The sequence below is a fragment of the Tachyglossus aculeatus genome, chromosome 3 (assembly GCF_015852505.1).
Source record: "Tachyglossus aculeatus isolate mTacAcu1 chromosome 3, mTacAcu1.pri, whole genome shotgun sequence".
NCBI lineage: Eukaryota > Metazoa > Chordata > Mammalia > Monotremata > Tachyglossidae > Tachyglossus > Tachyglossus aculeatus.
Window position 1 is genome coordinate 12,021,294 of NC_052068.1, and position 143,786 is coordinate 12,165,079.

General features: G+C 48.9%; 5 protein-coding genes across 5 annotated transcripts; 3 read left to right on the plus strand and 2 right to left on the minus strand.

The window, feature by feature from the left end:
- The first annotated feature begins 16,452 nt into the window (after positions 1 to 16,452).
- Positions 16,453 to 47,222, plus strand: PAOX (polyamine oxidase). Its single transcript, XM_038743319.1, has 7 exons — positions 16,453 to 16,654; positions 18,951 to 19,437; positions 30,393 to 30,592; positions 32,485 to 32,737; positions 34,210 to 34,322; positions 41,593 to 41,750; positions 46,759 to 47,222. Exons 1-7 carry the CDS (start codon positions 16,453 to 16,455, stop codon positions 47,056 to 47,058), a joined length of 1,713 nt encoding a protein of 570 aa, XP_038599247.1. The 3' UTR covers positions 47,059 to 47,222.
- Positions 47,223 to 52,958: 5,736 nt separating this feature from the next.
- MTG1 (mitochondrial ribosome associated GTPase 1) lies at positions 52,959 to 88,069 on the plus strand. Its single transcript, XM_038743514.1, has 12 exons — positions 52,959 to 53,086; positions 55,159 to 55,223; positions 60,128 to 60,232; positions 69,157 to 69,237; positions 75,070 to 75,126; positions 76,944 to 77,034; positions 78,751 to 78,812; positions 80,249 to 80,345; positions 80,992 to 81,073; positions 84,791 to 84,903; positions 85,966 to 86,134; positions 87,533 to 88,069. The coding sequence occupies exons 1-12, from the start codon at positions 52,987 to 52,989 to the stop codon at positions 87,603 to 87,605; spliced, it is 1,095 nt and encodes a 364-aa protein (XP_038599442.1). The 5' UTR covers positions 52,959 to 52,986; the 3' UTR covers positions 87,606 to 88,069.
- A 4,557-nt stretch (positions 88,070 to 92,626) lies between these two features.
- On the minus strand, positions 92,627 to 102,318 carry SPRN (shadow of prion protein). The gene is made up of 2 exons (XM_038743515.1): positions 102,238 to 102,318; positions 92,627 to 95,471 (listed from the first exon to the last, which is right to left on the minus strand). The coding sequence occupies exon 2, from the start codon at positions 95,446 to 95,448 to the stop codon at positions 95,011 to 95,013; it is 438 nt and encodes a 145-aa protein (XP_038599443.1). The 5' UTR covers positions 95,449 to 95,471; positions 102,238 to 102,318; the 3' UTR covers positions 92,627 to 95,010.
- A 30,417-nt stretch (positions 102,319 to 132,735) lies between these two features.
- LOC119925221 (cystathionine gamma-lyase-like) lies at positions 132,736 to 135,707 on the plus strand. Its single transcript, XM_038743323.1, is given in 3 exon segments — positions 132,736 to 132,760; positions 134,392 to 134,460; positions 134,463 to 135,707. Coding segments are annotated over 3 exon segments (1,110 nt in total). The 3' UTR covers positions 135,479 to 135,707.
- A 1,715-nt stretch (positions 135,708 to 137,422) lies between these two features.
- LOC119925817 (olfactory receptor 226-like) lies at positions 137,423 to 138,379 on the minus strand. The gene has a single exon (XM_038744287.1). The coding sequence runs from the start codon at positions 138,377 to 138,379 to the stop codon at positions 137,423 to 137,425; it is 957 nt and encodes a 318-aa protein (XP_038600215.1).
- Positions 138,380 to 143,786: the final 5,407 nt, after the last annotated feature.

The following is a 143,786-nucleotide window of genomic DNA, read 5'->3' on the forward strand; positions in this document are numbered from 1 at the left end:
CTCTTAATCCCCATTTTTAAAGATAACTGAGGCAAAGAGAAGTTAAGTGACTTGCCCAAGGTCACACAGCAGACATGTGGCAGCGCCAGGATTAAAACCCATGACCTTCTGACTCCCAGCCCTTGCTCTGCCCACTAAGCCACACTGCTTCACTTGATATTCACCCCACCCTCAGCACCACAGCACTTAAGTACATATCCATGTTTTATTTTAATGTGTCTCTTCCCCTTTAGACTGTAAGCTCTATGTAGGCATGGATTTGTCTACCAACAATGCTGTATTTTTCTTCCAATTGCTCAGTATAGTGCTGTGCACACAGAATACACTCAATAATTACCTTTGCTTGATTGATAATCTTGGCATTCCAACTAGTCATTCATTCAGTCAATCGTATTTATTGAGCGCTTTCTGTGTGCAGAGCACTGTACTAAGTGCCTGGAAAGTACAATTTGGCAACAGATAGAGACAATCCCTACCCAACAACGGGCTCACGGACTGGGGTAATAGGTTGTAACTATCACAAAGGTTAAAATGACACTTCAGAATGAAAGTTAGATGCAAATTCTAGTAGCTCTGGAGGTGCAGGAAGCAAGGGCAAATTTTTCCCCTTATCCATCTTCCCTGAAATGTGCAAGTGGGCCTTGCCTCCATCTGCATGCTCTTAGAGGAAAAGGAGGAGGAGGATGATCAGGATTTGTTAAGCACTTAGTGGGAGGAGAGCCCTCTTTTTCCTGGCTTGCTTTCCCTTCTGCATCATCTTTGCACTTGGATCCGTGACCTGTGGGCATTTGATATTCACCCCACCCCGAACCCCACAGCTCTTAGATACATATCTTTATATATTATAAATTACTAACCTATTAATGCCTGTCTCCCCCTTTAGACTGTAAGCTCGTTATCATCATCATCAATCGTATTTATTGAGCGCTTACTATGTGCAGAGCACTCGTTATGGACAGGGAACGTGTCTGCTAATACTGTTGTATTATTGTACTCTCCCAAGTGTTTAGTATTGTGTTCTGCATATAGTAAGCGCTCAATGAAATACCACTGATTGTAGTAAACACTGGGAGAGAATACACAGATGAGAATTAGACATAAACCTTGTCCTTAAGGAGGCTCATAGTCGAAGAGGAGCAGCAGAGCAGTGTGGCCTATTGGAAATAATAATAATAATAATAATAGGCATTTGTTAAGCGCTTGCTATGTGCAAAGCACTGTGGAAAGACCACAGGCTTGGAACTCAGGGGAACTGGGTTCTCATCCCAATTCTGCCTGTGGTGACCGTAGGCAAGTCATTTAATTTCTCTACCTCAGTTTCACCATCTGTAAAATGAGTAAATGTATAGGGGGAGGGAGGTTGTTGTTTCATATGGTGTTAAGCACTTATTATCTCCCAGGCTCTGTATTAAGAGCTGGGGAAGATAGAAGCTAATCAGGCGGGACACAGTCCCTGTCCAACATGGGGACTCACAGTCTTAATATCTATTTCATATATGAAGTAAGTGCTGAACAGAGAATTTAAGTGACTTGCCCAAGGTCACACAGCAGAGAAGTGGTGGAACCAGGATTAGAACACAAATCCTTCTGACTGTGAAGCCCCGTGCTCTGTTCTCCCTCCCCCTTAGACTGTGAGCTGCATGAGGTGCATGGACTGTGTACTATTTGATTATCATGTAATAATAACGATAACTGTGGTATCTGTTAAGCACTTACTATGTACCATGCACTGGGTTGGACACAGTCCCTGTCCCACGTGGGGCTCACAGTCTCGAACTCCATTTTACGGATGAGGTAACTGAGGCACAATCAATCAATCATATTTATTGAGCACTTACTGTGTGCAGAGCACTGTACTAAGCACTTGGGAAGTACAAGCTGGCAACATATAGAGACAGTCCCTACCCAACAGTGGGCTCACAGTCTAGAAGGGGGAGACAGAGAACAAAACCAAACATACTAACAAAATAAAATAAATAGAATAGATAGGTACAAGTAAAATAAATAAATAAATAGAGTAATAAATATGTACAAACATATATACATATATCCAGGTGCTGTGGGGAAGGGAAGGAAGTAAGATGCGGGGGAAGGAGAGGGGGACGAGGGGGAGAGGAAGGAAGGGGCTCAGTCTGGGAAGGCCTCCTGGAGGAGATGAGCTCTCAGGAGGGCCTTAGGCACAGAAAAGTGAAGTTATTTATCCAAGGTCACACAGCAGACAAGTGGCAGAGCTGGGAGTGCTGAGTACAGTGTTTGGCATATAGTAAGCGCTTTATCAAGCAAGTTATTGACTGCTCACTATGTGCAGAGCACTGAACTAAGTGCTTGAGAGAGTACAACACAACAAAATTGGCAGACGATGTTCCCTGCCCGTAACAAGCTGAGGAACCAAAATCCTGGCTCCACCTTTCCCTCCTGCCACCAGGTTATGGCTCCCTAATCCAGCTCCAGAACCGAGTCGGTTTCTTTCCGCACCCGCTGGGTTCTGATACAGAGCCAGGAATTTGGATAGATTGTGTTCTGAGGCAGGGATCATACCAACTAATTCTGTTGTATGCTCCCAATAATTGGGTTGGTCACAGTCCCTGTTCCTCACGGGGCCCACAGTGTAGATGCCCAATATATGTGGTTGATTTTAGACTGTGAGCCCACTGTTGGGTAGGGACTGTCCCTATATGTTGCCAATTTGTACTTCCCAAGCGCTTAGTACAGTGCTCTGCACATAGTAAGCGCTCAATAAATATGATTGATGATGATGATTGATCGACTGTCACGGGGCCCATGCAGGCAGCCTGGCAAGGTTTAAGGAGCAGAAACTCCCTTTACTACAGGACCAAGCTGCGGCCTCAGAATTTTTAATATTCCGTCTCAGCTGGACTGACTGTAATATGTTCCAGTTTCAAATCTTTTGGGGTCATGTAATCATTTAAGCAAAAGGCATATTCTCTGACGTCTGTTTTACACTTCAAAGTGCATTCCAGCAGCATCACCTTGAGCTAACCTCTTCATGTTGGGGCTTGTCGAGAGCTCTTTGAGTTCTTGTATTATTATTATTGAGACATGAGGAAAGAGTCTACATTTTAAGCTCATGTGAATTCTCCTAATAATAATAATAACAGCATTTATTAAGCGCTTATTATGTGCAATGCACTCTTCTAAGCACTGGGCAGGTGACAAGGTGCTCAGGTTGTCCCATGGGGGGCTCATAGTTTTCATCCCCATTTTACAGATGAGGGAACTGAGGGAACTTACCTCCTTCCCTTCCCCACAGCACCTGTATATATGTATATATGGTTGTACATATTTATTACTCTATTTATTTATTTATTTATTTATTTTACTTGTACATTTCTATCCTACTTATTTTATTTTGTTGGTATGTTTGGTTCTGTTCTCTGTCTCCCCCTTTTAGACTGTGAGCCCACTGTTGGGTAGGGACTGTCTCTATGTGATGCCAATTTGTACTTCCCAAGCGCTTAGTACAGTGCTATGCACATAGTAAGCGCTCAATAAATACGATTGATTGATTGATTGATTGATTGAGGCACAGAGAAGTTAGGTGACTTGCCCAAAGTCACACGGCTGGCAATTGGGGGAGCCAGGATTCGAACCCATGACCTCTGACTCCAAAGCCCGGGTTCTTTCCACTGAGCCACGCTGCTTCTAGTTGTGGTTTATGTTAAATTTGGAATATGTATCAAGCAGTGTACTAGACACTGGGGTAAATACAAGATAATCAGGTCCCATACGGCATTCAGTCTAAGTGGGAGGGAGAATACGTAATGAATCCCCATTTTGCAATGAGGTAACTGAGCTACAGAGAAGTTAAGTGATTTGCCCAAGGTCACACAGCAGGGAAGTGGCGGAGCCCGGATTAGAACCCAGTTCCTCTGACTCCGCTAGGCCATGCTACTTAACAAATCCCATTATTATTATTATTATTATTATTATTACTTCCCTTTAATGTGAACCTTACAGGACGATATGCTTGGACATCATCATCATCATCATCGATCGTATTTATTGAGCGCTTACTATGTGCAGAGCACCGTACTAAGCGCTTGGGAAGTACAAATTGGCAACATATAGAGACAGTCCCTACCCAACAGTGGGCTCACAGTCTAAAAGTGATCTTGGACAGTGATCTGGTTGATAATTAGACTGTTTGTGATTTGATAGTGGGCAGCAGACTTTTCCATAATACTTGTTCTCCCTCCTACTTCGGCTGAAGCCTCTTATGGGACCTGATGATCTTCTATCTACCCCAGCCCTTAGTATAGTCCATTAAAGTCCAGTTCTCAAGTTGGCTGCTCCTTGGCCAGCTCAGCATGGCTGAACAACCACCCAAATTTTCTGTTCTGTCCCAGAATTGCAAGTTGGGCTGGCAGGGTACCTCTGAATGTCCTTGGTAATCTCACCAGGTTGCTAAGCATCTGTAGCACCCAGAGTTCCTGTTCTAAGTTCCATTCATTCATTCATTCATTCATTCAATGGTATTTATTGAGCGCTTACTGTGCGCAGAGCACTGTACTAAGAGCTTGGGAAGTCCCAGTTGGCAACATATAGAGACGGTCCCTACCCAACAGCGGGCTCACAGTCTAGAAGGGGGAGACAGACGACAAAACAAAACAATCATTCATTCAATCGTATTTATTTCCCTCTGCCCATCCGCCAAGCTAGCTCTCTTCCTCCCTTCAAGGCCCTGCTGAGAGCTCACCTCCTCCAGGAGGCCTTCCCAGACTGAGCCCCTTCTTTCCTCTCCCCCTCGTCCCCCTCTCCATCCCCCCATCTTACCTCCTTCCCTTCCCCACAGCACCTGTATATATGTATATATGGTTGTACATATTTATTACTCTATTTATTTATTTCTTTATTTATTTTACTTGTACATTTCTATCCTACTTATTTTATTTTGCTGGTATGTTTGGTTCTGTTCTCTGTCTCCCCCTTTTAGACTGTGAGCCCACTGTTGGGTAGGGACTGTCTCTATGTGATGCCAATTTGTACTTCCCAAGCGCTTAGTACAGTGCTCTGCACATAGTAAGCGCTCAATAAATACGATTGATTGATTGATTGATTGATTGATTTATTGAGCGCTTACTGTGTGCAGAGCACTGTACTAAGTGCTTGGGAAGTCCAAGTTGGCAACATCTAGAGACGGTCCCTACCCAACAGTGGGCTCACAGTTTAGAAGGGGGAGACAGATGACAAAACAAAACATTCATTCATTCAATCGTATTTGAGTGCTTACTGTGTGTAGAGCACTGTACTAAGCGCTTGGGAAGTCCCAGTTGGCAACATATAGAGACGGTCCCTACCCAACAGCAGGCTCATTCATTCATTCATTCATTCATTCATTCATTCAATCGTATTTATTGAGAGCTTACTGTGTGCAGAGCACTGTACTAAGCGCTTGGGAAGTCCAAGTTGGCAACATGTAGAGACAGTCCCTACCCAACAGTGGGCTCATAGTCTAGAAGGGGGAGACAGACAACAAACCAAAACCTATTAACCAAATAAAACAAATAGAATATGTACAAGTAAAATAGAGTAATAAATACGTACAAACATATATACATATATACATTCACTCATTCATTCAATCGTATTTATTGAACGCTTACTGTGTGCAGAGCACTGTACTAAGCGCTTGGGAAGTCCAAGTTGGCAACATCTAGAGACGGTCCCTACCCAACGGTGGGCTCACAGTCTAGAAGGGGGAGACAGACGACAAAACAAAACAATCATTCATTCAATCGTATTTATTGAGCGCTTAATGTGTGCAGAGCACTGTACTAAGTGCTTGGGAAGTCCAAGCTGGCAACATATAGAGACGGTCCCTACCCAACAACGGGCTCATTCATTCATTCATTCATTCATTCAATCGTATTTATTGAGAGCTTACTGTGTGCAGAGCACTGTACTAAGCGCTTGGGAAGTCCAAGTTGGCAACATCTAGAGACGGTCCCTACCCAACAGGGGTCTCACAGTCTAGAAGGGGGAGACAGACAACAAACCAAAACCTATTAACCAAATAAAACAAATAGAATATGTACAAGTAAAATAGAGTAATAAATACGTACAAACATATATACATATATACATTCACTCATTCATTCAATCGTATTTATTGAGCGCTTACTGTGTGCAGAGCACTGTACTAAGCGCTTGGGAAGTCCAAGTTGGCAACATCTAGAGACGGTCCCTACCCAACGGTGGGCTCACAGTTTAGAAGGGGGAGACAGACGACAAAACAAAACAATCATTCAATCAATCGTACTTATTGAGCACTTACTGTGTGCAGAGCACTGTACTAAGTGCTTGGGAAGTCCAAGTTGGCAACATCTAGAGACGGTCCCTACCCAACAGCGGGCTCACAGTCTAGAAGGGGGAGACAGATGACAAAACAAACCATTCATTCATTCAATCGTATTTGAGTGCTTACTGTGTGCAGAGCACTGTACTAAGTGCTTGGGAAGTCCAAGCTGGCAACATATAGAGATGGTCCCTACCCAACAGCGGGCTCATTCATTCATTCATTCATTCATTCAATCGTATTTATTGAGAGCTTACTGTGTGCAGAGCACTGTACTAAGCGCTTGGGAAGTCCAAGATGGCAACATCTAGAGATGGTCCCTACCCAACAGTGGGCTCACAGTCTAGAAGGGGGAGACAGACAACAAACCAAAACCTATTAACCAAATAAAACAAATAGAATATGTACAAGTAAAATACAGTAATAAATACATACAAACATATATACATAGATACATTCACTCATTCATTCAATCGTATTTATTTAGCGCTTACTGTGTGCAGAGCACTGTACTAAGCGCCTGGGAAGTCCAAGTTGGCAACATCTAGAGACGGTCCCTACCCAACAGTGGGCTCACAGTCTAGAGTGGGGAGATAAACAACAAAACAAAACATCAATACAAGTAAACAGGCATCAATATAAATAAATAAAGAAAATTAGAGATATATACATGAATCAATCAATCAATCAATCAATCGTATTTATTGAACGCTTACTATGTGCAGAGCACTGTACTAAGCGCTTGGGAAGTACAAATTGGCATCACATAGAGACAGTCCCTACCCAACAGTGGGCTCACAGTCTAAAAGGGGGAGACAGAGAACAGAACCAAACATACCAGCAAAATAAAATAAGTAGGATAGAAATGTACAAGTAAAATAAATAAAGAAATAAATAAATAGAGTAATAAATATGTACAACCATATATACATATATACAGGTGCTGTGGGGAAGGGAAGGAGGTAAGACGGGGGGATGGAGAGGGGGACGAGGGGGAGAGGAAGGAAGGGGCTCAGTCTGGGAAGGCCTCCTGGAGGAGGTGAGCTCTCAGCAGGGCCTTGAAGGGAGGAAGAGAGCGAGCTTGGCGGAGGGGCAGAGGGAGGGCATTCCAGGCCCGGGGGAGGACGTGGGCCGGGGGTCGACGGCGGGACGGGCGAGAACGAGGTACAGTGAGGAGATTAGCGGTGGAGGAGCGGAGGTTGCGGGCTGGGCTGGAGAAGGGGAGAAGGGCGGTGAGGTAGGAGGGGGCGAGGGGATGGATGGACAGCCTTGAGGCCCAGGTTGAGTTTCTGCCTGATGCGCAGATTGATTTTTGAGGAGGGGAGTAATATGCCCAGAGCGTTTCTGGACAAAGATAATCCAGGCAGCAGCATGAAGTATGGATTGAAGTGGAGAGAGACACGAGGATGGGAGATCAGAGAGAAGGCTGGTGCAGTAGTCCAGACGGGAGAGGATGAGAGCTTGAATGAGCAGGGTAGCAGTTTGGATGGAGAGGAAAGGGCGGATCTTGGCAATGTTGCGGAGCTGAGACCGGCAGGTTTTGGTGACGGCTTGGATGTGAGGGGTGAATGAGAGAGCGGAGTCGAGGATGACACCAAGTTTGCGGGCTTGTGAGACGGGAAGGATGGTAGTGCCGTCAACAGAGATGGGAAAGTCAGGGAGAGGACAAGGTTTGGGAGGGAAGACAAGGAGCTCAGTCTTCGACATGTTGAGCTTTAGGTGGCGGGAGGACATCCAGATGGAGATGTCCTGAAGGCAGGAGGAGATGCGAGCCTGGAGGGAGGGGGAGAGAGCAGGGGCAGAGATGTAGATCTGGGTTTCATCAGCGTAGAGATGATAGTTGAAGCCGTGGGAGCGAATGAGGTCACCAAGGGAGTGAGTGTAGATCGAGAACAGAAGGGGACCAAGCACTGAACCTTGGGGAACCCCCACAGTGAGAGGATGGGAGGGGGAGGAGGAGCCTGCAAAAGAGACTGAGAAAGAACGACCGGAGAGATAAGAGGAGAACCAGGAGAGGACGGAGTCTGTGAAGCCAAGGTCAGATAACGTGTTGAGGAGAAGGGGGTGGTCCACAGTGTCAAAGTGAATGCCATGGGGCGGGGAGGGGGGGAAGAGCAAACACAGTTCATTCATTCATTCATTCATCAGTCGTATTAATTAATTAATTAATTAATTAATTCAATCGTATTTATTGAGTGCTTCCTGTGTGCAGAGCACTGTACTAAGCCCTTGGGAAGTACGAGTCGGCAACATATAGAGATGGTCCCTACCCAACAACGGGCTCACAGTCTAGAAGGGGGAGACAGACAAAACAAGTAGACAGTTGTCAAAATCATTGAGCACTTACTGTGTGCAGAGCCCTGTACTAATCGCTTGGGAAGTACAAATTGGCAACATATAGAGACGGTCCCTACCCAACAACAGGCTCACAGCCTAGAAGGTGGAGACAGACAACAAAACAAAACAAGTAGACTGTGAGCCCAATTGATTGAATGAATGAATCAATCAATTGTATTTATTGAGCGCTTACTGTGTACAGAGCACTGTAACTAAGCATTTGAATGAAAGTAGACAGGTGTCAATACCATCAGAAAACTGGTTAAACTGTGGTACATAAAACTGTGAATTGTTCATTGAGAGGGTCTTTTCCCTTTCAAAACCGGCAAAAACATCTATATCAACTTCAGAGTTGGCTGTGGACGAGCCCTGTGGTCTTCCTATCTGTGCTGCCAGACTTCCCACCCCACCCTCTCCACGGGCTGATGACACCGCTCTTTAAGAGGCCTTCTCCGAGCAACTCTTCTTTCCTCCTCCTCCTCCTCCTCATCAATCGTATTTATTGAGTGCTTACTGTGTGCAGAGCACTGTACTAAGCGCTTGGGAAGTCCAAGTTGGCAACATATAGAGACGGTCCCTACCCAACAGTGGGCTCCCAGTCTAAAAGGGGGAGTCAGAGAACAAAACCAAACATACTAACAGAATAAAATAAATAGAATAGATATGTACAAGTAAAATAAATAAATAAATAAATAGAGTAACAAATATGTACAAACATATATCATCATCATCATCAATCGCATTTATTGAGTGCTTACTATGTGCAGAGCACTGTACTAAGCGCTTGGGAAGTACAAATTGGCAACATATAGAGACAGTCCCTACCCAACAGTGGGCTCACAGTCTAAAAGGGGGAGACAGAGAACAAAACCAAACATACTAACAAGATAAAATAAATAGAATAGGTATGTACAAATAAAATAAATAAATAAATAAATAGAGTAAAAAATACGTACAAACATATATACATATATACAGGTGCTGTGGGGAAGGGAAGGAGGTAAGATGGGGGGGATGGAGAGGGGGACGAGGGGGAGAGGAAGAAAGGGGCTCAGTCTGGGAAGGCCTCCTGGAGGAGGCGAGCTCTCAGCAGGGCCTTGAAGGGAGGAAGAGAGCTAGCTTGGCGGATGGGCAGAGGGAGGGCATTCCAGGCCCGGGGAATACATATATACAGGTGCAGTCAATCAATCAATCATATTTATTGAGCGCTTACTATGTGCAGAGCACTGTACTAAGCAGTCCCCCCCACCACCCAGCAACTCCCTCTCCCTTCGGCATTATCTAGGCACTTGGATCCGGACTCTTTGGGCACTTGGTGATATTCCCTCCACCCTCAGCCCCACGGCCCTTGTGTCCGTCTTGTCTTTTGCCGTCAAGTCGTGTCCTACCCGTAGCGACGCCATGGACACATCCCTCCCAGAACGCCCCACCTCCATCTGCAATCGTTCTGGTAGCGCAACCACAGAACTTTCTTGGTAAAAAATCCGGAAATGGTTGACCATTGCCTCCTTCCCCACAGTAAACTTGAGTGTCCACCCTCGACTCTTTCCCGTGCTGCCGCTGCCCGGCATGACTTTTAGCAGCTTGCTTTCCTCTCAAGCTAGAAATGGAACGGACAGGCCTCTGCTTGACTCTCCCTCCCTTAGCGGAGGCCGGTAGAGGACTGGAAACTCTCCAGGTTCCACCCTGAGAGGGGTCTTGGGTCCATATCTGTAAATTACTTACTTATGTTCATTCATTCAATCGTATTTATTGAGCGCTTGCCGTGAGCAGAGCCCTGAACTAAGCGCTTGGGAAGTCCAAGTCGGCAACATATAGAGGCGGTCCCTCCCCAACAGCGGGCTCACGGTCTAGAAGGGGGAGGCAGACAACAGAACAAAACGTGTAGACAGGTGTCAAATTCGTCAGAACAAATAGAGTTAATTGAGCGCTTACTGTGTGCTGTGTTAATTATGTTAATACCTGTCTCTCCCTCTAGATTGTAAGCTCCTTGTGAACAGGGAAAGCGTCTACCCATTCTGTCGTTCCGTACCCTCCCCTGCACCTGCTTCACACACAGTAAGGCCTCAATCAATATCATCGATTGACTGATTGATTTTCTTGGGTCTTCTGGCGTGATTATCTCTCCCCACATCCTCCCTACAGGGGATGGAACAGCAAGGCCTGCCTTTGGAGCAAAGCTCCCTGAGGGATAATAATAATAATAATAATAATAGCATTTATTAATCGCTTACTATGTGCAAAGCACTGTTCTAAGCGCCGGGAGGGTCACAAGGAGATCGGGTTGTCCCAGGGTGGGCTCACAGTCTTCATCCCCAATTTACAGATGAGGTAACTGAGGCACAGAGAAGTGAAGTGACTTGCCGAAAGTCACACAGCTGACAATTGGTGGAGCTGGGATTTGAACCCATGACCTCTAAATCCAAAGCCCGGGCTCTTTCCACTGAGCCACGCTGCTTCTCCAATGAATGCAGCATGGCCTAGCGGATAGACCATGGTTCCTGGGAGTCAAAAGGACCTGGGTTCTAATCCCGGCTCTGCCACTTTTCCGCTCTGTGACCTCGGGCAAGTCACTTCACTTCTCTGGGCCTAAGTTACCTCATCCGTCAAATGGGGATTAAGATTGTGAGCCCAATTAACTTGTGTCCGACCCGATTACCTTGTATCTACTCCAGCGCTTAGTACAGTGACTGTTACATAGTAGGTGCTTACCAGGTACCACAATTATTATCATTTAAGCAGCCGGTGGGCCTCTGAAATGGGGATCAGGGAGCTAGGGTAGAGAAAGGGCATGAAGGATGTGGACGCAAGATGGGATGGGAACTCTGTCCATTTTTTTTAATGGTAGTTTTTTTTAATGGCATTTATTAAGCGCTTACTATGTGCAAAGCACTGTTCTAAGTGCTAGGGAGGTTACAAGGTGACCAGATTTGTCCCACAGGGGGCTCACAGTCTTCATCCCCATTTTACAGATGAGGTAACTGAGGCACAGAGAAGCCCAAAGTCACACAGCTGACATTTGGCGGAGCCAGGATTTGAACCCGTGACTTCTGACTCCAAAGCCCGGGCTCTTTCCACTGAGCCACGCTGCTTCTCCACGCTGCTTAGTTGTTAAACGCTTACTGTGGATAAGGTAAGCGCTGGGATAGATAAAAGACAATTCATTCATTCATTCAATCGTATTTATTGAGCGCTTACTGTGTGCAGAGCACTGTACTAAGCGCTTGGGAAGTACAAGTTGGCAACATCTAGAGACGGTCCCTACCCAACAGTGGGCTCACAATCTAGAAGGGGGAGACAGAGAACAAAACAAAACAAATTAACAAAATAAAATAAATAGAATAGATACGTACAAGTAAAATAAATAGAGTAATAAATGCGTGCAAACATATATACGTATATAAGGCACAAAGCACATGCACACAAGCAATCAATGAATGGAATTTATTGAGTGCTTAACTGCAGACAGAATACTGTACTAAGCTCTCAGGAGAGTACAATACAACAGAATTCGTAGACACATTCCTTGCCCGCAAGGAGCTTAGGGTCTGAAGGGTGATAGGCATTAATATGCATTAATTAATATTATTATTAATAATATAAACACATTATGGATACGTGCGCAAGAGCTGTGGGGGTGAGGTGAATAGCAAGTGCTCCGAGGGTACAGATCCAAATGCATAAGTGATGTAGAAGGGAGAGGGAGTTGGGGAAATTAGGGCTTAATCAGAGAAGTCCTCCTGGAAGAGGTAGAGACTGTGTCTCCCCAGCTAAACTTGTGAGGGAGGGAATTGCTATTATTGCATTTGTTAAGCGCTTACTATGTACCAAGCACTGTTCTATGTGCTGGGAGAGATATGAGTTAATCAGGTTAGACACAGTTCCTGTCCCACATGGGGCACAAACTCTAATCCGTATTTTCCAGGTGAGGGAACCGAGGCCCAGAGAAGTAAAGTGACTTGCCCAAGGTCACCCAGAAGACCTGTCTGTTATTACTGCTGTATTGTATTCTCCCGAGTACAATGATGGGTTGACTTTAGTAAGGGTTCGAAGGTGGGGAGAGTGGTGGTCTGGCATATTTGGAGAGGGAGGGAGCTCTAGGCCAGAAGGAAGATGTAGGAACAGGGGTTGGGCAGCGAAATAAAACGAGATCAAGGGACACCGAGAAGCAGAGAGACCTACTGAATGGGAGTCAGAAGGACCTGGGTTCCAATTCCGCCTCCATCACTTTGCTGTGGAACCTTGGACAAGACACCTACCTCCTCTGTGCCTCAGTCACCTCATCTAGAAAAGGCGGATTAAGACCGTGAGCCCCATGTGGGACCAGAACTGTGTCCAATCCGATTCACTTGCATCTACTCCAGCGCTTAGCACAGCACCTGGCATATAGTAAGTGCTCATCAGATACCATAAAAAAAATTAAGTGAGCAAGCTGGAACTAGAGGAGTGAAGTGTGCAGGCTGAGCTGTAGAGGTAAGGTAGGAGGGAGTAAGCTGATTGAGTGCTTTAAAGCCAATGGTAAAAAGAGTTTCTTTTTGACTTCACAAGCACTTTCCTTAAAACGATTTCAATGTCTGTCTCCCTTACTGGACTGTACGCTCCTTGAGGGCAGGAATCATGTCTACAAACTCTGCACTGTACTCACCCAAGCGCTCGATGCAATGCTCTGCATACAGTAAGCACTGAAAAAATACCACTGATTGACTGATAAAGTGGCATGCTAAGTGCGAACAGTCTTCTTTGGTTGGTAGAAGAATCTCTAATTCCATAACAGTCTTCCTACCAAACTGCACAGTGAAAACAGGAGTTACGGCAGAAGGATATTTGCATTTTCCCCCCTCAATCGACAGTATTTACTAAGTACCTCCTGAGGGCACAGAGCTGCCCTGTGAGCTTGGGAGAGCACAACAGATTTAGAAGACATGATCTCTGTCCTCGAGGAGCTTACAATGTAGCAAGGGAGACGTGACACTAAAATAAATTACAGGTAAGAGGAGGTAATAGAGTGTAAATTCATTCAATCGTATTTATTGAGCGCTTACTGTGTGCAGAGCACTATACTAAGTGCTTATGGTATCTGTTAGTAGGTGCCGGGGTGGGACGGACACAAGCAAATCGAGTTGGACACAGTCCCCGTCCCACATGGGGCTCACGGTCTCAATCCCCATTTCACAGATGAGGCGACAGGCCCAGAGAAGTGAAGTCTTTTAGACTGTGAGCCCACTGTTGGGTAGGGACCGTCTCTATATGTTGCCAACTTGTACTTCCCAAGCGCTTAGTCCAGTGCTCTGCACACAGTAAGCGCTCAATAAATACGATTGATGATGATGATGATGAAGTGACTTGCCCAAGGTCACACAGCAGACAAGCGGCGGAGCCGGGATTAGAAGCCATGACCTTCTGATTCCCAGGCCGGTGCTCTATGCCATGCTGATATGTACATAAGTGCCATGGGGTTGGGGGATTTTGGGGGGAAAGGATGTGAGCACCCAAGAAATTATGTGCCTTGGAATGGCTCAAGTGGCAATCGCTCCCTCAACACTGCAACGCAGCCCCGGACTAAAACTGCACAAAGAGAGGCTCCGTCATTAGAGGCCACAGGGCCGAACCTAACATCATCAATCGTATTTATTGAGCGCTTACTGTGTGCAGAGCACTGTACCAAGCGCTTGGGAAGTACAAATCGGCAACATATAGAGACAGTCCCTACCCAACAGTGGGCTCTAACAGCCTGCTCCCACATCACTGCACCTCGACCTTCAGTCGGAAGTCACCGAGAGGCGGATCTCCCCGTGCCGCCAGAAGCACACACAGCTTCGCAGCCTTAACAAAGCTGGCGGGACCAGGACGCGGAAGCCGCGGCCGCTCCGGCCCCATGTCATCATCAATCATCAATCGTATTTATTGAGCGCTTACTGTGTGCAGAGCACTGTACTAAGAGCTTGGGAAGTACAAATTGGCGACATAGAGAGACAGTCCCTACCCAACAGTGGGTTCACAGTCTAACAGCGGGAGACAGAGAACAAAACCAAACATACTGACAAAATAAAACAAGTAGAATAGATATGTACAAGTAAAATAAATAAATAAATAAACAGAGTAATAAATATGTACAAACATATATACATATATACAGGTGATGTCATCATCATCAATCGTATTTATTGAGCGCTTACTATGTCTGGAAGGTGCCGCGGTTGGGGTTCGTCCTATCCTCTCTCCTCTCCAACGCGGCGTGGCTCGGCGGGCAGAGCACCGGATTGGGAGTCAGAAGGATCTGGGTTCCAATCCTGAGTCCACACGGTGTCCACTGCGGGATCCGGGGCAAGTCACTGCACTTCTCCGTGCCTCAGGTGCCTCATCTGTAAAACGGGGATTAGGAGCGTGAGCCCCGCCATGGGACACGGACTGCGTCCAACCTTTTTTCTTTTTTCACGGAGAAAGCGCTTAACAAAAACCACCCAGAAGAAACACCAAAACACCTGCCTCCCATTACTCACCTCATCCCTGACCTCCTTTCTCACCGCCACCTCAAACAACCCATCAACTCACCCTCTTCCAACTCGTCTCCACTTCTCATGCCGTCCCTTCTCTCATCCCCCCCCGACTCCATGGCCTGTCTAATCGGGCCCATGGAACCCCCCCTTCATCCTCAACCTGTTCCCGACCCAATCACTCCTCCTGCAACCTGGCTGTCTTCAGACATCACCGTCTCCTCCAACCCCATAAATAGAGTATAATAGATCCGTACAGACAAATCTACATCTATACAGGTGCTGTGGGGAGGGGAAGGAGGTAAGGGGAGAGGAAGCGGGGGGCTCAGTGTGGGAAGGCCTCCTGGAGGAGGTGAGGTCCTTGGGGTTGGGGTGGGGTCGGGGTCAGAGGTCAGGGGTGAGGGGGACGGAGCCGGAGGGGGGGCAGAGTGGATTGGACGATGGGGAGGGGCCACAATAGGTGGGCGGGAAAACAATAGACGGGTGGGGTTGTAATAGGTGGGCGGGGCTACAATAGATGGGCGGGGCTATAACAGGTGGGCGGGGCTACGATAGATGGGCGGGGCCTGGGGCGGGGCCCGTGAGAGATGAGGGGGTCTAGGCTGTGAGCCCACTGCTGGGTAGGGACCGTCTCTAGATGTTGCCAACTTGTGCTTCCCAAACGCTTAGCGCAGTGCTCTGCACACGGTAAGCGCTCAAGAAATACGATTGAATGAATGAATGAATGAATTGGGCGGGGCTGCGAGAGGTGGGCGGGGCTACGAGAGATGGGCGGGACAAGTGAGTGGGGCGGGGCCCAGGGCGACGGGCGGGGCTTGTGGGAAGTGGGAGGGGCCTGGAGAGGGGCGGGGCCGGTGAGAGGGGCGGGGCCGGGATCGATGGGCGGGGCCGGGGGGCCTGTGCGCCGCGTGGGGGGGCTGTGCCTAGGGCTGGGGGCGGGCGGGGCCTGTCGGCGGGGGCGGGGCTACAGTAGGTGGGCGGGGCCTGTGAGCGGGGACGGGCCGGGAGCGGGGGGCGGGGCCTGCGTGTAATGGGCGGGGCTAGGACCTGTGGGCGGGGTCTGTGATTGGGGTTGGGCCGGGAGCGGGGGGGCGGGGCTGTAGGTGACGGCGGGGAGGGAGGGGCTCGGGTCACTGGGCGGGGCCCGGGACCGACTGGTGGGCGGGGCCCGGGGACAGTGGGCGTGGCCTCGGAGCGCTTGGGGGGCGGGGCCTCGGAGCGCTTGGGGGCGGGGCCCGGGGCCCGGCCGGGCTGGAGGGCGTCGTGTGGGTGCGCGTCGGGCGGTCGGGCGGTCGGTCGGTCGGGATGGCGGCGGCGGCGGCGGCGGTCCCGTCGGCGGTCCCGGTCCCCGCCGCCGTGGGCCGTCGTGTGGTGGTGGTGGGCGGGGGCCTGTCGGGCCTGGGGGCGGCGCAGCGGCTGTGCCGGCCCGGGGCCTCCTTCCCGGACGTCCGCCTGCTGGAGGCCACCCACAGGCCCGGGGGACGCGTCTGCTCCCGGACACACTGCGGTCAGTCGCCGGGGCACGGGGCCGGGCACGGGGCCGGGCACGGGGCCGGGCACGGGGGGACACGGGACGGGCACAGGGGGACCGGGGCCGGGGGCGGGGACGCCTCTCCCCAGCGCTCAGGCCAGTGTCGCGCACCCAGGAAGCGCTCCCTAACTACGAAGGGAGGACGGGCGGGCGGACGGGCGGGCGGGCGGGCGGGCGGACGGACGGACGGACAAGTGGGAGCCTTCTCCTCCTTCGCCTCTCCTCTTCTCTCTCCCCTCCTCTTTTCTCCGTCTTCCCCTCCTCCCCTCTCCTTTCCCTTTCGTCCTCCCCCTCCGCCGTCCTCTCCCTCCTCTTCTTTCCTCCCGTCTCTTCTCTCCCTCCTCCTCCCCACCTACCCCTTCTCTTCTGCTTTCCTCTCCTTCCCCCTCCGTCCTGCTCCTCCTGTCCTCTCCCTTCTCCTCCTCCTCCTCTTCTGTCCCCCTCCTCGTCTCTCCGTCTTCCCCTCCTCCCCTCTCCTTTCCCTTTCGTCCTCCCCCTCCGCCGTCCTCTCCCTCCTCTTCTTTCCTCCCGTCTCTTCTCTCCCTCCTCCTCCCCACCTACCCCTTCTCTTCTGCTTTCCTCTCCTTCCCCCTCCGTCCTGCTCCTCCTGTCCTCTCCCTTCTCCTCCTCCTCCTCTTCTGTCCCCCTCCTCGTCTCTCCGTCTTCCCCTCCTCCCCTCTCCTTTCCCTTTCGTCCTCCCCCCTCCGCCGTCCTCTCCCTCCTCTTCTTTCCTCCCGTCTCTTCTCTCCCTCCTCCTCCCCACCTACCCCTTCTCTTCTGCTTTCCTCTCCTTCCCCCTCGGCCCTCCTCGTCTCCTCTCTCCTTTCTCCCCCACCTCTTCTTTCCTCCCCTCCTCTTCTCTCCCTTCCCCTCCTCTCCATCCCCCTTCTCCTTTCCTCTCCTTCCTCTCCCGTCCACCACCTCCTCCTCTTCTTTCCTGCCCTCCTCTTCTCTCCCTCCTCCTCCTCTCCATCTTCCCCTCCTCCTCTTCTCTCCTCACCTTCCCATCCGTCCTCCTCTGCCGTCCTCTCCCCCTTCTTTCCTCCCCGTCTTCTCTCCCTTCTCTCCCTCCTCCTCTCCATCCCCCTCTTCCTCCTCTTTCCTCCCCTTCTCCTCCTGTCCATCTTCCCCTCCTCTGCTGTCCTCTTCCTCTCCATCCCACCCCTTCTCCCATTCTTCAAGTCGCTTCCTCCTCCTTCTCCTCTGTCCCCTCTTTCCTCCCCTGCCCCCTCCTCCTACTTTTCCTTCCTCTCTTGGTTTCCCTCCTCCTACTTCTCCTTCCTCTCACTCCCCCCTCTCCCTGCTCCCCTTTCTCGCACTCCTCTATCCTCCTTCCTTCCTCCTTTCCCTCTTCCTTCCACTCCTTCACCTCTAGCTGCTCCCTCTCCTTCCTCCCCTTCTCCCACCCCTCCTCTTTTTCCTCTCCTTCACCCCCTTCTCCTCCTCACCCTTCTCCTCTTTTTCCTCCACCTCTCCTTCCTCCTTCTCCTCCTCACCCTTCTCCTCTTTTTCCTCCACCTCTCCTTCCTCCTCCTCCTCATCACCCCAGGGCGGACAGGCGAAGGAAGCTACCGTCCCCTCCCGTACACACGCAGAGACCCCCCAACATCCAGTCCCGAGGTGACCCCTAGATCCCGGTGAGAGTCCCTTCCCTTTCCTCCCACGGTCCTTCTGGATGAGAATCTCCTCAGTTTAAAAGTCATCTTTTTACTTGACCTGACCCATGTGGAAGCACCCTCCCTCAGTGGAGTACGGACACCCTGGGCCGCTTTCCCACAGGATCCTGGAACCCATTCTGGCTGTCGATCCCCCCCCGGCCTTGAAGGCCGAGGGCACAGAACCGGACTCCGCGGGGGGAGGGAGGCCGGGTCAGAGGACGTGGGTTCTGATCACGGCTCCGCCACTGGTCTGCTGTGGGACCTTGGGCGAGTCGCTTAGCTTCTCTGTGCCTCGGCGACCTCATCCGTAAAATGGGGATAAAAAGCGTGAGCCCCACGTGGGACAACCCGATTACCGGCGCTTAGAACGGTGCTCGGCGTGTAGTGAGCGCTCAACAAGTACCGTAATCGTGATTTTTATCTATCGTGCCCCTCTGAGCCTGGAGGTCACGGCGATGATAATAAAAAGTATGGTGTTTGTTCGGCGCTGATGTGCCAGGCGGGGTTCTAGGCCCCGGAAGGTGGAGGCGGGAGGGCCGGGATGCGGTTTCGGGGAAGCGCGAGGCACGCGCTCGCTCGCTCACAGAGCCCGTTCCGCCCTCCCTGTCGCGCAGGTGGCGTCGTGGAGATGGGCGCCCACTGGATTCACGGACCGTCCAAGGGCAATCCGGTCTTCCAGCTGGCTTCGGAATACGGCCTCCTGGGCGAGAAGGAGATGTCCGAGGAGAACCAGCTCATCGAAGTCGGGGGTCACCCGGGACTGCCCTCCGTCTCCTATTCAAGCTCGGGGAAAGTCGTGAGTCCCGACCTGGTGACAGACATGGCTAATCTGTTTTATACCCTGCTAGACCAAACGCGCGAGTTCCTCCACGTGGCCGAGGCGCCCATCCCCAGCGTGGGCCAGTTCCTGAAGAAGGAGATCGCCCGGCACGCGGCCGAGTGGGAGGACGACGAGGAGACGAAGCGGCTCAGGCTGGCCATCCTGAAAAACTTCTTCGATCTGGAGTGCTGTGTCAGCGGGACCCACAGCATGGATCTGGTGGCCCTGGCACCCTTCGGGGAATACGCCACGTTGCCCGGCCTGGACTGCACCTTCCCCGCGTAAGTGGTTTGAGAGCCCTGACGCCTGTAGACGGTCGTGCGGGGGGGTTCGATCCTCTCGGGATCGCCCTTTTCGGCAGGAGCTTCCGGTTGGGTGGGACTCAGCGAGGTTTTAAATAATTGCCCAGGAAAGTGGGGAGGAAGGGGGTTCTTCTCAGAGAGTCCTCCCGGGTCATCAGTGAGTGGGTTTTTATTGGGCACTTAACGTGTGCAGAGCATTGTGTGCTTTGTGGGGCGGGGGGGGGGTACAGTACAACAGAGTGGGTCCACACGATCTCTGCCCACTTGTACTTCCCAAGCGCTTAGTACAGTGCTCCGCACACAGTAAGCGCTCAATAAATACGATTGATTGCCCACGAGGACATTACGGTCTGCGGGGGGAGGCAGATGTTGAAATAGATTAAGGGTAGGGGAAATTGTAGAGTCTTTCCTGGGAGTTGCTTCTCACTCTGTCTCCGGCTTTCTGATTCACTCCTTTCATTCATTCATCCATCCATATTCCTTGAGCGCTTACCGTGTGCAGGGCACTGTACTAAGCCCTTCGAAAGTACAGTTCAGCAATAGAGACAATCCCTGCCCACAGTGGGCTTACAGTCTAGAAAGGGGGGAGACAGACATCCAAATTACTACTAATAACGACGATGGTATTAAGCACTTACTATGTGCCAAGCACTGTTCTCTGCGCCGAGGGAGTACAAGGTGATCAGGTTGTCCCACGGGGGGCTCACAGTCTTAATCCCCATTTTACAGATGAGGTAACTGAGGCACAGAGAAGTGAAGTGGCTTTCCCAAAGTCACACAGCCGATAAGTGGCAGAGCCGGGATTCGAACCAAGCCCCTGCTCTTGCCACTGACCCATGCTGCCTCTCTAAACAGGCATCAATAGCACCAATATAAATAAATAGAATTACAGAGGTAGACACATCAAAACCAGTAAACAAGCATTACTATAAATAAATACAATTCTAGATGTATAGATTTCTCCCCCTTCTCCCCCCTCCTTACTTCCTTCCCTTCCCCACAGCACCTGTATAATGTCTATATGTTTGTACGTATTTATTACTCTATTTATTTATTTATTTTACTTGTACATATCTATTCTATTTATTTTATTTTGTTAATATGTTCTGTTTTGTTCTCCGTCTCCCCCTTCTAGACTGTGAGCCCACTGTTGGGTAGGGACCGTCTCTATATGTTGCCAACTTGTACTTCCCAAGCGCTTAGTCCAGTGCTCTGCACACAGTAAGCGCTCAGTAAATACGATTGATTGATTGATGTGTATCACAAGTGCCGTGGGGCGGGGAGAGCAAAGGGAGTGAGTCGTGGAGAGGGAGGTGGGGGGAGCTGAGGAAAAGGAGGGCTTAGTCTGGGAAGGCCTCTTGGAGGAGGTGAGCCCTCAGTAGGGCTCTGAAGCCGGGGAAGTGCGATTGTATCCGATCAGGTATTTCCAGCCCCAAATTCCACTTGGTCTTGGATGATACATTTAGGCTTTCTATTTGGAGCAAATCAACCAGATACTTGGGCTGGGCAGGCCCGGCTTTGGTTTCCACCTGGTTCGTTGGTGAAAGCAGCGAGACCCAGTGGAAAGAACATTTATATGTTGCCAACTTGTACTTCCCAAGCGCTTAGTACAGTGCTCTGCACACAGTAAGCGCTCAATAAATACGATTGAATGAATGAATGAATGAATGAATGGTCTGGGAGCCAGAGGACCTGGGTTCTCATCCCGGCTCTGCTGCTTACCTCCCGGGTGACCTTGGACAAGTCACCGAACTTCTCTGTGCCTCAGTTCCCTCATCTGTAAAACGGGGATTCAATACCTGTTCTCCCTCCTACATAGACTGTGAGCCCCAAGTAGCACCTAGTTATCTTGTATCGGCTCCAGCATTTAGTGCAGTGCTTGCCATATAAGCACTGGGTTCTAATTCCGGCTCCGCCACTTGCCAGCTGTGTGACTTTGGGCAAGTCACTTCGCTTCTCTGTCCCTCAGTTACCTCATCTGTCAAATGGGAATTAAGACCGTGAGCCCCCACGTGGGACAGCCTGATTACCTTTTATCCCCCCAGTGCTTAGACCGGTGCTTGGCACATAGTAAGTGCTTAACAAATACCATAATCATCATCATCATCATCATCATATAACAAGTGCTTAGCAAATACCACAGTTATTAGTATTATTATCACTATTATTATTGTTATTGCTATCGTCATCCCCCTCCAGGCCGTCACCAAGCGGAGGAGGGGCCTTGAAAGGTAGGAAGGAAGCGGAGCAAGTGTCTCAGACTTTTCTGGGATACGTTTGATTCTAATAATGCTAATATTCAGACTTCCCATCCCAGAAATGCTTGGGGCAGTGATGAAAGATTGCCACTTCGAGGCTCCCAGTCGTGAGTTACCATGAACCTCAAAAGGAAAGACGGCGAAACGGATGTTCGTTGACCCGAACAAATCTTGTTCCGGTCTTACAGTTTCCCTAAACTTTCCCCTAACTTTTGAGTCTCTTTGTAAAAACGCTTAGAGGGAATATCTCTAGACTGTGAGCTCATCGTGGGCAGGGACTGTGTCTGTTTATTCTTCTATTGTACTCTCCCAAGTGCTTTGTATAGTGCTTGGCACTCAGAAAGTGCTCAATCAATCAATCAATCAATCAATCAATCATATTTATTTATTGAGCGCTTACTATGTGCAGAGCACTGTACTAAGCGCTTGGGAAGTACAAATTGGCAACATATAGAGACAGTCCCTACCCAACAGTGGGCTCACAGTCTTAAAAGGGGGAGACAGAGAACAAAACCAAACATACTAACAAAATAAAATAAGTAGAAAAGCTATGTACAAGTAAAATAAATAAATACAGAAATAAATAGAGTAATAAATATGTACAAACATATATACATATATACAGGTGCTGTGGGGAAGGGAAGGAGGCAAGATGGGGGGGATGGAGAGGGGGACGAGGGGGAGAGGAAGGAAGGGGCTCAGTCTGGGAAGACCTCCTGGAGGATTGAATGAATGAATGAAGGAATATTCCCGCCATGGTGAAAACCCATCATAAAGGGACAGGTATTCTGGCAGGTACAATTTAGAAATTGGGGAATGCTTATTGTAGAGAGGCTTGATTTTTCTCCGCTCACCCGCATCCCTTGAGAAAGAATTACTGTGCTGGTTCATCTCTAAGGGGAAATGGTTTCGCGTAGAATCAGGCTAGAACAGTTTACATTCTTGTGATTCTGTTCCAGTATCCCATTTAGCCTTGACAGTCTGAATTTTTATTAAGCTAAATGGTAGTCTGAAGTATTTTTTTAAGTGTTTTTCAACTATCTTATAAAAATAGGACTTTTTTCAAAAGGGAACTCCAGATCAGCATTTGTATCTAAATGCCTTTTGCTTCTCTTCAAAATTGGCAATTTTGGAAATTCAGATGGTTTCAGTTTTGGTTTATTTTGTAAAGACTTTTCAACGTGAATCAGCACCGTTTCCAACCGGGGCTCATGCAGAAATCATTTTCTGTGTTTTACGGCTCTCTGGGGTTATGGTTCTCTGGGGTAACTCATGAAAAGAAATATGTAAACTCCCTGACTTCAAAGATTCCCTAAATCAAGGTGTTTTACACTTTACGTTACCAAGCAGGAGGGGTGATAATTGAGCAGTGCATTTAAAGGTGGAAAAAAATATTTGAATGTAAAAGAGGTACGTTTTAAGAATGATAATAATAATTTTGGTATTTGGTAAGCGCTTACTATGTGCCAAGCACTGTTCTGAGCGCTGGGGTAGATACAAGGTGATCACGTTGTCCCATGGGGGGCTCACAGTCTTCATCCCCATTTTCCAGATGAGGTCACTGAGGCACAGAGAAGTGAAGTGACTTGCCCAAAGTCACACAGCTGACAAGTTCCGGAGCCGGGATTAGAACCCATGACCTCTGACTCCCGAGCTCGGGGTCTTTCCATTGAGCCACTCTGCTTCTCTGTTAACCTGGATTTTTGCCAGAACATTTTACTATCGCAGCAAACATTTGGTTTCCAATGAAATTGAGACTTTTCTTCAGTTTTTTTTTTGAAATTTTTTGGGCGGCCACTGCAAAGAGATAGCCCAGATGTATTAATGTTTGGAAGTAGAAAAGACCATTTCGATTTCAGACCCAAAGGACATTTTCAAATTTAGAGGTGTCGATTTTGCTAATCTTTATTTTTAATCAATCGGTGATATTTATCGAGCATTTTCTGTGTGGAGAGCTCCTGACTAAACTTTCATTCAGTCGTATTTATTGAACGCCTACTGGGTGCGGAGCACTGTCCTAAGCGCTTGGAGAATATAATACAGCAATAAAGTGAGGCAATTCCTGCCCACGATGGGATCACAGTCTGGTGGGGGGAGACAGACATCAATACAGGTGAACAGGCATCAATATAAATAAACAGAATTATAGATATATACAGATATAAATAAGTGCCGTGGGGCGGGGAGAGGGGGGAAGAGCAAAGGGAGCAAGTCACGGTGACGCGGAAGGGAAGGGTAACTGACTAAACGTTTGGGAGGGTAGAATATAACCAAGTTGATAGACATATTCCCTGCCTACGAGGAGCTCTTTAGACCCTATCTAGAGGGGGAGATGGATGTTAAAATAAATTGTGGATATATATTTAAGCATCTTGGGGCTGAGGTGGGGTGAGTTTCAGGTGCTTAAACGGTACAGATCCAAGTGCGTAGGTGAGGCCGAAAGGCGAGGGAGTGGAGAAAATGAGGGCTTAGTCAAGGAAGGCTCTCAAAGGAAATGTGATTTTAGGAGGGATTTGAAGATGGGTTAATAATAATAATAATAATAATAATAACGATGGTATTCGTTGATCGCTTATTCTGTGTCAAGTACGGTTCTAAGTGCTGGGGTCGATACGGGGTTATCAGGTTGTCCCACGGGGGGCTCACCGTCTCAATCCCCATTTTCCAGATGAGGTAACTGAGGCCCAGAGAAGTTAAGCGACTTCACACCGCTGACAAGTGGCAGAGCCGGGATTCAAACCCACCATCTCTGATTCCCAAACCCGTGCTCTTTCCGCTAATAAAAATAATAATAATAATGTTGGTATTTGTTAAGCGTTCACTATGTGCCAAGCACTGTTCTGAGCCCTGGGGTGGATACAAGGTGATCAGGTTGTCCCCCGCAGGGCTAACAGTCTTCATCCCCATTTTACAGAGGAGGGAAGTGAGGCCCAGAGAAGTGAAGTGACTGGCCCAAAGTCACCCAGCTGACGAGTGGCGGAGCCGGGATTTGAACCCACGACCTCTGCCTCCAAAGGGCGGGCTCTTCCCACTAAGCCCCGCTGGGTCGAGTGGTGTGGCTAGATGAAATTGAGGTCATTTGGCGTTAGAGGGGTGACGTGTGTGGCCCATGTTGCCAATTTGTACTTCCCAAGCGCTTAGTACGGTGCTCTGCACATAGTAAGCGCTCAATAAATACAATTGATGATGATGAGAGGTAAGGTAGGAGAAGGCAAGGTGATTACGTGCTTTAAAGCCAATGGCGAGGAGTGTCTGTTTGATGCGGTGGTAGAGGGGACACCACTGGAGATTCTTGAGGAGTGGGGAGACGTGGACCGAACGTTATATTTTTAGAAAAATGTGATCCGGGCGGCAGAGGGACGTAAGAACTGGAGTGGGGAGAGAGAGGAGGCAGGAAAGTCAGCAGAGACGCTGTTGCAGGAGTCGAGGCGGGATAGGATATATATGCTTTTGCAATTAGGATGGCGAGGAAAGGAGAGGATCGTAGCGATGTTGTCAAGGATTGTCAGGATTTGGTGGCATTGACTATGTGGGATGAATGAGAGAGATGAGTCGAGGATAATGCCTCGGTTGCGGGCTTGGGAGACAGGATGGTGGTGTTGTCTGCGTGTAGGAGAAAGGTGAGGAGAACAGGGCTTGGGTGAGAAGATGAAGGGTTCTGTTTTGGACGTGTTAAATTTGAAGTGTCGGCGGGACATCCGAGTAGGGATGTCTTGAAGCGGGAGAAAATGTGAGACTGCAGGAAAGGAGGGAGAGCAGGGCTAGAGAGGGAGATTTGGGAATCATCCGTGTAGAGATGATAGTTGAAGTCACGGGAGCGAATGAATGCAAAGTGTTCGTTCCTGGGAATGTATTGGAACTGCCTAAATTCAGACCCGTGAAGACAGAACTGACGTAAGGTGTTTACTTGTGGGAAATAAGGAAATGAGTGAACTTGCAATTTCACGCTATAATTTGGGAGCGGGTGTGGATAGGAGAATAGAAGGGAAGCTAGAACCGAGCCTTGAGGAACTCCCACGGATGGAGGGTAGGAGGCTAGAGGATGAGGTTAATTTTTAAATAAGCATTTTCATAACAACCCCACTTGGCCCCATATCACTAGAGAGCAGTCGGACTTTAGCTCTTCGGAGTGATAAAGGAAGAGATAGCATGTGACGAGGGCGTCAGGGAGAGAATTGGAGGAGAGGAACTTGAGGCAGCGGGTGTAGATGACTCGATCAAGGAGTTTGGAAAGAAACAACGGTAGGAGAGAGATGGGGTGATAACTGGAGCGAGCCGTGGGGTCAAAGGAGGGGATTTTTTTAGGACAGGGGAGATACCCGCATGTTTAAAAGCGGTGGGGAAGACGCCGTTGGAGAGCAAACAGTTGAGAAGCAGTGGAAAGAGCACGGGCTTCGGAGTCAGAGGTCGTGGATTCTAATCCCGGCTCCGCCACTTATCAGCTGTGTGACTTTGGGCAAGTCGCTTCACTTCTCCCTCCCTCAGTGACCTCATCTAGAAAATGGGGATTAAGGCCGTGAGCCCCACGAGGGACAACCTCATTACCTTGTATCTACTCCAGCACCTAGAACAGTGCTTGGCACCTAGTAAGAGCTTAACAAATCCTCCCCTTCTAGGCCGTGAGCCCTTTGTTGGGTAGGGATTGTCTCTGTTGCCGAATTGTACTTTCCAAGCGCTTAGTGCAGTGCTCTGCCCACAGTAAGCACTCAGTAAATCTGATTGAATGAATGAAGATGCAGTCAGGGAGGGGGGCAAGGGTTTTGATGCGGTGCTAAGGAATGGGGTCGGATGCATAGGTGGAGGGGGTGGATTTTGAGGGATGGGAGGAGATTTCCTCCAGAGATACTGCTGGGAGAGATGGGAGAGTTGAAGAAGGGGCAGGAGAGGGCCAGGACTGGAGAAGGACAGGGGAGATTTTCAGGAGATCGCACATGATAGGGTCAATTTGGGGGATGAAGAAAATGGCCAGCTCACTGGGGGCAAGAGATGGGGGAACCGGGGGAACAGGGGACCTGAGGAGGGAGTTGAATGTTTGGAACAACTGGCGAGGGCGATGGGCATGGAGAAATAATTTTGCCCGGCTCTGCCACTTGTCTGCTATGTGACCTTGGCCGGTCACTTCACTTCTCTGTGCCTCAGTTACCTCACCTGTCATATGGGGATTAAGACTGTGAGCCCCACGTGGGGCAGGGACTGTGGCCAACCTGATTTGCTTGTATTCACCCCGGCGCTTTGTACAGTGCCTGGCACATAGTAAGCTCTTAAGAAATGCGATTGAATGAACGAAGTACCAGAATTATTATTAGTATTATTACCTCGAGGAACAATTCATTTTATTTTATTTTGTTGGTATGTTTGGTTTTGTTCTCTGTCTCCCCCTTTTAGACTGTGAGCCCACTGTTGGGTAGGGACTGTCTCTATATGTTGCCAATTTGTACTTCCCAAGTGCTTAGTACAGTGCTCTGCACATAGTAAGCGCTCAATAAATACGATTGATGATGAAGATGATGATGATGATTCTAGGCTGAATGCCGGCAAACCGAGGCCCGGGCCAAGCAGAAGTAGAAGGAAACTTTACAGTTGAGACCCCAGCGGTTCTCAAGTCCAAACACGATGCTCTGCAGCCCTCTTGGCTCTGAATTGCTCATTATTATCTGTGGGTTGTTCAGGGTTTTCCCAGAAAAAAAAGATCTTTTTGTCCCTGAGTTACAACAGTCCTTTTTATATCAGTTTCTAAGCACAAAGAGAGCAGCTGCGGTCACCTTCTAGGCTGTGAGCCCGCTGTTGAGTAGGGACCATCTCTATATGTTGCCAACTTGTACTTCCCAAGCGCTTAGTACAGTGCTCTGCACCCAGTAAGCGCTCAATTCATTCATTCATTCATTCAATCGTATTTATTGAGCGCTTACTGTGTGCAGGGCATTGTACTAAGCGCTTGGAAATTACAATTCGGCAACGGAGACAGAGACAATCCCTACCCAACAACGGGCTCACAGTCTAGAAGGAGGAGACAGACAACAAAATAAAACAAGTAGACAGGCGTTAATACTATCAAAATAAATGAATAGAATTAGAGATATATACATAATGATGAGGAGACTCACTTCACTGGGCCTCAGTGACCTCATCTGTAAAATGGGGATTGAGACTGTGAGCCCCACGTGCGACAGGGACTATGTCCAACCCGAGTTGCTTGTATCCCCCCTAGGGCTTAGTACAGTACCTGGGACATAGTAAGCGCTTAACAAATACCGTCATCATTATTATTATTATTATTATGAGAAGAAGCGTGGCTCAGTGGAAAGAGCCCGATACATACGATTGAATGAATGAATGAATAGATAGAGAAGCAGCATGGCCTAGTGGAAAGAGCGTGTGTGCCTGGGAATCAGAGGACCTGGGTTCTAATCCTGGCTCAACCAAATGCTTGCTGTGTGACCTTGGGCAAGTCACCTACCTTGTTTGTACCTCAGTTCTCCTGTTCTCCCTCCTGTAAGCTAATTGTGGGCAGGGAACATGCCTATCAACTGTTATATTTTACTCTCCCACGCACTTAGCGCTCTGCACAGATTTATTGTTCAATAAATAGAATTGATTGATGTAGTAATAATAATATTAATGGTATCTTTAAAAACCAAGGCTGACTACATATAGCTCAACCCGGAAAGCAGTCTAGCGTAGTGGATTGACCACAAGGCCTGGGATTCAGAAGGTCATGAGTTCGAATTCCGGCTCTGCCGCTTTTCTGCTATGTGACCTTGGGCAAGTCACTTCACTTTTCTGTGCCTCAGCTACCTCATCTGTAAAATGGGGACTGAGACTGTGAGCCCCACGTGGGCCAGGGACTGGGTCCAACCCAGTTGGCTTATATCCAGCCTAGCGCTTACTCCAGTTCCTGGCACATAGTAGTTGTTATTATTACATTATTCCGCATGCCCCAAATCCTCCTGGTTTCCATTCACTGGGGTTTTCAGTAGCTAACTGCAGAAAACAATCCTTGGGCCTGTTCCCAGTGTTTTTCCCCTTCCCCGGAGTTCTTGTTGGTTTGTTTTCCAATTTCCTGGCTGGGAAGCAGACTCCCCTCAAGTGGCCGAATTCTCCGCTTGTCGCCCGGCTGGTGGATGCTGAGATTTGCAGAGAACCATTCATTAATTCATTCAGTCGTATTTAATGAGCACTTGATGCAAGAAAACTCTGTGGATCTACTACCAGAATGACTGCAGACGGAGAGCGGGGCGTTCCGGGAGAGATGAGTCCATGGAGTCGCTGTGGGTCGGAGACAGCAGCCTAAGACAAGACAAAGACTGCGTGCAAAGCTCTGTACCGTGCGCTTAGGAGAGTACAATATAGCAATAAAGAGACACGTTCCCTGCCCACAGTGAGCTAATGAGATAGAAGAGAGCGGGGACCTGAAGGTTTGAAGTGGGTTGCGATCAATCAATGGTATGTATTCATTTATTCAGTTGTATTAAGCGCTTACTGTGTGCAGAGCACTGTACTAATCGCTTGGGAAAGTACGATACAACAATAAACAGTGACATTCCCTGTCCATAACAATCATTGGGGGCTTACTATGCGGAGCCCTGTACTAAGCACTTGGGAGAGTACAATATAACAGAGGTGGCCCACATCATCATCATCAATCATATTTATTGAGCACTTACTATGTGCAGAGCACTGTACTAAGCGCTATGGCCTGGAATGCCGTCCCAACTCATATCTGACAGACAGTTACAGTTACTCTCTCCCTCTTCAAAGACTTTTTGAATCAATCAATCAATCAATAGTATTTATTGAGCGCTTACTGTGTGCAGAGCACTGGACTAAGCGCTTGGGAAGTACAAGTCGGCAACACATAGAGACAGTCCCTACCCAACAGCGGGCTCACAGAAGAGTTGAAGGCATAACTCCTTCAGGAGGCCTTCCCTGATTGAGCCCTCCTTTCCTCTTCTCCCACTCCCTTCATCGTCTCCCTGCCTTGTTGCCTTTATTCATTCCTCCTCCCAGCCCCACAGCCCTATGGTCCATAGCTTTAATTAATTTATTTATATTTATGTCTGTCTCCCCCCGTAGACTGTACGCTCGTTGTGGTAATGTTATACTGTAATCTCCTAAGCACTTAGTACAGCACTCTGCACACAGTAAATGTTCATTAAATACACTTGACTGACGAGCTGACTGGTTGACCACAAGGAGCTTATAGTTTTAAAGGAGCTTACTAGTTTGGTGTCTGGTTGCTTTCTGGGCTGATAGATTTTCATCCTCTATAAAATTTCCCATCTCAAAAAGCAGTGCTTTGGGCCTGGAGAATCCTTGCATTCTATTTTGAATGGTATTTAAGTGCTCACTACGTGCCAGGCGCTGTACTAAGTGCTGGGTAGATGCAAGCTAATCAGGTTGGACACCGTCCTTGTCCCACGTGGGGCTCACAGTCTTAATTCCCACGTTATAGATGAGGCAATCAAGGCCCAGTGAAGTGACTTGCCCAAGGTCACACGGGTGACAAGTGGTGGTTCTGGGATTAGAACCCAGGTCCTGCTGTCTCCCGGGCCCTGCTCTATCCGCTTGGCCACGCTGCTGCTGATTTTCAGGGGTCAGTCCAGGCCTACTTTACGGAGATGGGCTGGCTGGGGCCTCCGTTCTCAAAACCGTGGACGTGTCATTGCTCTTCTCTAGGGGGTACGAAGGCCTCACGGACTGTGTAATGACCTCGCTGTCCAAAGACATCCTTTTGTTTAACAAACCAGTGAAGACCATTCACTGGAATGGCTCCTTCCAGGAAGAAAATCTGCCAGGACAGACGTTCCCGGTCCGGGTGGAATGTGAAGATGGTGAACAATTCCTAGCCGATCACGTCATAGTCACTGTGTCCTTAGGTGAAGTACTTCTATTTTTTCTCACTCTCTCCCTTCCTTCCTTCCTTCCTTCCTTCCTTCCTTCCTTCCTCCCGCCCTCCCTCCCTCCCTTCCTTCCTTCCTTCTTCCTCCCTTCCTCCCTTCCTCCTCTTTTTCTTTCTCTTTTCTTTATTCCTTTCCTTCTATTCTTTCTCATTCTTTCTCTATATCTTCCTCTTTTTTCTTTCTTTTCTTGCTTGCTACCTTTTCTCTCTTACTTTCATTCTTTCTCTCTTGTCTTTCTCTTTCTTCCTCTCTTCTTTCTTCCTCTTTTCTTGCTTGCTTCCTTTTCTTTCTTTCCTTCTTTCATTCTTTCTCTTTTTCTTCCTCTCTTTCTTCTCTCTTTTCTTGCTTGCTTCCTTTTCTTTCTTTCCTTTCATTCTTTATCTTTCTTCCTCTCTTCTTTCTCTCTTTCTTTTCTTTCTTGCTTTCTTTTCTCTTTCATTCTTTTTCTTCATTCTCTTTCTTTTCTTGCTTGCTTTTCTTGCTTGCCTTCTTTCTTTCTTTCTTTCTTTTTTTCTTTCTTTTTCTTTCTTTCCTTTCCTTCCTTCCTTCCTTCCTTCCTTCCTTCCTTCCCTCCCTCCCTCCCTCCCTCCCTCCTTCCTTCCTTCCTTCCTCTTTCTCTCTCTCTTTTTTCCCTTTCTCTCTTACTCTCTCTTTCTTTCTTTTCTCCTCCTTTCCCTTAAGCCTCAGTTCAAGCTGACAGTCCGCAGCCAGGGCCTCTTGTGGCTGTGTGAAAGATGCGGTGACCTGATTACTACTTAAAGTTTTGCTCATCTGGAGTCTTATAAGAAGAAGAGCAGCCTAGTGGGTAGAGCTTGGGATTGGGAGTCAGAAGACGTGGGTTCTATTCCCAGCTCTGCCATTTTTTTTTTTACAGTATTTAAGTGCTTACTATGTGCCAGATACTGAACTAAACACTTGGGGCAAGACACTTAACTTCTCCAGACCTCAGTTTCTTCATCGAGAAAATGGGGATTCAATACATGTCTCCCTCCCCATTTATGTAAGCCCCATGAGGGACAGGGACTGTGGGATGATTGTATCTACTCCAAGACCTAGCACAGAACATGGTACGTAGTAAGTGCTTTAAAAATACAACAGTTATCATCCTTCCACACCATTGTTTTTGTGGTTCTGCATTGTCATTCATTGTGCATTTTACAGTTTTGACAATAGCTTAATTTTCTGGGTGTATTTCTGTCACCTTATTTTTAAGATGTTAAAGCTTAAATGGCAACAAGGGAAAAAAAGGCATTTAAGAAAGCAGAGTATTTCAGTTGATTCAAAGGAGTCCACGAGAGAGGGCCATTGCCCAGGTGAAGGGTGAGAAGTCTTGTAGTGTGAAACTCAGCGGGGCTTAGAGGATAGAGTGCGGTCCTGGGAGTCAAGGACCTGAGTTCTAATCCTGGCTCTGCACTTTTCGGCCGGGTGACCTTGGGCAAGTCACTTCACTTCTCTGAGCCTCAGTTCCCTCAGCTGAAAAATGGGGGTTAAGACTGTGAACCCCATGTGGGACAGGGACTGGGTCCAACCTGATTTGCTCGTATGTACCCAAGTTCTCGGTACGGTACCTGACACGTAGTAAGCGCTTAACAAATTCCATAATTACCATTGTTGTCATTAGGTCAGAGGTCAGGCGATGAGCGAGGGAAGGAGAATAGAGCTGAGGATTCAGCGGTCAGCCGAGGGTGGCCCTTTTCATCATCGGTGGTACTTATTGAGTGCTCGCTGTGTGCAGAGCACTGGACTAAGCACTCCGGTCCTTTCCGTCTTGTTCCCTTCACTGAGGGTTTCTGCGGGGGGGCGTGTGGGTGGGGGTGTCTCAGAGCAATCCGTCCGGGCCGCTCTCACGGCCTTCGCGTTCCCCGCAGGTGTTCTCAAGGAGAAGCAGGACAGTCTATTCCAGCCTCCCCTACCGCTTCCCAAAGCAGAAGCCATCAGGAAAATAGGCTTCGGGACCAACAATAAAATCTTCCTGGAGTTCGAGGAGCCGTTCTGGGAGGCGGACTGCCAGCAGATCGAGCTGGTGTGGGAGGACACCTCGCCCCTCGTCGACGTCCCCTCCGACCTGAAGGACACGTGGTTCCAGAAGCTCATTGGATTCCTGGTCTTGCCGCCCTTCGAGTACGCAGCCGTGTTCCCTCCCCTCAGGGAGCTGCCGCCTTCGGGCAGCAGCCCGAGGGGCCCAAGATGCAGGAAAGCTTCCTAGAAACCCACCTAGACCCCACTCGGAGACACTGAGGGGTGACAAGCTGCGTGGCTCGGTGGGAAAGAGCCCGGGTTTGGGAGTCAGAGGTCGTGGGTTCTAATCCAGGCTCTGCCACTTATCAGCTGTGTGGCTTTAGGCACGTCACTTCACTTCTCTGGGCCTCAGTGACCTCACTAAGACTGTGAGCCCCACACAGGACAACCTGATTACCTTGTATTTACCCCAGCGTTTAGAGCCCGCTGTTGGGTAGGGACCGTCTCTATATGTTGCCAACTTGTACTTCCCAAGCGCTCAGTGCAGTGCTCTGCACACAGTAAGCGCTCAATAAATACGATTGAATGAACAGTGCTTGGCACATGGTAAGCGCCCAATAAATACCATCATTATTATTATTATTGTTATTATCAAGAGGGGGCTCAGGCAAGATAATAATAATAATTGTGGTATTTGTTAAGCACTTACACTACGTACAAGCAAGTCCCTTTCCCACATAGGGCTCACAGTCTTAATCCACATTATACAGTTGAGGGAACTGAGGCCCAGAGAAGTGAAGTGAATTGCCCAAGGTCATACCGCAGGCAAGAGGCAGGGTCAGAATTCGAACCCAGGTCCTTCCGACTCCCAGGCCTGGGCTGTGTCCACCAGGCCATTTCTAGACTGTGCGCCCGCTGTGGACAGGGATGGTCTCTATTTGTTGCTGAATTGCACTTCCCAGGCGCTTAGTACAGTGCTCTGCACACAGTAAACGCACAATAAATACGACTGAATGAATGAATGTGCCTTTAATAATAATAATGATGGCATTTGTTCAGTGCTTACTATGTGCGAAGCACTGTTCCAAGCGCTGGGAAGGATACAAGGTAATCAGGTTGTCCCACGTGGGGCTCACAGTCTTAATCCCCATTTTCCAGATGAAGTAACTGAGGCTCAGAGAAGTTAAGTGACTTGCCCAAGGTCACACAGCAGACATGATGATGATGGCATTTGTTAAGCACTTACTATGTGCAAAGCACTGTTCTAAGCGCTGGGGAGGTTACAAAGTGATTAGCTTGTCCCATGTGGGGCTCACAGTCTTCATCCCCATTTTCCAGATGAGGGAGCTGAGGCACAGAGAAATGAAGTGACTTACCCAAAGTCACACAGCTGACAGGTGGCTGAGCCGGGATTTGAACCCATGACCTCTGACTCCCAAGCCTGGGCTCTTTCCACTGAGCCACGCTGTTTCTCCAATAAGCCTTTGAAGGGTGGGAGAATAATTGTAGAGACCCCCCCGCACCAGGCCTGTGCTCTTTCCACTGGGCCACGCCGCTTCTCTGTGTCCCAAGATGCCTTCTCGCATTTCCTGCCGGCATCCACCGTTCATTTCAGGGGCTTTCTCTCCCCACAGGACCGGGCACGTTCTCTGCGGGTTCATTGCCGGCCAGGAATCCGAATTCATGGAAACCCTTTCCGACGAGGAAGTGCTTTCCTCTCTCACGCAGGTCCTCCGGAGAATGACAGGTATGCGGTCCGCTGCGGACCCGAAAATAAAAGGGAGGCGTGAGGGATGGGCCGTCCACGAAAGGGGACGCAGAAGCACGCTGTGGAGGCCTATCCTGGGGTCTCCCCAAATTGCAGGAATTGCGGACTTCAGGGTCTGATCCGAGCTGGGAGACGGGAGGGGATGGGACGATTCCTTAGGAATGTTTAGCTGTGTTTGCGTGTTGGGGGCCGGTCTGTCGTCGGTGGAAAAGGGAGGGCGTTCTTCATTCAACCGGTGGTATCTGTTGAGCGCTTACTGTGTGCAGAGCACCGTACTAAGCTCCATGGAGAGCGCAGTGTAACAGAGATAGTAGAGACGTCCCCTGCCCACAACGAGCTTTCAGTCTTCAAAGGAAAACACCCCAAACTCTTCTTCCACCCACCTCTCTTTTCCTGAGCCCTATCCGTGTTTGCCGTCCTACTCCGGAGAACGTGCGTATTTTTTCTTAGGCCAGTCCCTTCCACAGTTTGCCGACTTCGGTGTTTCTACAGGGAAAAAGAGTCCGGTGTACATCTCGCTCTCGGAGAGGAGGGCCCCGGTTCCAACCCGCTTGGGTTTCCCAATAGGCTCCTTATGCGGCCATCGTTATCATCATCAATCGTATTTATCGAGCGCTTACTGTGTGCAGAGCACTGGACTAAGCGCTTGGGAAGTACAAGTTGGCAACGTATAGAGACGGTCCCTACCCAAAAGTGGGCTCACAGTCTAGAAGGGGGAGACAGAGAACAAAACGAAACATATTAACAAAATAAAATAAGTAGAATAAATATGTACAAGTAAAATAAATACATAGAGTAATAAATATGTACAAACATATATACATATATACTCCATATGTACAAACATATATACATCTTGCTCTCAGAGAGGAGAGCCCCGGTTCCAACCCGCTTGGGTTTCCCAATAGGCCCCTTATACGGCCATCGTTATCATCAATCGTATTTATTGAGCGCTTACTGTGTGCAGAGCACTGGACTAAGCGCTTGGGAAGTACAAATTGGCAACATATAGAGACAGTCCCTACCCAACAGTGGGCTCACAGTCTAAAAGGGGGAGACAGAGAACAAAACCAAACATACTAACAAAATAAAATAAATAGAATAGATATGTACAAGTAAAATAAATAAATAGAGTAATATCCGGTCAGGGCTCACACTCTGCCAAGCACTGTGCTTCTTGCTGGGGTAGATCCAGTCAGGGAGAGACACAGCCTGCGTCCCACCCAGGGCTCAAAGTCTAAAGGGGCGAACGGCTATTTAATTCTCATTTTACTGATGAGGAAACCGAGGCCCAGAGAAGTTAAATGACTTGTCCAAGGTCTCACACAGCAGGGAGGAGAACCCAGGTCTCTTGACTCTTCGTGCTGTACTTTTTCCACCAGGACACATTGTGTTGTTACTGCTTTCCACTTCATCCTCAGAACATCTCACATCCCAAAGGTCTGCCCCCCTTAGTCCCGGAGTCCTGTGTGGGACAGGGACTGATCTGATTGTATTGTCCCTTCCAATCAATCAATCAATCAATCAATCATATTTATTGAGCGCTTACTATGTGCAGAGCACTGTACTAAGCGCTTGGGAAGTACAAATTGGCAACATATAGAGACAGTCCCTACCCAACATTGGGCTCACAGTCTAAAAGGGGGAGACAGAGGAAAAAAAAAAAAAACCAAACATACTAACAAAATAAAATAAATAGAATAGATATGTACAAGTAAAATAAATAAATAAATAGAGTAATAAATATGTACAAACATATACATATATACAGGTGCTTAGCACAGTGCTTGGCCCTTAATATTCATTCATTCATTCATTGTCGTATTTATTGAGCGCTTACCGTGTGCAGAGCACTGTACTCCTAATGATAATTGTGGGATTTGTTAAGCGCTTCCTATATGCCGGGCACTGCTGTAAGTGGTGGAGCAGATACAAGATATCAGATCGGACACAATTCTCGGTCCCACACGGGGCTCACAGTCAGAATCCCCATTTTACAGATAGGGAACTAAGGCTCAGAGAAGTGAAGCGACTTGCCCCAGGTCACACAGCAGACAAGCGACGGAGCCGGGATTAGAACCTGGGGCCTTTGGACTCCCAAGCCCGTGCCCTACCCACCGGGCCACGCTGCTTAACAAATACCCCGATTATCGTTGGCACGAAGCACAGTGCTTGGCAGAGTGTAAGCCCTGACCGGATATTACTCTATTTATTTATTTATTTATTTATTTTACTTGTGCATATCTATTCTATTTATTTTATTTTGTTAGTATGTTTGGTTTTGTTCTCCGTCTCCCCCTTTTAGACTGTGAGCCCACTGTTGGGTAGGGACTGTCTCTATATGTTGCCAATCTGTACTTCCCAAGCGCTTAGTACAGTGCTCTGCACACAGTAAGCGCTCAATAAATACGATTGATGATGATGATGATGATGATAAATTAAACTCTCCACCCCCAGAGTAAAATAAAACAGACCCAGAGGAGGGAAGTGGATCTTTCTGTCAGAATTGTCCCTCTGAGCCCGTTAATTATCTGTTAATCAATGGGCAGAAAGGGCCCAATGGCTAAAATCCCGGCCACCTGGGCTTTCTGTCCTGGCTCCCAGTGCCTCTCGTTGTGGAAACTTAAGCGCTTAGTACAGTGCTCTGCACACAGTAAGCGCTCAATAAATACGATTGATTGATTGATTGAAACTGCTCATCCTGCGAGACGGAAAGGCCACCGGCCTCCAAGCTCTTTGCGGACAGGGAATGTGTCCACCACATCTGCTGTAGCGCGCTCTCCCTAGCCCTCAGTACAGTGCTCTGCACCCGAGCCCGTTGTTGGGTAGGGACCGTCTCTATATGTTGCCGACTTGTACTTCCCAAGCGCTTAGTACAGTGCTGTGCACACAGTAAGCGCTCAATAAATCCGATTGATTGATTGTACTTCCCAAGTGCTGTGCACACAGTAAGCGCTCAATAAATATGACTGAATGTGAATAAATGCCATTGGTTGATTGACTGAGGGAATGTGCCTGCCAATTCATTCGTTCAAGCGTATTTATCGAGCGCTTACTGTGTGCAGAGCACTGTACTAAGCGCTTGGGAGAGTACAAGTTGGCAACATATAGAGACGGTCCCTACCCAACAGTGGGCTCACAGTCTAGAAGGCTGTTGTACCATACTCTTCCCAGCACTTAGTACAGTGCTCTGCACGTGGCGCTTAAATAATATGATTGCTCGATTGAGGGAGGAGCAGTGTGGCTCAGTGGCAAGAGCCCGGGCTTGGGAGTCAGAGGTCATGGGTTCGAATCCCACTCCACCACATGTCTGCTGTGTGACGTTGGGCAAGTCACTTCTCTGAGCCTCAGTTCCCTCATCTGTAAAATGAGGATTAAGACTGTGATCCCCACGTGGGACAACCTCATCACCTTGTATCCCCCCCAGCGCTTAGAACAGTGCTTTGCACATAGTAAGCGCTTAACAAATGCCATCATTATTATTATTATTATTATTTCTGTTGTACCCTACTCTTCCCAGCGCTTAGTACAGTGCTCTGCACATGGCGCTCCATAAATACAATCGATTGCTTGATTGAGGGAGGAGCAGCGTGGCTTAGTGGCAAGAGCCCGGGCTTGGGAGTCAGAGGTCGTGGGTTCTAATCCCGGCTCCGCCACTTGTCAGCTGTGTGTGACCTTGGGTAAGTCACTTCACTTCTATGAGACTCTTAGTTACCTCATCTGTAAAATGGGGATTAAGACTGTGAGCCCCACGTGGGACAACCTGATTACCTTGTATCCTCCCCCGCCAACCCAGTGCCTAGAACAGAGCGTGGCACATAGTAAGCACTTAACAAATACCATCATTATTATTATTGTGTGTCTGCCAGTTATGTTGTATTGTGCTCTCACTAGTACTCAGTACAGTGCTTTGCACATAGTAAGCGCTTAACAAATACTGTCATCATAGTAAGTGCTCAATAAATACCACTGACGATGATGAAATGGCAAATCTCCAGGGAGCTGTTGTCATTCACTCATTCAGTCATATTTACTGAACACTTACTGGGTGCAGAGCACTGTACTGAGCGCTTGGGAGGGTACAGTAGAACAATAAACATGATACATTCGCAGCCCACAATGAGTTTACAGTTTAGAGGCAGAGACAGACATTAATATGCACTAAAAATTTGAAGTCAGTTGTATTTATTGAGCACTTACTATGTGCAGAGCACTGTATTATGCTCTTGGGAGAGTACGCTATATCAATAAACAGACACATTCCCTGCCCACAATGAGCTTACAGTCTGAGGGGGAGGCAGACATTGATATATGTGAATAATTTTAAATCAGTCATGTTGATTGATCACTTGCTGTGAGCAGAGCACTGTACTAAGCACTTGGGAGAGGACAATATAACATTCATTCAATCGTATTTATTGAATGCTTACTGCGTTTGGAGCACTGTACTAAGCGCTTGGGAAGTACAAGTTATAGAGACGGTCCCTACCCAACAGCGGGCTCGCAGCCTAGAAGGGGGAGACAGACAACAAAATGGAACATATTAACAAAATAAAATAAATAGAATAAATATGTACAAATAAAATAAATAAATAGAGTAATCAATCAATCAATCAATCATCTTTATTGAGCGCTTACTGTGTGCAGAGCACTGTACTAAGTGCTTGGGAAGTACAAGTTGGCAACATACAGAGACGGTCCCTACCCAACAGTGGGCTCACAGTCTAGAAGGGGGAGACAGAGAATAAAACAGAACATATTAACAAAATAAAATAAATAGAATAGATATGTACAAGTAAAATAAATAAATTAATAGAGTAATAAATATGTACAAACATATATACATATATACAGGTGCTGTGGGGAAGGGAAGGAGGTAAGGATGGAGAGGGGGAGGAGGGGGAGAGGAAGGAGGGGGTTAAATGCCATCATTATTATGCATTCATTCAATCGTATTTATTTATAACAGCAAACAGACACATTCCCTGCCCCCACTGAGCGTACGGTCTGAGGGGGAGGCAGACATTATTGAGCACTTCGTGCGTGCAGAGTATTGTACTAAGTGCTTGGAAGAGTAGGGTAATAAACAGAAAATTCCCTGCCCACAACGAGCCTACAGTCTAGAGGGGGAGACAGGCATTAATAAACACAGAAAATTTTAAATCAATCGTATTGATTGAGCGCTTCCTGCGCTCAGAGCATCGTCATCATCATCAATCGTATTTATTGAGTGCTTACTGTGTGCAGAGCACTGTACTAAGCGCTTGGGAAGTACAAGTTGGCAACATATAGAGACAGTCCCTACCCAACAGTGGGCTCACAGTCTAAAAGGGGGAGACAGAGAACAAAACCAAACATACTAACAAAATAAAATAAATAGAATAGATATGTACAAATAAATAAATAAATAAATAAATAGAGTAATAAATATGTACAAACATATATACATATATACAGGTGCTGTGGGGAAGGGAAGGAGGTAAGACGGGGGGGATGGAGAGGGGGACGAGGGGGAGAGGAAGGAAGGGGCTCAGTGTGGGAAGGCCTCCTGGAGGAGGTGAGCTCTCAGTAGGGCCTTGAAGAAGGAAGAGAGCTACCTTGGCGGGTGGGCAGAGGGATTGGGGGCATTCCAGGCCTGGGGGATGACGTGGACCGGGAGTCGATGGCGGGACAGGTGAGAACGAGGCCCAGTGAGGAGATTAGCAGCAGAGGAGCGGAGGGTGCGGGCTGGGCTGGAGAAGGAGAGAAGGGAGGTGAGGGAGGAGGGGGCGAGGGGATGGACAGCCTTGAAGCCCAGGGTGAGGAGTTTCTGCCTGATGCGCAAATTGATTGGTAGCCACTGGAGATTTTTGAGGAGGGGAGTAACATGCCCAGAGTGTTTCTGGACAAAGATAATCCGGGCAGCAGCATGAAGTATGGACTGAAGTGGGGAGAGACACGAGGATGGGAGATCAGAGAGAAGGCTGGTGCAGTAGTCCAGACGGGATAGGATGAGAGCTTGAACGAGCAGGGTAGTGGTATGGATGGAGAGGAAAGGGCGGATCTTGGCAATGTTGAGGAGCTGAGACCGGCAGGTTTTGGTGACGGCTTGGATGTGAGGGGTGAATGAGAGAGCGGAGTCGAGGATGACACCAAAGTTGCGGGCTTGTGAGACGGGAAGGATGGTAGTGCCGTCAACAGAGATGGGAAAGTCAGGAGAGGGCAGGGTTTGGGAGGGAAGACAAGGAGTTCAGTCTTCGACATGTTGAGCTTTAGGTGGCGGGCAGACATCCAGGTGGAGATGTCCTGAAGGCAGGAGGAGATGGGAGCCTGGAGAGATGGGGAGAGAGTGGGGGCAGAGATGTAGATCTGAGTTTCATCAGCGTAGAGATGATAGTTGAAGCCGTGGGAGCGAATGAGGTCACCAAGGGAGTGAGTGTAGATTGAGAACAGAAGGGGACCAAGCACTGAACCTTGGGGAACCCCCACAGTAAGAGGATGGGAGGGGGAGGAGGAGCCTGTAAAAGAGACTGAGAATGAATGACCGGAGAGATAAGAGGAGAACCAGGAGAGGACGGAGTCTGTGAAGCCAAGGTCAGATAGCGTGTTGAGGAGAAGGGGGTGGTCCACCGTGTCGAAGGCAGCTGAGAGGTCGAGAAGGATTAGGATAGAGTATGAGCCATTGGATTTGGCAAGCAGGAGGTCATTGGTGACCTTTGAGAGGGCAGTTTCCGTGGAATGTAGGGGACGGAAGCCAGACTGGAGGGGATCGAGGAGAGAGTTGTTATTGAGGAATTCTAGGCAGCGAGTGTAGACAACTCGTTCAAGGAGTTTGGAAAGGAATGGTAGGAGGGATATGGGGCGATAACTAGAAGGTGAGGTGGGGTCAGGAGAGGGTTTTTTTTAGGATGGGAGAGACATGGGCATGTTTGAAGGCAGAGGGGAAGGAACCAGTGGAGAGTGAGTGGTTGAAGATGGAAGTTAAGGAGCGGAGAGGGGACGGAGTGAGAGATTTCATGAGATGAGAGGGAATGGGGTCAGAAGCACAGGTGGCCAGAGTAGCACTTGAGAGGAGCTCTGAGGAGCTCTGAGGATACTGCTGGGAAGGATGGGAGAGTAGCAGAGAGCGTTGAGAGCCGGGGGGCCTGGAGAAGGTGGGTAAGTGACTTTGGGGAGGTCAGACCATACTGCGCTGCAGGGAGAGTCCAGGAAAGGCCGGATCCCCCCGCCCCCCGAGGAGCTAACAACGGCCTGCATCTCTGGGGTCCAGGAAATCCACAGCTGCCGGCGCCCAAGAGCGTGTTGCGTTCCAAGTGGCACAGCGCTCCGTACACCCGCGGCTCCTACAGCTACGTGGCCGTGGGGAGCACCGGCGAAGACGTCGACCTGCTGGCCGAGCCCCTGCCCGCCGACGGCCCCAGCCCGCAGGTGAGCTCGCGCGCGGCCGCCCGGGTGGACGGACCCGAGGCCCGCCGGTCGCTTCGCTTCTCTGGGCCTCGGGGACCTCGTCCGTGACGGATCAGTCAATCAATCGGTCGTATTTACTGAGCGCTTACTGTGTGCAGAGCACTGTACTGAGCACTTGGGAAGTCCAAGTTGGCAACATATAGAGACGGTCCCTACCCAACAGTGGGCTCACAATCTAGAAGGGGGATTTAATACGCTGCTCTCCTAGTGGAGAGGGGTTCTGATCCCGGCACTTCCATTTGTTCTTTTAATTGTATTTATTGAGCGCTTACTGTGTGCAGAGCACTGTACTGAGCGCTTGGGAAGTCCAAGTTGGCAACCTATAGAGACAGTCCCTACCCAACAGTGGGCTCACAGTCTAGAATAATAATAATAATGGCATTTATTAAGCCCTTACTATGTGCAAAGCACTGTTCTAAGTGCTGGGGAGATTACAAGGTGAACAGGTTGTCATCATCATCATCATCAATCGTATTTATTGTGTGCTTACTGTGTGCAGAGCACTGTACTAAGCACTTGGGAAGTACAAGTTTGCAACATATAGAGACAGTCCCTACCCAACAGCGGGCTCACAGTCTAAAAGGGGGAGACAGAGAACAAAACCAAACATACTAACAAAATAAAATAAAGAGAATAGATATGTACAAGTAAAATAAATAAATAGATAAATAGAGTAATAAATATGTACAAACATATATACATATATACAGGTGCTGTGGGGAAGGGAAGGAAGGTTGTCCCATGTGGGGCTCACAGTCTTAATCCCCATTTTACAGATGAGGTAACTGAGGCACAGAGAAGTGAAGTGACTTGCCCAAAGTCACACAGCTGACAAGTGGCGGAGCCGGGATTTGAACCCATGACCTCTGACTCCAAAGCCCAGGCTCTTCCCACTGAGCCACGCTGCTTGTCAATGGGGATGGGGATTTAATACGCTGTTCTCCTAGTGGAGAGAGGTTCTGATCCCGGCACTTCCATTTGTTCTTTTAATTGTATTTATTGAGCGCTTACTGCGCGCGGCCCACTGTACTAAATGCTTGGGAGAGTACAAGGGAACCTAAACTGACAAATTCCCTGCCCACAACGAGTTCACAGTCTAGACCTTGGGCAAGTCACTTCCCATTGCTGGGCTTCAATGACCTCTAATCCCCCTTTTAGACTGTGAGCCCACTGTTGGGTAGGGACCGTCTCTATATGTTGCCAACTTGTACTTCCCAAGTGTTTAGTACAGTGCTCTGCACACAGTAAGCGCTCAATAAATACGATCGATCGATTGATTGATCTGTAAAATGAAGATTAAGACAGTGGGAGTCCCACGTGGGCCGGGGGCTGTGTCCAACCCAATTTACTTGTATCTACCCCAACGCTTAGTACAGCGACTGGCACACAGTAAGCGCTTAACAAATATCATTAGAAGAAAAAATACCTGTCCTCCCTCCGCTTTCGACCTTGAGCCCCATGTTGGACAGAGACTCTGTCTGACGTGTTGATCTTATATCTACCCCCAGTGCTCAGTCCAGCGCTGAGCACCGAGTAAGCACTTAACAAGTAACACTATTATTATTCCCTGGGCCTCCGTTTCCTCATCTATAAAATGGGGATTAAGTGTTTGAGGCCCATGTGGGACACAGATTGTGTCCAGCCTGATTAAAAAAAAAAAATAATGGCATTTATTAAGCGCTTACTATGTGCAAAGCACCGTTCTAAGCGCTGGGGAGGTTACAAGGTGATCAGGTTATCCCATGTGGGGCTCACAATCCTAATCGCCATTTTCCAGATGAGGGAACTGAGGCCCAGAGAAGTGAAGTGACTTGCCCAAAGTCACACAGCTGACAAGTGGTGGCGCTGGGATTTGAACCCACGACCTCTGACTCCAAAGCCCGGGCTCTTTCCACTGAGCCACGCTGCTTCTCTACCTGTATCTACCCCAGTGCATAAGATACCTGGCACATAAAACTGCGGAAATGAGAAGTTAACCGGGGAAAGTGTACTGGACGGGATGTCACTTCCAAAGGCCATTGCACATGGGGGCGGGGAGGGGACTGTGATCTGTCACATATGAAAGGGGAGGGTTTAAGCAAGAAGTGCTATTAGAGAAGCAGCGTGGCTCAGTGGAAAGAGCCCGGGCTTTGGAGTCAGAGGTCATGGGTTCTAATCCCGGCTCCGCCAATTGTCAGCTGTGTGACTTTGGGCGAGTCACTTCACTTCTCTGGGCCTCAGTGACCTCATCTGTAAAAGCAGTCTCAGTTCTTGGATTAAACCCCATCAGTGCTTAGTTAAACTGTCATTGTATGTGACTCTGCTGCCCAGTACAGTGGCTCTTTTTCCTCCAATGTATTATTCGCTCACAAAAACCTTCCCTTAAACTTAAGATGAGCACTGTAGTTCATTCATTCATTCATTCAATTGTATTTATTGAGCGCTTACTGTGTGCAGAGCACTGTACGAAGCGCTTGGGAAGTCCAAGTTGGCAACATATAGAGACGGTCCCTACCCAACAGCGGGCTCACAGTCTAGAAGGGGGAGACAGACAACGAAACAAAACATATTAACAAAATAAAATAGAATAAATATGTACAAGTAAAATAAATAGAGTAATAAATATGTACAAACATATATACATGTATACATATATACATCCAGCGTTTAGAACCGTGCTTTGCACATAATAAGCGCTTAATAAATGCCATTATTATTATTATTATATATATGTCCTCCCTCCTCTGGGGGCCGTGAGCCCCGTGTGGGACAGGGCCTGTGTCTGATGTGACGTAGAGAAGCAGCGTGGCTCAATGGAAAGAGCATGGGTTTAGGAGTCGGAAGGACCTGGGTTCTAATCCCGGCTCCGTCACTTGTCTGCTGTGTGACCTTGGACAAGTCACTTCACTGGGCCTCAGTTCTCTCATCTGGAAAATGGAGATTAAGACTGGGAGCCCCAGGTGGGACACGGACTGTGTCCAACCTGATTAACTTGTATCTACCCCAGTGCTTAGAACAGTTTCGACACATAGTGAGTGCTTAACAAATATTATTATTATTATTATTATTATTATTATTATTATTATTATTATTATTATTGCAGGTACGCCAGTGCTTAGCGCAGTGCTTGGCACATAGTAAGCACTTCATTCATTCATTATTTCAGTCATATTTCTTGAGCGCTTACCGTGTGCAGAGCACGGTACTGAGCCCTTGGGAGAGTACAATACAGCAATAAATGGGCACATTCCCTGCCCACAGCGAGCTTCCAGGCTAGCTTCACAAATCCCGGATTCTTACTATCGTGATCATTATCAGCGCCGCTGTTCCTATCGCCACGGAGAGCTCGTTCTGAGGGTGCCGCTGAGTCAGAAGCCCATGGGTTCTAATCCTGGCTCTTCCACTTATCTGCTGTGTGACCTTGGGCAAGTCACTTCGCTTCTCTGGGCCTCAGTTCCCTCATCTGTAAAATGAGGATTAAATTCATTCATTTATTTGATCGTATTTATTGAGCGCTTACTGTGTGTGGAGCACTGTACTAAGCGCTTGGAAAGTACAAATCGGCAACATATAGAGACGGTCCCTACCCAACAATGGGCTCACAGTCCGGGGGAGACAGACAACAAAACAAAACACGTAGACAGGTGTCAAGGTCGTCAGAACAAATAGAATTAAAGCTATATGCACACCATTAACAATAAATAGAATAGTAAATCTGTACAAATATATATACAAGTGCTGTGGGGAGGGGAAGGAAGTAGGGTCGGGGGGATGGGGAGGAGGAAAGGAAAAGGGGCTCAGTCTGGGAGGAGGCAGTGAGCTCTCAGTAGGGCTTTGACACATGTAGACAGGTATCAAAGTCTTCAGAACAAATAGAATTAAAGCTATATGCACATTAACAATCAATCAATCAATCAATCGTATTTATTGAGCGCTTACTATGTGCAGGGCACTGTACTAAGCGCTTGGGAAGTACAAATTGGCAACATATAGAGACAGTCCCTACCCAACAGTGGGCTCACAGTCTAAAAGGGGGAGACAGAGAACAAAACCAAACATACTAACAAAATAAAATAAATAGAATAGATATGTACAAGTTAAATAAATAAATAAATAAATAGAGTAATAAATATGTACAAACATATATACATATATACAGGTAATATAGGTATAAGTAATACCTGTGAAGCCCTGAAAATGCCAATCCCATGTAATAACATATTCTCCAGGTAGTTACAAATATCCTTTTTGTTAGTTGGCTCACAAAGGACTGTTTAAAAAATGTGGGTTCTGCAAAAATATTTTCCAATCTGATGTGGTTTGCCCCGTACAGACATTAATTTATTGTTTTGGAGGTCAGGGAGTCTTGTCTGCCAACTTTATTGTACTCAGGACTTGGTACAGTGCTCTGTACATAGCCCTCCATAAATACCATTATTGATTGAATCCTTCAACATATATATATATATAAAACATTATTGATTGAATCTTTCAACATATATATATATATATATATATATATATATATATATATATATATATATAGCCAACTTGTACTTCCCAAGCGCTTAGTACAGTGCTCTGCACACAGTAAGCGCTCGATAAATACGATTGATTGATTGATACAAGTGCTGTGGGGAGGGGAAGGAGGTAGGGTGGGGGGGGATGGGGAGGAGGAGAGGAAAAAGGGCTCAGTCTGGGAAGGCCTCTTGGAGGAATTGAGCTCTCATTCATTCAGTCGTATTTATTGAGCGCTTACTGTGTGCAGAGCACTGTACTAAGCTCCCAGTAGGGCTTTGAAGGGAGGAAGAGAGCTAGCTTGACGGATATGTGGAGGGAGGGCATTAAAGACTGTGAGCCGGACTGTTACCAACCCAATTTCCTTGTATCTACCCCGGCGCTTCGAACGGCGCCCGGCACATAGTAAGGGCTTAACAGATACCATCGTTATTAGTAGTATTATCAATCCCCTCTGCCTTGCCCTTGGAAGCACAGGTGCTGTTTGCTGGAGAAGCCACCCACCGCACGTTTTACTCCACCACCCACGGTGCCCTGCTCTCCGGCTGGAGGGAAGCCGACCGGCTCATCGGCCTGTACGACCCGGAGTCCCAGCAGCACAAGCCCAGACTCTGAGGCCCCCAGCTCCCCGCCGGCACCCCGCTTCGGGCTCCCTCTCCCTCTCCACTTGCCCCGACAACCACCCGCTCGCCTCCCGTTAGCCTTCCCGTCCGATCGCCAGATCCTTCCTCTCGCCCGGCCCTGGCTCTCCGTCGGAATCCTAGCAGGGTAACCCTTCTGCTCTTCGTAACTTTTATCCCTTGAACCCGTCGCTCTTCCCGCTCTTCGAAGCCAACTGGAACGGCCGACCCTTCCTGGCCTGGAAACTGGAAATAACAAAAGATCCGGCCACTCGGACACGCAAAATATCGCCCAAGCATAAAGTATTTAAAAGCGTGGGTTTCTCCCGTCTGTCTTTCGGTCTCGAAAAGAGTGGAACGCTTCTGGAGCGTTTTGTCTTCCTCGTCATCGAAATTGGGTTGGGTGGTTCTTCTCCAGTCAGCAATACCTCTAGGGAGGAAATGGAGTTTCAAAGTCAGGGAGGGAGCTGAGGCGTGAGGATGTTTGTGTAGCCTGAACTCCTGTTTTCACAATCTCCACGCTTTGGGCGGCGAGGGTCGGAGGAGCAGGTGATGAGGTAAGTACAGCCAGACTAAGGGACTTCTACTTGTGGAGGAATTTGGTTTTTGGTTTTTTTTTTTTTCTTTGAGAAGCAGCCTGATCCGGTGGAAAGAGCGTGGTTCTGGTAATGATAATAATGATGGTATTTGTTAAGCGCTTATTATGTCCCAGGCACTGTTCTAAGCGCTGGGGTAGATACAAGGCAATCAGGTTGTACACAGTCCCTGTCCCACGTGGGGCTCACAGGGCCCATCCCCATTTTGCAGATGAGGTAACTGAGGCCCAGAGAAGTGAAGTGACTTCCCGAAGGTCACACAGCAGACAAGTGGCAGAGGCGGGATTAGAACCCATGACCTTCTGAATCCCTGGTGGACTCTAGCCACTACGCCGTGTTGCTTCTCTAGTCAGAGGGCCTGGCTCCTAATCCCGGCTCTGTCACTTCCCTGCTTGGTGACCTTGGGCAAGTCACTTGAGCCTGGGCTTTGGAATCAGAGGTCATGGGTTCAAACCCAAGCTCTGCCAATTGTCAGCAGTGTGACTTTGGGCAAGTCATTTAACTTCTCTGGGGCTCAGTTACCTCATCTGGAAAATGGGGATTAAGACTGTGAGCCCCCCGTGGGACAACCTGATCACCTTGTAACCTCCCCAGCACTTAGAACAGTGCTTAGCACATAGTAAGCGCTTAATAAATGCCATAATTATTATTATTATTATTATTGTAAACTCCCAGCGCTTAGAACAGTGCTTTGCACATAGTAAGTGCTTAATAAATGCCATTATTATTATTATTATTATTATTCACCACACCTCAGTTTCCTCATCTGTTCAATAGGGATTCAATCCCTGTTCTCCCTCTGATTTAGACTGTGAGCCCCCCCGGCACACGGGGTCTGGGCCTCACCTAATTAACTTGTAGTAAAATAATAATAATAATAATGATGGCATTTATTAAGCGCTTACTATGTGCAATGCACTGTTCTAAGCGCTGGGGAGGTTACAAGGTGATTAGATTGTCCCACGGGAGACTCACAGTCTTCATCCCCATTTTCCAGATGAGGTAACTGAGGCCCAGAGAAGTGAAGTGACTTGCCCAAAGTCACCCAGCTGACAACTGGCGGAGCCGGGATTTGAACCCATGACCTCTGACTCCAAAGCCCGGGCTCTTTCCACTGAGCCACGCTGCTACTGTGTATCAAGCATAGCCACAAAATGGGGTTAAAGCAGCTGTCCTCCCTTGGTTAGAGAATAATAATTGTTATTGTTATTATTATTATTATTCTGAAATGGGAAGAGGGCACAGGGCTGTCTGCTGCTGGAGAGGTCTCAGAAATATTCTGTTCTGGGACCCCAGACTCTGTCCTTTCTCCCTTCGGCTGTCTTGCCATTTGTGCCTCCGAGCACGGGAAAACTGGATGAGAGAGTGTCAGTGACGCCACCCTCACCGCAACATCTAAAACAGCTCAAGTTCACGTCTTATTAGGAGTAAAAGGGCGTACCTTTCCCCTCCTCAATCGTTGGTGTGGGACTAATGTTCACTTGAAGTTCAAGAGCCTAGAAACGATGCACGACTAAATTTTCCTGGATCAAGTTTGCAAGTGATTTTCTAATGATGGCATTTGTGAAGCGCTTACTGTGTGCCAAGCACTCTTCTAAGCACTAGGGTAGATACAAGGTAACCAGGTTGTCCCGTGTGAGGCTCACAGTCTTCATCCCCATTTTCCAGATGAGGAAACTGAGGCCCAGAGAAGCAAAGTGACTTGCCCAAGGTCACACAGCAGCCAGGATTAGAACCCATGACCTTCTGACTCCGAAGCCCGGGCTTTATTCACTACGCCATGCTGCTTCTCAATGACACACAAACTGGAGATGACAGGCTCAGTTTTGATGGTGTCAGCTTTAAACCACAGGACAACTCGGCAACTGCGAATGAAACAGCCTCTTAGTAATAAAGTAATAATAATAATACTTGCGGTACTTTCTAAGTGCTTACTTTGTCTCTTTTAGACTGTGAGCCCACTGTTGGGTAGGGACTGTCTCTATGTGTTGCCAATTTGTGCTTCCCAAGCGCTTAGTACAGTGCTCTGCACATAGTAAGCGCTCAATAAGTACGACTGATTGATTTGTATTGAGTTGAGTGCTGGGGTGGATAGAAGATAATCAGGTGGGACACAGTCTCTCTCCCTGATGGGGTTCACCGTCAAAGGAGAAACAGAGTGGGCTATAGGGGAAGCAGCGCAGGCCTGGGAGCCATTCATTCATTCATTCAATCGTATTTATTGAGCGCTTACTGTGTGCAGAGCACTGTACTAAGCGCTTGGGAAGTCCAAGTTGGCAACATATAGAGACGGTCCCTACCCAACGGCGGGCTCACAGTCTAGAAGGGACAGAGGGCCTGGTTTCAATCCTGGCTGTGTCATTTACTTGTTGTGTGACCTTAGGCAAGTCACTGAACTGCTTTGCGCTTCAGTTCCCTCATCCGTAAAATAGGGGTGAGATACTTGTTCTCTCTCCTACTTTTTTTTTTTTAATGGCATTTATTAAGCGCTTACTATGAGTCCTATGTAACCCATTTATTTTGTATCTACCCCAGTGCTTGGCATAGAGTAAACGCTAAACAACTGCCTGGAGCTTTGTACATATTTATTACTCTATTTATTTATTTATTTAATTTGACTTGTACATATCTATCCTATTTATTTTATTTTGTTAGTATGTTTGGTTTTGTTCTCTGTCTCCCCCTTTTAGACTGTGAGCCCACTGTGAGCCCACATATATACAGCACCTGTATATATGTATATATGTTTGTACGTATTTATTACTCTATTTATACATATTTATTCTATTTATTTTATTTTGTTAATGTGCTTTGTTTTGTTGTCTGTCTCCCCCTTCTAGACTGTGAGCCCGCTGTTGGGTAGGGACTGTCTCTATATGTTGCCAATTTGTACTTCCCAAGCGCTTAGTACAGTGCTCTGCACATAGTAAGCGCTCAATAAATACGATTGATGATGATGATGATGGAGCTTAGAACAGCCCTTGGCACATAGTAAGCGCTTAACAGATACCATCATCAGCATCATTACAATTACTATAGTTATTATAATTAATAAGGAGGTTGAACAATCAATCAATGGAATCTACCGAGTGTTTACTGTGACTGTAGTAAATGCTTGGGAGAGTGCAATAAAACAAGGGTTGGTAGACCTGTTCCCTGCCCACAAAGTTTACGGTCTAGGAGAGACAGACATTAACTTGAAAAGCAATGTGGCCTAGTGGAAAGAGCCTGGGTGTCAGAGCATCTGGGTTCTAATCCTGGGTCTGCAGTGTGGCCTTGGGCAAGCCACTTTGCTCTTCCAAGCCTCAGTTGCCTCATCTGTAAAATGGGGATAAAAATCCTACTCCCTCCTAGTTAGAGAGTATGTCCAACCTGATTTACTTGTATGTATCCCGGGGTTGAGAACAGTGCTTGGCACGTACAAAAGGGCTTAACGTTATAATAATAATAATAATTTTGGTATTTGTTAAGTGCTTACTATGTGCAAAGCACTGTATGTACTCTGGGGTTGAGAACAGTGCTTGGCACGTAGAAAGTGCTTAACATGTTATAATAATAATAATAATTTTGGTATTAAGTGCTTACGATGTGCGAAGCACTGTTCTAAATGCTGGGGAGGATACCAGGTGATCGGGTTGTCCCACGTGGGGCTCACAGTCTTCACCCCCATTTTTACAGATGAGGTAACTGAGGCCCAGAGAAGTGAAGTGACCTGCCCAAAGTCACACAGCTGACAGTTGGTGGAGCTGGAATTTGAACCCATGACCTCTGACTCCCAAGCCAGGGCTCCTTTTGATGGTATTTGTTAAACACTTACTATGTGCAAAGCACTGTTCTAAGCGCTTGGGGGGATACAAGGTGATCAAGTTGTCCCATGTGGGGCTCACAGAGGTAATTGAGGCTCAGAGAAGTGAAGTGGCTTGCCCAAGGTCACACAGTGGACAGGTGGCAGAGCCGGAATTCGAACCCACGACCTCTGACTCCAAAGCCCGGGCTCTTTCCACTGAGCCACGCTGGGCTTCTTGTTTTCACTGTTATAGTAACAATAGTTATTAGTAATATAGATTAGATACGCATATAAATTCTGTGGGGCAGATAGAGAGCCCTGGCTTGGAAGCCAGAGGTCATGGGTTCCAGTCCCACTCTGCTACACGTCTGTTGTGTGACCTTGGGCGAGTCACTTGACTTATCTGTTTGTACGTATTTATTACTCTATTTTACTTGTACGTATTTATTCTATTTATTTTATTAATATGTTTCGTTTTGTCGTCTGTCTCCCCCTTCTAGACTGTGAGTCCGCTGTTGGGTAGGGACCGTCTCTCTACGTTGCCAACTTGGACTTCCCAAGCGCTCAATAAATACGATTGAATGAATTTCTAGACTGTGGGCCCACTGTTGGGTAGGGACCGTCTCTCTATATGTTGCCAACTTGGACTCCCCAAGCGCTTAGTAAGTGCTCTGCACACCGTAAGCGCTCAATAAATACAATTGATTGATTGATTGATTGATTGAATTTCTAGACTGTGAGCCCACTGTTGGGTAGGGACTGTCTTTCTATATGTTGCCAACTTGGACTTCCCAAGCGCTTAGTACAGTGCTCTGCACACTGTAAGTGCTCAATAAATATAATTGATTGATTGATTGATTGATTGAATTTCTAGACTGTGAGCCCACTGTTGGGTAGGGACCGTCTCTGTGTTGCCAACTTGGACTTCCCAAGCGCTTAGTACAGTGCTCTGCACACAGTAAGTGCTCAATAAATACAATTGATTGATTGAATGAATTTCTAGACTGTGAGCCCACTGTTGGGTAGGGACTGTCTCTCTATATGTTGCCAACTTGTACTTCCCAAGCGCTTAGTACAGTGCTCTGCACACTGTAAGCGCTCAATAAATATAATTGATTGATTGATTGATTGATTGAATTTCTAGACTGTGAGCCCACTGTTGGGTAGGGACCGTCTTTCTATATGTTGCCAACTTGGACTTCCCAAGCGCTTAGTACAGTGCTCTGCACACCGTAAGCGCTCAATAAATGCGATTGAAAGAGTGAGTGAATGAATGAGTCTGGGCCTCAGTTCCCTCATCTGTAAAATGGGGATGGAGACTGTGAGGCCCACGTGGGACAACCTGATTATCTCGTATGTACCCCAGCGCTTAGAACAGTGCTTGGTGCATAGGAAGCGCTTAACAGATGCTATCGTCATCATTATTATGATGATTATTGTGACTGTTATTATTATTAAATGGGCCGCGAGGGCCGGCCGACCGGAAGTGGGCCGCGCGACCGGAAGTGGGCCGTGAGGGCCAAGCCCCGCCCCCCCGCCCCGGCGACCAATGGGACGGAAGGCCCCGGCCGGGCTCTCGCGAGATCCCAGCCTGGCCCGGCCTGGCCTGCCGTCGGCGTCCGGCGGCGGCGGCGGCGGCGCCCGCGCATGCGCCGCTGGTGCGGGCGGGCCGTGGCCCGGGCGTCCCGTCGGGGAGGATGAGGCTGTGGGGGTGGGCGCTGCGGGCCGCCCAGAGGGACGGCTTCCCCCTGCACGGACACCCCGTGGCGCGCTGGTTCCCGGGACACATGGCCAAAGGTCAGGGACCGACGGGCCGACCGACGGGACGGGCGGGCGGGCGGGCGGACCGACGGACGGAGGGAGGGAGGGCGGCCGGCCGGCGCGGGCCCGAGCCCCGGCCCTGTCCTGCTCGTCGGTGCCCCTAGCGCCCCCTGCCGGCGGTGGACGCCCCCCTTCAGTCCCGGCGGGGACCGTCGGTTCCTTTAGCGCCCTCTGGCGGCCGCGCTCCGCCCCGGCCGTGCCCGTCGGTGCTCAGAGCGCCCCCTGGCGGCCGCGCTCCCCCCTGCGGTGCCCGTCGGTGCCCACAGCGCCCCCTGGCGCCCCCCCCCGCAGTGTCCGTCGGTGCCCATAGCGCCCTCTGGCGGCCGTGCTCTGCCCCTGCGGTACCTGTCGGTGACCATAGCGCCCACTGGCGGCCGCGCTCCCCCCCCCGCGATGCCCATCGGTACCCATAGCGCCCCCTGGTGGTCGCACTCCCCCCTCCCCAGCCCGTCGGTGCCCAGAGCGCCCCCTGGCGGCCGCGCTCCCCCCCCTGCGGTGCCCGTCGGTGCCCACAGCGCCCCCTGGCGGCTCCCCCCCCCAGCAGTTCCGTCGGTGCCCATAGCGCCCTCTGGCGGCCGTGCTCTGCCCCTGCGCTACCTGTCGGTGACTAGCGCCCACTGGCGGCCGCGCTCCCCCCCCCCGCGATGCCCATCGGTACCCATAGCGCCCCCTGGTGGTCGCACTCCCCCCTTCCCAGCCCGTCGGTGCTCAGAGCGCCCCCTGGCGGCCGCGCTCCCCCCCGCGGTGCCCGTCGGTGCCCATAGCGCCCCCTGGCGGTCGTGCCCCCCCCGCCGTGCCCGTCGGTGACCATAGCGTCCCCTGGCGGCCGCGCTCCCCTATGCAGTGCCCAGAGCGCCCTCTGGCGGCCGTGCTCTGCCCCTGCGCTACCTGTCGGTGACCATAGCGCCCACTGGCGGCCGCGCTCCCCCCCCCCCCCGCGATGCCCATCGGTACCCATATCGCCCCCTGGTGGTCGCACTCCCCCCTTCCCAGCCCGTCGGTGCCCACAGCGCCCCCTGGCGGCTCCCCCCCGCAGTTCCGTCGGTGCCCATAGCGCCCTCTGGCGGCCGTGCTCTGCCCCTGCGCTACCTGTCGGTGACCATAGCGCCCACTGGCGGCCGCGCTCCCCCCCCCCCCCGCGATGCCCATCGGTACCCATAGCGCCCCCTGGTGGTCGCACTCCCCCCTTCCCAGCCCGTCGGTGCTCAGAGCGCCCCCTGGCGGCCGCGCTCCCCCCCCGCGGTGCCCCTCGGTGCCCATAGCGCCCCCTGGCGGTCGTGCCCCCCCCCCGCCGTGCCCATCGGTGACCATAGCGTCCCCTGGCGGCCGCGCTCCCCTATGCAGTGCCCATAGCGCCATCTGGCGGCCGCGCTCCGCCCCTGCCGTGCCCGTCGGTGCCCAGAGCGCTCCCCTCTGCCGTACCCGTCGGTTCCCAGAGCGCCCCCTGGCGGCCGCGCTCCGCCCCTGCTGTGCCCGTCGGTGCCCAGAGCGCCCCCTGGTGGCTGTGCCCCCTGCCATGCCCGTCGGTGCCCAGAGCGCCCCCTGGTGGCCACGCTCCCCCCTGCAGTGCCCGTTTGGGCCCATAGCGCCCCCTGGTGGCCGCGTCCCCCCCCCCCCCCCCCGCGGTGCCCGTCGGTGCCCTCAGCGCCCCCTGGCGGCCACGCTCCGCCCCTGCCATGCCCGTCGGTGCCAAGAGTGCCCCCTGGCGGCTGTGCCCCCCCCCGCCATGCTTGTCGGTGCCCAGAGCGCCCCCTGGCGGCCGCGCCCCCCCCCCGCAGTGCCCGTCGGTGCCCATAGCGCCCCCTGGCGGCCGTGCTCCGCCCCCTGCGGTGCCCGTTTGGGCCCATAGCGCCCCCTGGCGGCCGCGCTCCCCCCCCGCAGTGCCCTCAGCGCCCCCTGGTGGTCGCGCTCCCCCCTCCCCGCGGTGCCCTCAGCGCCCCCTGGCGGCTGCACTCCCCCTGAGCGGTGCCCACCAGCGGTGCCCGTCGGTGCCCATCGCATCCCCCGGTGTCAGCAGCCTTGGCGTCGGCGGGCTCGCTGTGTTTCAGGGCTGCGGAAGATGCAGAGCCTCCTGAAGGGGGTGGACGGCGTCATCGAGGTCCACGACGCCAGGATATCCTCCGGACCCCCCAGCGCTTACCCCGTGCGCACCGCCGGACTGAGCGCTTGGGAAGTCCAAGTTGGCCACATCTAGAGACGGTCCCTACCCAACGGCGGGCTCACAGGCTAGAGGGGGGAGACGGACAACAAAGCAAAACATGTGGACAGGTGTGTCAGGTCGTCAGAATAAAGAAAAATAAAGCTAGATGCGCATCATTAACAAAACAAGTAGAATAGTAAGTATGTGCCAAGTAAAATAGTGTAATAAATCTGTACAAGCATGTACAGGTGCTGTGGGGATGGGGAGAAGGAGAGAAAAAAGGCCTTTTTTCCCGCCCGCCCATCCACCAGCCGCTCCTATTGCACTTACTGTGTGCGCTGTACTGGACCGAGTGCTTGGGAAGTACAGTTCAGCAACAGACTCATTCAGCCGTATTAACTGAGCGCCTTCTGCGTGCAGAGCACTGGGCTAATAATAATAATAACGATAGCATTCATTAACTTATTCATTAATTTAATAATTAATAATAATTAATTGGCATTAACTTATTAATGTCGACTAAGCGCTCGACAATCTTAACGGATAGAGACGGTCCCTACCCAACAGTGGGCTCACGGTCTAGAAGAGGGGAGGCGGACAACAAAGCAAGTAGACAGGCGTCAATAGCATCAATATAAATCAGTAGAATTAGAGATGTATGCACATCATCATTCATTCAATCGTATTTATTGAGCACTTACTGCGTGCAGAGCACTGTACTAAGCGCTTGGGAAGTCCAAGTCGGCAACATAGAGAGACAGTCCCTACCCAACAACGGGCTCCCAGTCTAGAAGGGGGAGACGGACAACAAAGCAAAACATGGAGACGGGTTTCAAAATCATCAGAACAAATAGAATTATAGCTATATACGCATCGTTAGCAAAATAAATAGAATAGTAAATATGTACAAGTAAAATAAATAAAATGAATAGAATAATAAATATGTACAAATATACACCATAGCTGTGGGGCGGGGAGGGGAGGAGGAGCAGAGGAAAAGGGGGGCTTCATCGTCACCATGATGTTTACTTGTTTGGACGTCTGTCTCCCCCCACTAGACTGTAATCCAGTGTGGGTGCATATTCTCTCTTTATTGCTGTATTGTATCCATTAATAATAATAATAATAATATAATAATTGTGGTATCTGTTAAGCACTTAACTACACACCAGGCACTGTACTAAGCGCTGGGATGGATACAAGCAGATCGGATTGGACACAGCCCCCGTCTCACATGGGGCTCACAGTCTCCATCATTCGTTCACTCAATCGTATTTAATCCCCATTTTACAGATGAGGGGACTGAGGTCCAGTGAAGTGGCTTGCCCAAGATCATACAGCTGGCAAGTGGTGGAGCCGGGATTAGAACCCATGACCTTCTGACTCTGAGGCCCAAGCTCTATCCACTGGGCCATGGTGCGTCTCCTACATGCTGCTGCTTCTATGTGCTAAGCACGTAGAAGCGCTCAATAAATACGATTGAATGAATGAATGCCAAGCACTGTTTTAAGTGCTGGGATAATAATAATAATAATAATCATGGTGGTATTAAGCGCCTACTATGTACTGAGCACCGTTCTAAGCGCTGGGGAGGTTACAAGGTGATCAGGTCGCCCCACGGGGGGCTCACAGTCTTCATCCCCATTTTCCAGATGAGGTCACTGAGGCCCAGAGAAGTGAAGTGACTTGCCCAGAGTCACACAGCTGACAAGTGGCAGAGTCAGAATTATTCAGACACTGAATAATTCAGAATCTACCCCCCCGCCCCACAGCTTTGGTGTATATTTGTGCGTATTTATTATTCTATTTATTTTATTTATTTTACTTGTACATATTTTCTATTTATTTCGCTAATGATATGTATATAGCTATAATTCTATTAGTTCTGACGACTTTGAAGCCTGTCTCCACGTTTTGTTGTCCGTCTCCCCCTTCTAGACTGTGAGCCCGTTGTTGGGTAGGGACCGTCTCTGTATGTTGCCGACTTGTACTTCCCAAGCGCTTAGTACAGTGCTCTGCACGCAGTAAGCGCTCAATAAATACGATTGAATGAATGATCTGATTGCATCTATCCCAGCGCTTAGTACAGTGCCTGGCACATAGTAAGCACTTAGCAAACACCACATTTTTTGTTATTGTTTAGGAGTAGAACAGCAGTTTACCAATCAGTGGTATTTAGTGAGTGCTTACTATGCAGAGTACTAGCCTGAGAAAAGCCATTAATTGATCGGTGGTATTTATTGGGCGCTTCCTGTGCACTGAGCACTGGTCTAAGCACTTGGGAGATGACACTTTTAGACTGTGAGCCCACTGTTGGGTAGGGACTGTCTCTATGTGTTGCCAATTTGTACTTCCCAAGCGCTTAGTACAGTGCTCTGCACATAGTAAGCGCTTAATAAATACGATTGATTGATTGATTGGAGTTAGTGTCCCTGATCCCTGCCTCCAAGGAGCAATCCCTTGGTGGGGGCAGAACCTAGGTGCTTAGTACCGTGATTTGCACACAGTAAGCGCTCAGTAAATAATAATGATGGCATTTATTAAGGGCTTGCGATGTGCCAAGCACTGTTCTAAGCGCTGGGGAGGTTACATGGTGATCAGGCCGTCCCACGGGGGGGCTCCCATTTTCCAGATGAGGGAACTGAGGCCCAGAGAAGTGAAGTGACTTGCCCACAGTCACCCAGCTGGCAGTCGGCGGAGCCGGGATTTGAACCCATGGCCTCCGACTCCAAAGCCCGGGCCCTTTCCACCGAGCCGTGCTAATGCGATTGAATGAATAAAATAAATTAATAAGGCGACCAGTAAAGGATAAGGAGATGAATGGAAACGCTGAGGGGCTGGGAGTGACTGACTCCCAAATCGCTCCGAGGGTAGGGACTCAAACTTGTTATGGACAGGGACTGTATCTGTTCTGTTGTTGTGCCGTACTCTCCCAAGCGCTCAGTACAGTGGCCTGCGAACCGTAAGCGCTCAACAAATAGCGGTTGACCGACTGATTGGAGTAGGTGGCTTCAAAGGGCAAGAGAAGCTGAGAAGTGAGTCAGGGAAGGCTTCCTGGACGAGGGGGGATTTTTAGTAAGTCCCTGAAGATGGGGAGAGTGGCCTGATCTGCCAGATAATAATAATAATGATGGCATTTGTTAATCAATCAATCAATCAATCGTATTTATTGAGCGCTTACTATGTGCAGAGCACTGTACTAAGCGCTTGGGAAGTCCAAGTTGGCAACATATAGAGACAGTCCCTACCCAACAGTGGGCTAAGCGCTTACTGTGTGCAAAGCACTGTTCTAAGCGCTGGGGAGGTTACATGGTGATCAGGTTGTCCCATGGGGGGTTCACAGTCTTCATCCCCGTTTTACAGATGAGGGAACTGAGGCCCAGAGAAGTTGTGATTTGCCCAAAGTCGCACAGCTGACAACTGGCGGAGCCGGGATGGATGTGAAGCGTCAGCGAAGCGGCGCGGCTCAGTGGAAAGAGCCCGGGCTTTGGAGTCAGAGGTCATGGGTTCAAATCCAGGCTCCGCCAGTTGTCAGCTGTGTGACTTTGGGCAAGGCGCTAGACTTCTCTGGGCCTCAGTGACCTCACCTGTAAAATGGGGATTAACACTGTGAGCCCCCCGTGGGCCAAGCGCTTAGTACAGTGCTCTGCACACGGTAAGCGCTCATTAAATACGATTGATGATGATGACAACGTGATCACCTTGTAACCTCCCCAGCGCTTAGAACAGTGCTTTGCACATAGTAAGCGCTTAATAAATGCCATCGTTATCGTTATTGTTATGTGAAGGGAGAAGGAATTCCACGCAGGGCGGGAGGAGGCAGTGAGGGCCGGATGGGGGGAAGGGAAGGAGGGAGAGAAGGAAGAGAGGAGGGAAGGAGGAAGGAAAGAAGAAAAAAAGGAGAGACGGAGGCATGACGAGTTGGTTGGCATTGGAGGAGTCAAGTGTGTGGGCTGGGTTGTAATAATAATAATGGTGGTATTTGTTAAGCGCTTACTATGTGCAAAGCACTGTTCTAAGCGCTGAAGTGGGAGAGGAGGGAGGTGACATAGTGGAGAGAGGGAGTACCCCCTTTCCAGACTTGCATTAGATCAGTTTCCCCGGTGTGGTCATCATCATCATCATCAATTGTATTTATTGAGCGCTTACTATGTGCAGAGCACTGTACTAAGCGCCTGGGAAGTACAAATTGGCAACATATAGAGACAGTCCCTACCCAGCAGTGGGCTCACAGTCTAAAAGGGGGAGACAAAGAACAAAACCAAACATACTAACAAAATAAAATAAATAGAATAGATATGTACAAAATAAATAAATAAATAGAGTAATAAATATGTACATACATATATACAGGTGCTTTGGGGAAGGGAAGGAGGTAAGATGGGGGGATGGAGAGGGGGACGAGGGGGAGAGGAAGGAGGGTGCTCAGTCTGGGAAGGCCTCCTGGAGGAGGTGAGCTCTCAGCAGGGCCTTGAAGGGAGGAAGAGAGCGAGCTTGGCGGGTGGGCAGAGGGATTGGGGGCATTCCAGGCCCGGGGGAGGACGTGGGCCGGGGGTCGATGGCGGGACAGGCTAGAGCGAGGTACGGTGAGGAGATCAGCGTTGGAGGAGCGGAGGGTGCGGGCTGGGCTGGAGAGGGAGAGAAGGGAGGTGAGGGAGGAGGGGGCGAGGGGATGGACAGCCTTGAAGCCCAGGGTGGTCGTAATGGTCTGCCTTGGGGGGGTCCCTCGTGCCCCCCAAAGAGTCTCTCAGGGGTCTCCCGTGGGTGACCGGCTCCGGCCCAGGGGACGGGGAGGGGGGTGTCCCTCCCAACCGGAGCCGTGATAGCCGCCTGCGTCTGGGGGCCACCCCGAGGCCGGGTTTCCTTAACGATGAAACATCCCGCTGTCGGGCCGAAATCCTCTGTTTCGGGACACCCTGGGAATCCGACCTCACCTGCTCCTGCTCAACAAGATGGATCTGGCGGATCTGCAGGAGCGGCAGGTGAGGACCCGACGGGGCAATCGCCCGCCCTTGCCGACACGCGCGGCCACCCCGGTTCTCGGTTTTGCCTCTCTCAATTGACCCGTCCATCTGGTATTGATCCGTTCATTCAGTCGTATGTATTGAGCGCTTACTGTGTGCAGAGCACTGTACTAAGCGCTTGGGAAGTCCAAGTCGGCACCGTATAGAGGCTCACAGTCTAGAAGGGGGAGACGGACGACAAAACAAAACGCGGCGGCACGGCTAACGAGGAGACCAGAGAGGCCTCGTGAAGTGAGAGGCAGTGTGGCCTGGTGGTTAGAGCCCGGGCCTGGGCGTCTAATCCCGGCTCCGCCACTTCGAGTGACCTTGGTCAAGTCACTTCACTTCTCTGGGCCTCAGTGACCTCATCTGTAAAGCAGGGATCGATACGAATATATATATATATATATATATAGGCTATATGCCTAGCACTGGGGGAGATACAAGCTTATCCAGTCGTATTTATTGAACGCTTGCTGTGTGCAGAGCACTGTGCTAAGCGCTTGGGAAGTACAAGTGGGCAACATATAGAGACGGTCCCTACCCGACAACGCTGGACGGGATTATGGGCTAGAGACAGAGAGAGAGAGAGCGGCAGGGAGACAGAGAGACACAGAGAAAGAGGGCTTTCGGAAAATGGGGGCAGCTTGTGCGAGTTTGAACAGTCTTTTAGACTGTGAGCCCACTGTTGGGTAGGGACCGTCTCTATATGTCGCCAACTTGGACTTCCCAAGCGCTTAGTACAGTGCTCTGCACACAGTAAGCGCTCAGTAAATACGATTGATTGAGAGGAATTTATTTATTTATTTATTTATTTTACTTGTACATAGCTATTCTATTTATTTTATTTTGTTAGTATGTTTGGTTTTGTTCTCTGTCTCCCCCTTTTAGACTGTAAGCCCACTGTTGGGTAGGGACTGTCTCTATATGTTGCCAATTTGTGCTTCCCAAGCGCTTAGTACAGTGCTCTGCACACAGTGAGCGCTCAATAAATACGATTGATGATGATGATGATGATGAGGAAGAAGCAGTTGGAGAGTGGGAGGTTGCCCCAGGTGACTGTGAGCCCCAGGTGGGGCAACCTGATCACATTGTATTCCCCCCAGCGCTTAGAACAGTGCTTTGCACATAGTAAGCGCTTAATAAATGCCACTATTATCATTATTATTAGGTAGGGCTCACAGACTTCATCCCCATGTTACAGAGGAGGTAACTGAGGCCCAGACTTCGCCCATAGTAAGCGCTTAATAAATGCCACTATTATCATTATTATTAGGTAGGGCTCACAGACTTCATCCCCATGTTACAGAGGAGGTAACTGAGGCCCAGACTTCGCACATAGTAAGCACTTAATAAATGCCACTATTATCATTATTATTAGGTAGGGCTCACAGACTTCATCCCCATGTCACAGAGGAGGTAACTGAGGCCCGGAGAATCAATCAATCGTATTTATTGAGCACTTACCGTGTGCAGAGCACTGTACTAAGCGCTTGGGAAGTACAAGTCGGCAACACATAGAGACGGTCCCTACCCAACAGCGGGCTCACAGTCTAGAAGGGGGAGACAGAGAACAAAACCAAACATACTAACAAGATAAAATAAGTGGAATAGATATGTACAAGATAAATAAAGTAATAAATATGTACACACATATATACATCATCCACGATGATGATGGTATTTGGTAAGCGCTTACTATGTGCCAACCACTGTTGTAGGCGCCGGGGGAGATACAAGGCCGTGAGGTGACTTGCCCAAATTCACCCAGCTGACAAGTGGCGGAGCGGGATTAGAACCCGCAACCCCTGAGTCCCAAGCCCGGGCTCTTTCCACCGAGCCACACCTGTATATATGTATATATGGTTGTACATATTTATTACTCTATTTATTTATTTATTTTACTTGTACATTTCTATCCTATTTATTTTATTTGGTTGGTATGTTTGGTTCTGTTCTCTGTCTCCCCCTTTTAGACTGTGAGCCCACTGTTGGGTAGGGACCGTCTCTATGTGTTGCCAATTTGTACTTCCCAAGCGCTTAGTACAGTGCTCTGCACGTAGTAAGCGCTCAATAAATACGATTGATTGATTGATAGATTGATTAAGACTGGACATGGATTGCGTCCAAACTGATCTGCTTGCGTCCGGCCCCGCGCTTAGAGCGGCTGGACCCAGTCCCTGCGCCACACGGGGCTCACAGTCCAACCAGGAGGGAGAACACAGTTGAGGAAACTGAGGCACAGAGAAGTTAAGTGGCTTGCCATACAGCAGGCGAGTGGCGGAGCCGGGATTCGATCCCGGGCCTCTGGCTCAAAGGCCCCGTCTCCTTCCCCTGCTTTCCCCAAATATTCCCAATAATTCTGTTCAACTCTCCCTCCCCGACTCTAGACTGTCAGCTCATGGACGGGGAATGTGCCTGCTTATTGCTCTATTGTAATAATTAATAATAATAATAATAATAATAATAATAATAATGGCATTTGTTAAGCGCTTACTATGTGCAAAGCACTGGGTGTACTCGCCCAAGCGCTTAGTGCAGCGCTGTGCACACAGTAAGCGCTCAGTAAATACAGTTGAATGAACCTAGTGTAGTGCTCTGCAGCAGGCGTTCAGTAAATGCTTTGGATTGAGTGAAGAACCACTGGAGAAGGAGATTCATTCATAATATAATAATAATAATGGCATTTGTTGCCATTATTGTTGCCAACTTTGTACTTCCCAAGCGCTTAGTACAGTGCTCTGCACACAGTAAGCGCTCAGTAAATACGATTGATTGGTTTGTTAAGCGCTTACTATGTGCAAAGCACTGTTCTAAGCGCTGGGGGGATACAATGGGATCAAGCTGTCCTACGTGGGGTTCACAGTCTTAATCCTCATTTTACAGATGAGGTAACTGAGGCTCAGAGAAGTGAAGTGACTTGCCCAAGGTCACACAGCGGACAGGTGGCGGAGCCGGGATTCGAACCCATGACCTCTGACTCCAGAGCCCGGGCTCTTTCCACTGAGCCACGCTGCGTCTCTGAATTCATTCATTCAATCGTATTTATTGAGCGCTTACTCTGCGCAGAGCACTGTACTAAGCGCTTGGGTTGGCAACGTATAGAGACGGTCCCTACCCAACAGCGGGCTCACCGTCTAGAAGGGGGAGGCAGACAACAAATCGAAACACGTGGACGGGTGTCAGGTCATCAGAATAAATACAAAATAAAGCTAGATCATCATCAATCGTATTTATTGAGCGCTTACTATGTGCAGAGCACTGTACTAAGCGCTTGGGAAGTACAAATTGGCAACATATAGAGACAGTCCCTACCCAACAGTGGGCTCACAGTCTAGAAGACAGCCGGGAGTGTGGCCAGAATTGGTACTCTTCCTCACATATTTGAGCACCGTAATCTGTCTATTGCACTCCCACAGTGTAGGGGCCGTCTCTATATGTTGCCAGCTTGTACTTCCCAAGCGCTTAGTACAGTGCTCTGCACACAGTAAGCGCTCAATAAATATGATTGATTGATTGATTGATTCTGTGGGTCGGGCGCTCTACTGGGGGCCTCTTTCTGTGGGCTGACCTGTCCTCTAGAGAAGCAGCATGGCTCAGTGGAAAGAGCCCGGGCTTGGGAGTCAGAGGTCATGGGTTCGAATCCCGGCTCCCCCACATGTCTGCTTGGCAAAGGCCAAGTGGGCTAATGGGCCGGAGCCAAAAAACAAAATGGTGCCAACGGAAGGCTGGGCAGTGCCTCCTTAGGACAATTAGCACCTGAGACTTGAAGGGAAGAAATAATAATAATAATAATAATGATGGCATTTAATAAGAGTGTACTATGTGCAAAACACTGTTCGAAGCACTGGGGAGGTTACAGGGTGATCAGGTTGTCCCTCGGGGGGCTCACAGTCTTCATCCCCATTTTCCAGATGAGAGAACTGAGGCCCAGAGAAGTGGAGTGACTTGCCCAAAGTCACACAGCTGACAATTGGCGGAGTCGGGATTCGAACCCATGACCTCGGACTCCCAAGCCCGGGCTCTTTCCACTGAGCCCTGCTGCTTCCAGTCGGTGCTTGGAAGGCTGCCGTACAATTGGGAGACACCGTGAGCCCGTTGGGTTGGGATTATGTTGCCAATTTGTACTTCCCAAGCGCTTAGTACAGTGCTCTGCACACAGTAAGCGCTCAATAAATACGATTGATTGATTGATTGTCTCTGTTGCCGAATTGTACTTTCCAAGCGCTTAGTACAGGGCTCTGCACACAGTAAGCGCTCAATAAATACGATTGAATAAGTGAATGAACAGACACAATCTCTTCCCACAGGGAGCTTGTCAGTCAGCGAATCCGATTTACTGAGTGCCTACTGTGTGTAGAGCACTGTAATTATGACGATGGTATTTGTTAAGCGCCTACTATGTGCCAAGCATTGGAGTAGATCCGAGGCAATTCATTCATTCAATCGTATTTATTGAGCGCTTACTGTGTGCAGAGCACTGTACTAAGCGCTTGGGAAGTCCAAGTGGGCAACACATAGAGACGGTCCCTACCCAACAGCGGGCTCACAGTCTAGAAGAAGGTAATCAGCCTGTCCTATGTAGGGCTCACCGTCTTAATCCCCATTTTGCAGATGAGGTAACTGAGGCCCAGTGAAGTGACTTGCCCAAGGTCACGCAGCAGACAAGGGGCGGAGCCAGGATTAGAACCCACGTCCTCTGACTCCCAAGCCCGGGCTCTTTCCATGAAGCCAGGCTGCTTCTCACTAAGGGCTTGGAAGAGATAATAATAATAATAATAATAATGGTTTATGTTAAGCGCTTACTATAATAATAATGATAATAATTATTATTATTCTATCCTACTTATTTTATTTCTATCCTACTTATTTTATTCTATCCTACGTATTTTATTTTGTTGGTACGTTTGGTTCTGTTCTCTGTCTCCCCCTTTTAGACTGTGAGCCCACTGTTGGGTAGGGACTGTCTCTATTTGTTGCCGAATTGTACTTCCCAAGCGCTTAGTCCAGTGCTCTGCACATAGTAAGCGCTCAATAAATACGATTGATTGATTGACTGATGAATGATGGCATTTATTAAGCGCTTACTGCGTGCAAAACACTGTTCTAAGCGCGGGGGGGATACAAGGTGATCAGGTTGTCCCACGGGGGGCTCACAGTCTTCATCCCCATTTTGCAGGTGAGGGAACTGAGGCCCGGAGAAGTGAAGCGACTTGCCCAAAGTCACACAGCTGACAAGTGGGGGAGCCGGGGTTCGAACCCACGACCTCTGATGAGGCGGATCGCTACGCCGTAGCATTGGTTCCCCGGAGAATTGGGCCCAGTTTTTGTTTCTGCCCTTCAGAGCTGCCAACTTCGCCCACGTGGCCGTCTTGATCCCTCCATTTCTCATTGATTTCTGGCAGGCCGTTGTCGCCCAGCCGTCCGCGGAGGTTTGGCTGTGCTCTGTGTTGAAATATCTGTTAGTCACTTAACTTCTCTGTGCCTCAGTTGCCTCGTCTGTAGAATGGGGATTGGGGCTGTGAGCCCCCCGTGGGACAAACTGAGCACCCCTCACTGGAAAGAGCCCGGGCTTTGGAGTCAGAGGTCGTGGGTTCAAATCCCGGCTCGGCCAACTGTCAGCTGTGTGACTTTGGGCAAGGCACTTCACTTCTCTGGGCCTCAGTTACCTCATCTGGAAAATGGGAATTGAGACTGTTAGCCCTCCGTGGGACAACCTGATCACCTTGTAACCTCCCCAGCGCTTAGAACAGTGCTTTGCACATAGTAAGCACTTAATAAATGCCATTATTATTATTATTATTATTATTGTAACCTCCCTAGCGCTTAGAACAGTGCTTTGCACATAGTAAGCGCTTCACAAATGCCATTTATTATTATTATTATTATTATTATCTGTTCTTCATTCATTCATTCATTCACTCATTCATTCATTCAGTCGGATGATCTCGTGCGGGTCACTGTGCGGCGTGACCCGCACCGGAGGGAGAGAACCCGTCCCTGATGGACATTTCAAATCCATCTTTTCTATCAGGGCGGCGGCAGCTCCTTCGTTATCATCATCAGTGGTATTTATGGAGCGCTTATTCTGTGCAGAGCTCTGTGCTAATAATAATAATAATAATAATGGCATTTATTAAGCGCTCACTGTGTGCAAAGCACTGTTCTAAGCGCTGGGGAGGTTACAAGGTGATCAGGTTGGCCCACGGCGGGCTCACAGTCTTAATCCCCATAGAGCACTGTTCTAAGCGCTGGGGAGGTTACAAGGTGATCGGGTTGTCCCACGGGGGGCTCACAATCTTAACCCCCATTTTACAGATGAGGGAACTGAGGCCCAGAGAAGTGAAGTGACTTGCCCCAAATCATACAGCTGACAACTGTAGGAGCCGGGATTTGAACCCATGACCTCTGACTCCAAAGCCCGGGCCCTTTCCACTGAGCCACGCTGCTAGACTGTGAGCCCACTGTTGGGTAGGGACTGTCTCTATACGTTGCCAACTTCTACTTCTCAAGCGCTTAGTCCAGTGCTCTGCACACAGTAAGCGCTCAATAAATACGATTGATTGATTCTCCAGCCACACTGCTGCGCCACGCTGCTTCTACTAAGCGCTTGGAAGTTTACGGTTCGACACAGTCCCTGCCCACAGCACGCTTACTGCTTCTACTGAGCGCTTGGAAGTTTCCGATTCATCAGAGTTGGCAGACACAGTCCCTGCCCACAGCACGCTTACGGTCCAGAGGGGACGACAGGTATATTCATAAGCGACAAGAAGCAGCGCGGCTTAGCGGGGAGGGCTCGGGGCTGGGAGTCGGAAGGACTTGGCTTCCCCTCCCGGCTCCACCACCCTTCTGCCGGGTGACCTTGGGGAAGTCACTTCACTCCCCCGGCCCTCAGTGCCCTCGTCGGTCAAAGGGGGGTTAAGAGCGTCCCCCTTTTAGACTGTGAGCCCACTGTTGGGTGGGGACTGTCTCTATACGTTGCCAATTTGTACTTCCCAAGCGCTTAGTACAGTGCTCTGCACACAGCGCTCAATAAATACGATTGATGATGATGATGATGATGACGGGGACTGTGTCCAAACTGATTATTTTGTATCTACGCCAGTGCTCGGCACACAGTAGGCGCTCAACGAGTGCCGTGATTATTAACGTACTGGGCCGGGAATGGGCGCTGGGCTTCTGTTGTATTAATGCCGCGCTCTCCACTCAGTGGCTACTTAGTAAATGCTCTTACTGCCTGAAGGAGGAAAATAGGCCAATGTCACATTCAAATAGGCAGTGTTGGGTTCAAATCAGATCGAATGCTCATCCCATCTCCTCCAAGAGGCCTTCCCAGATTAAGCCCGCCACGACCGTCCCTCCCTTCTCTGCCTTCTGCTTCTGTGACCTTTGGACATTGGATAGTCACCCCAATGCCGCAACACTTAGCCTTAATTATATATTATGAATTATTTATTAACATTATTGGGTAGGGACTGTCTCTTTATGTTGCCAACTTGTACTGCCCAAGCGCTTAGTACAGTGCTCTGCACACAGTAAGCGCTCAATAAATACGATTGATGATGATGATGATTAACATTAACATCTGTCTCCCCCTCTAGACCGTAAGCCTTGTTATGGGCAGGGAATATGTCCACTAATTCTGTTGATTTCATTCATTCATTCAGTCGTATTTATTGAGTGCTTACCATGTGCAGAGCACTGTACTAAGCGCTTGGAGAGTACAATTCAGCAAGAAAATAGAGACAGTCCCTGCCCAACAACGGGCTCACAGTCTAGAAGGGGGGAGGCACAAAACAAAGCAAGTGACAGACATCAACAGCATCAATATAAATAGATAGAATTATAGATATCTGCACATCATTAATAATGATCATTATGAACATAATGAACATTATTATGTTGCCAATTTGTACTTCCCAAGTGCTTAGTACAGTGCTCTGCACACAGTAAGCGCTCAATAAATACGATTGATGATGATGATGACTATAATAAAATAGCCATTCATTCATTCAGTCGTATTTCTTGAGCGCTTACTGTGTGCAGAGCACTGTACTAAGCACTTGGAAAGTACAATTCCGCAATAGATACAGACAATCTCTATCCACCAACAGGCTCACAGTCTAGAAGGGGGGAGACAGGCAACAAAACAAAACAACTAGACGTCAAAACTTTGCACATAGTAAGCGCTTAATAAATGCCATTATTATTATTGTTATTATTAAAAGCATCAGAATAAATAGGATTATAGATATATACACGTTATTAATAAAATAAATAGAATAATAAAAATGTACACATATCCACAAGTGCTGTGGGGCGGAGGTGCGTATTATTAGAGCAGAGGGAGTCGGGGCGATGGGGAGGAGGAGCAGAGGAAAAAGGGGGCTATTCTACTCTCCCAGGCGCTTAGTATAGTGCTCTGCACATAGCGCCCACTAAATACCATTGATTCATAAGTTAATGTGTCTGTTTATAGTTATAGTGTACTCTCCCAAGCGCTTAGTATAGTCTTTTGCAATAAATACGATTGAATGTATTCTATTTATTTTATTTTCTTAATATGTTTTGTTCTCTGTCTCCCCCTTCTAGACTGTGAGCCCACTGTTGGGTAGGGGCCGTCTCTGTATGTTGCCAACTTGGACTTCCCAAGCGCTTAGTACAGTGCTCTGCACACAGTGAGCGCTCAATAAATACGATTGAATGAATGAATGATTAAATACTCACTGGTGAACGGAAGCGTGGGGCTCTCTGAGGTCCTGAAATCCGCCTCCAGTTACGCCTTTAGCCTGCAAAGGTTGTGGGGCCGGGGGTGGGGGAAAATAAATAAATAACGAACGAATAAATAAACCGGCAAGCTTTATCAGTTGAGGTTTTAATGTAGCAATATTTGGTTCTTCCAGGAAATTGTGCGACACTTGGAGAACGAAGGTCTGAAAAATGTCATCTTTACCAACTGTGTGAAGGATGAAAATATAAATCAGGTATTCCCTTTTTTGGGTGTGGTTTAGACATCATCATCATCATCATCAATCGTATTTATTGAGCGCTTACTATGTGCAGAGCACTGTACTAAGCGCTTGGGAAGTACAAATTGGCAACATATAGAGACAGTCCCTACCCAACAGTGGGCTCACAGTCTAAAAGGGGGAGACAGAGAACAAAACCAAACATACTAACAAAATAAAATAAATAGGATAGATATGTACAAGTAAAATAAATAAATAGAGTAATAAATATGTACAAACATATATACATATATACAGGTGCTGTGGGGAAGGGAAGGAGGTAAGATGGGGGGGATGGAGGGGGGACGAGGGGGAGAGGAAGGAAGGGGCTCAGTCTGGGAAGGCCTCCTGGAGGAGGTGAGCTCTCAGTAGGGCCTTGAAGGGAGGAAGAGCGCTAGCATCCCCCTCGGAAAGCTGTTGCCGTTTAAACCCGGTGAGCGGTGGGCCCGGCCGGGGAGAGGGATTTGTTTCTGGAAAAACCCGGGGGCCGCTTGTCGGAGTATACGTCTCCGTCCTCTAGCTCCAGGTTTTCCGTTCTCTCACCCTGGTCGGGTGTGGCTCTCCCACAGTGAACAGAGACGCTTAATGGAAAGAGCATCATCATCATCAATCGTATTTATTGAGCGCTTACTATGTGCAGAGCACTGTACTAAGCGCTTGGGGAGTACAAATTGGCAACATATTGAGACAGTCCCTCCCCAACAGTGGGCTCACAGTCTAACATGTTTTGAATCCCCATTTTACAGATGAGGGAACTGAGGTACAGAGAAGTGATTTGCCCGAGGTCACACAGAAGACAAGTGGCGGAGCCGGGATTAGAACCCAGGTCCACTGACTCCCAGGCCGCAATTTTTTCCTTCCTTTTTCTTTAAAGCCCTGCCAGGTTTTGAAACATAAAACATCGGCAGTCTCAGATGCGGAAGCTGAAGAACAAACAGCAGGAATTCCGGCACTTCCAGAAAGTCCCTGGGAATCTTGCTGTTTTCAAAGGGTCGGGACTTTAGTTTCAGTTTCTTCTGAGAGGGGAAGCAGGAGCTCAGTTACCAATGAACATTGGAAAAGCACATCTCCTGGGGTATTTCTCACCTGAAGTAGTTTCAAAAAAAGTCTTCCATCATCATCATCAATCGTATTTATTGAGCGCTTACTGTGTGCAGAGCACTGTACTAAGCGTTTCTTCTTCCAGGCAAGAAGAAACCGGCTGAGAGCCAGAGGACCTGGGTTCTAGTCCTGGCTCCGCCACTTGTCGGCTGTGCGACCCCGGGCAAGTCACTTACATTTTTTTTTTTATGGTATTTATTAAGCGCTTACTGAAACGCCACAGTAGATTCAAGATCACGAGGTTGGACACAGTCCCATGAGGGGCTCAGAGTCTTCATTGCCATTTTACAGACGAGGTAACTGTGACACAGAGAACTGAAGTGAGCGCCCAAGGTCACACAGCAGACAAGTGGGGAACACTTGCAGGGAGCAGCGTGGCTTAGTGGAAAGAGCCCGGGCTTGGGAGTCAGAGGTCGTGGGTTCTAATCCCGGCTCCGCCACTTGTCTGCTTGTGTGACCTTGGGCAAGCCGCTTAACTTCTCTGAGCTTCAGTGATCTCATCTGTAAAATGGGGATTAAGACCGTGAGCCCCACGTGGGACAACCTGATTACCTTCTATCTACAACAGCGCTTAGAACAGTGCTTGGCACCTAGTAAGCGCTTAACAAATACCGTCATCATTATTATTATTATTAAGTGGCAGAGCCGGGATTAGAACCTAGGTCCTTCTGACTCCCCAGCCTGTGGTCTGTCTGTCCACGCTGCTTCTTTGTTACTTTCTTAGCTTCAGTTACTTCATCTGCAAATTTAAATTGACGGATTTAAATTTAAAGATTAAATTTTTCTGGACAAGATGTGCATATCCTTTAAATTTTATATTTATTTATTTACCTTAACGCCCGTCTCCCCTCCAGGCTGTGAGCTCGTTGTGGGCCGGGAGCGTGTTTGCCAGCTGTGTCGCATTGCACTCTCCCGAGCGCTTAGTTCAGCGCTCTCTACATTGGAAGTGTTCAAAAACTATCACTGACGATGATCCGTAAAATGGGAATGAAGACCGTGGGCCCCATGTGGGACATGGACTATCTTGTATCTACCCCAGTGTTTAGCAGAGTGCCTGGCACAGAGTAAGCGCGGAGCAAATACTATTAAAAAAAAGGGTGGCCGCTGCCCTCCTGGCATTACCGTGGTACCCAGGGAGAGCACAGTATCCCGCCGGGCAGGGATGTATCCTGGGATTTGGGAGACACGATTTATTGCGTATGGAAGGAATTCAGCAACACGGCCTGCTTGCTGGCCGTGTCGCCCGACCGGTGAGATGCTATTTCCATCTGGATCACGTTTCGTAAATGGGGGCCAGGAGTTGGCACGTGCCTAGCGTTTGGCAGGCGCCCCCGATTCCTCTTCACCACAGCGAGACGCATTCCCACGACCAGCTGGGGGTCCGGAGCCCGTTTGAGCTACTTATTGAACGTGCCCCAAAGTCCACGGCCTCGGGGACGGGCGGGGAAAGCAGGGCCGCCGACTGTCGGGAGCCCGTCTCTGGGGATTCAACGTCCCCTAATTTCAGGCATTTAAGACAAGTCCTCATCGCCCTTTTTCTGTCACCAGCCCCAGGTCTTGCCCTAGAGGCTCCAAACCAGCCCCTCTTCCCAAGCTGGAAAAGCCCACTATCCTATCCCATCTCAATGAACGGGAATTTCCGAACTGGCCGATATGTCGAGACAGATCCTAATCAAATGTAACGAATAGGAATTTCTAGACTGGGCACTCTGTGACCATTTCAAAAGGAAACCAATCAATCAATCAATCGTATTTATTGAGCGCTTACTGTGTGCAGAGCAATGTACTAAGCGCTTGGGAAGTACAAGTCGGCAACACATAGAGACAGTCCCTACTCAACAGCGGGCTCACAGTCTAGAAGGGGGAGACAGAGAACAAAACCAAACATACTAATAAAATAAAATAAATGGAATAGATATGTACTGTACACAGAGGAGGGCTTTTGTTCAAATTCTTAAATCTAATTGAAGGGGTAAACGCATACAGAAGAAGCATGGCTCGGTGGAAAGAGCCCGGGCTTTGGAGTCAGAGGTCAGGGGTTCAAATCCCGGCTCTGCCAATTGTCAGCTGTGTGACTTTGGGCGAGTCACTTGACTTCTCTGTGCCTCAGTTACCTTATCTGTAAATTGGGGATGAAGACTATGAGCCCCACGGGGGACAACCTGATCACCTTGTAACTTCCCCAGCTCTTAGAACAGTGCTTTGTACATAGTAAGCGCTTAATAAATGCCGTTATTATTATTATACATGCTCACAAACACACACGCACCGCAACCCCCACATCCATCCAGTTTTGCCCAAGTTAGTGGAGACGGTCCCACATCAGAGGATTTGGGAGTGTCCAGCTGCTGAGGGGCGGCCGGACGGCCTCGCGATGGCCGTGAGCGGCGGCACGGACCCCTGGTTCAAGCCCCAGCCGGTTTCCAGCTTGCAGCGGCCGTGCCCTGGTCCCTTTCTTAGCTTAGGGCGACTGCTCTGGGCCTTGATGGCCATCGCTATCTCGTCATCTCTTGGGGGGATAAAAAGGAGAGCGTTTCTCCCCGGCGACCGACTTTTAACCGCCTCTGCCTCGGGCATCACAGCAATTCCCAATTTGCTGTTTTGGTCGTAGCAGACTGGCTTTGCAACTGTCTTCTCTGCCCCAGAACAGCCCAGTTTCTTCTCGAACTCGTTCCTCCGTGGTGGTGTTCACGGGTTCAGAAGAAACGGTCATTTGTACCAGGGCTTCTTGGCCAACAAAATGGGTTTCGCGGAATCCACATACCGACTTTCAGGCCTGAGCCACGGAGGAAGTCACATCCCAGTAAATCGCTATGGCGGATTCCTTTGACTCGTTATTATTATGGCTATTATTAGGGCATTTGTAAGCACTTGGGACACGCCAGGCAGTGTTCTAAGCGCTGGGGTAGGTCCGGTCTCCGTCCCACATGGGGCTCACAGGGAGAATGGGTGTTGTGTCCCCATTTTCTGGATGAGGAAACTGAGCTTCCATATATGAATCCCTAGGCCACTCAGAGCGAGTCCAGTGCAAGCAATGGGCCCCGTTTAATGTCTCTCTCTCCCTCTAGATGGTAAGCTCATTGTGGGCAGGGAATGTCACTGTTTATCGTTGTACTTTCCCAAGCACTTTTGTACAGTCTCCCCCTTTTCCCCTCCTCCCCCCTCCATCCCCCCGCCTTACCTCCTTCCCTTCCCCACAGCACGTGTATATATGTATATATGTTTGTACATATTTATCACTCTATTCATTTTATTTGTACATATTCTATTTATTTTATTCTGTTAATATGTTTTGTTCTCTGTCTCCCCCTTCTAGACTGTGAGCCCACTGTTGGGTAGGGACCGTCTCTATATGTTGCCAACTTGGACTTCCCAAGCGCTTAGTACAGTGCTCCGCACAAAGTAAGCGCTCAATAAATACGATTGTATGAATGAATGAATGAATTCCCCGCCTCCAGGATGGAGCTGGGTCTTCAAAGGAGATCGTATGCTCATAGTGGACAGGGTATGCGTCTGTTATGTCGTTCTGTTATACTCTCCCAAGTGCTTAGTGTAGTGCTCTGCACACAGTAGGCGCTCAGTAGATACGACTGAGTGAGTGAAATAGGAGGAAAGGAAATATTGCCCCAGGATTCTCAGACTCTGTTTCTGCAATGTGGCCCAGCGCATAGAGCCCAGGCCCGGGAATCAGAAGGACCTGGGTTCTAACTCTGGCTCCATCCCATGTCCGTTGTGTGACCGTGGGCAAGTCACTCCACTTCTCTGGGCCTCGGTTTCCTCATCTGTCAAATGGGATTTAAGACTGTTATCTCCAGGTGAGGCAGGGCCTGTGCCCAACCCGATTTGTTTGAAGCCACCCCAGCACTTAGCACAGTGCCTGGCACAGAGGAGGCGCTGAATAAATACCACAGTCCTTATTATCATTCGCGGGCAGGGACCTGGCTTTGCATTCTGGGCAGGGGTTCTGTCGACCACCTCATTCATTCGTTCATTCAGTCGTATCCCTGTGCGGGCGCCAAATGCCGGCTTCGGCGCTTGTGTCGGATGAAGCAATGAAGACAGAAACGTCTGGGGCTAGGCGAGTCACCAAAGATGACTGACTTTATTTACAAGTAGCTGGCTTTTATAGTCGCAGACAAACATGTTTTTCAAATTCCGTTAGCTCTTAAATGATGACAGAGTACAATAAGAAACAACATTCTGTTTCTTAACATTCAGCCTTCCCAGACTGAGCCCCTTCCTTCCTCTCCCCCTCTCCATCCCCCCATCTTACCTCCTTCCCTTCCCCACAGCACCTGTATATATGTATATATGTTTGTACATATTTATTACTCTATTTATTTTACTTGTACATATTTATTCTATTTATTTTATTTTGTTAGTATGTTTGGTTTTGTTCTCTGTCTCCCTCTTTTAGACTGTGAGCCCACTATTGGGTAGGGACCGTCTCTGTATGTTGCCAACTTGTACTTCCCAAGTGCTCAGTCCAGTGCTCTGCACACAGTAAGCGCTCAATAAATACGATTGATGATGATGATTTATGAGCGCCTACTGTGTGCAGAGCACTGTACTGAGCGCTCAATCGTAGTGTCCTCTCCCAAGCGCTCCGCCCAAGTGTTCCGCACACAGAAAGCGCTTGATAAAAACCATCGGCGGATCCGTTGTTCCAGCTGATGGCCGGTGTCCCTTCTTGTCATCCTCCGACAGGTGGTTCCGCTGGTCACCAGGCTGATCGAGAGCAGCTACCGCTATCATCGAGGAGAGGTCGGTGGGCGGCGGGCCCCTCTCCGCGTCGCCTGGGGGGCCGGGGGCCCCGGCCAGACCACCCTGTAGGCCCAGGGGCTCGGCCCGAGACCCGGGCTGACCAAGGAGAGGTTTGGTCTGGACCCAGAGGTTGAGTGGAATAGCCACCCCTTCCCCAGTCCCCCCTTTCCCTGCCGTGGGAAGGGCGAAAGAATGAAGCGCGATAGAACTGAAGCAGCGGTCGGAGGGCCACCGGGCCTGGGTTCTAATCCCGGCTCCACCACTCACCTCTCCAAGTCACTCAACCACTCTGGGCTGGTTTCCTCAACTGTGAATGGGAGAACAATACCTGAGCCCACTGTTGGGTAGGGACTGTCTCTATATGGTGCCAACTTGTACTTCCCAAGCGCTTAGTACAGTGCTCTGCACACAGTAAGCGCTCAATAAATACGATTGATAGTGATGATGATGATGTTCTCCCTGCTACTTAGATTGCGAGTCCCCTCTGGGACAGGGATTGCATCCAGCTGGATTAACTTGTGTCTACCCCAGTGTTTAGAGTAGTGCTGGACACACCGTAAGTGTTAAACAAGCACCGTATATGATGATAATGGCATTTGCTAAGCGCTTACTACGTGCAAAGCACTGTTCTAAGCGCTTGGGGGGATACAGGGTGATCAGGTTGTCCTGCGTGGGGCTCACAGTCATCATCCCCATTTTGCAGATGAGGTAACTGAGGCTCCAAGAAGTTAAGTGACTTACCCAAGGTCACACAGCAGACATGTGCCAGAGTCGGGATTCGAACCCATGACCTCTGATTCCAAAGCCCGGGCTCTTTCCACTGAGCCACGCTGCACACTTTCATTCATTCATTCAATCGTATTTATTGAGCGCTTACCATGTGCAGAGCACTGTACTAAGCGCTTGGGAAGTACAAGTACACATAGATCTCTATATATGTAGTGTTCCACTTGTAAGCTGTATGACTTTGGGCAAGTCACTCAATTTCTGTGTGCTCAGCTCCTTTGTAAAACGGGGATTAAGACTATGGGCCCCATGTGTCATATATTCATTCATTCGTTCATTCAGTCGTATGTATTGAGCGCTTGCTGTGTGCAGAGCACTGTACTAAGCGCTTGGGAAGTACAAGTCGGCAACATATAGAGACGGTACCTACCCAACAATGGGATCACAGTCTAGAAGGGGGAGACAGACAACAAAACAAAACTTGTGGACAGGTGTCAAGTCGTCAGAACAAATAGAATTAAAGCTAAAATATACCCCAGTGCTTGGCACATAGTAAGCGCTTAATACATACCGTCATATCCAGCGCTTAGAACAGTGTTTGCACGGAGTAAGCGCTTAGCAGCGTGGCTCAGTGGAAGGAGCCCGGGCTTTGGAGTCAGGGGTCATGGGTTCAAATTCCGCCTCTGCCAATTGTCAGCTGTGTGACTTTGGGCAAGTCTTCTCTGTGCCTCAGTACCCTCATCTGTAAAATGGGGATGAAGACTGTGAGCCCCACGTGGGACAGCCTGATCACCTTGTATCCCCCCAGCGCTTAGAACAGTGCTGTGCACATAGTAAGCGCCTAACAAATGCCTTCATTATTATTAACAAATCCCAGCATTATCATTCAGGGGAATAGCTGCTGCCCTGAGCCCGTTCTGGGTCCCTGTGGAATGGGCTTTGCTGATGCCCTGTCGTGGCGTCCTGGCCGGGGCTAAGTGGGGGCGTTTGCCTTGATCCCGGGGCCAGGCTCTGGGAAACGGGCCGGAATCTGGGAAGGCTGGGCTCCCCAAGACTGCGGGGCGTGGGGGTGACGGGGCTCTCCGTTGCAGAACCCGGAATCCTGCATCATGGTGATCGGGGTTCCCAACGTGGGCAAGTCCTCGCTCATCAACTCCCTGCGACGGCACCACCTTCACAAAGGTAACGGGGCACGCCGCGACTCCGAGGGAAAACCATTTTTAATTTGTGGGGGGAGACGCCGAGAGAGAAGAAAACGTGCAAGCGCTTAGTCCAGTGCTCTGCTCGCAGTAAGCGCTCAACAGATGCCACTGACGAGATGACAGTGGCATAGACGGAGCAGATATCTAGGCAGGTGGGAGGGCTCTGGGTTGTTCCGCCCTTCATTTCGGACCACCGTCGCCGTCTGCTAACCAGTGAGGAGGTTAGCGGTGGCAGAGGAGCGGAGTGTGCCGCCTGGGCTGGAAAAGGAGAGAAGGGAGGTGAGGTAAGAGGGCGTGAGGTTGATGGAGGGATTTGAAGCCGAGAGAGAGGAGGTTTTGCTTGATTCGAAGGTTGACAGGCAACCACTGGAGGTTTTTGAGGAGGGGAGTGACATGCCCAGAGCGTTTCTGCACAAAGATAATCCGGGCAACAGAGTGAAGTATAGACTGAAGCGGGGAGAGACAGGAGGATGGGAGATCAGAGAGGAGGCCGATGCAGTAATTCAGTCGGGATAGGATGAGAGATTGAACCGCGAGGTAGCGGTTTGGATGGAGATGAAAGGGCGAATCCTGGTGACGTTGTGGAGGTGAGACTGGCAGGTTTTGGTGACGGATTGGATGTGAGGGGTGAACGAGAGAGCGGAGTCGAGGACGACACCTAGGTTGCGGGCTTGTGATACGGGAAGGACGGTAGTGCCATCCGCAGTGACGGGAGAGTCAGAGAGAGGACAGGGTTTGGGAGGGAAGATAAGGAGCTCAGCCTTGGGCATGATGAGTTTGAGGTGGCAGGTGGACATCCAGATGGAGATGTCCTGAAATGACTTCTCCGTCTCAGTGTTTCTAGCTGAGCAATGAGGGTGATGCTGTTGTCACCTGCCCCCCTCTACCCCTTAAGGGTGATGAGTGGCTTGAGATTAGAACCCTATGGAACTCCTTGAAACGAACACCTCGGAAAAAAAGAAATCACCTGATGTTTTCTTTCCTCTTCTGTTTTCCTCTCCATCATCTCTCTTCCCCGGCGGTCACCTTCTGCTCGTAGGGTCATTCCCATCTCTCCCGACATTTTCCTCCCTTGTTGATGATGGTTTGGCCAGGGAAACAGTCCAGGGCGGCTCCTCCTGGCTCAAAAGGTCCTCTGGGGCCAGTGGTAAAGGGATGGGTGGCTATAGTCATTCATTCATTCATTCAATCATGTTTATTGAGCACTTACTGTGTGCAGAGCACTGTACTAAGCGCTTGGGAAGTACAAGTTGGCAACATATAAAGACGGTCCCTACCCAACAGCGGGCTCACGGTCTAGAAGATGTCTCCCCAAGTCCCTGAGCCCACCGGGACCCCACAGATCCGTCCCGAGGGACTGGATTATTCCACCTGGAACTTGGTTTGTGTAATTGAGGCTGATGATTTTCAGAACTGGGGGAAAGGAGAGTCTGACCTTGGAACTAAAAGGAAGGGGGCCTCTGGCCTCAATTCCCAGAGAGAGAGACACACACACACAGACAGACACACTAAGCTCTTTGTGGGCAGGGAACATATTTACCAACTGTCATAGCATACTCTCCCAAGCGCTTAGTACAGTGCTCTGCACACAGTAAGCACTCAAGAAATCCATTGATTGTGAGATTGCGTCTACTCGGTGTATTCTACACTTTACTGGAGTTCTGCCCTAAATTTGACTTTTTGTTCCTTCCCGTAGGAAAAGCCTCCAGGGTCGGTGGTCATCCCGGGATTACTCGAGCCGTGATGTCCAAAATTCAGGTACAGTGGAGCGTACTCCGTTCTCCTGGAGGAGGAGCTGGAGACAGATATTTCCTGAGGGATCCCCAGATAGCTGTAGGATTTCTTTATTTATATTAACGTCTGACCGTCCGCCTCCAGACCTTGAGGTCCTTAAGGGCAGGGGATGTGGCTACCAACTCTACTGTATTGTACTCTCCCAAGCGCTTAGTTGAGTGTTCCGCACATGGCGAGTGATTGATTGACTAAAGAAGAAAACAAACGAGCGGTCTCTTGGCTCCTCTCAAAACCTCTTCATTTTGGGAAAATCCTCTCCGCAGGTTTCACTCCCCTGGGTGTAGCACCACGTGAGGACATTTCACAGATGAGAGGGCAGCGTCTCAGAGACCCTGGATAGGTCACTTACCTCAGCCAGAGTAGGTGTGGGGGTGATTGCTATCTCCCCCTGAAATTGGAGTCCATTACACTGCCTCTTCCAAGTTCAGAGAGGAATTCCTCCTGTCTGTTGGATCAGACTGCCTCCTGGGCACTTGAAATCCATGAGCCCCCCTTTTCCTCTGCTCCCCCTCCCCATCGTCCCAACTCTCTCCCTTTGCTCTGCCCCTCTCCACCCCCCCCCCATAAGACTTGTGTGTATATGTACATATTTATAATTCTATTTATATTAATGATGCATATATATATCTATAATTCTATATTTATTGCTGCTATTGATGCCTGTCTCCCCCCTTCTAGACTGTGAACCCGCTGTGGGCAGGGATTGTCTCTATTGGTTGCTGAATTGTCCTTTCCAAGCGCTTAATACAGTGCTCTGCCCACAGTAAGTGCTCAATAAATACGATTGAATGAATGAATGAAGAACCTCACAGTATGGGAACATCTCATGAAAAGACTATAAGCTCCTTGTGGGCAGGGCATGTGTTCTGGTTTGGGTTTTTTTTTTATTTTGGAATTTAAGAGCTTACTATAATAATAATAATGGCATTTGTTAAGCGCTTACTCTGTGCAAAGCACTGTTCTAAGCCCTGGGGAGGTTACAAGGTGATCAGGTTGTCCCACAAGGGGTTCATAGTCTTAATCATCATCATCATCAATCGTATTTATTGAGCACTTACTATGTGCAGAGCACTGTACTAAGCGCTTGGGAAGTACAAATTGGCAACATATAGAGACAGTCCCTACCCAACAGTGGGCTCACAGTCTAAAAGGGGGAGATCCCATTTTACAGCTGAGGCACAGAGAAGTTAAGTGACTTGCCCAGAATCACACAGCTGGCAGTTGGCAGAGCCGGAGTTTGAACCCATGACCTCTGACTCTAAAGCCCGGGCTCTTTCCACTGAGCCACGCTGCTTCTCTATTCTGTGCCAGGCACTGTACTAAGCACTGGGGTAGATACAAGAAATGCCCGTTCACCTTTCTCGCCGGCTCTGTGCTGAGTGTCTCCTCCTCCTGTCTAGGTGTGTGAGCGGCCCTTGATGTTCCTTCTGGATACCCCCGGGGTCCTTGCCCCAAGGATCGAGAGTGTGGAGATTGGCCTGAAATTGGCCCTGTGCGGTAAACTGGTTTCAACTGGTTGCTTTCCACCCCCTTCCCCCGGACTGGGATTTTTTTCAGAGTGGCTTTCCAGATCAATCCGTGGTAGCTGTTGAGCGCTTACTGTGTGCAAAGCACTGTAAAGCTGTAAGCACTGCAAAGTTGTTGCCAACTTGTAGTTCCCAAGCGCTTAGTACAGTGCTCTGCACACAGTAAGCGCTCAATAAATACGATTGATGATGATGATGATGATGTACTGAAGTGACCACCCCGCTAGACTCCTTGAGAGCAGAGAATGCGCCCACTGATTCTCTTGTTCATTCATTCATTCATTCAGTCGTATTTATTGAGCGCTTACTGTGTGCTGAGCACTGTACTAAGCGCTCGTTCTCTCCCTCATCTTTGGAACAGTGCTCTGCACATAGTAGCTGCTTAATAAATGCCTGCCGATTGACTGGTTGCTACTCCCGGCCACTAGTGCGGGTTCGGGGGCTGGATCTTTGTCCATCCGAAGTTGGCGCTTTTCCCCATTTAATTTTGCTCCCGTGAGCTCGTGAAGGGGATCCACCTGGGGCCTTTTGCCGGGTGACGATTACGACCACTTTGCTCCTTTTCAAGTCCAGTAAGTAGCCTGGGACTTCAGCTCTACGTTCTTGGTGTCGCCCAGGTACTATATTGGATCATTTGGTTGGGGAAGACGTCATGGCTGATTACCTTCTGTACACGCTGAATAAGCACCAGCAGTTCAAGTGAGTAGACTGAGCGTAATAGTCGTTTTCGGTCTGAACGTCTAGGGTTCAATCGAGTCTCGCCTTATGGTCTTTCTCCCTTCCCGCCCGCCCGTCACGGTCTCCTGCGTGTGGCTGGCTTTGTCTTTTCTCTGTGGATTTCTGGTTTTTTCTACTGGTCCAATAGCGAGCGTTAGATTTATCAATCAATCCATCAATCAATCGTATTTATTGAGTGCTTACTGTGTGCAGAGCACTGTTCTGTGGATTTCTGTTTTTTTCTGCTGGTCCAATAGCGAGCGTTAGATTTATCAATCAATCAATCCATCAATCAATCGTATTTATTGAGTGCTTACTGTGTGCAGAGCACTGTATTAAGCGCTTGGGAAGTACAAATTGGCAACATATAGAGACAGTCCCTACCCAACAGTGGGCTCACAGTCTAAAAGGGGGAGACAGAGAACAAAACCAAACATACTAACAAAATAAAATAAATAGAATAGATATGTACAGGTAAAATAAATAAATAAATAAATAGAGTAATAAATAAGTACAAACATATATATATATCATATATATATATATCATACATATAGATTTATCTAGTAGCGTAGTCCAGTGCCCTCTGTAAATACCATGTCTGCTACTGCTGAGAAAACTAAACACATGGGCAAGCACAGATGGCTGGACTGTGAGCCCGCTGTTGGGTAGGGACCGTCTCTATATGTCGCCAACTTGTACTTCCCAAGCGCTTAGTACAGTGCTCTATACACAGTAAGCGCTCAATAAATACGATTGAATTGAATGAAATGGCTAGAACACAGGCCTGGGAGCCAGAAGATCTGAGTTCTGTCCAGCTCTACAACATGTCTGCCCTGTGAGTTTAAGGCAGGTAACTTCCTTTTTGCCTTAGTTTCCTCAGCTGCAAAATGGGGATTCACTACCTGTTCTCCTTCTTACTTAGACTGTGACAGGGATTCACTTTTATCTACCCCAGCGCTCAGAACAGTGCCTGACGCATAGTAACCCCTTTAACAAATACCGTTAAAACAGCAACACGGTTGAACAACGACAAAAAAAGCATAAAGACACATTCCGGGCCTGCAGGGGTCTTAAATTCTCATGTAGTAATTTTGGTATTTGTTAAGTGCTTACCCTATTTCAGGCACTGTAATCAATCAATCAGTCGTATTTATTGAGCGCTTACTGTGTGCAGAGCACTGTACTAAGCGCTTGGGAAGTACAAATTGACAACATATAGAGGCAGTCCCTACCCCACAGTGGGCTCACAGTCTAGAAGGGGGAGACAGAGAACAAAACCAAACATACTAACAAAATAAAATAAATAGAATAGATATGTACAAGTAACATAAATAAATAAATAAATAGGGTAATAAATATGTACAAACATATATACCTATATACAGGTGTACATATATACTGTACTAAGTGCCAGGGTTCTTACAAGCACATTGGGTTGGCCGCAGTCCCTGTCCCACATGGGGCTCACAGTCTTCATTCCCATTTTCCAAATGAAGTAACTGAGGCCCAGAGAAGTGAAGTGAAGTGCCCGAGGTCACACAGGAGTCAAGTGGCAGAGCTGGGATTAGAAACTGAACTTCGGACTCCCAGGCCTGTGCTCTATAATAATAATAATGACGATAATGATGGTATTTGTTAAGCGCTTACTATGTGCCAAGCACTGTTTTAAGCACTGGGGTAGATAACAAGGCAATCACTACACCAGGCAGCTTCGTGTACCTTTTTGGACATTCTGTCCCTAAAGTTGCACTGATTTGTCTCTAGACCGCTACTAGACTGCTAGACTTCCCCCTGTAGACTGTGAGCCCACTGTTGGGTAGGGACTGTCTCTATATGTTGCCAACTTGTACTTCCCAAGCGCTTAGTACAGTGCTCTGCACACAGTAAGCGCTCAATAAATACGATTGATTGATTGCTACCAGCTTTGGAGTTTCTTCCAGTAGACACTCCATCCCCTACCATCTTTGTGTAGCGCTCTACGGGTCTTTTATCCAAGAGAAGCAGCGTGGCTCGGTGGAAAGAGCGTGGGCTTGGGTTCTAATCCCGACCCTGCCACCTGTCAGCTGTGTGACTTTGCGCAAGTCACTTAACTTCTCTGTGCCTGTTACCTCATCTGTAAAATGGGGATGAAGAGTGTGAGCCCCACGTGGGACAAGCTGATCACCTTGTTTCCCTCATCCAGTGCTTAGAACAGTGCTGCGCACATAGGTGCCCATGACCTATGACTCCGAAGCCCGTGCTCTTTTGGGAGCCAGAAGGACCTGGGTTCTAATCCCGGCTCTGCCACGTGTCTGCCGAGTGACCACTTCTCTTTGCCTCAGTGACCTCATCAGGAAAATAATAATAATAATGGTAGTATTTGTTAAGCGCTTACTATGTGCAAAGCACTGTTCTAAGCTCTGGGGAGGTTACAAGCTGATCAGGTTTTCCCACGGGGGGCTCAGAGTCTTCATCCCCATTTTCCAGATGAGATAACTGTGGCACAGAGAAGTGAAGTGGCTTGCCCAAAGTCACACAGCTGACAAGGGGCGGAGCCGGGATTTGAACCCATGACCGCTGACTCCATAGCCCGGGCTCTTTCCACTGAGCCACGCTGCTTCATTAATGATAATGATGGTATTTGTTAAGCGCTCACCATGTGCCAAGCACCGTTCTAAGCGCTGGGGGGGATACAAAGTGATCAGGTTGTCCCACGTGGAGCTCACGGTCTCCATCCCCATTTTACAGATGAGGTCACTGAGGCAAAGAGAAGTGAAGTGGGAATAAGAGTGTGAGCCCCACGTGGGAAAGGGTCGCCGTCCAACCTGATTAGCTTGTATCTACCCCAGCGCTTAGAACGGTGCTTAGCACATACTTAGCATTTATTATTAGTAGTAGGCACTCGGGAAATATCATTTCTACTCTTCTGTTCCCATTTTCCTCCACGAGGAAACCCAAAGTGAGGGTGACAAGCGATGCCACAAAAAGTCAGAGGTAGCTGGTGGCCCACACTGCTGCTCTTCCCTCCCTGGGGCCCCGGGGAGGCCCAGCTGGAGCTTGGAGAGGCGGGACAGACCCCTTGACACACAGTAAACGCTTAACCAGTGCCACACAAAAAAATAGCCACGATCAGACTAGAGTTCGGACCAGGGCAGAGACAGGCTGAGCCGGGAGATGCTAGTCGGGAAAAACTGGCAGGATTTGACAGACTCACTGTAAGGGTTAGTTCATTGTATTTACTGAGCACTTAACGTGTGCGGAGCAATGTACCAAGTGCTTGGAAGAGTATAATGTAACAATGAACAGACACGTTCCCTGCCCACAACGGTCCAGAGGACCGTAGACATTAGCAAAAGATTGAGGATGATGCCCAGGCGCGGCATTCTGGGATGGGAGCTTTGGAGACTTCCCCCTTCCAGACTGTGAGCCCACTGTTGGGCAGGGACTGTCTCTATATGGTGCCAACTTGTACTTCCCAAGCGCTTAGTACAGTGCTGAGCACACAGTAAGCGCTCAATAAATATGATTGAATGAATGAATGAATGAGACCGTGCTGATGGAGACGAGGTGGCCTCCCCCGAGGTCACGGAGCAGGTTCCCCAGTTCCGGCCGGAGGGGCACCTCGGCCCCCGGCGGGCGGAAGCCGTGGGAGGCGGGGGCGGGCCCGAGGAGCGGCCGCCCGCCCGCTGATGGAGGCTCCCGGGGCCCCTGCCGCAGGTACGTGGACCACTACGGCCTGGGAGAGGCCTGCGACGACATCCGCAGCGTGCTGAAGAGGATCGCCGTCAAACTCAGGAAGACCCAGAGAGTCAGAGTGCTCACGGGCACCGGTGAGAAAGCCCGAGGGGCGGCGGGGTGGGGGGCCCGGAGGGCCGGGGCGGCTTCCAGAACGATGGGCCGCCTGCCCACCCGCGGGGTCGTTAGACTGTGAGCCCACTGTTGGGTAGGGACTGTCTCTGTCTCTGACTCTCTCTATATGTTGCCAATTTGTACTTCCCAAGCGCTTAGTACAGTGCTCTGCACATAGTAAGCGCTCAATAAATACGATTGATGATGATCAGCTGACCCCGACCCCCGGCGGGAGAGGACGGCGAGCCCTGGGGTGCGGGAACGCACTGGGGGTCCTGAGCAGACTCGAAAGCATGAGTGAGTGGGCCTCGGCCGTGCCCTGGTGCCAAACCCCAAGCAAAGCGAGGCCATGGCTTAGTGGTAATAATAATGTTGGTTTTTGTTAAGCGCTTACTATGTGCCAAGCGCTCTTCTAAGCTCTGGGGTAGATGCAGGGTAATCAGGTTGTCCCACATGGGGCTCACAGTTTCAATCTCCATTTTGCAGATGAGGGAACTGAGGCCCAGGGAAGTTAAGTGAGTTGCCCAAAGTCACACAGCAGATAAGGGGCACGGCCAGGATTAGAACCCACGACCTCTGACTCCCGAGCCCTGGCTCTTTCCGCCGAGCCACGCTGCTTCTCTAAGCAGAAGGCCTTCTCTAAGAAGAACAAGGCCTTAGGAGTGAGAGGTCGAGGATCCTAATCCCGGATCTGCCACTCGTCAGCTGTGTGGCTTTGGGCATGTCACTTCACTTCTCTGAGCCTCAGTGACCTCATCTGGAAAATGGGGATGAAGACTGTGAGCCCCACGTGGGACAACCTGATTACTCTGTAGCTACCCCAGCGTTTTGAACAGTGCTTGGCACATGGCAAGTGCTTTAACAAATACCCTTTTTATTATTATTATTATTGAATGAGGGGCAGCGGCCTCATGCCCCGCCGGTCTGGGGGAGCCAAGGCCAACCTGGCCTTTTGAAATTGTGGGGTCGGTGGTTTGAGCCGGGGCCGCGGGGGAACCCCACCGTCCCCTGTCCTCACCCCACGTCCCCGGTGGTGCCCGTAGGGGATGTGAACGTCATTCAGCCCGACTACAGCGCGGCGGCCTACGACTTTCTGCGCACCTTCCGCAGCGGGGGGCTGGGACGCGTGATGCTGGACACCCCCGCCCCGCTGGAGCCGCCCCCCGCCATCACCACCAGCGGAAGCCACACGCCAGCGCCCGGCTCGGCCAGGTGACCCGTCCGTCCGTCGCCCGAAGCCCCGGGCCCGCGGATGGACGGCCGCGGGAGCCCCCTGGGCCTGGCCCCGCACGGGGTCTTGGACTCTTCTCATCTGTCAGCCGTGTCAGGGCCGAGGAAATTATGTATGATGATGGTATTTGTTAAACGCTTCCTTTGTGCCAGGCACCGTCCTAAGCGCTGGGGTGGATAAAGCAAATTGGGTTGGACACAGTCCCCGTCCCACGTCGGGCTCACGGTCTCAACCCCCATTTTACAGATGAAGGAACTGAGGCCCAGAGGCGTGAATAATAATGATGGCATTTGTTAAGTGCTTACTATGTGCAAAGCACTGTTCTAAGCGCTGGGTGGGGGTACAAGGTGATCAGGTAGCCCCACGGGGGGCTCACAGTCTTCATCCCCATTTTACAGATGAGGGAACTGAGGCTCAGAGAAGTGACTTCATCAATCATATTTATTGAGCGCTTACTGTGTGCAGAGCACTGTACTAAGCGCTTGGGAAGTACAAATTGGCAACATATAGAGACGGTCCCTACCCAACAGTGGGCACAAGGACACACAGCAGACACGTGGCGGAGCTGGGATTCGAACCCCGGACCTCTGACTCCCAAGCTCGTGCCCTTTCCACTGAGCCACGCTGCTGTGAAGTGACTTGCCCTAGATCCCACAGCAGATGAGTGGCAGAACCGGGAGTAGAACCCATGACCTTGTGATGCCCAGGCCCGGGCTCTAGCCCCTCGGCCGTGCTGTTTCTGTGACTTGCAGCTGGTCCTCCGAGGACCCCCACCTTGGTGCCCCCCCGAGCCGGGAGAGGGGGCCGGGCCTGGTCTCTTTTGAGCCAATGGGAACCCCATTGCCCCCCAAACATACACACAGAACCACTACCTTTCCCCCACCCCCATGCACACAGACCTACCCTGACCTTGATTAATGAGGGGAAGATAGTTCAGACTGGCATCTAGTCGGTTCCGAGCAGCGACTGAGGCAGGCAGCACCCAACCTTGGCTCTTTGTGCCACGCTCAGTCAGTAGATGGCATTTATTGAGTGCTTACTCTGTGTAGAGCACTGTACCTTAGGGCGAATACAATATAATACATACATTCCCTGCCCACAACAAACAGTCTAGAAGACCGTAAGACTCAGAGGGCAGGTCTTCCTTTTGGCGGCCCCCGAGCGGCTCGGCCCCCACCCCTCTGCCCTGCCCCGAAGCCTCAGGCAAAGGGCTCACCGGCCAGAAGCCTGGTGGACGGCGCTCAGACCTTGCCCGTCAGCTCGGCGGAATCGGGGGCAACAACGGAGGCGGTTCTAGCTCAGTATTTCTGGCTTCCCGCTAGTTCGGGGTGCCAGCCTGCTCCTCGGGGATGCCCGCTCTCTGGCCTGTTTGATCTCAGCCTCTCCAGGGCCACTTCAAGGGCCACCAGTCCCGGCACTAGGATTGATCCGTCGCCAAGAACCGACCGGTGAATTCCAGGCCGCTCCACCCCAGCCTTGGAGGCAGGGTGGAAAGGCGTCGGAAGACAAGAGCGCGTATGTACTCAGACCGTGAGACCCCCGGGGCCCACTTCAGGACCTACCAGATTCGTTCAGTCCATTGTGTTTATTGAGCGCTTCCTAGGTGCAGAGCACTGTAGAAGCATTTAAACCAAGTGACCTCAAACCCTCCCCTGGCCCCGTGGTCGGGGCTGCCTGGGACGTCCCCTGTGGGTCAGGCTTCAGTTTGGGGCTCCAACGGAGCCCAATTACTTCCAGATCCCATTTTCGACCCTGAACTGCCTTAAGAGAGCAGGCCAAATCGAGGTGAAGGCAGGGAACTGGCCTTCAAGATTCCAGTTTAGTATCCCAGAGGTCCCGGTGCTCAAGAAACATCGTCCCAACCATGAATTTTCACATCACCTTGAAAACTTTAATAAAAACATTAACAAACAGTTGAAAACAGCTGGCGCTTGAAGTCACGAACAGGTTCCGTCTGCTCCCTGGTAGGAATAAATACGATTGATGATGATGATGAAAAGGGGACCAGTTGGCTGAGTTTTTTCAAACTGTCATCAAGGGGAGGGGGCCCAGGTGTTCCGCATGCCCGCAAGAAGGCTGATACACACAGGGGGGGAAATACACCAATCAAACCTACCTCAAAGCCTCTTTTGAGCCACTAGTCACTTGAGAGTGAAAATTCCATTTCTTTTCTGAAAAGTGCTCGTGGGTGGATGAGTGTGGGAAAAGGAGGCTTTCATTTTTCAGAGCGCTGCCTTAGGCTAATTTCTTATTTCTCTGGCCTACTGGGGATCCTTCCGCCCATTCCCAGAGGTTAATTTGGGTTACCACCTTGTATTGTGTAAATGAAAACCGCTCTGCCCCTTTTAGACTGTGAGCCCACTGTTGGGTAGGGACTGTCTCTATATGTTGCCAATTTGTACTTCCCAAGCGCTTAGTACAGTGCTCTGCACATAGCGCTCAATAAATACGATTGATGATGATGATGATGATGATAAGAGCTCAGTAAATACCCTGGATTGGTTGGTTGAGTGCCCCAGGACTCAGCAGGGGCAGGGTGGTTTCAGAGGGTGGTCCTGGAGTGTGGAGAATTATTTTCTGAGATAAAACTTGGGCTAGGGCAAACTCACACAGTCTATTAATCCATGGTGTTTATGCCACAGCACTGTACTAAGCGCTTGGGAGAGTACGGTGAAATAGAATTGGTAGACCTGATCTCCAGGTAACTCATAATATCTAGTGAATCGGTCAGTTGTATTTATTAATTACTGCGTACAGAGCAACGTACTAAGCACTCGGGAGAGTACGATCTAACAATAAACAGACACATTCCCTGATCACAAAGAGCTTATCGGCTGTCCCAAACCAGGACCAAACTTGAGGTGTGGCCCTGACTAAACAGTTACAATATGGGAGTTCCTGGGAATCAGCAGCCCGCGTGGGTTTGTTGTGTTGGCTCCTGAAAGCCTGTTCCCCCTCCATCCCCAAACATTCCACATCCGTTTCTCTGCCTGGGTTTACCAAATGGATATGGAGATTGTATCGTGACTTCCCACCGGAATTGGCAGTGGCCATTGCAAATGCTAAATGATACCTACTCCTGTTCCAGCTTGCCAAGAGTGAACAGATGTGGCCTTGAGAGCAGATTACTGTCCCAAGTAGAGGCTCTTGTGATGAGCGCGGTGGAGATTCTGTGCTCATCACGACACCATTTCCACCCTTAATTCTAGAATTTTAGACCATAACCTCCTTGTAGGCAGGGATCACGTCTACCGACTCTAGAATCGCATTTCTTCCGAAGGAACTTCTGCGACTAAACTTCAGAGAAGCAGCGTGGCTCAGTGGAAAGAGCCCGGCCTTTGGAGTCAGAGGTTGTGGGTTCAAATCCCGCCCCGCCAATTGTCAGCTGTGTGACTTTGGGCAAGCCACTTCACTTCTCTGGGCCTCAGTTCCCTCATCTGTAAAATGGAGATGAAGACTGAGCCCCACGTGGGACAACCTGATCACCTTGTAACCTCCCCAGTGCTTAGAACAGTGCTTTGCACATAGTAAGCGCTTAATAAATGCCATTATTATTAAACCCTCATTTTATATGTGCACTTGGATCTGTAGTCTTTAAGCGTTTGATATTCAGCCCAACAGCACTTCCCCCGACTAGGCCCTCATTTCCTCTTCTTCTCCGTTCCGAATCACCCTTATACTTGGATTTGCATCCTTCATTCACCCTTCTCTCAGCCCCACAGCGCTTATGTACGTATATATATATATCCAACCCAGTGCTTAGTATAGTGCTGGAAACGTAGTAGGCACTTAACAAATACCATGATTATTATTTACTTTTTAATATCGATGTCCATCTCTCCCCCCCAGACTGTAAGCTTGCTGTGGTCAGACAGTATGTCTACCAACTGTTGAATGGAAGTCTCCCAAGCACTTAATACAGTACTCTGCACACAGCAAGTGCACAACAAATGCCACTGATGATGGTGAGTTGCCTCAAAAAAATCATTGCTCTCCAGAAATGGAGTGGTTGTGTGAAGAGGTTTGGTTAGTAAATGTTGCAATGTTCCCTATTGGGTTACAGGTGGCAGCCATTTAATCAATTTCCTCAAGGGAAATGACAGAATGATTAATAATAATAATTGTGGTATTTGTTCAGCGCTTACTATGTACCAAGCAGCGTGGCTCAGTGGAAAAGAGCACGGACTTTGGAGTCAGAGGTCATGGGTTCAAATCCAGGCTCTGCCAATTGTCAGCTGTGCGACTTTGGGCAAGTCACTTAACTTCTCGGGCCTCAGTTACCTCATCTGTAAAATGGGGATTAAGATTGTGAGCCCCCCCGTGGGACAACCTGATCATGTTGTAACCTCCCCAGTGCTTAGAACAGTGCTTTGCACATAGTAAGTGCTTAATAAATGCCATTATTATTAAGCACTGTTCTAATCACCGGGGTATATACAAGGTAATCAGGTTGGGCACAGTCCCTGTCTCGCATGGGGCTCACAGTCTTAACCCCCACTTTACAGATGAGGTAGGGACTGTATATGTTGCCAATTTGTACTTCCCAAGCGCTTAGTACAGTGCTCTGCACATAGTAAGCGCTCAATAAATACGATTGATGATGATGATGAGGTAACAGGGCCAGAGAAGTGAAGTGACTTGCCTAAGGCCACACAGCAGCCACATGGCAGAGTGGGTTTAGAACCCTCATCCACTGATTCCCAGGCCCGTGCTCTTTCCATTAGACCGTGCCACTTCCCAGTCTCTAAGGAGCCTCTTGGCATCGCCTGCCTGGACTGTGGGCCGACCGTGTCCCTGAGTTGGCTGATGCCAGCCCTAGCAGCAGCAGTAATAATAATAATGGCATTTGTTAAGTGCTTACTATGTGCAAAGCACTGTTCTAAGCACTGAGGGGATACAAGGTGATCAGGTTGTCCCACGTGGGGCTCATAGTCTTAATCCCCGTTTTACAGATGAGGGAACTGAGGCTCAGAGAAGTTAAGTGACTTGCCCAAGGTCACACAGCAGACATGTGGCGGAGCCGGGATTCGAACCCATGACCTCTGACTCCAAAGCCCGTGCTTTTTCCACTGAGCCACGCTGCTTCACCTGCCGTATTTGGTGAGGTGCTCCCCCTCTACACTCTAAGCTCATTGTGGGCAGGGAATATGCCTGTTGTTGTCTATTATCTGTTGTACAATCCGTTCTATTGTACTCTCCCAGGCACTTAGTACAGTGCTCGGCACACAGCGCTCAATAAACACGATTGAATGAATGAATGAGGTGGGGAATTATGTGCAGAGCAGCCTGACAAACAGCCAGGGCCCTACACTTACGAAAGGCGGCTAACAGACCCTCCAAGAACTTGTGGGCAGGGAACGTGGCTATCAACTCTTGTGCCAAGCGCTTAGTACAGTGCTCTGTACACAATAAATACCACAGATTGACTGAGCGATTCCTGCCCGTCCCCTCTGGAGTGAGGATATCAAGCCCCGCCCTCACCCAGGGCAGCTGTCTCTGGAACTATCTGCCTGCGAGAGTCTCCCATGTCACAGTTTTTTCTCCAGGGAGAAGTTGGACCCACAGAAATGGGTCATCTGGGAATCAATCAATCAATCAATTGCATTTATTGAGCGCTTACTGTGTGCAGAGCACTGTACTAAGCGCTTGGGAAGTACAAGTTGGCAACATATAGAGACGGTCCCTACCCAACAGTGGGCTCCCAGTCTAAAAGGGGGAGAACAGTCTAGAAAGGGGAGAGCAAATGGGGCCTCCTCAAAGGGCAGCCCAAAACCGAACAGTGCAGCCCCCTTTGTCGGACCCTTCTTGAGTTTTGCTGGACAAACCAAGGGGCATTAGTTCAGTTGATCAGTCAGTCAATCGTATTTATTGAGCACTTACTGTGTGCAGAGCACTGTACTGACTGCTTGGGAGAGTACAAGGTAACAATATAATAGACACATTCCCTGCTCACCATCCATCAATCCATCCATCAATCAATTGTATTTACCGAGTGCTTACTGTGTGCAGGGCACTGTGTTAAGCACTTGGGAAAGTGCAGTATAACGGAGTTGGGAGACAAGTTCCCTGCCCACAGTAAGCTTACCAACTAAAAGGGAAGCTAAATCTTAGACAATCGCTCCCTTCATCCTCATTGTTAAAAATCCCCCAGTAGGCCTCGTTCAGATGCATGATGGGAAAATCCTAAACATAGGTACCCGCCTTTCCCCTTACCCACCTTTCCCCCTTACCCACCTTTCCCCCTTACCCACCTTTCCACCTTACCCACCTTTCCACCTTACCCACCATTCCCCCTTTCCCCCAGCCCGATTAGCCGCCCGGCTCCTCATGGGAGAGAACAATACCAGTGCCCTAGATAGGATGGGCTTTCCTTTTGTCTCTGGAAGGTCAAGTGAAATATAACTGATTTCATGAATGGACTGTATGTTTAGATTTCTCAGCTTCAGGGAGAACCGGACAGTGGAAACAAGGGGTGGGTAGAGGATTTATGTTCATCAGTTTGGGCCCTCAGATCTCGAGAGGGAATGTGCAAGGGCTGAGAGGTTCAGCCAGGCTGGTCGGTCCACGGAGACACCGGGAAAAGAGGCTGTCGTCAAGGAGAAAAGCTAGTTCCAGCCCTTTCGTAGCAAAACGTGATGTGCCAAAGGGAACACTTCTCACAGAGCACCTGGTGCTGTTTCAGCTGAGGTAACTGGGGGGCGATTTTTTGGGGAAAGTAGCTGTCCTTGGGTCTGTCTTGGTGTATCAAAAGGCCAAAGGGGCAGGACCTCTACAGCCCCGGAGGCTTCGGAGGTCAAGTTCCGAGCCTTGGTCGTAGAGCTGCCGTGGCCTGCTCCTTAGCCAGTAGCACCAGGTAGGAGCCAGATCTCTGGGAGGGTGTGTCCCAGGAGAGACTGCTTACCCACACCAGTCAGATGGGTCCTGGGCCTCCTTCCCAGAAGAAAAAAAAGCCTCTGGATCTTGAAGGTGAAGACAAGCGCTTCCATCATTTCATCAAACACAGTGAACCCTCGGGCTCCTTCTCCTGTTGGCAACAGCATCACCTCAAAGCACCAGAACCTGCCAGGGCTCATTGTTCAGATGATGAGGGTTACCCCTACCATCACCCCCAAAACATGGCCATTTCACTGCACAGAATGGACCGCGCTGCTCAGCCCCAGAAGGGGGGACGGTTGAATACGTTTCCAGTTCGGTTTCGTCAGAGCTCTCCTGGATAACTGAGGACCCAAAATCCCATTGATTCCGGTCGGGCCGTCCACAAGGAATCGTCTTCTAGGTAATTGTTTTGACCTCTTCCTCCCTCTGTAGCTCAGGCCACGGGTCAGCACCCGACGCTGAGCGGAGGGGGTTGGAGGGAATGAAAATCCCGGTTCTAATTGAATACCCAGAGACCGGCCATCTTCTGAATTTCAATTACCGAATCCCGGAGAGGACACGTATGCCGATTCAGTCGAGAGAATTCCCAGTGACGTTTACCTCACACCTCCCTCCCCAAGCGTCTTTCTCGGGCAGAATGGCAGTGGTTCCAGTAGCGTCAACAAATGGCTCTCTGCTGGACAACCTCCAGAGCAAGGCCGCGATGGGACACCCTCGTCTCTGGCCGGCTGGTCCACATCCAAACCCCCAAATTCTGAGCTGCCCAAAGTCACTCCTTTGATCCATCTGCTCTGATTTAAGACCGTCGGGGTTTCTACCCCAGGGTTGGGGGAGCGGTGGCTGTCTTCATTTTGAGCCTCCCTTCTTCCGACAGTGAGTCTCAGCCTTCAAGAAGGTCGGGGAAGATCGTCTCTTCCGGTCCATTAATGGTCCTTGTGCGACATAAACCTCAGACAAGGAAACACTTCGAATTGATAGGGTTTTCCCCTCAGATGCACCCAATTTTAGCAAGAAGAGTTAAAGTTTTCCGCCGGGTGTAGACCGGCTTGAAACCTGGGACGAAATCCAAAATGGGCCCTGGAAAAATTGAATCCGCATGCAGGAAGCGGGGACGGGGGTCACGGGAAGGATTTCCCAAGTGGCTGAGCAGGGGCCGAAGGGCTGTGCCGTCCTGACCATGGGAACCTGAGGAAACAAGGCCGCTGTCCAGGGCCAGGCTGGAGTTGCCAGAGGGACGTGAGGCTGGTCTTCTTGTCGTTCTTCAGTAGCGGCTGCCTCCCCGTCTCTGGACCTCAAAGTGACAACACTGGAAACCACCTCGAGATTGGCACCCTATTTCTTTCCCCCCTCGAAGTGGAAAATCGGGCAGAGTCCCCGCCAGAGTCGGCTGAAGCCGAAGGGGAGCGATCCAGTCCTGACTTGTATCCCGACGGCTGTTCCAGAGGGGGCTGGTAACCTCTCCCTGCCCCCGTAAGCTCCCCAGAGACCAGGATTCAGGGCGTCTAGCTTCAGTGGGACCCTCTTAGACCGTCCGGGCCTGGCCCGGGGTATCCCCGAGGTGGGAATCCCCTTCCCCGGGCAGTCTGTTGGGCAGCTACAGCTGCTGCTTCTGGGTTCCCTCCTTGCCGGTGGTGGTAGCGGTGGTGATGATGGCGGGTGCCTTCACCGTGCCCTCCACGGAGGGAGGGAAGAGCCTTCGGGACCACTCGCGTTCCATGGATCTGGCAGCGCGGTGGCAATCTCGCCCTGCTTGGTACCGACTCACCCCCGTGACTCTCCTCTCTCCCGAGAGCCCGGCTCCCCGACTTTGGGGCGAGCGTCGTCCACAGACGGGACAGCTGGAGAGAGAGAGGGCTGTCCTGGGGGCCGAGGGCGGGGGTCTGGAGCAGGAAGAGGGGAGCAGGATGGACGGACAGGGCCCCGGGAGCAGGGTGGGAGGAAGGACGACTTCGGAGGGGCCGAGGGGTGGACTGTGGCTTCCTTAAAGGGGAAACAGCTGGAAGAGGCCTAGGGCGACGCTGAGCAGGGAGCCCAGCCCGCAGTCGGAGCCCCGGGGCTCGGCCCCCGACGTCCAGGACCTGTAGCTGTAGTAGACGCTGTCCCCCGTGCCGTTGCCGCGCTGGGGATCGTTTTCGGAGCCGTCGTGGAGGATGGCCTCCCCGGACACCATCATCCTCCTCCCGGCCAGGCCGGCGGCGGCCCCGGCCCCGGCCCCGGCCGCGGCCGCGGCCGCCACCCGCAGGCCCGAGCCCGAGGAGCCGTAGCGGGGGGCCGATTTCAGCCGGGCCCTGACACCTCCCCGGGCCGCCCCCCGGGCCGCCCCCCGCGCCCCGCCACGGCCCCCCTTGCAGGTGACACTGTCGCAGAGGAAAGCCGTCAGCAGCAGAAGGGTCCAGCACGCCACGGCCACCCAGTTCATCGTGGGGGCTGGACGCCCGGCACCTGCAGGCGGAGGAGCCAACACAGCCATCAGGTCGTGCCGGGTCACGGAGGGTCAGTCCGGGGCAGGACAGGGCAGGGCAGGCCTGGCCTGGCGGGGAGGAGGCCGGACTGGGTGGCGGGGCGGAGGCTGGGCAGGAGGGAGGAGGCCAGGCCGGGCGGTGAGGGAGAGCCCTGGCCAGAGGTGGTCAAGAGGACGGAAGCATGGCAGCATACAACATGGCGAAGTGGCTAGAGCCCGGGACTGAGAGGCAGAAGGTCATGGGTTCTAATCCCGGCTCTGCCACTTGTCTGTTGTGTGACCTTGGACAAGTCACTTCACTTCTCTGGGCCTCAGTTACCTCACCTGTAAAATCGGGATTGAGACTGCCGGCCCCGCGTGGGACGGGGACTGTGTCCAACCTGGCTTGCTTACTCCGTACCGTCGGCTTTAAAGCATTCAACCACCTTGCCCCCTCCTGCCTCTCCTCGCTGCCCTCCCACTGAAACCCAGCCCTCACACTCGCCTCCTCTAATGCCAACCTACTCACTGTATCTCAGTCTCATCTAGCTCGCAGCCAAACTCTCACCCGCATCCTGCCCCCGGCCTGAAACACCCTTCCTCTTCATATCTGACAGACAGTTAGTTACTCTCCCCATTCACAAAGCCGTATTAAATGCACATCTCCTCCAAGAGGCCTTTCCTCTTCTACTCCCTTCTGCTTCATCCTTAGACTTGGATTTGCAGCTTTTACTCGCCCGTCCCTCAGCCCCAAAGTACTTGTGAAGTAGTCGAGATGGAAGTCGAATGACTAGAGATGGTAGTTGAAGTAGTCGAGATGGAAGTCGAATGACTAGAGGTGGTAGTTGAAGTAGTCGAGATGGAAGTCGAATGACTAGAGGTGGTAGTTGAAGGAATCGAGATGGTAACTGAAGCAGTAGAGATGGAAGTTAAAGTAATAGAGATGGTAGTTGAAGCAATCGAGATGGAAGATGAAGTAGAGTTGGAAGTTGACCTCAGGCAAGTCACTTCACTTCTCTGTGCCTCGATTACCTCATCGGTAAAATGGGGATTGAGACAGTGAGTCCCATGTGGGACAGGGACTGTGTCCAACCTGATTTGCTTGTACCCAACCCGGAGTTTAGTACAGTGCCCGGCACACCGTAAATGCCTAATAAATACCAGTAAAAAAAGCAATACAAATGGTGAAGTAGTTGTGGTGGAAGTTGAAGTAATAGAGATGGTAGTAGAAGTAATAGAGATGGACATTGACGTAATACAGATGGTAGTAGAAATAATAATAATAATAATAATGTGCCGTAATACAGATGGTAGTAGAAACAATAATAATAATGTTGGTATTTGTTGTACATATCTATTCTATTTATTTTATTTTGTTAGTATGTTTGGTTTTGTTCTCCGTCTCCCCCTTTTAGACTGTGAGCCCACTGTTGGGTAGGGACTGTCTCTATATGTTGCCAATTTGTACTTCCCAAGCGCTTAGTACAGTGCTCTGCACATAGTAAGCGCTCAATAAATACGATTGATGATGATGATGATGACGAAGTGCTTGCTATGTCCTGAGCACTGTTCTAAGCTCTGGGGTAGATACAAGGTAATCAGGTTGTCCCACATAGGGCTCACAGTCTTCATCCCCATTTTACAGATGAGTTAACTGAGGCATAGAGAATAATAATGATAATAATTTTGGTATTTGTTAAGCACTTACTATGTGCAAAGCACTGTTCTTAGCGCCGGGGAGGATACAAGGTGATCGGGTTGTCCCATATGGGGCTCACAATCTTAATCCCCATTTACAGATGAGGTAACAGGCCCAGAGAAGTTAAGTGACTTGCCCAAGGTCACACAGCTGATAAGTGGTGGAGCCAGGATTAGAGCCCACGACCTCTGACTCCCAAGCCCGGGCTTTTTCCACCAAGCCACGCTGCTTCTCTAATAGTACAGTAGTAGAGTTGGAATCGAAGTAGTAGAGATGGAAGTTGAAATGGTCGAGACGGTAGTTGGATTAGTAGAGAGGTGGATGACAGAGTGAATGACTGTCTCCCATTTCCATTTCTTCCTGAAAAGCTTCCAGGAAGAGGTAATGCTCCTTCCCTGAGAGCTCAGCTCCTTTCTTCGTCACCCTTGCGCTTGAATTTACAACCTTTATTCACCCCACCCTCAGCCCCACAACAGTTGTGTACATGCCTGTAATTTATTTATATAACCATCTGTCTCCCCGCCTAGACTGTAAGCTCGTTGTGGGAAGGGAACATATCTATCACGTCTGTTATACTGTTCACCCCTAGGTGCTTAATACAGTGCTCTGTGCATAGTCAGCTCCCTTGCGCTTGTATTTACAACCTTTATTCACCCCACCCTCAGCCCCACAACAGTTGTGTACATGCCTGTAATTTATTTATATAACCATCTGTCTCCCCGCCTAGACTGTAAGCTCGTTGTGGGAAGGGAACTTATCTATCAAGCACTTAGTACAGTGCTCTGCACACAGTAAGCGCTCAATAAATACGATTGATGATGATCTATCACGTCTGTTATACTGTTCACCCCTACGTGCTTAGTACAATGCTCAGTGCACAGTCAGCTCCCTTGCGCTTGTATTTACAACCTTTATTCACCCCACCCTCAGCCCCACAACAGTTGTGTACATGCCTATAATTTATTTATATAACCATCTGTCTCCCCGCCTAGACTGTAAGCTCACTGTGGGAAGGGAACATATCTATCACATCTGTTGTACTGTCCACCCCTAGGTGCTTAATACAGTGCTCTGTGCATAGTCAGCTCTCGATAAATATGACTGATTGATTGAAATACCACTGACTGTAAGGGCTGCTCAGCTAAGCCGGCATCCAGAGCCCCCGGAGGAGGGGGCAACTCTGTCCAACTTGTACTTCCCAAGCGCTTAGTACAGTGCTCGGCACCCAGTAAGCGCTCAATAAATACGATTGAATGAATGAATGAATGAATGAATGAATGAATGAATGAATGAATGAATGAGTGCCTGGTCTCCTAGGGGTGGGCTGGTGGCATAGGAAAGAAATTCAGCAGAGCAGAGAAGGAGCAGCCTACTTCTTCGGCTTCTGCTTCCCAGTGCCGGAGCACAGTGTGTGACGGAGGGAAGGAGGGAGGTGGGCGGAGAAGAGGGAAGGACCAGAGAGGAGAGAACAAGGAGGAGGAGGAGAAGGAGAAGAGGTGGAGGAGGAGGAAAAAGAAAAGGAGGAGGAAAGGGATGAGGAGGAGGTGGAGTGGCATGGCTCAGTGGAAAGAGCCCGGGCTCTGGAGTCAGAGGTCATGCGTTCAAATCCCGGCGTTCTGCCAATTGTCAGCTGTGTGACTTTGGGCAATCACTTCATTCATTCATTCAATCGTATTGAGCGCTTACTGTGTGCAGAGCACTGTACTTAGCGCTTGGGAACTACAAGTTGGCAACATATAGAGACAGTCCCTACCCAACAACGGGCTCACAGTCTAGAAGTCTTCATTTCTCTGTACCTCAGTGACCCCTCATCTGTAAAATGGGGATTAAGACTGTGAGCCCCCCGTGGGACAAACTGATCACCTTGTAACCTCCCCAGCACATAGAACAGTGCTTTGCACATAGTAAGCACTTAATAAATGCCATCATTATCATAAGGTGGAGGGAATAGGAGAGAGGAGAGGGGAGTGAATAGGGAATAGAAGAAGGGGAGAAGGATGAGTGAAGAGGGAGGAGAGAGGCGGGAAAGGGAAGAGGAGAGGGGAAGCAAAAGGAGAAAAAGAAGGGAAGAGAGCGTGGAACGGGAGAAAGAGAAGGGGCAGTGAGGAGGTATTTATTTATAATAATGTCCCTTTCCCCCTCTAGACTTTCACCTAGTTGTGGGCAGGGAATGTATCTGCTTTTTGGTATATTGTACTCTCCCAAGCACTTAGTACAGTGCTCAAAACACACTAAACACTCAGTGATTGACTTACAGGAGGTCGAGGAGGAAGGAGGAAGAGAGGAGGGAACAGCAGAGAGGAGGAAACAGGAGAAATGAGGAGGAGAGAAGGAAACAGGAGGAGAGAGGAGGAAACAGGAGAGAAGTGGGAGTGTGAGAAACCCGGAGGAGGTGGTAATGGCCTGGGAGCAGACCGCTAAGGGAGAAGAAGAAGAAAAAGCGGAGAGGGAGGGTGGAAAGAAGGAAGAGGAAGAGGGAATAAAGGAGGTAGGGGGGGGGAAGGTGGGCGTGGTATGTGTGAAAGGGCACCGAGCAGGCCGAGGCGGGAGGGAAAAGTGGGGGTGAAGCAGGACCCCAGGGTGGAACGGGGAAATTTACTACAGGAGGAAGAAGAGGAGGAGGAAGAGGAGGAGGAGGAGGTGGGAGGGAGAAAGAACTCAGGAGGAGGAGGGGAGAGGAGGGGTGCCGAGGACCCGAGAGGAAGAGGGAGAGGAAGGGATGTTGGGGGTTACTTATTGGAGAAGCAGTGTGGCTCAGTGGAAAGAGCCCTGGCTTGGGAGTCAGAGGTCATGGGGTTCAAATCCCGGCTCCGCCATTTGTCAGCTGGGTGACTTCGGGCAAGTCACTTCACTTCTCTGGGCCTCAGTTCCCTCATCTGGAAAATGGGGATGAAGACTGTGAGCCCCCCGTGGGACAACCTGATCACCTTGTATCTCCCCCAGCGCTTAGAACAGTGCTTTGCACATAGTAAGCGCTTAATAAATGCCATTGAGCACGTACTAGGTGTAGAGACACCTTACTAAGCGCTTGGGAAAGTACACTAAGGAGGAGGAGGAGGAGGATGCATGGTGTAATCCTGAATCCACCACTTGTTTGTTGTGTCAACTTGGGCGAGTCACTGCACTTTTCTGGGCCTCACTTCCCTCAGCTGTAAAATGGGGATTGAGACTGCGAGCCCCTTGTGGGACTTGGACTGTGCCCAACCCGATTTGTTTGAATCCACCCCAGCGCTGAGTACAGTGCGGGGCACAGACTAAGCGCTTAACAGATATCATGATGATGACACCTGGAGCAGGGAAGGGGATTGTTCAGGGGTCTGGGGGAAGACTGGGGAGACACCGAGGTGTGAACTCCATGGGCCAGTGAGGGGAGCGAGCCAGAGAGATGCTGGGGGAATGGAGGGGGACAGTTCTGGATCACAAGGGGTGGAGGCTGGGCCTCCTCCGGCCTCCCGGGCCTCCTCAGCCTCTCCTCTCCTCTGCCTGGCCCCCTCCCCTCCACCGCATCAGAAGAAGCAAGGCTTAGGGGGAAGAGCCCGGGCTTGGGAGTCAGAGGACGTGGGTTCCAATCCTGCCTCCGCCACTTGCCTGCTGTGTGACCTTGGGCAAGTCACCTCATTTCTCTGGGCCTCAGTGACCTCATCTGGAAAATGGGGATTAAGACCGTGAGCCCCACGTGGGACAACCTGATTACCCTGTATCTAGCCCAGCGTTTAGAACGGTGCTTGGCACATAGTAAGCACTTAACCAATACTAGTATTATTAGTTGGCACATCATTATTATTGGCACATCACAGTCTTTTAGACTGTGAGCCCACTGTTGGGTAGGGACTGTCTCTATGTGTTGCCAATTTGTACTTCCCAAGCGCTTAGTACAGTGCTCTGCACATAGTAAGCGCTCAATAAATACGATTGATGATGATGATTATTATTATAATTATTATTATCATCATCATCATCTCTCTCAGGCTCCTGGGCCTGGGAAGGCCTCCATCCTTCTCCCACCTTCCATCTCCTCCTTCCCCGACCCCGCCTCGTCCGGCTCCCCCGTCCTCCCCTCTCCTCTCCCCTCCTCCTCCCATCTCCCCGCCCCGGACCCGCCCGCACCCCCAACCACACCACACCCCCATCCCAAGTCCTCCCCCACCCGCGTGACTTTGGGCAAGTCACTTCACTTCTCTGGGCCTCAGTTCCCTCATCTGGAAAATGGGGATTAAGACGTGGGACAACCTGATCACCTTGTATCCCCCCCAGCGCTTAGAACAGTGCTTGGCACATCATAAGCGCTTAACGAATTCCATCATCATCATCATCATTATTATTATTATCCCCCACTCCCCCCCGCATCCCCCCAGCCCCATCCTGCCACCCCTCCATCCCCATCCCCCATTCGTCCCAACGCCATCCCCTTCTAGACTGTGAGCCCGCTGGTGGGTAGGGACCGTCTCTCTATGTCGCCAACTTGTACTTCCCAAGCGCTCGGTCCAGTGCTCTGCACACAGTAAGCGCTCAATCAATCCGATTGACTGACTGAATGAATCTCCATCCCCCTCCAGCCCCGCATCCCTTCATCCCCGTCCCCCCCGCCACTCCTTCAAACGCCATCCCTATCTCCATCTCTCACTCCCCCATCTCCACCCCCCTCCACGGCCATCCCTCCGTCCCCCACCCCCGGCTCCTCCAAACGCCATCTCCATCCCCCTCAGTCCCCGCATCCCTCCGACCCCACCCCCCACTCCTCCAAACGCCATCCCCATCTCCCACTCCTTCATCCCCCCATCCCCCTCCATCCTCCCATCCCTCCATCCTCCCATCCCTCCGTCCCCCATCCTCGTCCCCCCATTTCGCCGTCCCCCACTCCTGCATCCCCCATCCCCCACCCCCCATCCCTCTCACCTCCCCCCCTCCCCCCTGGCCCCCAGCCCCATCTCCATCCCCCCTCCGCCCCCTCCTCCCATCCATCCATCCATCCATCCATCCATCCATCCATCCATCCATCCCTCCTCCATCCCTCCCATCCTCCCCCATCTCCCCCCCTCCGCTGGGGCCCGGGTCCCGGGGGTCCTCACCGGGGGTCTGGGGGAGGCTGGAGAGCCGGCCGGCCGGGTCCGTCGGTCGGTCGGTCGGTCGGTCGGTCCCGGGGAGGGAGGGCAGAGGGGTGGGGGGCCCAGCGGCTCCTCCCCGCTGCGGCACAAGGCAGGCGGAGCCCCTCCCCGTCCCCCTGGTCCTCCTCCTCCTCCTCCTCCTCCTCCTCTTCCTCCTCCTTCTTCTCCTCCTTCTCCTCCTCCTCCTCCTTCTCCTCCTCCTCCCCCTCCTTCTCCTCCTCCTCCTTCTCCTCCTCCTCCTCCTCCTTCTCCTCCTCCTCCTCCTCCCCCTCCTTCTCCTCCTCCTCCTTCTCCTCCTCCTCCTCCTCCTTCTCCTCCTCCTCCTCCTCTTTCTCCTCCTCCTCCTCCTCCTCTTCCTCTTCCTCCTCCTCCTCCTCCTCCTCCTCCTCCCCCTGGTCCTCCTCCTCTCCCCTCCCCTGTGGGGGGCCCGGGAACCCTTCCTTTCCCCTCCCCTTTTCTTGTCTGTCTCTCCCTTCTAGCCTGTGAGCCCGCTGTTGGGTAGGGACTGCCTCTGGATGTTGCCAACTTGGACTTCCCAAGCGCTTAGTACAGTGCTCTGCACACAGTAAGTGCTCAGTAAATACAATTGATTGATTGATTGTCTGCCCCCCCCCCCCCCACTTCTAGACTGCGAGCCCACTGTTGGGTAGGGACTGCCTCTAGGTGTTGCCAACTTGGACTTCCCAAGGGCTTAGTACAGTGCTCTGCACACAGTAAGCGCTCAGTAAATACGATTGATTGATTGATTGTCTGACCCCCCCCCCCCCCTTCTAGACTGCGAGCCCACTGATGGGTAGGGACCGTCTCTAGATGTTGCCAACTTGTACTTCCCAAGCGCTTAGTACAGTGCTCTGCACACAGGAAGCACTCAATAAATACGATTGATTGATTGATTGATTGATTGATTGATTGTCTGTCCTCCCCTTCTAGACTGTGAGCCCGCTGTTGGGTAGGGACCGTCTCTAGATGTTGCCAACTTGGACTTCCCAAGTGCTTAGTCCAGTGCTCTGCACTCAGTAAGTGCTCAGTAGATACGATTGACAAGTCCTCCCTGCCCGGACCCCTCCTCAAAGCCCACCCCCAACACCCCACCACCTCCAGGAGCCTGCCCAGATGCCTTCAGGTCGCCCCCACCCTACTACAGAGAAGCAGCGTGGCTCAGTGGAAAGAGCACAGGCTTGGGAGTCAGAGGTCGTGGGTTCAAATCCCGGCTCCGCCAATTGGGCAAGTCACTACCCTTCTCTAGACTGTGAGCCCACTGTTGGGTAGGGACCGTCTCTCTATGTTGCCAGCTTGTACTTCCCAAGCGCTTAGTACAGTGCTCTGCACACAGTAGGTGCTCAATAATTACGATTGATTGATTGATTCTCTGAGCCTTAGTTACCTCATCTGGAAAATAGGGATGAAGACTGTAAGCCCCACATGGGACAACCTGATTCATTCAATCGTATTTATTGAGCACTTACTGTGTGCAGACCACTGGACTAAGCGCTTGGGAAGTACAAGTTTGCAACATAGAGAGATGGTCCCTACCCAACAACCTGATCACCTTGTAACCTCCCCAGTGCTTAGAACAGTGCTTTGCGCATAGTAAGTGCTTAATAAATGCCATTATTATTATTATTCTTACAGCTGAGTCAACCCCAATGCCTCCTTTAGTTCTTTCTGATAATAATAATAATAATAATGATGGTATTTGTTAAGCGCTTACTATGTGCAAAGCACTGTTCTAAGCACTTGGGGGATACAAGGCAATCAGGTTGTCCCACGTGGGGCTCCCAGTCTTAATCCCCATTTTACAGATGAGGTAACGGAGGCACAGAGAAGTGAAGTGAATTGCCCAAAGTCACACAGCTGACAATTGGTGGAGCCGGGATTTGAACCCATGACCTCTGACTCCAAAGTCCGTGCTCATTCCACTGAGCCACGCTGCTTCTCTATCTTCTTCTGATAGACACAACACACACGCACAGAAATAGATTATTATTATTATTGCTATTATCACCATCAATCCTATTCATTGAGCTCATACAGTGTGCAGAGAACTGTACTAAGCGCTTGGGAGAGTACAATATAATAACTGGTAGACACATTCCTGCCCAAAGGAGTTTGCAATCTGATCATCATCATAAACTTTGTGTGACTTTGGGCAAGTCACTTCATTTCTATGTGCCTCAGTTACCTCACCTGTAAAATGGGGATTAAAACTCTGAGCCCCCCACGGGACAACCTGATCACCTTGTAACCTCTCCAGTGCTTAGAACAGTGCTTTGCACATAGTAAGCACTTAACAAATATAATTATAGAGAAGCAGCGTGGCTCAGTGGAAAGAGCCCGGGCTTTGGAGTCAGAGGTCATGGGTTCGAATCCTGGCTCCACCACATGTCTGCTGTGTAACCTAGGGCAAGTCACTTAACTTCTCTGAGCCTCAGTTACCTCATCTGTAAAATGGGGATTAAGACTGTGAGCCCCACGTGGGACAACCTGATCAGTTTGTATCCCCCCAGCGCTTAGAACAGTGCTTGGCACATAGTAAGCATTTAACAAATGCCAACATTATTATTATTATTATAAACGTGGTATTTGTTAAGTTCTTACTACGTGCCAGGCACTGTTCTAAGCGCTGGGGAAGCAACATGCCTCAGTGGAAAGAGCCCGGGCTGTGGAGTCAGAGGTCAGGGGTTCAAATCCCGGCTCCGCCAACTGTCAGCTGTGTGACTTTGGGCAAGTCACTTCACTTCTCTGGGCCTCAGTTCCCTCATCTGGAAAATGGGGATGAAGACTGAGCCCCCCGTGGGACAACCTGATCACCTCCCTGGCACTTAGAACAGTGCTTTGCACATAGTAAGTGCTTAATAAATGCCATTATTATTATTATAAATAGGTTGGACACAGTCCATGTCCTGCATTGGGCTCACAGTCTTAATCCCCATTTTACAGATGAGGGAACAGAGGCACAGAAAAGTGATGCGATTTGCCCAGGGTCTTACGGCAGACAGCTAGTGGAGTCGGGACTAGAATTCAGGACCTTCTGACTCCTGGGCCCGTGCTCTAGCCACTAGCCCTAGAAGGCGGAGCTGACAGTCTCGAGTGATAATAATAACTGGGGTGTTTGTTAAGTGCTCACTATGTACCAAGAACTGTATTCAATGCTGGGGTAATCATCATCATCATCATCAATCGCATTTATTGAGCGCTTACTATGTGCAGAGCACTGTACTAAGCGCTTGGGAAGTACAAATTGGCAACATATAGAGACAGTCCCTACCCAACAGTGGGCTCGCAGTCTAAAAGGGGGAGACAGAGAACAAACCAAACATACTAACAAAATAAAATAAATAGAATAGATATGTACAAATAAAATAAATAAATAAATAGAGTAATAAATATGTACAAACGTATATACATATATACAGGTGCTGTGGGGAAGGGAATGAGGTAAGATGGGGGGATGGAGAGGGGGACGAGGGGGAGAGGAAGGAAGGGGCTCAGTCTGGGAAGGCCTCCTGGAGGAGGTGAGCTCTCAGCAGGGCCTTGAAGGGAGGAAGAGAGCTAGCTTGGCGGAGGGGCAGAGGGAGGCCATTCCAGGCCCGGGGGATGACGTGGGCCGGGGGTTGATGGCGGGACAGGCGAGAGCGAGGTATGGTGAGGGTAATACAATAAACAGGTCAGACACAGTCCCTGTCCCACCCGAGGTTCCCAGTCTAATCAGGAAGGAGAACTGGTATTTAATCCCCATTTTCCAGATGAGGAAGCTGAGGCCGAAATATAATACTAATACTGCCCAGACCACATTTTAGAAACACATTCAGTAGACATCCTTCCTACTGCTCAAGAACCTCCAGTTGTTGACCCATCCACCTCTGCATCAAATAGGAAATCGTTACCGTCAGCCTTAAGGCACTCGATCACTTTGCTCCCCCAATTTCCGTCACTGATTGCTCACTACCACTCAGTATGCTCACTTCATACCTCTAAGGCCAACCTAGTTACTGTACCTCAGTCACATCTATCTTAGAGAAGCAGCGTGGCTCAGTGGAAAGAGCCCGGGCTTTGGAGTCAGAGGTCAGGGGTTCGAATCCCGGCTCCGCCACATGTCTGCTGTGTGACCTTGGGCAAGTCCCTTCGCTTCTCTGGGCCTCAGTGACCTCATCTGTAAAATGGGGATGAAGACTGTGAGCCCCCCGCAGGACAACCTGATCCCCTTGTAACCTCCCCAGCGCTTAGAACGGTGCTTTGCACATAGTAAGCGCTTAATAAATGACATCATCATCATCATTATCTATCTCACCACTGCCCCTCGCTCACTTAATAATAATAACGATAATAATGATAATAATAATGGTATTTGTTAAGCGCTTACAATGTGCCAAGCACTGTTTTCTAAGCGCTGGGGGGATACAAGGTGATCAGGTTGTCCCACGTGGGGCTCACAGTCTTCATCCCCATTTTCCAGATGAGGGAACTGAGGCCCAGAGAAGTGAAGTGACTTGCCCAAGGTCACACAGCTGACGAGTGGCGGAGCCGGAATTTGAACCCCTGACCGCTTCCTGCCTGTAACCTGAAATTCCCTGTCCCTTCATACCTGACAGACCAGCACTCTCCACTTTGATTAAAGCCACAACTCCCCGAAAAGCTCTTCCCTGACTAAGCGCCCATATCCTTTTCTCCCGCTCCCTTCTGCATCGCCCGTGCACTCGGATTTATATCCTTTATTCACCCCTCCCTCAGCCCCACAGCACTTCTACCATATTGCTAATATATTTTAATGTTTTTGTCTCCCCCTCTACCTTACTCCTTTCGGGCACGGAACGTGTCTACCAACTCCTTTAATAATAATAATGATGATGGTATTTGTTAAGCGCTTACTATGTGTGAAGCAGTGTTCTAAGCGCTGGAGGGGATACAAGGTGACGAAGTTGTCCCACATGGGGCTCACAGTCTTAATCCCCATTTTACAGATGAGGTAACTGAGGCACAGGGAAGCTAAGTGGCTTGCCCAAGGCCACACAGCTGTACTCCCCCAACCGTTTAGTATAGTGCTTCGAGCTAATGGCGGCTCTGGCCGACCAAATGGGATCTGTCCGCACCAAACTAAGAACTGGGGTGAAATCCAAGCGGCATCTTGAGTTCCTGCCTTACCTACCCCCATGGCGCCCGGGATGGGCTGTGCTCTGTCCGCCTCAAGGATTTGCTCACAAGAGAAACAGCATGGCCTAGTGAACACAACACGGCCCTGGGACTCAGAAGGACCTGGGTTCTAATCCTGCCATTGCCACTTATCTGCCGGGTGACCTTGGGCAAATAATAATAATGGCATTTATCAAGTGCTTACTATGTGCAAAGCACTGTTCTAAGCACTGGGGAGGTTACAAGGTGATCAGGTTGTCCCACGGGGGCTCACAGTCTTAATCCCCATTTTCCAGGTGAGGTGACTGAGGCACAGAGAAGTGAAGTGACTTGCCCAAAGTCACACAGCAGACAAGTGGTGGAGCTGGGATTTGAACCCATGACCTCTGACTCCAAAGCCCATGATCTTTTCCACTGAGCCATGCTGCTTCTCTAATCACTTCACTTCTCTGGGCCTTAGTTTCCTCATCTGTCAAATGGGGATTGAGACATTGAGACGGGGACCGTGTCCACCTCGATTATCTTGTATCCACCCCAGCGCTTAGCACAGTGCCCGGCACAGAGCAAGCGCTTAACGAATACCACTATTATTATTATTATTATTATTATTATTATTATTATTATTATTATTATCTGCAAAGTTCCGGGGGCAGGGGCTGCCCTGGAGCAAGCCCAAGGTCCAGCAGTTGGGCCCGTCACTGCGGCCCAGAGGGGGAGGGCGAATGAAAGACCATCGGACCAGCGGGGTGAAGGGACGTCTCCCCAAATCGTGCCCTAACGGATAGAGCCCTGGCCTCGGAGTCAGAAGGACCTGGGTTCTAATGCTGCCTCCACCCCTTGTCTGCTGTGTGACACTTGGGCAAGTCACTTCACTCCTCTGTGCCTCAGTTACCTCACCTGGAAAATGGGAATTAAGACTGTGGACGGGGACCTGATTTGCTCGTATCCACCCCACCGGTTAGTACAGTGCCCGAAGCATAGTAAGCATTTAACAAATGCCACAATTATTAGTAATACGATTATTATTAGATCCCCTCCATCTCCGGAACTGGGAGCTCAGGCGGAGCTCCTAAATCAACGGAGCCCCGCTCGGTAGAGGCGAAATCTTTGTTCAACACAGTTGGAGTCTGCGGGCCAGCCCAGGAGTCGGTGTTTGTGGCTTTTGGGATTTCCACTTTCACACACCCATTTCTCCCCCTCTCACAAGCTTGCGGCATCCTACGTCCAGGCCTGGTTGTCCTTAGCCCAGAATGCAGGGCTCCTGGTCGTGGGGCCTTTCATTCATTCATTCGATCGTATTTATTGAGCGCTTACTGTGTGCGGAGCACTGTACTGAGCGCTTGGGAAGTACAAGTTGGCAACAGAGACAGTCCCTACCCAACAGCGGGCTCACAGTGTAGAAGGGGGGGACAGAGAACAAAACAAAACACGTTAACAAATCAAATAAATAGAATAAATATGTACAAATAAAATAGAGTAATAATAATAATAATAATAATAATAATAATAATAATGATGGCATTTGTTAAGCACTTACTACGTGCAAAGCACTGTTCTAAGCGCTGGGGGGGATACAAGGTGATCAGGTTGTCCCACGTGGGGCTTACAGTCATCATGCCCATTTTACAGATGAGGTAACTGAGGCTCCGAGAAGTTAAGTGACTTGCCCAAGGTCACACAGCAGACATGTGGCGGAGCCGGGACTCGAACCCATGACCTCCGACTCCAAAGCCCGGGCTCTTTCCACTGAGCCACGCTGCTTCTCTATATTCTCTGCTTCTCTGCTTCTGCTATATTAATAAATATTAAGAGCTTACTATGAGCCAAGCGCTACGGTGGATACAAGCAAATCAGGTTGGACACAGGCTGTCATTCATTCAATCGTATTGATTGAGCGCTTACTGTGTGCAGAGCACTGGACTAAGCGCTTGGGAAGTACAAGTCGGCAACATATAGAGCCGGTCCCTACCCGACCACGGGCTCACAGTCTAGAAGGGGGAGACAGGCAACAGAACAAAACATGTAGACAGGTGTCATAGTCGTCCCATGTGGGGCTCACAGTCTCAACCCCCACTTTACAAGGTGAGGCAACTGAGGCAGAGAAGTGACTTGCCTAAGGTCACACAGCAGACAAGAGTGACCTTAACCTAGGCTCACCTAGGGGCCAGTGAGGTGACGGGCTGCAGCTGCCAATTTTCATCTGCCGCCCTGGATTTAGACCTTTAATCCGGCCTTTAGCCTAGGGAGAGAAGGACTGGGACTGAGAGAAGGCTGCGGGGCGGTGCAGGGTGCAGGGAGAGCCGGAGCGGAGGGGATATCCAGCCGCCAGAGAGGGAATTTGCCTTTTTTCCCGCCAATCCAGCTAAACCTCTCCATTTCTCGTTAATCCCAGGCCACAATTTCCTGGCATAAAGTGGCTGTTTGGTCAGAGAATCAGGGACTCCAGGACCAGATGCTCTTAGCAAGGACACTATTCTTCGTCTTTCTTCTTCTTATGCCATCCTCTTTTACTTATATCTGAATACAATTTTGTCTCAATCTTCCGTGGTAGATTATAGACTCCTTGAGGGTGGATTGTTCCAACGGGATGGTACCCTCCCAAGGATTTAGTATATTGCTCCCACACAGTATACACTCAATAAACACTCTGATTGACAGATTTGTCAATCTGCCCAGTCCCCATACCCCTATTAATGCCTAACAAAGTGCTAGATAGTGGTAGTTTTTATGGAATTCCCATTAAGTGCAATGTTCTTTGCTAATAATAATGGGAGTGGGATTTAGACTGTGAGCCCACTATTGGGTAGGGACTGTCTCTATCATCATCATCATCAATCGTATTTATTGAGCGCTTACTATGTGCAGAGCACTGTACTAAGCGCTTGGGAAGTACAAATTGGCAACATATAGAGACAGTCCCTACCCAACAGTGGGCTCACAGTCTAAAAGGGGGAGACAGAGAACAAAACCAAACATACTAACAAAATAAAATAAATAGAATAGATATGTACAAGTAAAATAAATAAATAAATAGAGTAATAAATATGTACAAACATATATACATGTATACAGGTGCTGTGGGGAAGGGAAGGAGGTAAAATGGGGGGATGGAGAGAGGGACGAGGGGGAGAGGAAGGAAGGGGCTCAGTCTGGGAAGGGGCTCAGTCTCAGTCTCTATATGTTGCCAACTTGTACTTCCCAAGCGCTTAGTACAGTGCTCTGCACACAGTTAGCGCTCAATAAATATGATTGATGATGATGATGATGATGATGATTTAGTAAATTTACCCTGTGCCCAGCACTGGGGAAGAGACGAGATAATCAGATCTCTGTCCTACATGGGCTCTGCACCTAAGAAAGGAAGAACAGGCATTTTATCTTCATTTTCTGAGACCCTGAGAAGTTGAGTGATTTGCCTAGGATCACGCCCGAGGAGCAGTGTGGCTCTGTGGAAAGAGCATCGACCTGATAGCCAGAAGGCCTAGGTTATAATCCCAGTTGTGCCAGTTGCCTGTTGTATGACCTTAGGCAAGTCACTTCACTTCTCTAAGCCTCAGTTACCTCAATACTTGTTTTCTAGACTGCAAGCTCTTGTTGGGTAGGGAAGCTCTCTACCAACTGTGAGGTACGGTACTCTCCCAAGCATTTAGTACAGTGCTCTGCACAAAGTAAGTGCTCAATAAATATGATTGATTGATTGATTGTTCTGCCTTCTACTTAGACTCCCCCTTCTAGACAGTGAGTCTGTTGTTGGGTAGGGACCGTGTCTATATGTTGCCAACTTGGACTTCCCAAGCGCTTAGTAATAATAATAATAATAATAATGACATTTATTAAGCACTTACTATGTGCAAAGCACTGTTCTAAACGCTGGGGAGGTTACCAGGTGATCAGGTCATCCCACGGAGGGCTCACAGTCTTCATCTCCATTTTACAGATGAGGTAACTGAGGCCCAGAGAAGTGACTTGCCCAAAGTCACACAGCTGACATTTGGCAGAGCCGGGATTTGAACCCATGACCTCTGACTCCCAAGCCCATGCTCTTTCCACTGAGCCACGCTGCTTCTCGTACAGTGCTCTGCACACAGTAAGCGCACAATAAATACGATTGAATGAATGGATGAACTATGAGCCTCAATGTGGGGCAGAGACTGTTTTCTGACCTATCTACTCCAGAGCTTGGTACATGTAAGAACTTAACCAATCAATCAATCGTATTTATTGAGTGCTTACAGTGTGCAGAGCACTGTACTAAGCGCTTGGGAGAGTTCAATACAACAATATAACAGACACATTCCCGGCCCACAATGAGCTTCCAGTCTACATGGGAAGACAGACATTAATATAAATCAATCAATCAATCAATCAATCGTATTTATTGAGCGCTTACTCTGTGCAGAGCACTGTACTAAGCGCTTGGGAAGTACAAATTGGCAACATATAGAGACAGTCCCTACCCAACAGTGGGCTCACAGTCTAAATGTACATAAGTACCGTGGGGCTGGGAAGGGGGATGAATAAAGGGAGCTAGTCAGGGACATCCCTCTCTCAGCAATGCACCTGGAAAGTTTCCAGTCCTCTACCATTCATTCATTCAATCATATTTATTGAGAGCTTACTGTGTGCAGAGCACTGTACTAAGCACTTGGGAAGTACTAGTTGGCAACATATAGAGACAGTCGCTACCCAACAGTGGGCTCACAGTCTAAAAGGGGGAGACAGAGAACAGAACCAAACATACCAACAAAATAAAATAAGTAGGATAGAAATGTACAAGTAAAATAAATAAATAAATAAATAAATAGAGTAATAAATATGTACAACCATATATACATCTATACAGGTGCTGTGGGGAAGGGAAGGGAAGCAGAGGCCTGTCCATTCCATTCCTAGCTTGGCCAGTGGCTAGCGAGTGGAAGGCCATCTACTACAAGTCAAAATTCGCACGTGCTGGACAGCAGCGGCACGGAAGAGAGTCGAGGGCGGAGACTCAAGTTGACCGCGCAGAAGGAGGCGATGGTAAACCGCTTCTGTAGTTTTACAAAGAAAACTCTACGGACACACTACCAGAACGATTGCAGATGGAGGAGGGGTGGGCCGGGAGAGATGTGTCGGTTGAGTTGCGATGGGTCGGAAACGACTGCAAAAGACAAGACGAGTCGGGGAGATGCAGAAAGAAGTGGGGGGGAAGAGGAAACGAGGGCTGAGTCTGGGAAGGCCTCTTGGAGGAGATGTGCCTTCGCTAAGGCTTTGAGATGGGGGAGCGTCATTGTCTGTCGGATACGAAGAGGGAGGGCATTCCAGGCCAGAGGCGGGATGTGGGTGAGGGGTTGGCATTGAGAGGGACGAGATCAAGGTACAGTGAGAAGGTTGGCATTAGAAGAGCTAAGTGTGCGGGCTGGGTTGTAAATTCCTCAGACTATTGGAAAAAATCAGGACGAACTGGGTGGGGACAAGCTGGCCAATCAATCAATCAATCAATCAATCATATTTATTGAGTGCTTACTATGTGCAGAGCACTGTACTAAGCGCTTGGGAAGTACAAATTGGCAACATATAGAGACAGTCCCTACCCAACATTGGGCTCACAGTCTAAAAGACCAGACCCAAGGGGAGGGAAAGACCTAGACTGGAAGCTCCTTGAAGGCAGGGATCGTGTCTACCACCATTACTGTACTGTATTCTCCCAAGCGCCTAGTACAGTGCTCTGCCCACAGTGGGTGTTCAATAATAGAGAAGCAGCGTGGCTCAGTGGAAAAGAGCCTGGGCTTTGGATTCAGAGGTCATGGGTTCAAATCCTGCTCCGCCAATTGTCAGCTGTGTGACTCTGGGCAGGTCACTTAACTTCTCTGTGCCTCACTTACCTCTCCTGTAAAATGGGGATTAAGACTGTGAGCCCTCCCGTGGGGCAACCCAATCACCTTGTAACCTCCTCAGCGCTTAGAACGGTGCTTTGCACATAGTAAGCGCTTAATAAATGCCGTAAAAAATAAAATAAACTCCACTGATCTATCAGTAAGATAAGAGGAGGAGAATCGGATGAGGCCAGTTCATATCCAATTCATCCCACCATTCCCACCTTCCCTCTGGGCCCAGAGGCATTCATTTTCCTCTCCCACTCAAGTCGGTTGTGAAAATGATCTATATTTCGACGGCAAGATAGAGGCGGCTTGTGGCGGGACTTCCTGGGGAGAAGGAGTTGTTGAGAAAAGCCAGCTCCTTCTGGGGAAGGGAACATTTGCTCTCACCTCCCCGAGCGACAAAGCTTCTAATGTAGCAGGAAAGCTGCAGGCACCATCTGCTCAGGGCCTGCCTCACCGCTTATAAGAATTGCAACCCCTTTTAGACTGTGAGCCCACTATTGGGTAGGGACTGTCTCTATATGTTGCCAACTTGTACTTCCCAAGCACTTAGTACAGTGCTCTGCGCACAGTAAGCGCTCAATAAATACGATTGATGATGATGCAACATTTATTAAACATCTACTCTGTGCTCGGAACTGCGGTAGGCAGGCTGGCAGATCAGACACAGTTCCTGGGTCACAGGGGTTCCCGTTCTGCTTTATCCTCATTTGACAGGAAGCTCCTTGTGGGCAGGGAACACGTCTACCTACTCTGCTGTATAGTATTCTCCCAAGCACTTGATACGCTGCTCTGTAATAATAATAATAATGATGGTATTTGTTAAACGCTTACTATGTGCAAAGCACTGTTCTAAGTGCTGGGGAGGTTACAAGGTGATCAGGTTGTCCCAGGTTGTCCCCATTTTACAGATGAGGTAACTGAAGCACAGAGAGTTAAGTGACTTGCCCAAAGTCACACAGCTGACAGTTGGCAGAGCCAGAATTTGAACCCATGACCTCTGACTCCAAAGCCCGGGCTCTTTCCACTGAGCCACGCTGCTTCTCTGTACACAGTAAGTGCTCAATAAATATCAATCCATGGCATTTATTGTACGCTTTCTATGTGCAAAGCAATCAACCAATCAATCAATGGTATTTATTGAAAGCACTGTACTAAGCGCTTGGGAGAGTACAGTGCAACGGAATGAGCGACATGCTGCCCTCAGAGAGCTTACAGTCTAGAGGGAGAGACAGACATTAATATGAGTAAATAAGTCATTTATAATACATGATTTAAAGATATGAACCTAGGAGCTGTGGGGTTCGGGGTGGAGTGAATATCATTATCCAAAGTTCACAGATCCAAGTCCGTAGATGACACAGAAGAGAGAGCAGGGAAAGTATCTGTTCACTGTTGTATTGTACGCTCCCAAGCTCTTAACATGGTGGGTTTTAAAGCACTCAATAATTTATCTGCCTCCAGGCTTAATCCAGGAAGACCTTCGGGAAGAGATGTGATTTTAATAAGGCTTGGAAGGTGGGGAGAGTGGTAGTCTGGCATAGATGAAGGGGGAAGAGAGTTCCCTGCCAGAGGGAAGATGTGGATAAAGTATTGGCATTGTGCTCTGCACACAGTAAGTGCTCAATAAATACGATTGATTGATTGAGATAGAGGAGATGGCATAAGACAAGAAGGTGATCGAGTCTCTTGAGGCTGATGGTAAGGAGTTTCTGTTCGGTGCGGCAGTGGATGGGCAACCACTGGAGGATCTTGAGGAGTGGGGAGACGTGGACTGAAAGTTTTGTGTTTTTTTTAAAATGATTCAGGCAGCAGAATGAAGTACGGACTGGAGTAGGGAGAAACAGGAGGCTGGGAGATCAGCAAAGGAGGCTGATAGAGTAACCAAGGAAGGATAGGATACGTGCTTGGATCAGTGCTGAGGGAGTTTGGATGGGGAAGAAAGTGTGAATTTTTGCATTGTGAAAGTAGAACTGGCAGGATTTGGTGACAGATCGAATATCTGGCAGGCAGAAACTCCTCACCCTGGGCTTCAAGGCTGTCCATCACCTCACCCACTCCTACCTCACCTCCCTTCTCTCCTTCTCCAGCCCAGCCCGCACCCTCCGCTCCTCTGCCGCTAATCTCCTCCCCGTGCCTCGTTCTCGCCTGTCCCGTCATCGACCCCCGGCCCACGTCATCCCCCGGGCCTGGAATGCCCTCCCTCTGCCCATCCGCCAAGCAAGCTCTCTTCCTCCCTTCAAGGCCCTACTGAGAGCTCATCTCCTCCAGGAGGCCCTCCCAGACTGAGTCCCTTCCTTCCTCTCCCCCTCGTCCCCCTCTCCATCCCCCCCATTTTACCTCCTTGCCTTCCCCACAGCACCTGTATATATGTATATATGTTTGTGCATATTTATCACTCTATTTATTTATTTATTTATTTATTCATTTATCTTACTTGTACATATCTATTCTATTTATTTTATTTTGTTAGTATGTTTGGTTTTGTTCTCTGTCTCCCCCTTCTAGACTGTGAGCCCGCTGTTGGGTAGGGACTGTCTCTATGTGTTGCCGACTTGTACTTCCCAAGCGCTTAGTACAGTGTTCTGCACACAGTAAGCACTCAATAAATACGATTGATTGATTGATTGATTGATTGAATATGTGGCTTGATTGAGAGAGATGAGGCAAGGATAATGCCAAAGTGCACAGATCCAAGTGTGTAGAGAGGGCAGGGAATGTGTGAGACAGGGAGGATGGTGGTGCCGTATACAGTGATAGAATGAATGAATCAATCAATGATATTTATTAAGCGCTTACTGAATGCAGAGCACTGTACTAAGCGCTAGGGAGAGTACAATGCAATAGAATTGACGGATACGTTCCCCACCCACAAAGAGCTTACAGGCTGCAGGCTCAATTCCTTTCTATGAACAGGCTGTGTAACAGAGAGTGAAGGATGCCCTGAGGAAAACTGTCAGGGGGAAAGGAATTTTATCAAACATCCCAAATGTCTTTCCAGTCTTTTGTTTAGAAAGTCATGGTCCAGGGAGATACAATTAAATTTAATTCAATTCAATTCAGTTGAATTTATTGAGTGTCCTGTGTGCAGAGTGCTGTACTGTACTGTACTGAGCACTTGGAAAAGTACAATTCAGCAATCAATCAATTAATCAATCGTATTTATTGAGTGCTTACTGTGTGCAGAGCACTGTACTAAGCGCTTATAATGTTGGCATTTGTTAAGTGCTTACTATGTGCAAAGCACTGTTCTAAGCGCTGGGGAGGTTACAAGGTGATCAGGTTGTCCCACGGGGGGCTCACAGTCTCAATTCCCATTTTCCAGATGAGGTAACTGAGGCACAGAGAAGTTAAGTGACTTGCCCAAAGTCACACAGCCGACAGTTGGTGGAGCCGGGATTTGAACCCATGACCTCTGACTCCAAAGCCCGGGCTCTTTCCGTTGAGCCACGCTGCTGCAATAGAGACAATTCCTGCCCACACCGACTTTACAGTCTAGAAGGGGGGAGACCGACCCATTCTGAAGACCCAAAGACTTACAAGAGTGTCAAGGGACCAGGTATCTGAAATCCGGAATCGAAGTCAACCATTGACATTTCCTTATACTCCGTGGCTTATTTATTATTATTATTATTATTATTATTATTAAGTGCTGTCGAGTCATTTCTGATTCATAGCGACTCCATTGATCTACTTTCTGCAGAATGACCAGTCCTCTGCCATAATCCGCAACCGTTCTAATAGTTCTTTTATCGTTGTTACGGCCTCTATCCATCTAGCTGCCTCTTCCACATTTTCCCTGGACTTTTCCTAGGATTAGTGTCTTCTCCAGAGAATTAGTCCTCCTGATTATGTGTCCAAATCATGCTAATCTAAATTGAGTCATTTGGCCTTCCAAAGACCATTTTGGTTTAATTTGCTCTCTCTCTAACTGATTTTAATGTCTGTCCAACCCTAGAACTAAGCTCCCTGAAGGCAGGGATCGAGTCTACCAACTCTTTTTTATTGTGTTCTCTCCAGTGCTTAGCACAGTGCTCTGCATATGGGAAATGCTCAATAAATACCATGGATTGACCGATTGGCTTCCTGTACTTCCCAAGTGCTTAGTACAGTGCTCTGCACACAGTAAGCGCTCAATAAATACGATTGAATGAATGAATGAATCCCATCCCCAACACCCTGCCCGTGCTTTTCTCTCAAGGGTGAGGCAAATATTGATGTCTGTTTACTTGTATTGACGTCCGTCTCCCCGCTCTAGACTGAGAGCTCGTTGTGGGCAGGGATTGTCTCTCTTTATCGCTGCATTGTACTTTCCTAAGCACTTAGTACAGTGCCCTGCACACAGTAAGCACTCAAGAAATGGGTGAATGAATGAAATCTGGACTTTCGACTAGGTGTAGGCTGGACCCGTCTTCTCTATTTGGAAGTTGGTTTAGTCGACAACTGGTCTTCAGTGGTTGAACTGTTGACATCGAGTGATTGTGGACTTAGTCCAAGCGCTTAGTACAGTGCTCAGCACATAGTAAGCGCTCGATAAATACGATTGATGATGATTGTGGACATGATGTCCCTATGTCATCCCAAAAGGTTACACGCAGACTTCTATTAGTCTCTCCCTTCTCTTAAAATGCACCAAACCAGAAATGAGTTTTGGCTCAAACCTTCCTAAAACATTTACATTCTTTCTTCCTCAAAGTCAGCATGTATCATCTTTATCGAAAGGGCCCAGTTCTAATAATAATAATGATGACGATGGTGTTTGTTAAGCGCTTACTAAGTGCCAAGCACTGTTTTAGGTGCTGGGGTAGTTATATGCTATTAAGGTTGGACGCAGTCCCCGTCCCACTTGGGACTCGCACTCTTAATCCCCATTTTACAGATGAGGGAACTGAGGCACAGAGAAGTTAAGTGACTTCCCCAAGGCCATGCAGCAGATAAGTGGCAGAGTCGAGATTAGAACCCAGGTCCTTCTGACTCCCAGATCTGGGCACTATGGAGTATAAAGTGGCAATAAATGTCCAATATGTTCATAATAATATTAATAATAATAATGATGGCATTTATTAAGCGCTTTGTGCAAAGCACTGTTCTAAGCACTGGGGATGCTACAAGGTGATCAGGTTGTCCCACAGGGGGCTCACAGTATTAATCCCCATTTTACAGTTGAGGTAACTGAGGCACAGAGAAGTTAAGTGACTTGCCCAAAGTCACACAGCTGACAACTGGCAGAGCCGGGATTAGAACCCATGACCTCTGACTCCAGAGCCCGTGTTCTTTCCACTGAGCCACGCTGCTTCTCATTAGGGGCTGGGGTGTTAAATGTGGAGAAGCGGCTTGGCTCAGTGGAAAGAGCCCGGGCTTTGGAGTCAGAGTTCATGGGTTCAAATCCCGGCTCTGCCAATTGTCAGCTGTGTGACTTTGGGCGAGTCATTTCACTTCTCTGTGCCTCAGTTATCTCATCTGTAAAATGGGGGTTAAGACTGTGAGCCCCACGTGGGACAACCTGATCTCCTTGTAAGCTCCCCAGAGCTTAGAACAGTGCTTTGCACATAGTAAGCACTTAATAAATGTGATTTGTACATATTTATTACTCTATTTATTTTACTTGTACATATCTATTCTATTTATTTTATTTTGTGAATATGTTTGGTTTTATTCTCTGTCTCCCCCTTCTAGACTGTGAGCCCACTGTTGGGTAGGGACTGTCTCTATATGTTGCCAACTTGTACTTCCCAAGCGCTTAGTACAGTGCTCTGCACACAGTAAGCGCTCAATAAATACGATTGATGGATTGATTGAATGAATGAATGAATAAATGCCATCATTAAATGTGGCAGAACAAGGATTCATTCAATCATATTTATTGAGCGCTTACTGTGTGCAGAGCACTGTACTAAGCACTTGGGAAGTACAAGTTGGCCACATAGAGAGACAGAAATAAATACGATTGAATGAATGAATGAATGAATGGTCTAAGTTTACCAAATGCCAAGAGAAGCGTGTGGATCTCAGACATTAAAAAAAAAAATCCAAACTCTGCCGTCAATCGAGTTTTCCTGTTTTCCGGTCTCGGAACCGATCTCCCCTATATGTGGAGAAGGTTTCCTTTCCCTTATCCCCGCTGATCCGGTCCCCTGAAGGGTGGTGGGCTGAACCCTCGGCAGAAAATGGAGCGGCGAGAGGAGGCTACCCACTTTCCTTCTTGAGCACGGCCAAAGTACAGAGGAGTTGTGGGGAAGGATTGTCTGGGCTGGGGTTGATATTAGCGTAGAAAGGGGGTCTGGCCTGGAATGACTTTGGTCAGAGAATGTCAATCTTCAGGTCATCATCATCATCATCATCATCATCATCAATCGTATTTATTGAGCGCTTACTATGTGCAGTGCAGGTCACCCCCATCCCCTCTCCGGGAGAGGCTCCCGGCCCCCGCAGGGCCTCTGGCTCCGGGTGGGACTGGTGACCTGCCTGAGCTTCGTGGATATCCTACCCGGGAGGTCCTGAGCCACCCCTGGGGTGCCCTAGTGGAAATGACTTATTTCTATTAATTAATTCATTCATTTATTCATTCATTCAATTGTATTTATTGAGCGCTTACTGCGTGCAGAGCACTGTACTAAGAGCTTGGCAACATAAAGAGACGGTCCCTACCCAACAGTGGGCTCACAGACTAGAAGGGGGAGACAGAGAACAAAACAAAATGTATTAACAAAATAAAATAATTAGAATGAAGATGTACAAATAAAATAGGGTGATAAATACGTACAAAGTAATAAATATGTACAAAGTAATTAATATTAATGTCTGTCTCCCGCTGTAGACTATAAATTAACTGTGGTTAGGGGATTTGTCTACCAACCCTGTGGTACTGTACTCTTCGCGTGGCTCAGTGGAAAGAGCCCGGGCTTTGGAGTCAGAGGTCATGGGTTCAAATCCTGGCTCCACCAGAGTTGTCAGCTGTGTGACTTTGGGCAAGTCACTAAACTTCTCTGGGCCTCTGTTCCCTCATCTGTAAAATGGGGATTAAGACTGTGAGCCCCCTGTGGGACAACCTGATCATCTTGTAACCTCCCCAGCGCTTAGAACAGTAAGTACCAATAGTAAGCACTTAATAAATGCCATTAATATTATTTAGTACAGTGCTTTGCACTCAGTGCTCAATAAATCAATCAATCGTATTTATTGAGCACTTACTGTGTGCAGAGCACTGTACTAAGTGCTTAAATGCCATTAATAATAATAATTGTGGTATTTGTTCTGTGCTTACTATATGCCAGGAACTGTACTAAATGCAAGGTTAGGTAAGCTCCCCCTGTAGACAGTAAACTCATTGTGTGCAGGAATGAGTCTTTGTTTTTATGTTGTATTCTCCCAGGTGCTTAGTACAGTGCTGTGCACAAAGCAAGCTCTCAATAAATACAACTGAATGAATACAAGTTTGTCAGGTGGGACACAGTCTCTGTCCCGAATGGAGCTCACATTCTCACTCCCCATTTTACAGATGAGGTAACTGAGGCACAAAGAAGTGAAGTGACTTGTCCAAGGCCACACAGCAGACAAGTGGCAGAGGTGGGATTAGAACCCATGACCTCCTGTCTCCCAGGCCCATGCACTATCGATTACATCATACATCGATGATGATAATGATGATGAAAGAACACAGGGCTGGGAATCAGAGGACCTGGGTTCTATTCTTGGATCTGCTACGTGCCTGCTGTGTGACCTCGCTCAAGTCACTTAGCTTCTCAGTGCCTCAGTTTCCTCATCTGTAAAATTCAAGCTCTTTTCTCCCTCCACCCCAGGCTGTGAGCTCCATGAGGGACAGGGACTCCATCTGATCTCATTGCATTGTATCTATCCCAGCACTTAGCACAGTGCTTGGCACAATGTAAGCAGTGTAATTACTATTCACAGTCCACTAGCCAAGAATGAAGCTAGACTGTGAGCCCGTTGTTGAGTAGGGACTGTCTCTATATGTTGCCAACTTGTACTTCCCAAGTGCTTAGCACAGTGCTCTGCACACAGTAAGCGCTCAATAAATACGATTGAATGAATGAATGAATTAAGGTGGAGTAGCCTCAGATGGGCCCCTGCTTCCTCCAGATCCTATTCCTCCTCCAGAATGTCCCTCTGGCTGTTGTCTGCCCAATCCTAGGTCATCCCTAAGCCTTGATCGCTTAGTACAGTGCTCAGCGTACCGTAAGAACTCAATAAAAACCATCAGTTCATGGATTATTGATTGAGAATGGGACCTTAACGTGAGAGAACTTCTGTGAGACCGTGCCTGACTAGATTTGTAGACTCCTTGAACGCAGAGATTGTGTCTCCCAGCTCTCTTGTATTGTACTCTTCCAAGCACTTAGCACAGTGCTCCTCGCGCAGTAAGCGTTCAATAAATGCCACCGATTGACTGACTGGGGGCACTTCCGTCTCGCCGCAAGTGGCTCCAGCTCGTGGGCTGACCGGCCAATCTGGCCGGCGGATGTGGCCTGCCCTCACCTTACCTTTGACCGTCTCCAGCTTGCCGTCATTGCAGGAATTCACGTCGTTTCCAAGCTTCCGCTCGGCTCCAACGGGGAGGCCGAGAGGGGCGCGGAGGCCAAAGTTATCAGCGGTAGTTATGGGCAAACCCCTTTGGGAAACTTGATTATCGAGATGGGGAGCCGAGCATCGGCCAATTATCGAGAGGACTGATCGGATCGCAGGAGGGAAGGGGAATCAGATCCGCCCCAGCTTTATCAACAGATGGGGTTCTTGGGGTCCCCTGCGACTCATTAGCCTTGGTGAGAACGCAGTGGGGAGCCGCCTTATATTCCCCCCGGGGAGGAGGAAAGGGGGTGCTGTCTGGAGGCCATAATTAACTAGAAACTTTGCCTTTATCCTGAGTCTCTTTGGGGGTGCTGGCAATTACTAACCCCGCAAGAGGCCCTCTGGAGTCTCAGGAGCACCAATTTATTTCTAACTAGAACATACAACTCCAGATAATGGCTCTGGGGTGGTGGGGGCGGAGGAAAGTGCTCGCCACTTGGATAGAGAAGCAGCGTGGCTTAGTGGAAAGAGCCCGGGCTTGGGAGTGAGAGGACGTGGGTTCTAATCCCGGTTCCGCCACTTGTCTGCTGTGTGACCTTGGGCAAGCCACCTAACTTCTCTGGGCCTAAGTTACCTCATCTGTAAAATGGGGATTAAGACTGAGAGCCCCAAGTGGGGCAACCTGATTACCTTGTATCTACCCCAGTGCTTAGAACAGTGCGTGACACATAGTAAGAGCTTAACAAATACCGTCATTATTATTATTATTATTATTATATGAGTGCAGAATCTTTTTCTGGAGTTCACTATGGCTGCCTAAACCATAATGTCTGTCTTCCCCTCTGGAGTGTGAGCCCCTTGTGGGCAGGGAGCATATCTACCAACTCCACGGTACTGTTTTATTTTAAAATGTTTTTGTGGTATTTGTTAAATGCTTACTATGTACCACAAACTAAGCACTAGGGTAGACATAATAATAATAACGATGACATTTATTAAGCACTTACTATGTGCAAAGCACTGTTCTAAGCACTGGGGAGGTTACAAGGCGATCAGGTTGCCCCACGGAGTGCTCACAGTATTAATCCCCATTTTACAGTTGAGGTAATTGAGGCACAGAGAAGTTGTGACTTACCCAAAGTCACACAGCTGACAAGTGGCAGACCCGGGATTCGAACCCATGACCTCTGACTCCAAAGCCCGGGCTCTTTCCACTGAGCCTCACTGCTTCTCACTCCCTTCTGTGTCCCCTTTGCATTCAGATTTGCACCCTTTATTCACCCCTTTCTCGGCCCCACAACACTTATGCACATAAGCCAGAATTTATTTATTTATATTAATGTCTATCTCCGCCCCCAGATTGTAAGCTTATTGCGGACAGGGAATGTGTCTGTGAGCTGTTCTATTGTACTCTCCTAAGCGCTTAGTACAGTGCTCTGCACACAGTAAGTGCCCAATAAATATGATTAATTGATAATGACGATGATGATACCAGACTGCCCACGGACCATCGCGGGCCACTGGCTGTCTTTCCCAAAGCAGAACGTATAACACTCTGAGGTCTGAGGGAGGTGGACATATTTACTATTCTATTTATTTTTGTTAACACTGTGCATTTAGCTTTAATTCTATTTATTCTGATGACTTGACACCTGTCCACATGTTTTGTTTTGTTCGCTGCCTCCCCCTTCTAGACTGTGAGCCCGTTGTTGGGTAGGGACCGTCTCTATATGTTGTCGACTTGTACTTCCCAAGCGCTTAGTACAGTGCTCTGCACACAGTAAGCGCTCAATAAATTCCATTGAATGAATGAATGAAAGTGGATGCTAACATGGTGCAGAACTCTTAGTAGACAGGCCAGTGGAAACACTGTCTGTGGGAGGAAAATCCACCCCTCTTCCTGAACTCCCTCATCGGCCCCCGAGAGAAGAGGAGCGAGGATGAGGGGGTGTGTGGCTAATAATAATAACAATAATGATGGCATTTGTTAAGCGCTTACTATGTGCAAAGCACTGTTCTAAGCGCTGACTTCCCAGCCTCCAGCCTCTCCCTTCATTCATTCATTCATTCATTCATTCATTCAATCGTATTTATTGAGCGCTTACTGCTCCTGACTCCAGCCCTCACCTCCCTCTGCTCTGGATGCCTCCCCGCTTCTCAGAAGCTTCCAGTGGTTCCCCATCCACCTCCCTGTCAATCATTGGTGTTTATTGAGCACTTACTACACGCAGAGCACTCAGGAGAGCATGATATGACGTGGCCCAGCAGAAAGAGCCCGGGTTTAGGAGTCAGAGGATGTGGGTTCTAATCCAGGTTCCACCGCTTGTCAGCTGGGTGACCTTGGGCAAGCCACTTAACTTCTCTGGGACTCAGTGACCTCATCCAGAAAATGGGGATTAAGACCGTGAGCCCCACGTGGGACAACCTGATTACCTTGTATCTACCCCAGCTCTTAGAACAGTGCTTGGCACATAGTAATCGCTTAACAAATACCATTATTATTATTAATATTCATTCAATCGTATTTATTGAGCACTTACTGTGTGCAGAGCACTGTACTAAGCACTTGTCTACTAATAATCATTGGACATAAGGAAACTCTTCACCACCTGCTTCCGAGTACTTAATCGGCTCTCCCCCTCCTCACTGGGCTTCATCTCATCTCACTCACCACTGACCCCTTCTTCACAACCTCAATCTTGCCTGGAGATCTCTCCCATTTCATACCCTACAGAACAACAGTCTCCCCATCTCCAAAATCCTACTATCCATCCATCCATCAATCAATCATATTTGAGCGCTCACTAAAATCTCAACTCCAGGCAGCCTTCCCTAATCCCTAACTTCTCATTGCCCCATCTTATTCTCCCACCCTTCTGAGTCACCTTCACACTTAATTCCGTGCCCCCTAAGTACTGATGCTTAACACTCCCAACTCCCACAGGACATATGTCCCTATCCTTATGCTCTGCCATTTCCCCAACTGTAATTATTTTGATGTCTGTTTCCCCTTCTTGACTGTAAATTCCTAGATGTGAGGAATCATGTCTACAAACTCTGCTCTACTCTCCCGAGAGCTTAGCATGGTGTTCTGCTCAATAAATTCTACTTTTTTGTGGTATTTGTTAAGTGCTTACTCCGTGTCAAGCACTGTACTAAGCAATGGGCTAGATACAGATGAACAGGTTGGGCACAGTCCCTGTCCCACATAGTGCTCACGGTCTTAATCCCCATTTTACAGGTGAGATAACTGAGGCACAGAGAAGTTAACTGATTTGCCCAGGGTCACACAGCAAACAAATGGGCAAACTGGGATTATCACCCTGGTCCTTCCGATTCCCAGGCCTGTGTTCTAGTCACTAGGCAGTGCTGCTTTTCATTAATCGATTGGGCAAGAAAATTCTGGAAAGAGTTGAATACAACTGTTGAGCTTGAGTTGGCTCGGTATAGACCAGGCTTATCCATGTTGTGAAGATTATAAACTCCTTGAGGACAGGACTCACATCTTTGATTTCTGTTTCTCTTCTCAAGCGTCTAGTAGAGAGACAGCATGGCGTAGAGGCTAGACCCCAGGCCTTGGAGTCAGAAGGTCATGGGTTCTAATCCAAACTCTGCCACTTGTCTGCTGTGTGACCCTGGGCAAGTCTTTTCACTTCTAGCCTGGGCTTGGGAGTCAGAGGTCATGGGTTCAAATCCCGGCTCTGCCACTTGTCAACTGTGTGACTTTAGACAAGTCACTTAACTTCCCTGGGCCTCAGTTACCTCATCTTTAAAATGGGGATTAAGACTGTGAGCTCCACATGGGACAACCTAATCACCTTGTAGCCTCCCCTGTGCTTAGAACAGTGCTTTGCACAAAGTTAGCTCTTAACAAATTGAAACTGTGAGCCCCACATAGGACAGGGACTGTGTCATTTGCTTCTATCCGCTCCAGCGCTTAGCACAGTTCCTGGCACATAGTAAATGCTCAACAAATACCATCATTATTAGTTCTGCCAGTAGAAGATAGTCAGTGGCGAGCAAATCCTTCTCCTTTCTGGAACGTAGAATTTGGGCCCAACCCTTGCTCCAGGGTCATTGGGTTCTACCCCATCTTCCTGTTCGTTTGTAACTGGGGTGAAATGCACTGAAATATTCAACAGCTGCAATAATAATGATAATAATAATAATAACAACAATAATGATAATAATTGTGGTATTTGTTAAGCACTTACTATATGCCAGGAACTGTATCAGGCACTGTGATAGATACAAAGTATTTGGGTTGGATACAGTCCCTCCCCAATATAATAATAGTGATAGCAGTTTTGTTAATCAGTTACTATGTGCCAGGGACTGTATTAAGCACTGTGGTAGATACAAGGTATTTGGGTTGGATACAGTCCCTCCCCAATATAATAATAGTGATAGCAGTTTTGTTAAGCAGTTACTATGTGCCAGGGACTGTACTAAGCACTGTGGTAGATGCAAAGTATTTGGGTTGGATACAGTCCCTCCTCAATATAATAATAGTGATAGCAGTTTTGTTAATCAGTGACTATGTGCCAGGGACTGTACTAAGCATTGTGGTAGATACAAAGTATTTGGGTTGGATAAAGTCCCTCCCCAACGTAATAATAGTGATGGCAGTTTTGTTAATCAGTTACTATGTGCCAGGGACTGTACTAAGCACTGTGGTAGATACAAAGTATTTCGGTTAGATACAGTCCCTCCCCAATATAATAATAGTGATAGCAGCTTTGTTAGTCAGTTACTATGTGCCAGGGACTGTCCTAAGCACTGTGGTAGATACAAGGTAATTGGGTTGGATACAGTCTCTGTCCAACATAATAATAGTAATAGTATTTGTTAAGTGCTATGTGCCAAGCAAATTGGGTTGGACACAATCCCTGTCCCGCACGGTGCTCAGTCTTAATCCCCATTTTACAGAAGAGGTAACTGAGGCACACAGAAGTAAAGGGACTTGCCCAAAGTCCCACAGCAGACAAGTGGCATAGGCAGGATTAGAATCCAGGTCCTTCTGACTCTCAGGCCCGAGCTCTACCCACTGGACCACGCTGCTTCTCTTGCCACCCCCATTACCTTGCCACCCTCACCCCCTCCCTGGCTCACCCATTCTCTGCCTGCCGTCAGCCCTGGGGTGTGTTGACCCCAAGTGTGTTAAGTGCTTAGTACAGTGCTCTGCACACAGTAAGCGCTCAATAAATACGATCGATTGATTGTTGGTTCTCCCGGCTCAGGCAGTTTCTGTGCCTGGGCCAGCATTCCCACCTTTCCGTCCAGCCATCACCCCGGCATAGCCCCGGTGGGTCCCGCATTTGGACTACTGCACTAGCCTTCTCTCTGATCTCCCATCCTCGTGTCTCTCTCCACTTCAATCCATACTTCATGCTGCTGCCCGGATTATCTTTGTCCAGAAACGCTCTGGACATATCACTCCCCTCCTCAAAAACCTCCAATGGCTACCGATCAATCTGCGCATCAGGCAGAAACTCCTCACCCTGGGCTTCAAGGCTGTCCATCACCTCGCCCCCTCCTACCTCACCTCCCTTCTCTCCTTCTACTGCCCAGCCCGCACCCTCTGCTCCTCCACCACTAATCTCCTCACTGTACCTCGCTCTCGCCTGTCCTGCCATCGACCCTCGGCCCACGTCATCCCCCGGGCCTGGAATGCCCTCCCTCTGCCCATCCGCCAAGCTAGCTCTCTTCCTCCCTTCAAGGCCCTGCTGAGAGCTCACCTCCTCCAGGAGGCCTTCCCAGACTGAGCCCCTTCTTTCCTCTCCCCCTCGTCCCCCTCTCCATCCCCGTCTTACCTCCTTCCCTTCCCCACAGCACCTGTATATATGTATATATGGTTGTACATATTTATTACTCTGTTTATTTATTTATTTATTTATTTTACTTGTACATTTCTATCCTACTTATTTTATTTTGTTGGTATGTTTGGTTCTGTTCTCTGTCTTCCCCTTTTAGACTGTGAGCCCACTATCGGGTAGGGACTGTCTCTATGTGATGCCAATTTGTACTTCCCAAGCGCTTAGTACAGTGCTCTGCACATAGTAAGCGCTCAATAAATACGATTGATTGATTGATTGATTGATTGGATGAATCAGGTGGCCGACGGGCAGAGCGCTTGCCCTTTCCGAAGGCCCGAGCCACGTCCCGGTCCTCGGGACTCCTGGCTACAATTGCTCATTCCTGGCTGAGTTTCTTTCAACGCCGGGGATCCACCTTGGCCCAAACCTGCCTTCAGTTTCCTAAACAGGAGAGGGACACAAGCCTAGTTAGGAAGGGGCAGGTAGCCGGGTGACAACTCTGGCTTCCAGGTTCCGCTGAAATGTGAAATGTTTGGAGGTGCTTGAGCGAAGGGAGCTAAGCAAAGGCAGTCTGGACTCCACAGGGATCAAAATAATAACAATAATGATGGCATTTATTAAGCGCTTACTACGTGCAAAGCACTGTTCTAGGCGCTGGGGAGGTTACAAGGTGATTAGGTTGTCCCATGTGGGGCTCACAATCTTAATCCTCATTTTACAGATGAGGTAACTGAGGCACAGAGAAGTTGACTGGTCCAAAGCGAGCCCTTTGTATTTCTTTCCTGGGGAACCGGTTTTTAGAATCAAAATACGTTCAACGCAGCGATGATTTTTCTTGAGCAAGATTGGGCCTAGTTCATAGTTCGGCTTTAATGTATTGGTGCGGTCATCTCATCCAGAAGTAAACTTTAAGTCTTGACAAATTGACAAGGGCGATGATCTCAGTGGGGAGTGATCTTCAAATCTTCATAAACTTCTCCAGGGGACCTCTAGAACTTCAAGCTTTCTGTAGGGAGGGAATGTGTCTGATTATTGCTCTACTGTACTCTCCCAAAGGTTTAATTAAGTGTGTTGCACACAGTAAGTGCTCAATAAATACGATCGAACAAATGAACAAATTAATTAAATTACATATAAGTACATCTGTGCAATCATGTATATAGGTGGAGCTATGCATCTTTTAGACTGTGAGCCCACTGTTGGGTAGGGACTGTCTCTATATGTTGCCACCTTGTACTTCCCAAGTGCTTAGTACAGTGCTCTGCACACAGTAAGCGCTCAATAAATACGATTGATGATGATGATGATGATGCATCCCATTAGACTGTAAGCTCCTTGAGGGCAGGGATTATCTCATACTTAGTTCAGTGCTCTGCACACAGTAAGCTTACAATTAATACCACTGACTGATTGATTGATGTAAATCACCCAATTGGAATGGGTCCCATTTCAAGCAATAGTTCACTCACCACAAGGCTAAGATACTGAGTTTAATGAGTTTAATATCCACTAAGGGACAAACAGAGACTCCAAGTGGCACCGGGTGCCCATTTCCAGAGAGGACTCATCGTGGGGTTCCCACAGATAATGAGTTCCCACAGACAATGGAAGGATCTCAAAGCTGGACAGTGAAAAAACAGGCTAGAAAGACCATCGACTCTTTTGAAATGTGGCGTCGGAGAAGGCTTTTGCGAATACCAAGGACTGCCCGAAAAACAAACAGATTTTAGAGTAAATTAAGCCAAAGCTGTCTTCGGAAGGCCAAATGACTCCACTTAGATTAGCATATTTTGGATACATCATCAGGAGGACTGATTCTCTGGAGAAGACACTAATGCTAGGAAAAGTCCAGGAAAAACGTGGAAGAGGCAGACGAGCAGCTAGATTCATTCATTCATTCATTCAATCATTTTTATTGAGCGCTTACTGTGTGCAGAGCACTGTACTGAGCATTTGGGAAGGACAAGTTGACAACACATAGAGATGGTCCCTACCCAACAATGGGCTCACAGAAACCATAGTAATGATAACGTAAGAGCCATTAGAAAGGTTTCGGCAGATTAGGACTGTGATTATGGCAGAAGACAGGGCCTTCTGAAAAAAATACATCCACAGAGTCGCTATGAATCAGAAACAACTTGACGGCATTGATAATAATAATTAATAATAATAATGGCATTTATTAAGCGCTTACTATGTGCAAAGCACTGTTCTAAGCACTGGGGAGGTTACAAGGTGATCAGGTTGTTCCTCAAGGGGCTCACAGTCAACCCCCATTTTACAGATGAGGAAACTGAGGTTCAGAGAAGTGAAGTGACTTGCCCAAAAATAGTCAATTGTGCCCCTGATGATCATTATACAGTGTCTTCACCCCTTTCTCATTTCCCACCTCAGCCAGTGAGTGAGTTATGCTTGTTATTATTAATCCCATTCGTGTATCATGGCCCATGGTTAGTGACTCCTTGTTAACTCCTTGAGGGCAGTGATTGTATCAATTAATTCGATTGTATGGTCCTCTCCCAAGTGTTTAGTACAGTGCTCTACACAAATCAGCAATCATGAAATATCACTGATTGAGCAGTAATCTGAAACATTATGAAGTTTAATGACAATTTAGATTAGCATATTGTGGACACATAATCAGGAGGACTAATTCTCTGGAGAAGACACTAATGCTAGGAAAAGTCCAGGGAAGACGTGGAAGAGGCAGATGGAAAGCTAGATGGATAGAGACCGTGACAACGATTACGGAAGAACCATTAGAAAGGTTACGGATTATGGCAGAGGACAGGACGTTCTGCAGAAAGTATATCCATAGGGTCGCTATGAATTGGAAACGACTCAGTGGCACTTAATAATAATAATAATAATAATAATAATAATAAATGGTACAGGGCTATGGATACTTTGGAAAGAAATCCTTCTGTCTTCTTTTATGGGTCGCCAGAAGAAGCATGAACTAAAGGAAAGAGCAATGGCCCGGGAGTCAGAGGATCTGGGTTCTAATTCTGACTCCGCCACGTCTGCTGGGTGACCTGGGGAAGTCACTTCACTTCTCTGGACCTCCGTTCCCTCATCTGTAAAATGGGGATGAAGACTTTGAGCCTCATGTGGGACAGGGACTGTGTCCAACCCAATTATCTCATATCCACCCCAGTGCTTAGAGGAGTGCTTGGCACAAAGTAAGTGCTCAACAAATACCACAATTAATATTATTATTATTCCTGAAGAATTTCACTAAAGCCCTTTCCACATCTTCCATTTCTTAACATAGACTCCTGTCCTGTTGCTCTCCCTCTCCTAGGTCTGAGCCCATCAGGGTAACTCACAGGCCATTAGTGGAAAGAGCCCGGGCTTGAGAGTCAGAGGTTGTGGGTTCTAATCCCAACTCCGCCACTTGTCAGGTGTGTGACTTTGGGCCAGTCACTTCACTTCTCTGTGCCTCAATTACCTCATCTGTAAAATGGGAATGAAGACTGTGAGCCCCAAGTGGGACAACCTGATTACATTATATCTACCCCTGTGCTTAGAACAGTGCTTGGCACATAATAAGCGCTTAACAAATGCCATTGTTATAACAGAGAAGCGGTGTGGCTAACAGAGAAGCAGCGTGGCTCAGCGGAACGAGCACGGTCTTGGGATTCAGAGGTCATGGATTCTAATCCCGGCTCTGCCATTTGTCAGCTTTGTGACTTTGGGCAAGTCACTTCACTTCTCTGTTCCCTCATCTGTAAAATGGGGATTAAGACTGTGAGCCCCATGTGGGACAATCTGATTACCTTGTATCCCCCCAGTGCTTAGAACAGTGATTGGCACATAGATAGCACTTAACAAATGCCATTATTATTATTATTATTAATAATATCAAAGGGCAAGACAAGTTCTCGAGCAATAAAGATCTAGGACGTCATCAGTGTCATGGCATCCAAGCTCTGCTCACCACAACACAGCTGTGTTGGGTGGGATGAGGGAGGAGAACGGCAGGAGACCCAATCCGCTGCTGTTTGGAGAGCTGAAAATGGGAAACCAATGGCAAAGGAGGGTAGAGGAATCATCATCATCATCATCATCATCATCATCATCATCATCATCAATCGTATTTATTGAGCGCTTACTGTGTGCAGAGCACTGTACTAAGCACTTGGGAAGTACAAGCGGGCAACATATAGAGACAGTCCCTACCCAACAGTGGGCTCACAGTCTAAAAGGGGGAGACAGAGAACAAAACCAAACATACTAACAAAATAAAATAAATAGAATAGATATGTACAAGTAAAATAAATAAATAAATAAATAAATAGAGGAATCAATCAATCGTATTTATTAAGCGCTTACTGTGTGCACAGCACTGTACTAAGCACGTGGGAAGTACAAGCTGGCAACATATAGAGACAGTCCCTACCCAACAGTGGGTTCACAGTCTAGAAGAGGAAGCATTTTAAGAATATGGCCTAGTGGATAGACACAGGTCTGTGAGTCTGAAGGAAGCAGGTTCTAATCCTGGCTCCCCAACTTGTCTGCTGTGTGATCTTGGGCAGGCCACTTTACTTCTCTGTGTCTCAGTTACCTCACCTGTATAATGGGGATTAAGACTGTCAGCTCCATGTTGGACAGGGACTGTGTCCAACCTTTTCATTCATTCCTTCAATCATATTTATTGAGCGCTTACTGTGTGCAGAGCACTGTATTAAGGGCTTGGGAAGTCCAAGTTGGCAACAGATAGAGACAGTCCCTACCCAACAGCGGGCTCACAGTCTAGAAGGGGGAGGCAGTCAACAAAACAAAACATATTAACAAAATAAAATAGAATAGTAAACAACCTGATTGACTTGTATCCATCCAACCCAGCACTTAGAACAGTGCCTGGCACATAGTAAGCACTTATCATCATCATCATCATCATCATCATCAAGGTAAAACAAAACCTCACACAGTGCTGCATTCCAGCTGCAAACTGGGGGTCAGTTGCCGAGGACAATCAATCAATCAATCAATCAATCGGATTTATTGAGCGCTTACTGTGTGCAGAGTACTGTACTAAGCGCTTGGGAAGTACAAGTTGGCAATATATAGAGACGGTCCCTTCCCAACAGTGGGCTCACAGTCTAGAAGGGGAAGGACAGACGTGCATGGAATACTACCAGCAAGAAGGGAGTAGCTCTCTTTGAGAAAAAGCTTTGCATGGAAAACGAGAGGGAGAGGCGAAAGAGAAAACAGGGCCAGGTGCTACCAAAATTAACCCCAACAACACAACAAGGGACAACATTTTTGTGTATCCAGTGTGGCTGGAACTGTGGTCCCTCGTTGTCTTTTTCAACCACCATTACTGTCAGGGGTGTCTTTTTGAAATGTTAATGATAGCTATTCGGTTTGTAAACTCCTGGAGGGGAGGGACCTTATCTTTAAAGCCTTATCTTTAAGGCTGCTGCAGGGAAGCAGCTTGAGTTAGTGGAAAGAGCCCGGGCTTGGCAGTCAGAGGTTGTGGGTTCTAATCCTGCTCTGCCACTTGTATGCTGTTCATTCATTCATTCAATCGTATTTATTGAGCGCTTACTGTGTGCAGAGCACTGTACTTAGCGCTTGGGAAGTCCAAGTTGGCAACATATAGAGACGGTCCCTACCCAACAGTGGGCTCACAGTCTAGAAGGGGGAGACAGAGAACAAAACAAAACATATTAACAAAATAAAATAAGTAGAATAAATAAAACCTTGGGGAAGTCACTTCACTTCCCTGTGCCTCAATTACCTCACCTGTAAAATGGGGATTAAGACTGTGAGCCCGCACGTCTGACAACCTGCTGACCTTGTATCTATCCCAGCGCTTAGGAAGCGCTTAACAAATGCCATCATTATAATTATTATTATTTAATTGCACTGAGTCTTCCAAGTGTTTAGTACTGTGCTCTAGACACACTAAATACTCAATAAAAACAGTCATTTCTAAATAGAATGCAATAATTATTTTATTGAGAACCCTCACGTTGTGTTAGAATAACCACTGACTCACTGGGAATTAATGGGTGAGGAAATAGAAATAGATGATGACCATGACTGACCTTTTTCAAAACATGTTCAGTTAATCAATCATTCAATCAATCAATGGCATTTATTGAGTTTTCCTTTGTTCAGAGCACTGTATTAACCACTTGGGGAAGTGCAATACTTCAGAGTTGGTAGATGTCATCCCTCTACCCTCACGGGAGCTTATAGTCTTCCCGGGAGGTGGACATTACATTATTCTATGGCCATCGCTAGGAGAATACTTTAAATCCATGCCACTCATTGCTATTTTATTGCATTGAATACCATAAAACAGCAAAACAGAACCCCGATTTTGTACAGAGTCTGGGAAGTGTAGCAGCATCACACCTGGACTGACTCCAGGCAGAAGTGAACAATAATAAAAATAATGCTGCCACTACTACCACTATTACTACTAATAATAATTGTGGTATTTTTTAAGAACTTACTGTGTGCCAGGCATTGTACTAAGCACTGGGGTGGATACAAGCAAATAAGGTTGGACACAGTCCCTATCCCATGTGGGGCTCTCAGTCTCAATCCTCATTTTACAGATGACGTAACTGAGGCATGGAGAAGTGAGGTGACTTGCCCAAGGCCACACAGTGGACAGGTTATGGAGCTGTGATCAGAACCCATGACCTTCTGATTAATAATAATAATAATGATAATGTTATTTATTAAGCACTTGCTATGTGCAAAGCACTCTTCTAAGTGCTGGGGAGGTTACAAGGTTATCAGATGGTCCCACAGGAGGCTCACAGTCTTAATCTTCAAGCAGCTGGTGCCTGGGCAGCACATGGGTTTTGAATATAGGCGCTCTGGAAATCCCACCTCAAAAGCCTCGAAAAGGCTGTAGCTGCCTCGGATGGTGCCAAATGCAGCTTGGCTTTTGCCTCAGGATTAGCAGCCACTGTAAACATCACTCATCTCTTAAAGGCAGGAGACCAAATTATTTGCATGGATGATGTATACGGAGGAACAAACAGATACTTCAGGAGGATGGCGGTGGAAATGGGTTTGAAGCTTTCTTTTGTTGACTGTTCTAAACTGAATTTGCTTGAAGCTGCTATCAGACCAGAAACAAAGCTGGTTTGGATTGAAACCCCCACCAACCCCAACTTGAAAGTCATTGATATCGAAGCCTGTGCACAGATTGTCCGTAAACATGGAGACATTATTTTAGTTGCGGATAGCACTTTCATGTCGGCCTATTTCCAGCGCCCCTTGGCTTTGGGAGCGGATATTTGTATGTACTCAGCTACGAAGTATATGAACGGCCACAGTGATGTTGTCATGGGTTTGGTTTCTGTTAATTCAGAGGACCTCTATCAAAGGCTCCAGTTTTTGCAAAATTCTCTTGGAGCAGTGCCATCTCCATTCTACTATTATCTCTGCAATCGTGGTCTGAAGACATTGCAAATCCGGATGAAGCAATATTTTCAGAATGGACTGGCAGTTGCTAAGTATCTTGAATCAGATCCCCGGGTGGAAAAAGTCATTTTCCCTGGGCTGCCTTCTCATCCTCAGCATGAATTGGTTAAAAGCCAGTGCACGGGCTGCCCTGAGATGATCACCTTTTATATTAAGGGCAACCTTCAGCATGCTGAGACTTTTCTCAAGAACTTGAAGCTTTTCTCACTGGCTGAGAGCCTCGGGGGATATGAAAGTCTTGCTGAGCTTCTGGCAATCATGACTCATGCCTCCGTTCCCAAAGAGGACAGAGATGCCCTAAGAACCAGTGAGATGCTCATCCGCCTGTCTGTGGGCTTGGAAGATACTGAAGATTTACCGGAAGATCTAGATCAAGCCTTGAAGGCAGTGCACCCTCAGTATACTAGTCGGAACTAGGATTTGGGAACCTGTAATTTAAAGCTGATTCCTTCAAAGCTCAAATGTCCAGAAGATTGTTGTTTGAGAAGACCCGGAATGAGCATCGAAGGATTTGCACTCAAGATATAAAACGGTTCTGTTCACTCTCAGACCCCTCACTACCTTTCATGTCTCTAATCTTTAATGACTCAAATTCACTGTTCAAAATTCTTATTTACCTGGTATTATGGATTTTCAGATCAACTGTCAGTTGTGTAGTGCCCTCCCAAACCCTGCCCTCTCCCTGACTTTCCCATCTCTGTTGACGGCACTACCATCCTTCCCGTCTCACAAGCCCGCAAACTTGGTGTCATCCTCGACTCTGCTCTCTCATTCACCCCTCACATCCAAGCCGTCACCAAAACCAGCCAGTCTCAGCACCGCAACATTGCCAAGATCCGCCCTTTCCTCTCCATGCATACCGCTACCCTGCTCATTCAAGCTCTCATCCTCTCCCGTCTGGACTACTGCATCAGTCTTCTCTCTGATTTCCCATCCTCGTGTCTCTCCCTACTTCAATCCATACTTCATGCTGCTGCCCGGATTGTCTTTGTCCAGAAACGCTCTGGGCATGTTACTCCCCTCCTCAAAAATCTCCAGTGGCTACCAATCAACCTGCGCATCAGGCAGAAACTCCTCCCCTCGGTTTCAAGGCTGTCCATCCCCTCGCCCCCTCCTACCTCACCTCCCTTCTCTCCTTCTCCAGCCCACCCCGCACCCTCAGCTCCTCTGCAGCTAATTTCCTCACCGTGCCTCGTTCTTGCCTGTCCCGCCATCGACCCCCGGCCCACGTCATCCCCCGGGCCTGGAATGCCCTCCCTCTGCCCATCCGCCAAGCTAGCTCTCTTCCTCCCTTCAAGGCCCTACTGAGAGCTCACCTCCTCCAGAAGACCTTCCCAGACTGAGCCCCTTCCTTCCTCTCCCGCTCGCCCCCCTTTCCATCCCCCCCATCTTACCTCCTTCCCTTCCCCACAGCACCTGTCTATATGTATATATGTTTGTACATATTTATTACTCTATTTATTTATCTTACTTGTACACATCTATTCTATTTATTTTATTTTGTTAGTATGTTTGGTTTTGTTCTCTGTCTCTCCCTTCTAGACTGTGAGCCCGCTGTTGAGTAGGGACTGTCTCTATGTGTTGCCGACTTGTACTTCCCAAGCACTTAGTACAGTGCTCTGCATAGAGTAAGCACTCAATAAATGCAATTGATTGATTGATTGATTAATCCCCATTATCAGATGAGGTAACTGAGGCACAGAGAAGTTAAGTGACTTGTCCAAAGTCACACAGCTGACAATTGATGAAGCCGGAATTTGAACCCATGACCTCTGACTCCAAAGCCCGTGTTCTTTCCACTGAACCCTGCCCAGACCCGGGCTCTATCCTGTGGCTTGTGCTTCTACTTCTGTGCCATTGTACAGATTGTGTTACACCTGCCTGGAGAGGCACATATTGTGGAAAGGATATTCCCTAATATTTCTATCAATCATTTTATATCCAAACTGTGTTCTGGAAACCTGTGTTATAGCAGAACTGATTACGATTGATTGATCAAGATTCATAATTGGTATTCTCATCTGGAAGTTTTTATAGCTGTTATTTGTTATATCTGTAGCTGTTATGCCCGTAATTAATTAATTTATATTAAAGTCTGTCTAACCCCAACTAGGAAAATATCATATCATATCAATTGTATTTATTGAGCGCTTACTATGTGCAGAGCACTGTACTAAGCGCTTGGGAAGTACAAATTGGCAACACATAGAGACAGTCCCTACCCAACAGTGGGCTCACAGTCTAAAAGGGGGAAAATGGGTTCCCAAGGAGGGATCATGGGAGGAATTACATCAGTTTCCTCCTAAACCCTTGTGTTCAGCTCACGTTTTCTGTGTCCTTATGTCAGGGTCCTCCTGAGCCTTAGGGGACAACACACATCTTCTGGGTGGCCCTCTGCCTCATCATCCTCAGGGCAGTCTTCACCTCCTGGTTCCTGAGGCAGTAGATGATGGGGTTGAGGAGAGGCGTGAGCACAGTGTAGATGACCGACACCAACTTGTTGTAGTCGAAGGAGTCGAGGGCCCGGGGACGGGCGTAGATGAAGAGCGTGGCCGAGTAGTAGATGACCACAACGGCCAGGTGAGAGGCACAGGTGGAGAAGGCCTTCTTCCGGCCGGAGGCCGAGGGGATCCTCAGGACGGCGGTGACGATGGAGATGTAGGAGAGGACGGTGACCAGCAGCGGACCCAGAAGAATCATCAGGGCCAGCAGGAAGTCCACGAGTTCGGTCAAGGACATGTCCGTGCATGTCAGGTTGAGCAGCGGGGACACGTCGCAGAAGAAGTGGTTGAGGACGTTGGGGCCGCAGTAGACGAGTCGCGAGATGAAGAAGGTCTTCCCCAGGGAGACGGCGAAGCCCCCGAGCCAGGAGCCGGCCCCCAGGCGGAGGCAGAGGCCGGGGCCCATGATGGCGGGGTAGCGGAGGGGGTGACAGATGGCCACGTGGCGGTCGTAGGCCATGACGGCCAACAGCAGGCACTCGGTGCAGGCCAGCCCCAGGAAGCAGTAGAGCTGAGCCATGCAGGCCAGGAAGGAGATGTGGTGGGCCCGGGGAGTCAGGAGGGTGGCCAGAATCTTGGGGACGGTGACGGACACATACCAGATCTCCAGGAAGGAGAGGTTGCTGAGGAAGAGGTACATGGGCTTGTGGAGAGGCCGGTGCCCTTGGACCAGGGTGATGACGACCAGGTTCTCGGACACGGTCAGCAAGTAGGCCAGGAGGAATAACAGAAAGAGGGAGAGGCGAAGTCCCACAGAGCCGGGGAAGCCCACCAGGATGAATTCAGCCACCTGCGTGTGGTTATCCCTAGGGGACATTTCTTCTAGCTGGAACAATAAGTACGACAGTAAGACTACATTAATCCATTGGTGGTATTTCTTGAGCACCTACAGTGTGCAGAGCACTCTACTAAATACTTGGAATTGAACAGAGAGAAGCAGCATGGCCTAGTGTATAGAGCACAGAGGACCTGAGTTTGAATCCCAGATCCACACTGATCTACTGCATTCAGTTCTCCCCAATCTCAAGGACCTTTCTGAAATCCCACCTCCTCCAAGAGGTCTTCTTTGTTGAACTTCTCATCTTCAGATCTTCCATGTTACCTAAAGACTTAGACAGTTTCATTCCCCATCGTCCCACCCTGAAGCATGGAAGTACAGAGAAGCAGCGTGGCTCAGTGGAAAGAGCCCGGGCTTTGGAGTCAGAGGTCGTGGGTTCAAATCCCAGCTCCACCAACTGTCAGCTGTGGGACTTGGGGCAAGTCACTTCACTTCTCTGGGCCTCAGTTACCTCATCTGTAAAATGGGGATGAAGATGTGAGCCCCCCAAGGGACAACCTGATCACCTTGTAACCTCCCCAGCGCTTAGAACAGTGCTCTGCACATAGTAAGTGCTTAACAAATACTATTATTATTATAGCTTGAAACTCGGTTTCTTCCCCTTTTGTGTGATTCATTTTAGTGTGACTCCCCGCTACCCTGCACCTTCTTCCTTCCCCTACAAAAGAATGAAATGTCAAAAACCTCTCTCTCTCCTACATGCTTTTTGGTGTAGGTAACATTTCTTCTCTCCTATGAACCAGCACTTTATCATGGCGGGATAATTTGTATATTCCAATGAAGCTTAGAGCTATGCCATTGGGAGATACTCTCTCACTAGAGTAACCTATAATAATAATAATCTTAATAATGATGGTATTTGCAAAGCACTTTCTATGTGCCAAGCACTGTTCTAAGCTCTGGGGTAGATACAGGGTAATCAGGTTGCCCCACGTGGGGCTCACAGTCTTAATCCCCATTTTACAGATGAGGTAACTGAGGCACAGAGAAGTGAAGTGACTTGCCCAAAGTCACAGAGCTGATAAGTGGCGGAGCCGGGATTAGAACCTCTGACTCCCAAACCTGTGCTCTTTCCACTAAGCCACACTGCTTCTCCATAATGGAAAGGTCTAAGCTGAAGCGTCAGACAAAGTTGATTCACCTATGCCGGGCAGCCATGGCATAGGAAAGAGTGAAAGGCAGATGATCAAGTGATCAAATGTTGATCAAAGACAATGGCAGGGATATAAGTTTTTACGATGCAAAGAAGGCAATGGTAAGCCACTTCTATATTTTTTATGAAGAAAGCTCTATTGCCATACACACCAGACTGACTCAGAAGACAGGACATTCTGGAAAGAGTGTGTCCTTGGGGTCGTTATGAATCGGAAACGATTCGATGACATTTGACTACTAACATTTCTTACACGCAATAGATTGATAGCACTCAAAGGGGACGTTGAAAGTTCATTTAGTCCACTCACCCATCTGTGAAGAACTGCATTCAGACCAACTATCTCACTATCTTAGATCTTCTTCAAAAGTCACCTAGTCGTTTCCGACCCATAGCGACTCCCTGGACACATCCTCTTCAGAACATCCCATCTTCTGTCATAAATGATGTGCGTATCCATAGAGTTTTCATCTTAGATCTTCAGAGGGTTTTTTAGGGTGGGGTAAAGCGTGAATGTGTTTGAAATCAGTGGGAAAGAAGCCATCGGAAAGTGAACAGTTGAAGATGGAGGTCAGGGAGGGAAGAAGGAAAGGGACAAGTGTTTGAATAAGGTGCCAAGGGGTGAAGTTGGAGGCATAGGTGGAAGGGGTAGATTTTGAGAGGAGGCAGAAGATCTCCTCTTGAGATCCTGCTGGGAAAGATGGGAGAGTCAAAAAGGGGCTGGAGGAGGGAGGGACTTAAGAGGAGCGGGGGGAATTTTGAAAAGTTCACATAGTTCTCTGGTGCTTCAGTCTGCAAGATCACCACTGAATACAACAGTGACAGGATGAATCATTTTAGTTAGATACTTTTTCTAGTTCTCTCCAGTTTGCAACTTACTTGTTCAAGTGCCATGATTCAACTCTCAATTGCCATCTCCAATTTGACCTGTTTGAAGAGAAGAATTCCACTCATTTGCTTGCTAATGTGCCTCATCGTCATTATAATCAAATTGTAAGAGTGGATAAGGCATTGTACAATTCTCGGAATACGTTCATTCATTCATTCATTCATTCAATCATATTTATTGAGCGTTTACTGTGTGCAGAGCACTGTACTAAGCACTTGGGAAGTACAAGTTGGCAACATATAGAGACGGTCCCTACCCAACAGTGGGCTCACAGTCTAAATGAGGGGGACAGAGAACAAAACAAAACATATTAACAAAATAAAATAAATAGAATAAATATGTACAAATAAAAAATAAATAAATAGATATGTACGTTTGAGCTCAGACTCTACGCTATCACTGAATTTTTGCTGCAACAGCTATTAAGTTACTTAAACCCTCTGGATTTCAGGATTATAAAATGCAACCAGTCGAAGTCTGGTCCCTACAGAATTATGGGAGTTCTAGATTACAATCAAGTACATTGAGCTACTTGGATGTTATTATTATTATTATAATTGTTATTATTTTATTATCACCAGCTCCTTGTGGGCAAGGATCCTGTCAACCTACCCTACGGTACTGAATTTTCCCAAGTGCTTAGCACACTGTGCTCTGTAAACAGGAAGCACTCAATAAAAACTATTGATTAATTAATTGATTGATTAATTAATGAGAGTACCCTAATAAGTGTTCATCATAAGTAAACCACCATTAGAAGTGTCAGCTTTTGAATACAAACAACTATAAGGTAAGTGGTACTACTATTAACAATGTTTTGACCACCTCATCTATGGGATATAACCTCACCCCACGCCGATTTAGAAAATCCTGGTTTGTTTTAATTTTTAATTTCTTTTTTAACCTAGGAGAAAATGATTCTTCTGGGAAGAACCCTTCATACTGATGAAGAAGGATTCACTGGATCTCAGGTTTGAAACCAACTATTAAAACAAAACTTGTTGGAAAAACAAACAGAAGCTAAACCTTTTAACTCTTGTAATCTGTGAAGAGTGACTTACTCCTCTGGATCTACGTCATTCCCAACCATGAACTGAGTTTCCTTGTCCCAGCAAATCTGCTATTATTGGAAATCAGTTACTTACATGGAAAATGCATATGATGCCGCTGGGGAAGCGGCTGAAAAGACTCCTGAATTGATTTCTCAGCAACACATCTTTGGGAAAATGGAGGGGAGGAAAGAAATTCCTCGAATGAGTGAAGTGCTCCAACTCCTTCTTATGTCAGTGTCCCAAGTTGAGGGTTGAAAGAAGAGACAGGGAGAGCTACGGATGGCTCGTGGACAGGGAGGTTTTGGAAAGTCTGTCCAGAAGGAGAGAAGAGATTAGGAGAGGAATGGAGTGCCAGTTGATGACATATCCCTGCCCCGTGCTGGGGAGTGCCAGGGGATGCCTTCTCCCTGCCCTGTGCTGGGCAGAAGGAACACTTCCCTCCTATCTCCCCGGAGAGGGCATTTTATGCAGTGCCAGCCCTGACTCTTGGGCTTTCTAATGGCCCTTTTGGGACACCCACCTTCTCTCTGAATGTCCTCAACCTTCCTGTTTGGGAAGCCGGACACAGATCCTGAGAAAAATGAGGACTCACTCCCCCTGATTTCTCTTGTCTAGCAATTGTTCATAGTAGTAATAGTATTATCATTATTATTAATAATATTATATAATGGCATAATTAGATTAATAAATACAATTGAATGAATATAATAATATGTTTTTCATTAAGAACTTACTTGAGCCCAAACATTTTAGTAGGCACTGGAATAGATTAAAACATAAGTAACTCAGACACAGGCTCTATGCCACATGATGCCCACAGTCTAAAGGGGAGGGAACACAGGTATTTAATCCCCATTTCACAGAGGCCCAGAGAAGTTAAGTGACTTATCCAGGGTCACAAGCAGGCAAGTGGTGGAGTTGAGATCAGACCTCAGGTCCCCTGACTCACAGGACTGGGTTAACAATAATAATAATAATAATGGTATTTGTTAAGCACTTACTATGTGCCAATCACTGTTTAAGGGGCTGGATTAGATACAAGATAATGATGTTGTCCCACATGGGGCTCACATTCTTAATCCCCATTTTACAGATGAGGTAACAGGCACAGAGAAGTTAAGTGATTTGCCCAAGGTCACACAGCTGACAAGCGGCAGGGCCGGGATTAGAATCCACGACCTCTGATTCCCAAGCCCAGGATCTTGCCACTAGGCCATGCAGATTCCCATGGTATTTTTTGAGGACTTCCTATGTGCCTGGGACTGTGTTCTTTTCACTAGACCATAATGTTTCTTCTGGGAGCACTCTCCTTCAAGATGGCTAAACATTAAAAACAAACAACAAAACTAAACCCAGAAATAGAAAGGAGAAGCACAAATCCATATGTTCTGTGAATTACACAGCACTTAGTACAGTGCTTTGCACATAGTAAGCGCTTAATAAATGCCATCATTGTTATTATTATCTTTCACTGTAAGAAGAATAGGAGGGCTTGCTGGAGTAGAAGCTTTCAGAGGGTAAATGCTATGTGATAGATGAGAAGTGGCATGGATCTGTGGAAAGAGCCCAGGCCCCGGAGTCAAAGGACTTGGGTTCTAATCCCAGCCCTGCCGCTCATCTGATTTGTGACCTTGGGCAAGTCACTTCATTTCTCTTCGCCTCAGTTCCCTCATCTGCAAAACAGGGATTCAATACCTGCTCTCCCTCCTATTTAGACAGTAAGCCCCATGTGGGACCTGATTCTCTTGTATCTACCCTAGCACTTAGTCCAGTGCTTGGCACTTAGTAAGCGCTGATCAAATCCTACAACTATTATTAATTATTCCAACGGAGAAGGGGAGTAAATAAGCAACATTTTGGCCGAAGTAAAAGTCAGGCTGGCTAGATCCTCATTCTAATAATGGGAAGCAACATGACCTAGTGGATAGAACATAGACCTGGGACCTGTATTCGAATTACAGCCCTGACACTTGCCCCCACCAGAGACCCGTGCCTGGACCTCCATTCATTCATTCAATCGTATTTATTGAGCGCTTACTGTGTGCAGAGCACTGTACTGAGTGCTTGGGAAGTACAAGTTGGCAACCTCTAGAGACGGTCCCTACCCAACAGTGGGCTCACAGTCTCCATCACAGCTGTACGCATGTAGAGGGGACTAGGCTGGAGTCAGATTGCCTCCCATCAATCCGGGGGCATTGATTGAACGCACCTCGCATACAGAGCACTGAACTAAGTATACTTAGGAGAAGCCAGTATAACAGAGTAGGTAGATACATTCCCCACCCAAAAGGA

Bases quoted from the DNA above. Each gene is read 5' to 3' on its own strand.
- PAOX (XM_038743319.1), top strand. From the start codon at position 16,453: ATGGCGGCGGCGGCGGCGGCGGTCCCGTCGGCGGTCCCGGTCCCCGCC. The intron at 30,593-32,484 runs GTGAAGTACTTC...CGTTCCCCGCAG, and splicing joins CATAGTCACTGTGTCCTTAG to GTGTTCTCAAGGAGAAGCAG. The intron at 34,323-41,592 runs GTATGCGGTCCG...TCTGGGGTCCAG, and splicing joins GGTCCTCCGGAGAATGACAG to GAAATCCACAGCTGCCGGCG.
- MTG1 (XM_038743514.1), top strand. From the start codon at position 52,987: ATGAGGCTGTGGGGGTGGGCGCTGCGGGCCGCCCAGAGGGACGGCTTC. The intron at 53,087-55,158 runs GTCAGGGACCGA...GCTGTGTTTCAG, and splicing joins CCCGGGACACATGGCCAAAG to GGCTGCGGAAGATGCAGAGC. The intron at 84,904-85,965 runs GTGAGAAAGCCC...TGGTGCCCGTAG, and splicing joins CAGAGTGCTCACGGGCACCG to GGGATGTGAACGTCATTCAG.
- SPRN (XM_038743515.1), bottom strand. From the start codon at position 95,448: ATGAACTGGGTGGCCGTGGCGTGCTGGACCCTTCTGCTGCTGACGGCT.
- LOC119925817 (XM_038744287.1), bottom strand. From the start codon at position 138,379: ATGTCCCCTAGGGATAACCACACGCAGGTGGCTGAATTCATCCTGGTG.